Source organism: Periplaneta americana, chromosome 16, assembly GCF_040183065.1.
Source record: "Periplaneta americana isolate PAMFEO1 chromosome 16, P.americana_PAMFEO1_priV1, whole genome shotgun sequence".
Lineage (NCBI taxonomy): Eukaryota > Metazoa > Arthropoda > Insecta > Blattodea > Blattidae > Periplaneta > Periplaneta americana.
This window is the reverse complement of record NC_091132.1, coordinates 156,938,815-157,082,993: the sequence shown is the minus strand read 5'-3', so window position 1 is coordinate 157,082,993 and position 144,179 is coordinate 156,938,815. Positions and strand designations below refer to the sequence as shown.

General features: G+C 35.6%; 5 protein-coding genes and 1 long non-coding RNA gene across 18 annotated transcripts in view; 1 reads left to right on the top strand and 5 right to left on the bottom strand.

The window, feature by feature from the left end:
* Window positions 1-3,523: 3,523 nt before the first annotated feature.
* On the bottom strand, window positions 3,524-46,904 carry LOC138691528 (zinc finger protein ZFP2-like). Of its 2 annotated transcripts, none has more exons than XM_069813558.1 (6): window positions 46,828-46,904; window positions 40,939-41,024; window positions 38,035-38,172; window positions 31,426-31,563; window positions 16,726-16,808; window positions 3,524-7,092 (listed from the first exon to the last, which is right to left on the bottom strand). In XM_069813558.1, the coding sequence occupies exons 2-6, from the start codon at window positions 41,017-41,019 to the stop codon at window positions 6,021-6,023; spliced, it is 1,512 nt and encodes a 503-aa protein (XP_069669659.1). In that variant the 5' UTR covers window positions 41,020-41,024; window positions 46,828-46,904; the 3' UTR covers window positions 3,524-6,020. The 2 variants fall into 2 exon arrangements, with proteins under 2 accessions (XP_069669659.1, XP_069669656.1); XM_069813555.1 differs by having other exon boundaries at window positions 40,939-41,021; window positions 46,828-46,901.
* Window positions 46,905-54,582: 7,678 nt separating this feature from the next.
* Window positions 54,583-66,075, bottom strand: LOC138691527 (zinc finger protein 235-like). 6 transcript variants are annotated; one of them, XM_069813550.1, is made up of 6 exons: window positions 65,627-66,020; window positions 65,351-65,424; window positions 64,552-64,689; window positions 60,751-60,888; window positions 58,286-58,359; window positions 54,583-56,200 (listed from the first exon to the last, which is right to left on the bottom strand). In XM_069813550.1, exons 2-6 carry the CDS (start codon window positions 65,414-65,416, stop codon window positions 55,129-55,131), a joined length of 1,488 nt encoding a protein of 495 aa, XP_069669651.1. In that variant the 5' UTR covers window positions 65,417-65,424; window positions 65,627-66,020; the 3' UTR covers window positions 54,583-55,128. The 6 variants fall into 6 exon arrangements, with proteins under 6 accessions (XP_069669651.1, XP_069669653.1, XP_069669650.1 ...); XM_069813552.1 differs by having other exon boundaries at window positions 64,612-64,689; window positions 65,627-66,016; XM_069813549.1 differs by lacking the exon at window positions 65,351-65,424 and having other exon boundaries at window positions 65,627-66,018.
* Window positions 66,076-81,441: 15,366 nt separating this feature from the next.
* On the bottom strand, window positions 81,442-95,328 carry LOC138691530 (zinc finger protein 239-like). The gene is made up of 5 exons (XM_069813561.1): window positions 95,163-95,328; window positions 94,928-95,025; window positions 90,344-90,481; window positions 89,017-89,090; window positions 81,442-84,294 (listed from the first exon to the last, which is right to left on the bottom strand). Exons 2-5 carry the CDS (start codon window positions 95,018-95,020, stop codon window positions 83,535-83,537), a joined length of 1,065 nt encoding a protein of 354 aa, XP_069669662.1. The 5' UTR covers window positions 95,021-95,025; window positions 95,163-95,328; the 3' UTR covers window positions 81,442-83,534.
* Window positions 95,329-100,232: 4,904 nt separating this feature from the next.
* On the bottom strand, window positions 100,233-119,967 carry LOC138691529 (zinc finger protein 626-like). 3 transcript variants are annotated; one of them, XR_011329900.1, is made up of 6 exons: window positions 119,878-119,967; window positions 109,346-109,438; window positions 107,554-107,694; window positions 103,682-103,764; window positions 100,917-102,055; window positions 100,233-100,671 (listed from the first exon to the last, which is right to left on the bottom strand). XR_011329900.1 is itself a non-coding variant. In XM_069813560.1 (6 exons), the coding sequence occupies exons 4-6, from the start codon at window positions 107,659-107,661 to the stop codon at window positions 101,122-101,124; spliced, it is 1,125 nt and encodes a 374-aa protein (XP_069669661.1). In that variant the 5' UTR covers window positions 107,662-107,694; window positions 108,057-108,188; window positions 109,346-109,438; window positions 119,878-119,967; the 3' UTR covers window positions 100,732-101,121. The 3 variants fall into 3 exon arrangements, 2 of the variants coding, with proteins under 2 accessions (XP_069669661.1, XP_069669660.1); XM_069813560.1 differs by lacking the exon at window positions 100,233-100,671 and adding an exon at window positions 108,057-108,188 and having other exon boundaries at window positions 100,732-102,055; XM_069813559.1 differs by lacking the exon at window positions 100,233-100,671 and having other exon boundaries at window positions 100,732-102,055.
* Window positions 119,968-122,583: 2,616 nt separating this feature from the next.
* LOC138691525 (uncharacterized) lies at window positions 122,584-126,438 on the top strand. Of its 2 annotated transcripts, XR_011329898.1 has the most exons (6): window positions 122,584-123,717; window positions 124,681-124,837; window positions 124,944-125,194; window positions 125,457-125,582; window positions 125,799-126,006; window positions 126,256-126,438. It is a non-coding gene; the product is annotated as an uncharacterized lncRNA (long non-coding RNA). The 2 variants fall into 2 exon arrangements; XR_011329897.1 differs by lacking the exon at window positions 122,584-123,717 and having other exon boundaries at window positions 124,497-124,837; window positions 126,256-126,437.
* Window positions 126,439-137,024: 10,586 nt separating this feature from the next.
* The window catches only part of LOC138691526 (zinc finger protein 239-like), a 17,951-nt gene continuing 10,796 nt past the window's right edge, over window positions 137,025-144,179 (bottom strand). The window contains exons 5-6 of one of the 4 annotated variants that reach the window (XR_011329899.1): window positions 143,461-144,179; window positions 142,355-142,442 (exon numbers count right to left, since the gene is read on the bottom strand). The exon at window positions 143,461-144,179 is cut by the window's right edge and continues 660 nt beyond it. Coding sequence is in view for 3 of the 4 variants with exons in the window: in XM_069813545.1 (XP_069669646.1) it covers window positions 139,335-140,604 (1,270 nt within the window). In the remaining variant the exon portion in view is untranslated. Of the gene's footprint in view, window positions 140,605-140,634; window positions 142,443-143,460 lie in introns of those variants that run through there. The other 3 variants (XM_069813545.1, XM_069813547.1, XM_069813548.1) reach the window with 3 other exon arrangements.

Genomic DNA, 144,179 nt, shown 5'->3' with positions numbered 1-144,179 from the left:
ACTTATGTATGTTTAAATTCGTAATATCTCTTAAAACTGATAATTGTAACCTACCTCATCAACAATATTTACTGCACTTGTACGAAAGTCAGAACACATACCAAAACTTTATTGCCGATGGAGGTTCAGAATGGCTATAATAAATGTCATATTTTATTCTTCCTTGTAATAATTTTTAGCATTATTATTTTTTTCTAATATTACTTATTAATACTATTAATAGTAAGCGCTGATAGTTGTTAATCGGTAAAATCAAAGAATTAGTTACTCATTTTTCATTGCAATAGAAGATCGGTGACTCGATATATCACATCATGTACGAAGGAAATACTTCAAAATATTAATGTAATCAGGGGTTACCGCTGGTTTCCTTTCTCCCACCCTACACCATGTCACTGCTCTTTCTTCCTCACATATATTGCTCTACTTCTCTCTTTTCCCGCAACTTACTTTATTCTACTTACTACTTTATATTAGATTGGAATATCTCACTTACCTTTAAATGCGCTGGGATATCCTAGAACCTTTCGTTTAGTAAACCACTATCACACCCATTACGCTATGAATTCGTTTATGAACAAACCCTTAAAAATTATGTTTACGTTCAATTAACAAGAAATACTTCCAAAGGGATTAAACACATGACTTTATTATTATATAGTAGAACTGAATTCATAAGTTTCCTATTAACTTGATTACAGTTAATATTCAAATAGATCATTAATTGTCGGCCTGGGTGGAGCAGTCGGTACAGCCCTAGCTTTCTGTGCCCGAGGTTGCGGGTTCGATCCCGGCCCAGGTCGATGGCATGTGCTTAAATGCGACATGCTCATGTCAGTAGATTTATTGGCATGTAAAAGAACTCCTGTGGAACAAAATTCCGGTACACCGGCGACGCCTATATAAACTCGGCACTTGCGAGCGGTCGTTAAATGAAACAATTAGAAAAATTGAATCACTGATTCATTAATTTAGTATTGTACAAGGATCCAATATGATGGTACTACTACAGTTATCCACTATCATTTGTGTCATTATAGGTTTATTAAATCTATTCACTGCACTACTCCCTTAAGTATTCTTTTAATCTTATTGAGGTAGTCAAATTGCCAGATTTTCTTTAAAACAGTTTTTCAAACTTGCAATGTAATCTTCGGACATACGTGACTTCATATAGGCCTATTATATCATCCAACATATTCATCGGAAAACAGCGACTCTTCCTTGGATGCTACCAAATAACTATGTACATCAAAGCAAAAGCCAGCTAGATCGGCATTACCTTAGTTTTCTGTCCAGACAGGAACTCGTAAAGATAAAGTAGGGAGATATTGTGTTTTTCAGGATGAGTGGTTAACAGAGCGGGGAAAAGGGCTTCAGATGAGTATCGCCTCTACTACCGAATTTAGGTTATGTACTGGTACACAGAGGATTGCTGTAAGAGATGAAGGAAAACGCGCAGTGCAAGCTGTCTTTCAAAAAAGAATTGGCCTAGTACAGGTGGTGTGACAAATGTTTGGTAGTCTCATATGATGTTCAAATTTTGTGTAAAGGAGAAGAAAGAAAAAAATCTTGTGTAACCTAAGTTGTATCGGCTTACCATGGTGTTGTCCACAGTATAGGTTAAAATACTCATGATTGGGCAAATAAACTGGTTCGAAAATTCACACCTCAATCCGAAATTGCTTGCGAAATATCGAGTGTGCGCACGAAAGCTGCCATTATTGTTGAGAGTGTTCTGGACCACATACTCAGGAATGAGTCATTCAAGGTATAAAAACAGGTATTATATTTCTCATTGGCATATTAGTAAAATTATTCACATTTAGGAAATAACGCTGTGTTTGAATGACTATGAAGTCGTACTTCTTATCTCAAAGGGAAGAAGAGTGCAGGAGTATGTTGTAGTCTGTTTTGAGTGAAGATGGCGATTTTTCACTTCATTTCTGCACTTTCTGGTTCCTTCACAATCCACTTAAAGTCTTTCACAGAATCATTCAACAGCTAGAACAAAAGTCATTTACATCAACTGAGTTGCATGATGTGATGTGAAAACAGAAATCTGAGCTTGATGATAAGCAAGTTGTTAAATTTTATGGCAGTGAAGTCAATAAAATATTTAAACACATGGGTGATTGGGATAAACATAAGTTTCAGTCTAGTGGATCGTTTTTCTTTGACAAAGCTCTGCAATATTTTGTAAATGATACCATCTTGAATTGTCAGTTAAAAAAAAAAGCCACTTTTGTGTTTGAAACCTCCGCTTACTTTGGAGGGATCTTGAAATATTTGTTCATGATCTTCATCTCTGCATTGAAGTTGGTAAGTGTATGAAGGCTTTTGTACCCTTATAATTTCATTAGATGTTATAAATGAAAATGGTTTGGAAAGGAAATGGAACTCTTTTTTTCAAAAAAAGGTTCAGAATAGAATTGTGTGATATTTTGTTCCTTCAAAACTTAAATTAATTGATAATACCAAAATGGTTAATAATAAGCTTATACAAAAAATTATGTACACTATTTTATTAAACGACAATTTCAAGAAGCACTGCAAGTAGACGAAGGGCAATAGATAATAATTCGGTGACATGAATATTCTCCACGTCCCAATAATTTGAAACTGATTTTTAGAAGACTGAAATTTGTACGAGGAATAAATGAATCTAATAAATGCTTTACAAAATAAAAAAACCTTCAACATATAGATAGGAAGTTCAGAGCTTTTTTAAAAAACTGTCCAGAGCATTTAATACCGTATTACAGGGTAACTATTGTACACAGAGTATTGACTTCTGTCTAATGTCGAAGAGAATGCAATTATAAATATTAATCACATTGGCATATTACAGTAAAGTGAGCGGCTTTCGTGTAGATGAGAGAAAAATATTGCAAATGTTATACTTCCCTAACATGATAAGACTTGCCAAAAGAGGATCACTTGAAGAGTTTAAATGTATAATGTGCCAAGTGGAAAAAAAAAAAAAAAAAAAAAACATTGATTTCTTTTTTGCCATGAAGTGTGCTTTGATACAACCGCTATTTAATTACAAAACGGGTCAAGTAAAATGGAATCTGAAATTAGTTCCAAATCGTATCCAAAGACATAGATAGGAACATCACTGTTTCCAGATATAATGAGCTATGTGCTATTACCAAGCAAGGCTTTTCTTGAATGTCTCATAATTTTTGTGAACATTACAGATTCTTTTGTATCATGATATTCTTACATAATGCTTCTAATGCATTAAAGAAAAAGAGGAAGATAGGACAAGATCCTATGTAGTCCGCTCGGAAAAATATTCGTGTGTCAGTGAAAGCATACAAAACAAATTATAAATTTCGTTCAAATTTCAATTAACAATCGCAAGTGAATAAGGCACTATACAATAATACTTTTATTTAATACAGAAAATTGTACATTTAACAAGTTTGCCACATCTATAGTAATGTTGAAGATGTGTAATCAAGATTTATAAAAACTATGTTATTGTTCTTATGGCTTTACTTCATACCTAATAGATGAAGATGGCCAAAAATACCTCTTTATTAAGCCGTGACCGAGATTTTGCACAAAAGGAAAAGGCAGGCTTAAGTATGACATTCAGGTACCAGTAGATCCAATAAAAGTAATTATTGTTTCCTAAAAACATTAATCTTATGTACGTTGCATGTATTTCACTCATCTGAGCTCTGTAACTTTAAAAACTGCATCTAGAGACACTCTTCCAACAACTAAACTTCAAATCTCGAACACTTAATGGACAAGAATAACGAAGGCGTAGTGATGAATTGAACAACTTTTCAAATATTTTGAACAGTGGACTGAGAGTGGCGTCTTCAGCAAGGAAGTGATTTTGAACATTATTCCTACCTCTCTGTAGCCTTTCATTTTATCAGCAAGCTTCCAGCCGGAACGAGAGGGATTTGTGAGATATGATGGATTATCTAAAGGATGAAAATAAATCTTTATATGAAATCCGTAAGATATATTATTTCAAATATAAGATATTTCACAGAACAATGGTTCATTCATGAAAGGTTTGCTTCAACTAATTTATATATATATTTTTATTATAATTTCAAGGAAAATATGTTCTTCATAGAATAAGTATATGTTACTAATTTTTGTATGAAGAACATTTGCCACAAACAAAAATAATTAAAATAAATTAATACCATATAACTATCGTCCAATCAGCATAATGTCAACATTGTACAAGCTATTTTAGACTATAATAACAAGAATAAATCGATGCCAGAACGAGAACCAGCCCGTCGAACAAGGAGGTTTCAGAGCGGGTTTCTCAACAATAGACCATATACAAACAGTAACTCAAGTAATGGAAAAAGCTCAAGAGTTCAACATAGAACTATACCTAGCTTTCATAGAGTTCAAGAAAGCATTAGACTCTGATGAGCATGTCCCAATTTTGACGGCACTACAAAACCAAGGCGTAGAAGAAAAATACATCAGGATAATCGCCAAAATGTACTCAATTATGGAAGCTAAAATCCAACTGGAGAGAGAAGGCAACAACTTTCATTTAACGAGAGGAGTCAGACAAGGAGACCCCATATCGCCCAGCTTGTTTATTAGCCTGCTAGAAGACATCTTTCGGAAAATGAGGATGGACTGGAGAATCCAGATAGATGGGCAGAAACTCCGAGACCTAAGGTTCGCAGACGACATCATACTGTTTGCAACTTCCGCGGATGAATTAAGTTGAGGCATACAAGAATTAGCCCAGCAGAGTAAGGAAGCTGGACTGGAACTAAATCTCCAGAAAACAAAACTAATGACCAACAGCAACAAGGAAATTATTCAAATAAAAAACAGAGAACTAGAATACGTCACCGAACACACCTACCTAGGACAAATAGTGACATACAACAACGCTACCCGCAAAGAAGTCCAGAGACGTATTTCGGCACCATGGTCAAATTCTGGAGTCTGACATTTTTCCTCACAAGCCAAGAATACAATATAAGAATGAAAAAAGACATACCGTACAGCTGCAACCTTCCTCTCCTAATATATGGAGCCCAAACCTGGGCTCTAACAGACAGAGAAAGAAACATGTTAGGAAAATGCCAAAGAAAGTTGGAGAGAAAGATTCTTGGCGTCAGCCTTCATAGCAGAATCCGCAACGAATACCTGAGGACGATGACAGGCATTAAAGACGCAGCAACATCAGCCACCTACATCAAATGGAAGTGGGCGGGCCACGTCATGAGGATGGACCACAACAGATGGGCGTACAAAACAATGGCCTCGGACCCCAAAACCGGACAAAGGAGCGTAGGCCGACAGAAAAAAAGATGGGCGGACGATCTGAAACTTCACTTTGGATCCAACTGGACGACAACAGCCAAGCACTAGCGAGAGTGGAGACTGATAGATGCAGCATCAAAAGAATAAGGATCTTTCCCGAACTGGCTATGCGGGAATGCCAGAATAGCCACCTTGCCAGCCAAGAGGCCCTTGCCCTACAGGGATTCTACGAGCTAATTCTAATTCTAATACCATATAAAAACAAAATAATTCAACATGAACATTTGACATGTTTATCGTCAACGCCAACATTAATGGATTTTTAGGTTACCCGACTGAAAGAAACACAACAAATCTCAAATTTGAGGGGTTTTCCACCTGTGTGCAGCCGTAGATGGGATTTCAAATTATGTAACTGCGAAAAACAATTGCCACAAACATCACATTTGAAAGGTTACTCGCCCGTCTGGAGGCATGGTATCTGAGCCCATTCGTCTAAGAGAAAAACTTGCCACAAACATCATAATTGAAAGATTTCACGCCCGTGCTCTGCCATAAATGGAACTTTAAAGTATGTGACAGCGCAAAACAATTATAACAAAAATGAAATTTAAAAGGTTTCTCGTCCTGTGCCGGGGTTCATGGTATCTGATGCTCCCATATTAGAGAAACATTACACTTGAAAGGTCTCTTCCCTATGTGCTGGCATAAATGAGTACGTAGGATATTTAATACCCAGAAACACCTCATTTGAAAGGTTTCTCTCCAGTGTGCCGAAATTCATGGTGCCTCATGCTACTCCTATTACAGAAAGACTTACCACAAACATTACACTTGAAAGGTCTCTCCCCTGTGTGCTGGCGCAAGTGGTTTTTTAATGTTTTTAACAATGCGAAGCACTTTCCACAAGTATCGCATTTGAAAGGTTTCTCGCCTGTGTGACGGGGCTCATGACATCTTAAGTGAATCGATTGGGAGAAACATTTGCCACAAACATCACACTTAAATGGTTTTTCCCCCGTGTGTAGAAGTTTATGACCTTTTAGACTACTCAGTGTCGAGAAATTTTTACAACAAACATCACATTTGAAAGGTTCCTTTCCTTTATGCACGCGTTTATGTGTTATTAGGCTATTTGGACGCGTGAAATGACGGCCACAAACATCGCACTTGAAAGGTTTTTCGCCTGTGTGCTGGCATTGATGACATTTCAGGTGTATCGATTGGGAGAAACATTTGCCACAAACATCACATTTGAAAGGTTTGTCGCCTGTATGCAACCGTTTATGCAAATTAAGGCTACTAGATTGCGACAAGCTCTTGCCACAAACATCACACTTGAAAGGTTTCTCCCCTGTATGCACGCGTTTATGCTTTATTAGGCTACTAGATTGCGAAAAGCTCTTGTCACAAACATCACACTTGAAAGGCTTCTCGCCTGTATGCAAACGTTTATGCAAATATAGGCTACTAGATTGCAAAAAGCTCTTGCCACAAACATCACACTTGGAAGGTTTCTCGCCTGAGTGCTGGCGTTCATGAGTTTTTAGGTACGATGACTTTGAATAACACTTTTTACAAACATTGCATTTAAAAGGTTTCTTGCCTACGTCCTTCGCTGAATGTCCGTTCAATTTTGCAGAATTCGAGACAGATATTTTAGACAATTCAAATTGGAATTTCTTCTCGTCTTCACGAGTCTGCGAAGGCTTTCCTGAGGAACCTGAAGTCTTGGGAATCTCACACACAGTCTCGTCCTCTTCAAGTGCAATACTGTCGAATTCTGATGATACAGTCCTCTCAGTGGTAGCTGCAATCCTGAAGGAAAGATGCTATGAGTCTTTAAAAAAGTCGCAACAAATATACATACAATTGAATCAGGGATTGCAGAAACAGCACATGTCACTAATTGTGGCGAAATGAGCTTATTCGAGTTCATGAACTGTTGATATAGGGCTATTATTCCATGCAGAAACCACATATGTCAGTATAGCCGTCTCACATTTGGAGACCTGTGAAATCCTGAAAGCGCGCAGAAACAACTCATGTCAAAGACATGTGCCGACACATTGGTTCCGATTTCAGATGGCAGACATCTACGACACAAGGATACAAAAATTGATCCCACTGAATGACAATGTCTCAATTCTGCTGGTGAATACGTTGAAAAATAACTCAATAATTGCTATATCTATTCCAATAAAATTTACAATGAAATTTTGTTCTGTTTCTGCAAAGGTTCCCAGGGAAACTTATTTTTTACAGCTTCATAATTGCGGTCGAGTGGCCAAAATTTTAATATTAAAATGATGGAAGAAACAAGATTCATTATTTTATCTGCCCCCATGAGAATGTCTGCTTGTAAGTACAAAGGAGAATACTACATTTACCTTCATTAGCATATCCAGAAAAAATCGTGTCAATTCAAAGAGAGAAACTTGACGATATACACAAACTAATGCGTTACATACTACATGAATATGAAGAATTTTACAATAATATTTTTCAGTGGCCTATTGTGAAAAAGGAAGTTAATTTATATGCTCAACTTATGTATTATGTATATATTATGCCTATGCATATATTATATCCCTAATTTGGCAAATAAACTTTAGTTGAATTGAAATTATTATACTAGAATATGATGCCTTGCAGAAACAGCACATGTCAAGCTAATATATACTAGGGTGTATCGAAAAAAAAAAAAAAATTTTCAAAAATGAAGGTGGCTAGTGCGGAAAAGTTGCGACTAGTGCTATAAAGACTGCAGGAGAAAGAAAATTAAATTTAATCAATATCTTGTGTCTCCGCATCCATACTGAAGATTCGAATTTATAACACATACTTGTAAAAATTGATATAACGACAGTCTGCATACCTATACAACTACCCCCATCGATCAGATCTTTTAAAGGTTAGCGAAGATAGTACAAGAAGAAGAAAAGCATCTGACATCAGTATCTTCTGTGGGGTGAGAGAAGAGAGGGATGCTGGCAGTCAGGGTAGCGTCTGCCCAGCAGTTGTATTTGGTAAGCTACGCTGGACAGATTTGTAACGCTGTTTTTCCTGTGAAATAGTGTATCATATCTGTGGTTTAGTGGTACATGCAATACTTCTTATGCATCGTGTTGCCATGATGGAAAAAATAATTCAGTACTCGCCGTACTGCTGACAGTCCTTTGTTCGCTACATAAGGACCGATAAGAGAGTCGCAACTTCCAACCTATAAGGATGTGATAATACATTTTCTTTGGATCAGAGAGTTAAAGACAAACGAACTAGGTGGAAAACACCTTATATGGAATATAAGATATCGCTCATGTTACTACCCAAAAACTTATCGAGGTTTGAAAAACAGCAAGCCTTCCTACCATCAGGAAACGTAGAGTAGTGGAAAAGATGAAATGGTATCATAGTAAATATCAGAATATTCTGAAGTCGCATTAACGAAGTGGGTCAATCTCAAGGGCGCATTAGCAGGTTTTATTAATAAAGGTTGAAAATAGTTTGATATATGCACTTGTAAGTGCCCGGACCCGGAAATCCTTTGTGAATGTGAGTTAAGTAGAAAAGTTGCATCGATAGAACTATCCTTTCTAATAGGCCGGAGGAATTAACGAAATATGATTATTGATAACATCGACATTGTGACGACCAAGACACTATTTAAGTGTGAAGAGAGAAAAGCGAAGAGGCCCATTCGCCATCGATCTGAAGAAGTGCGACTTGGATTCCAAGGAAGAGATAACAGACATCAGTTACAAGCTCAGAGTCTTCGCCTTCGCACCACTTGGAACAGCAATGAAGCAGTGCGGATTCTGACTTCGAATCTAAGCCCTCTGCCGCTCAGGCTCGCTTGTCTGTACCAAAATTATCTTCAGCAGTCTTCAGGACAGGCGCCTCGAGGAGAGATGTGGCTCTACGGAATTGCGATAGCTGTTACAAGACGCGAGAATAATATCTACTAGGAATAAGCGTCTCATAATAGATGGTCATGAGAGAAATGAAGATTGGAGATAATATTCAGAAAGAAGAAGCACCTAATAATTTCATTCGAGCGGTATATTTTGTTGGCCGAAAGGACAATGCACAAACACAGGAGGAAAAGGACAGCCGATTATATCGCCGAGAGAAAGAAGAGAAGCATAATTATAACTTTAATAGAACTATATTACCCTTCCCCTTCCTCTGAACCAGATTGGAAATCGAAAAGGAAATCGGCAGACCACTCCAAATATTAATTTGTCTTCTCCATGGAAATGAGCTTCCACTCCACTATTTCATGAAATATTTCGCTGGTATCACTAAAGGTCCAGGCACACGTTCTGGACAGAGTTACTCCATTGTGAGGCAAAATCAGTGGCTAATTTTAAAATCACTGAAGTACCCTGGATTACCAAAATTAACGAGGAACAGATCTCCGATCTTAGTAGGCCTACTGATCAGGAGTATCTTTTGGGGATCTCCCAAGCCGTTCATTCTGGTCACTGTCCGATAGAGCTTGAAAGGAAGAAACCAGGGCCAGTTGTTCAATCTCGATGACTTACAACGGCTTGTAGGATTCTCCGCTTGTATGTGAGCCGTAGGAATCCTTCACATAATTTAGTGTGCATAGCTAAGAAATACCATGCTTCGGAACGAAGTCTGACTATGCAGCGTAAACTAACATTTGACACCGGAGTATATTACTAAGGATGGGTGGAGGGATGGGGCTGGAAGTGCAGCCACCTCCTCGTAGTGAGTCCTGGGTTATTTCTGAGTGTAAATTTAAAGAAATAAGCGAAGAGCTGCACTACAGAAAAAAAAACTGAAAACAGACGTAGAGCATTAGGCTCGCGAAACTTTAGAGCTGATGCGGAGACACAGGATATTGTCGAATTACCGTTTTCTTTTTTCTACGTTCTTTCTGCCACAAGTCGCAACTTTTCCGCACTAGCCACTTTCATTTTTGAAAAAAAAAAAAAAAAAAAAAAAAAAAAAAATTCGATACACCCTAATATATACTGATTTACTTTATTAACCATTCATTAGATTTCAATATATTTGGTATAAAACGACACATCAATTGGGCTTCTCTATGAGGAAGCCAGTACTATAACCAATGATGTGGTGTACTACCAGTAATACCGTTCTTGTGTCTACTGAAAAATTTAGTTTTCATGACATGTGCTGTTTCTGCAATCCCTGATTCAATTATTGAATATTTAAATCAAAACAAACACTAATCTATTTCACCAGGAGGTACAATAGCATTAGTGATGCATCTTTGTAAATAATTTGTGAGTAATTTGGATGCATCAAAATTGTCTCACCAATTAGGTTCTGATCTGTACAACCTCTTTGTCCAAAGTCATCTTCTTCGACATGAGTGTGCTATTTTCTGCCACTGTTTCGAAATTCGGGAATACGAATGTGCTATAACTCTTTCTACCCTTATACTCGTCATATATACGATGTTTATACGAGGTTCACGCCAAAAGTCATGCACAACATTTATTTCAAAAATTTGGTTTTTGTCCAACAGGTTTGTTATTTTCACAGAATGTAGATACATTCTTTAAGCATAAAAATCTCTTTTCCACATAATCCCCGTCCCTTTCAACTGTCTTACGCCACCTTGGAACGAGGGCCTGTATACCTACACGATAAAAGTCTGAACCAACACGTCTCACCCAGTCTTTACCAGGGTGCAAGAGGGAGTCATATTCAAACCTCGTTCTGCGAAGAGATTGTTTGAGTTTACCAAAGAGATGCTAGTGGCATGATGCCAGATCAGGACTGTAAGGCAGTTGTTTGACAGTGTTGTCCATCCAATTCTTTTGATCTGGTCTGTGGTCTTGTGACTGACATGTGGCCGTGTGTAGTCGTGCAACAGGAGAACATCCTGCTTCTCCTGATGTGGTCGAACACGACTCAGTTTAGCTTGAAGTTTCTTGAGAATTAATGGCGGTTCTGTGTGACATGACGTCCACAAGAGTCCTCCTGAATCGAACAAACCCAATAGTCACAGTGGCGTATACTGGTTAAAGTGTTCCGGCTACCGCTGACCCTATTATTACACAAAATATATCTAACAATTACTTTAATTTTAATTACTATGGTAAAACTAATAATACAAAATTATTACATTATGTTATATTATAAACTTTTTCTTTTGTAATTTCCGGTAGCCCCAGTAGCCCGCAAAATACGCCCCTGAATAGTCATAACTTTTCCTGCCAAAGGCACAGATTTGAATTTCTTTTTCTTTGGTGAATTTGCTTGATGCCATTGTTTGCCTCTTTGCCTCCAGTTCAAAATTGTGGAGCCATGTTTCATCTCCTGTCACAATTTTTGCAAGAAGGTAATCTCTACCATTCTCATAATGTTCCTAAAGTTCTCTGCACATTGTTTTTCGGGTTTCTTTGTGGGCTTCTGTCAACATCCTCGGAACCCACCTGGCACAAATCTTTTTTAACTCCAACTGTTTCAATATTCTGCACATACACTTGCTTCTCCTATTCCAACTTAGAGTGACAATTCTTTCACTGTTAAGCGTTTGTCAGCCACAACAGTGTTGTTAAAGCGCTGCAAATTGTCAGGACTTCGTGCAGTGTTGGGGGTTTGCGTTTGCGAGGAATATCCCGAATATTGGCGTGCCCTCTTTCACCAGACAACCTGCTTGCCCACCAACTAACAGTACTGCGATCGACAGCTACATCTCCATACTATTTTTTCAACTTCTTGTGAATGTTTCCCAGTATCTCCTCACAAGACACAGGAACTCGATAACAGCACGTGTTTCTGACGAATGTCAAGTACAGCAGCCATTCTGAAGGAGTGCTATCACGGGAAGTACTTATATTAAATTTGAATACAAGCAGGGAGGATGTATCTATGACCTCCATAAATTGCAAATGTGTAGAATAGAAAATAAATTTAAAACAATTGTTGTGCATTACTTTCGGAGTGACCCTCGTAGTTTGTTAATCTTGTCACTTTAAAATTATGACATTTGGGAGAAGAACATTACTGATTATATTTCATAAAAATCATTATCATAAAAAAAATTTGTATTGGTATTATCTCTAACTTGGTATTTGTTGTTTTGCCAACATTAAACTAGCAACATTTCTTTCAAAGCTCTACAACAATGTAATTTACAATTCTAAAGCAATACAAGACCAGTAAATATTTTTTTTCTCTACTTTAATGACAACTGTATTCGCACTCAGTGACATAAAAACATAAATTGACTCAATTGAGAGAAGTATTGGAGACGTCTGTAGCAATATAGTCTCCTATTGAATGCATTTTAGTTAGTCACTTTTACGTGGGTGATGTTATTTCCAAGTTATTATCAGAACAAGAATCTAGAAATTTGGTATAAATACCTGTCATTGTCATACCAGCAAGTTCACACAGTAGGGATTCCGGATGGGTCTCCAGAGAACAGACAAGAACCAAGGAATGAGAACTTCCCAAGATGTTATATTAGCTTTCTAGAGAATAGGACGAAGAGTAACAACGAACAACTCTTCATAAGCTGTAATTTGATGGAGAACATTTTAGTTCAAAATCTAGCCCTCACTGGTGTGGAAAAAAAAAGAAAGTTCATATTCCCAAACGTACACAGTAGGGAAAGGAAGAGAAGTTCTTTCTGTTTCTTTTTGGGCTATTGGTCATTTGACTGACAGTCTATAATCCAAAACAAAAGAAGAAGAAGAAGAAGAAGAAGAAGAAGATTGTGTTATGCTACTGCCATCACAGCATCATGACATTTCTTGTTTAAAAAAAGACAATAATTTCAAGTCACAAATAATACTCGACTATAACAAAACCAAAGCAGGGGTGGATACTGTGGACAAAATTGCTAGAGAAAACACAACTTCTAAGGTGGCCTCTGCGACTGTTCTGCAACACAAATGACGTCAGTTGTGTGAACGATCTCTAAACTCCTGAGAGGAAAATGAAGCAGAAAGATCATAGGCGTCTATTCCTGCTTGACCCAGGTGACCAGAAGGTACGTCCCTGAATCACCCAAAGATCTACAACTGTAGTACTGAGAAAGCCAGAGCGTGTTTGTATGAAAGTGCCTGACACACACACTCCATAAAATGAGCGCTGCATTTTCCACTATATCACCTGGAAATGGAAGGGAAAGTGGATACTGCCACATATTCTCAAGTTTGCCGGACAGGAAACTGACCAGAACCTTCAGACAACAGACGACAGTGAGACATATGGGTTGAAAGCGGACACTATAAGAAAGGCGGAAATTAGGAAAGATTGGAGAATACTGGGTTTGCAAAGACAGATCTCACCCAGGGTAGAATGCTATGAAAGAATTAACGATATTGAGTGTTTGTTTGATGAATACAGTATATGTTTGGTTCTGTGTCTCTTATGAGCTTCCCCGTGTTACTCCACTCTAGAATTTGATTAGGATTGATCTGATCCTTACTTTATTATTGATGGCACCTAAGGTAAGCGGCATTCCATTTTATACAATTTGAAGTATGAAATATATGCAGATGTTGCTGAGCCTCTTTTTGATAATGGAAAATAAAGATGGACAAATTAATGAAACCATTCAGAATAATAACTACAGCATAGCACAATACAGAATCCTACTATTGGTCACTAATGATTTCACATAATAAGATTTAAGCTTCACAGCAAAAAGAATGGATCGACTCTTGATAGTTAGAAATTCTAAGTTCTACGTGCAGTTCACACGTGTAAACGAACTCCACTTAAAGGTATTGCTGTTCTGTTTGTTCATTGAAACTCGTCTGTCTACAATGTAGTTAACCTTACGAGGTGTGTGTGTGTGTGTGTGTGTGTGTGTGTGTGACTTAGGGATGTCTGCTTTTCCTACCACGGGTTGTGTGTTGAAATCCTAGTAGCGTAAAATTATTCCTTCCTTTAGTTCTAATTAATTTATTTTAAAAGTTACATGGCGTTTGTTAATAAACTTTGTGACGCCTGTTTTATAAAATATTACTGCCCGACCACCTGTAGGCTCTTAATAGGCGAGTCCTGGTCTTTATAAAAAAAATTAATATTTGTTTCACTTCCTAAAGAAACGAGAAACACATCAGATATAAATAAACGAAAACAAATATATAAACAAAAAAGACTATGTAGTTAATAATAATACCATTTAATTTTATATGTGATATAGGACTATTATCAAGAGTGCTACCTACAAACACTTGAACAAAATTGAAATTATTTCTTCACCATTTTATCCAGTGTGCTGTCTTAAGAAAGACATAGATCAGAAATATTTACAGCGATGTCCAGCCCTTTCCTCTAAACTAGCGACCTCATCCCATTCTAGTTCCCTTACATGCTTTTGTTCAATTTCCTTCCAGCACAGCACACACTCAAACATTACCTCCCCTGATATCCCTCTCCTACGTGCAGTTTTATGCCAGATGTCATAGCAAAGTACAAATTTAATACCATGCATCACTCTATTTCATGCTAACAAGTAAAGACCATTGAAGTCATCATCACATTATCTTCAGTTACTTCAATGTTTACTTTTTATTATAAATAATAACATAAAAATATGTTTCAGAAATAATATCAATGTTCGGCAGTACATATAGGTGTAACCCTATTATTTTTCTTTCATGAAACTTAACAAGTTTGGGCTAAGAAGTCGACTGATAGGCAATAATTTATCTTCAGTTTTAAGGACTGCACCTGCTAATGTACTATTACCTGATATAAAGAATGTTATATCCAAAAATAAATTTCAAACGTCATGCGTGTGCTGCAAGTACTTCAAGTGAGAAAAATGAACTCTTGTAATACAAGAAAATGTTTTTGGACATTGTAAGTATGCATTGCAATTCTAACAAATAACTAACGAAATAAAAGCTTAGGAAATAACTACTTTTTTTTTGCTGTTCAATAAGCACATATATATACGTACCAGTTTATGGATCTTTCTTCCAATGTTTCGTTACGCAACATAATTCAAGTAATTTACATACAGTACATACAATTTTCGCCTAGAAGAATATGCTATATTATTTAACGTGAAATACTGTTAATTTATAAAGAAATAATAAAAAAAATCATAATTATATTGTATCATAATTTTTTTTTTAATTTTTATTTTAGTAGGTTATTTTACGACGCTTTTTTTCAACAGCTTAGGTTATTTAGCGTCTGAATGAGATGAAGGTGATAATGCCGGTGAAATGAGTCCGGGGTCCAGCACCAAGAGTTACCCAGCATTCGCTCATATTGGGTTGAGGAAAAACCCCGGAAAAAACCTCAACCAGGTAACTTGCCCCGACCGGGAATCGAACCCGGGCCACCTGGTTTCGCGGTCAGACGCGCTAACCGTTACTCCACAGGTGTGGACTTGTATCATAAATATTTCAAATTAAAATAATAATAATTATTATGCCTTATTCTGTTGTCTTTCGTAGAAGTTGTTATATAAATTCATTACACTTTTATATTGCTGATTATTATTGTGCCTGACGTATCTCAGACATAAATTCTCTGTTATGAATACGATTTCCCGTACAACTACAATCCCTTACTCACTGTAACAAGTTGTACAACCCTGCCTGTACGCAGGGTAGTCATAGAGTTATGTGCAGTCTTTTACAGAGAAGCATGTGGCTATCCCGTAATTTCAAAATCATAAATTGCCGTACTGATTTCGTGACATCACTACTGTAAACTATGTGTGAGAAATATTGGAGGGCAAGGGAGTTAATGGCTTTAATGTTAAGAACTCTGCATTAGTTAGTAACAACACCAACATGTATCTTGTGTGAGTGGGACAGTAAGGCTAGGTTTACACACTGGAAGAGTACACAGTGGCCAAACACAAAGAAATCAGAACCTGGTGAAACAACATTTTTCAAGAACCATCATACGTATTATTGTAATTGAATTTCTAGTGGCGTGAAAGTGAAAGACTGATGGCTTTAACTCCACCAGATTGCATGAACGAAGCAACAGACAAACAAACAAATAAACAAACAAGCAAATAATTAAAATGGGAAAATCAATGTTACACAGTGAGTTTGTAAACGTGATAATTGCTTCACAGAAAAAATCTTGGAATGGACTCAAAATGGTAGTTCATAATTTCCTAGGAAATTAGAAAGACCTCAATTATAAAGAAACTGTAGAAATTAAGTTGGAGCGTTTCAAGACCCCGGGCTGCAATATGAGTGTAAAGGTCCACTTCTTGCATGTCCATCTATATTATGTTACTGAAAACCTAGACAGCTTTAGTGAATTACAAGAAGAAAGGCCTGAACAGCACTTATGGAAACCAGATACTAAGGAAAGTGGAATGTGAATGTGATAACTGATTATTGCTGGATGATTCAGACAGACAGTTCTTCTGAAGCTGATTCTACACAGTCAAGAAAACAGAAACTTCAAACACAATGAACTCTCTACGTGAAGACTCGCACACAAGCTCACCTTTCGGTCAAAACCTCGTTGTCGTCTGCTGTTACTTCCGCCCCTGGCTCCTCATTCACTGTGTGCAAGTCACTCTGCTCTTCCTAAAAATACAGAGCAAATAAAACAGGAAGACAGCACAGTTTACATTAACAAAAGCGCATCGATTTTAGATACCACAGAACAGCATACGAATCGTATTCCGCCTAGTAGAATTTCACCTAATAGAAGATAATTCTTGACACAGATTTTATGTGGCGTACTTAAAGCAATAACAATTATGTATGCAGATGACACTACTTTGCTATGTTCTTGTTCTGCTCTAAATCAATTACCAGCTTTTAACAACGATATTCTATCATGGAAGGCATTATGGTTTGAATTTAATAGTGTTTTGCTTAATCAAGAAAAAACTCTCAACACAACTTTTAGCCTAAATTATCTAATAAATAAGAACACCAGACTCAATTATACAAAGTTTCTAGGACTTTTTATAGACTCCAGTTTAACATGGGACAACCACATCGAATACATATGCACAAAACTTTCAAGAGTTTTACATTTGTTAAAGAAATTAACGACTCGCGTTTCTCAAAATTATTTAAGATGTGCCTACTTTTCTTTCTTTCAGTCGATAATCAGGTATGTCCTAATTTTCTGGGGAAATGGAACCCAAATTGGAAGTGTTTTGATTTTACAAAAGAAAGCCATTAGAATGTTATGTAAAACAAACTATGTGGAATATTGTCGGCCACTTTTCAGACAAACATAGATTTTAATAATCATAAATTTGTATATTTATGATCTAATACTTTAAACTCGGCAAAATATAGACTGTTACTCATTAGTGGCTAGTATAATGATCATGAAATTAGAAATAGTGAACAAATTAATATCCCATATAGTAGATTACACAAGACCGACACAAACTTTTCAATTATGGGGATGAAATTATATAATAAGCTCCCCAGTCAATACTATAAGCTACCAATCAATAGCTTCAAAACTAGATTTTTCAATGGTTATTAAATAATCCTTTTTATTCTGTTGGTGAGATTTGCAACACAAACTTGTATGAAATTGTTTTTAATAAATACATTTAATTGCAATTAGTTACAATTAATATATTGAGGGTGAAATGTTTTCTTTATGCATGAAAAAAATCAAATTATTACATTATTTCCTTGTTTTATTTACATTTACTGTTCCTTTTATTAGTGTTTTTTCAAATGTATTATATGTTTTTGAACGTATTCTGACGAAGCCTAAAACTGTATGTCTAATGGCCAAAATAAATTGAAATGAATTTTCCTTATAGAACAGCATTTTTCAACGTTTTTCAGCACGTGGCTTACTAAAAGTGTAATTTAAATTTCTGCGGCATACTCATATAATCTAAAGCTTTTGTTCCCAAGCAGGAGGGGTATTTCGAGGGTTGTAAGTGTGAATTTGCCTATAAGATACAAATAAATGAGGTAATTGTATATGCATCAATACATCATAACAAAATATTTTCAATTTTATATAAATTATTTTTTATTTATCTGGCTCCCATCCCACTTAAAACCAATGCTTGCATTTCAACTCATGAGTAGAAGTGTTGCTGATGGAATAAGATTTTTTCGACAAACCAAGTCGGTGGATTTTGAGGGCTCTGAACAAAAGATTTAATAAAGTTTCAAACGCATTATAATTCACGCATACCATCAAAAGCATTCTGTAAGTATGATGACTCACACAATATACTACGTAATTTTCTACAGCTTCTAAAAACTAAAGGCAATAGTTTCGCACCGTCTGGAACAATGGAATCCCTGTTAGTATCCATTCAGAGTCCTCTGCAGCTAAGTGAATGGCTAGGAGACAAAGGGTACAAATATATTTTGACGTCTAAATCTAGCCAAGATCGCTTGGAACGCCATTTCGGGATAATGCGGTCTTTCACCTGTGACCACCACCCATCTGTAGTAGACTTTCTTTATTTACATTTACTGCAGTGTATTTACATCCCTATTAAGCAAACTTTGTCATCTGGAGGGAACTGTGAGTTTAGAGTTGATACACCACTCACTTCTTGTGTAAATCAAATGAGACTACTTGCTAAAAAAAGAAGAGCAACGTAATAAGGACTAATCAGATATGTGGAATCATCACTGAAAAATAGGGTTATAATTCAGGAATAGAAACCACACTACCAAGAAACCATGTACCAGAATTAGAAATATCTAATGTTGAGCTTGATACTAGAAAGAGATGTTTAGTTACCATTTGGCTGGATACATCCTAAAACATTCTGCCAATTTATTCATCGTAAAGTATAAGTACAACTTTTTCGTGAACAAAGTCAGGTGCCCACAAGTGATTCCACCTCAGTGAAATAAGAGATTTTGGCTCTAATAGTGGCATTCCCCTTTTAACTAGGCCATCTCAAAGTCTTTATGAAGTTTTTCTTCAGACTGAAATCAAATTAAAACAAAAGCTGCATTCTGAAAGTGAAATGTGAAGTGACTTTTTTTTGAGTGCTTAGACAGTTTCGATAATGTTGTGATTCGGTCCTCTGAAGTGGGTTGCAGTTTGGAACATAAAAAAGATGCAATTTCAAAGCTATTATTACATTACATGGAGTGTAGATTCTTTTTCCGAATGAAAAAACATTCGCAGATAACTGCAAGCTTACAAATCACCGAAGCTAACGAGGAAAGTTTCGAAAATTTAACACAGGTAGTCTGTTGTGAGTAATTATTATTATTATTATTATTATTATTATTATTATTATTATTATTATTATTGTTATTATTATTATTATTGTTATTATTATTATTATTATTATTATTATTATTATTATTATTATTATTATGCTATGGAAACATTTTTGCCCTTTTTCCATTGTTGGCAAATAGCAAAAACTTTCAATAATAGCGCACATTTAGTGTAAGCAGCAAGAATGCCATAATCAGGTATTTTAACAGCCTAAAAGTACACAAGCACAGTGCTGTGGCACTTCCATGCGTTAACGTGAGTCGGGACACTATGTACTTCTATCTGGCTACACTATGTTTGCTGTAGATTGACTTGAGCTGCATTCGGGATTCTGCCACACACCAACAGATCTTTAGAGTTTGGCACGGCAAACTGGTGGAAAATGCCTGTTATAGAATAACTATTTAACTACTATATAATTGCAGAAATTATCTATGAACGAATAATTAAATTTCAAGTCATTGATTTGGTGGATTTTGTAAGTGATTTATTTTACTACACTTTATCAACTGCAATGGTTATCTAATGTCTGAGTAAATTGAAGGTGATAATGCCAGCAGAATGACTTCAGTGTCCAGCAGCGAAAGTTACCTCGTATTTTCTCACAATGGGTTAAGAAATAACCCCAGAAAAAACTTCAACCGGGTTACTTCCTCAACCAGTATTTGGATACCAGTTCGCTAGTTCCACTGTCAGACTTGCTAATTGTAACTTCACATCTTTGTACGAAATTGGTAAAATCCACATTTTTCTAACAATGTCTTATCAGCGTTTCTCAAACTATGGTCCGCGGACCACCTGTGGTCCTCGAGTTCTGCGCTTGTGGTCCTTCAAAAAAGACGAAAAAAAAATAATAAAATTCAAACGAATTGCGTATCTCACTATAGCTTAAAATCTCAGAGTCTGGAAATGACACATGGCAATCGAATTTCACTTTTTCTCACAGTACTGACATTTTATGAAATTATTACCCTACCCGTCTATCGACTTCCCACTCCACTCTCAGCAGCAAAACAGGGATTTAAAGCACTATACACGTGGTGTTTCTCGACATCGTTTCCCTGCACATCTGGCGCCGCGCCTGTAACCCAGCCAGAGACCACCCGAATTCATAACAGAGGACTAAAGTACCGATCCTTAATTCAATTTTAAATATAAGTATACTGATATTAAAATATGCTACGAAAATGATAAATTTGCTTTCGAAGGGAGCAAGAGTAAGTGGTCCGCGGAAGTGTTCTGACTTTAAAAAGTGGTCCCCATTCCAAAAAAGTTTGAGATACGCTGTCTTATACTATGTCATTGTCAAGCCACAATTTTTGCATTAGCAGGTATACAGGGTGCAAGTGAAATAGCCCTGCACAGTTTCAGAGTGAATAGCTCATGTTGTATATAACAAACTATAATATCATATTGCTGGAAAGTTCATAGTTTTTTTTTCCCCCACAAAAAAAAAAATTCTCAAATGTTTAACAACCTCTTATTCGGTATCGTGATTTTGATAGGATATCTAATAAAGAATAATTTATCCCTCTGGAATAATTTAATAGTGTGGACGGTTTTTGGGTAAATTTAACTTTAGAAACCTCTTGCCATTTGCTGCCCTTGCTGTAATTTTCAATGTTCACCATAGTACTATTTCTAGAATATTCCAATCTGTTTTACCTAACTTGCACAAGCAACTAAAAACTTTGTTTTCGGGCCCAGCAAAGATACTATTAATGCAACATTGCCTAATGTTTTTAAAGATAATTAAATCTTAAAGATAAAAAGATAAGATGATACTGCACGAATAAAACTAGGGGCAATGTCGAGGCAGAAAGCAGTTCACGTACCCAAACACACCGAGTTCATTGCCCTCTTACATCTGTATCATGAGTAGAGTGTGTTAGCGACGATGATGCCATACTGCTGAAACTTCAAACTTAACCCTTTCTGGTCGGATTTAAAAGTCTTGGCCACTATGCGCCTGGTCCATTTAAATGACGCTCACCAGTGCAAATTGAACTACTATTTTACACTGCTTGATTTTCTTTTGTAACTTTCGTAAAAGAGAAGAATCTTTGATATATGGGGTTAAAATATTATATGAAAGGCTCACGCATTCGTCTCACTGAATATTAACTGTCTACTATAATTCGTTTTCGACTGTACGGGCTTGCCTTTATGAATGTGAAGCCATGTGCTTGCTCGCGTTCGTCAGATAATAAACTCAAAGCTAATGAAAGTAATATGAACTTAGAGATGTGAAGAGCCTTTTAGGTCGAGATATGCGACATGTAAACACCCAAAGTCGTAATCTTTGGTTTATATTTCGCCGTCATTATAAGACAACACTTCCTTCTGAGCTGGCAGTGGTCAGGTTCGAAGATCTATATTTAGCACTGTAATAGTAAGATAACTGTGAAAGATAAACACATGAGATCTGTAGCCATAGAGAAGACGTGGTAAGAGAATGAATATATACGAATGTCAGTGGCGGATTGTTAGAAGAACATAATTCATAAAATGTAATACATTATTGGAACTTTCGTGCCAATATATATTGGCGTATTTTTTCTACACGTATCTTTGCTAGATATTCTACATGCACATTTCAAATAAATATAAGAACTAATACATACCTATCGATACTTCTTCTCTGTATGGTAAAGGGCGAAACACTTGTTGGGGTGAAGTCCTGGCTTCCTCTCACATGTATCACAATAAAACGACGTTTCTTTCCTGCCACCTTTTACTTTTCTGTTCGAACAAACTGCACAGTCCTTCGTAACTTTCCTTTCGTGTGCCCGGATCAAGTGTAATTTTCCATTGAGACGATCTTCTGTATCTCCGGTACTTGGTCTCCCACGTTTTCGAGACATTTTGTTTCTCACATTCCCCACCAATCCTTCGATGATCTTCTTACGAAACTCCAGGTGAGACAAAGCAGGAAGATTTTTTGAGTTTTGATTCAATACAGGTGGAAACTGTTTACAAGGGAAATCTCCAGAATCCAGAAGTATAATTTTCGCCACCATTTCAAACTTTTCTTCAGGAAACCGTAGCTTGAACAGTAGTGGTCTGCTCTATCGACTCCTCCCATTTTTGAAGTGTAGTCTATAACAACAACAGGTTTCTGAAAAACCTCTACTTTCTTCGCAGTTTTTCTCGAGACTTCTCTTGTGTCTGGATTATGCCATGTACTTAGAATGGTAACAACTCGCTTGTCTTTCCACGATAATGTCAAATATTTGTCTTCCTTCCTGTAGGCTACTACTTCATGTTTCTTTATTTTCAGTGCTTTCTTCTTCATTTGTTTCGGCAAGCCTTTCCTATTCTGCATTATTGTACCAGTCAAATGAACGTTTGCTTGTAACAGTTCCCGAGCAAGATCCAAGTTTGTGTAAAACCTGTCTGTGTATAGATGGTATCCTTTCTTATTCGTTACACTCTGAACTTTGTTTATAAGTTGAAGAACTATTCTGCTGGTGAATGTCAGTTCTGGATGAATCAAACTTTTTGTAGTTACTGATCCATAATAAGGAATCAAACCACAGACATAACCATTTGTCGAATCAGCAATTACATAAATTCGAAGACCCCATTTTGTTGGTTTCTGTGGGTTGTACATCTTGAATACTACACGTCCTTTGAAATTTACAGTAGACTCATCCACACATACATATTACGATGGACTGTAAAATTCCAAAAATTTTTATTCAACGTAATCTACAACGTTTTTTACTTTACTTGCTCGGGACTGCATTTGTCTGTCTGGAGTTCCATCTCGAGGAGGGGGAGAGACATGAAGACCCCAATATATTTGCAGAAATCGCTTTCTTGAAAATATGTCTTTGTAGAACAGCGAACTGTCTAACCATTGTTCCGAGAAAAAGTCTTTGATAGTACTCTTCATACGTCTTCCCATATTCAGTATTACTCCATGAAAAGCCATTAGCTCTTCAGCGGTGACATCTTCCCAACCGTTCCAAATTGAATGTTTTTGCAAAGGTGTGACTTTTTGTATTTTTTGTCTAACGTACCTGTTGGTTTCGGTAGCTATTTCTTGAAACAGTGTCTGGCTAAAAAATAGCAAAAAAAAATAAAAATGGTGAATCAGGCTTTCGTCCAGTCTGGGGAGGTTTATAAGCTGCTGTTCCACGAAACGGTATATGATGAAAGTCATTGTCATTAGCACCCCAATGATCCCAACCATCATTGTCAACACTGTCTATTTTATCATCACCATCATCTTCAACATCACTTGAACTGGACTGATTGTCATCAGAATCGTCACTGTCACTTGAAATGGCTTCACTTACTTGAGAATCAGAGTCATTGTCTTCAATTAGTTCAATGTCTGAATCATCACTAAAAGTTTCCCAATCCCCATGCAAGTCTTCATGTATCTCATCGTCGCCCAAAGCCTTCCGTTTTTTTTTCACTATGTGTTTAGTTTTTTTGACAACATTTCTGCTCGCAGACGCCATTGTGATAACAAGAACGATAAAACATTCGCAGCCACTTCTAAAATGTATTTTAGAGCACAGGAAACAATTCTAATTCACACGGAAATAACACCACCGCACAGATCGTAATCTCAATAACATACTGACGCAACATGCATTCCTTGCTCCGAGTTCGGAGTGTTTATAAACATTGTAGGAAACGTGGCGGACTCAGTCCGGCGCAGGACTGCAGCTGACATATTTTAGTGGCGGACTGACTCCAACATAGGAGCGGTAATGGTTAATGTACTTATTAACCGTGCATTTAATCGCAGAACATAATATAGACTTTCTATTCATTTCTATGTACCGGTACCATATTGTTCCTTTCAACCTCCAAGGAATTTCACTGCAACTCTGTATAATGGTCTCGTTCAGTTTGCTTTTGATACTACTTCTGTACTCATAATACCAGCAGTTAACAAACATACTATACTGATAATTAAATGTTGCGCATATATAGATATACTGGCTAATTTATTCCAGTTTAGCTGCATAATTTCTCCCAGACAAAATCATGTACTATACAATTATACTAAAGTACACAAAGATTCCTTTGACATGACCATAATGATCATTATAACGTAGAGAAACAATTTGTTAGAAAATTCGGTCAACCATTTCGTGAACTTGATGACTTTCCCGAGAATTTTAAGTAAGTTGGAATCTACTCATTAGAAGTGAAAGAAAATTAAAATATATTATGTTTAGTTCTAGTAATTTAAAATTTGGCAATTGAAGTTTGTAATTTTACTCAAATGAGAAAACATGCTAATGTTCAGTCTTTTGACTTATTTTAACGTAAAATACTGAAATAGTTATTTTAAAATTACATTAGTATTAATGTTTTCGCCCAATTGTGGGCATCTTCAGACATAAAATTCGATATCTATAAAATAAATAAGCAATACATATTAAATATTGACAAATATAAAGACATATCCACGGTTAAAATAATGGAAAATGATATGTTTAAAGAGAGTATAAAAGGCATCATTACATGTGGTGGATATAATTATGTATATTTAAATAAAACGGCGTATGAAAAATAATACGTGTTATTTCTATTAATTGGTGAACAGGAATAAAATCAAGTGATTTGTAGGAATGACACTGTTATGAATAAAAACTTATTAAATATGTATATCTTTAATGTGTACTAGGTTAACATGTGTAAAATAAAATAAAAGATGTAGTATGAAACAGATCTTGAGATTGAAGAATATGATAAGTGAAATGAAGAACAAACATACATAAAAAATAAACGTAATATAAATTAAATGGAAAATATGATATTTTTTAAACTGAGATACAAAAATTTTAAAGTAATAAATTTGGTGGAAAAAAATGAATGTCAATTAAATACTATGGATTGAGAAATATTAAATGAATGTGAGTTGGCGTAAATGACAAATATTTATTCAAACTCAATTGTACCTCAAAAAGCATTCGTGGATTAAATTAGAAATTAAATTTAGGCTATATTATATATTATGTAATTGGGTACAAATTAATGTAGGATATTGATGACGCAAGACAATATAAAATAACTATTTCAGTATTTTACATTAAAGTAAGTCAAAAGACTGAACATTTGCATGTTTTCTCATTTGAATATATATGACTGATTGTAACTCGAAAATGGATTCAAAGTTTGTAATTTTACGTTTCTCTACATATATATATATATATATATATAATATTAAAACATAATGGGTGAAAAATAAATGAAGACAGGTGATGTTTGTACCTGCATATAAAACAAAATCATCTTATCTTTTTATCTTTAAGATTTAATTATCTTTAAAAACAGTAGGCAATGTTGCATTAATAGTATCTTTGCTGGGCCGAAAACAAAGTTTTTAGTTGCTTGTGCAAGTGTAGGTAAAACAGATTGGAATATTCTAGAAATAGTACTACGGTGAACATTGAAAATTACAGCAAGGGCAGCAAATGGCAAGGCCAACTTCATTTTCATTAAGAATATTAAAAGTTTATTTTCTTTACTAATTTTACGCTGGGTACTGTCTGACAGTAGGTTCAAAAATAAATTAAAAATTTCTGTTTTAACACCAGCCAGCACATTTCATTGTGATTCATCAGATATTGAACTATAACCACAAAATCCTCTTTTTTCATATGGGGAGTCAGGCCCAGACAGATTACTGGAACACTTAAGTTTGGCATATAACGCGTGGAAGGCTGAATATGCATGCTTGTGTGCTGACATTGTTTCCATCCACCACACAACTGAATTCAAATTTGCTTTCCTTGTCATAATTTCTATCTGTCTGAGTTTGGCATCAGTTTTGATGGTCACTAGAATAGACCCACTATTTTCCAAAAGGTCTGATGTATCCGGCAGTGAAATTATTTCAGTTCTTTTCTTCAGTCTTTTAAATCTGTTGAGAGAGTCTGTTCCTGTTGACTTCCTTTTGTAACATTCAGGAAAGCTGCTTGGAACATATGGACTGGAAGGATTTTTAGATTTACACCCTCCTATGAAATGTTCGCTACAGATTCTAGATGATTTGGAAGGTGTCCATAAAGTGCCGTCTGCCCTATAAAAATAATTCGTGTAAATGTGACATATTAATCTAAGCATATTTTTTAATGTTTGCCAAACTAAAAGGCAGATGGTATTTAGAAAATCACTTCAAATGGATTTCATAAAATGTAGCTTTGGTTTCTATTAAATGTTTTGTAATTTCTGTTGTCATTAGTATAAATTATTTTTTGTTATATGTCTTTGTAATGTTATATCTTTAGGACTATTACAATATTGTAATGTACTTTTATTTATATTATTTTTCTGTATTTGTAATTCCTTCCATATTCATAATATGATTCTGTAATTGTAAAATATGTATGTAATGATACTATGTTTCCGTATTTGTCATATAGGCCTATTTCTGTAATTATATAATACAGGCTATCATGAAGACTTTCCTACATACTAGGTTCAAAAAGTTCCCGGACTTTGCTAGTATCATAGAAACAACGTACCTTAAACACTATTCTAAAGCATTCCCTTCAAAATAGTTGCCTTCCGCAACAACACACTTTTGCCAACGCGTGTAGAGTTCCTGGAAGCAGGCCTGGAAGCCATTTTGTGAAATCCGTCTTAGTGCTCTCGTCGCGTTTGCGATAACCTCTTCAGCATTGAATCTCCGTCCTTTCAGATGACTTTTCAGATGGGGAAACAGAAAGTAATCAGATGGTGAGAGATCAGGAGAGTATGGTGGATGATCCAAAGCAGTTATGTTGTGCCTGGCAAGAAAATTCTTTACAATAATTGCGCGATGAGCAGGTGCATTGTCATGCATAAGGAACCAGTTGTTTTCTACCCACTTTTCTGGACATTTCCTTCTCACTGCGTTCCGGAGGCGACGGAGGATTTCTATGTACAATTCTTTCGTTACAGTATGACCTTCTGGAATGAACTCATGGTGGATGAGACCCTGAGAGTCGAAGAAAACTTCCAACATAACTTTGCCTTTGGAAGTGTCCCTAGGAAATTTTTGCTTCCGAGGAGATGTTTTCGATTTCCACTCAGATGACTGTCGTTTAGGGACTGGGTCGTACAAGTAGCAACAAGTTTCATCACCAGCAATAATTTTGTTTAAGAAATCACCATCTTCATCAGCCATACTGATCATGTCCCCAGCAAGAGTCATTCTTCTTTCTTTCTGTTCTGCTGACAACATTTTCGGAACTAACTTCTGAGACACGTAATGCATGTTGAGATGCTTGTGAAGAACATTGTGTACACTTCCGACTGATATTCCGACCTCTGCTGCTATCTCTTTTATGGTTTTACGTCGGTCGTCCCTCACAACATTACGCACACGCTGAGCGATTGCTTCATTTGTTGCAGTTGTTGGTCGGCCGCTGCGTATGTCATCTTTGATGCTATCGCGACCACCAGAAAAGCGTTTATGCCAGGCATACACTTGAGTTTTCTTCATTGCTGCTTCGCCATATGCTTCTTCCAACAATCTTAATGTCTCTGCAGGAGTTTTGTGTAACAAAACACAGAACTTGATGTTTGTACGTTGCTCTGTGGACATAATTACAAAATGCGACGAACAAACAAAACACTATGATAAACAATTGCCTACAACTCAAAACCAACAATCGCCATTATCAACCAACTTTAAGGAAATGACATCATGAATGTTACCAAAAACACAAATGTATAATATCCCATGTTATATATTAATACGAAACTTTTTGAACCCAGTAGTATAATTACTGAATATAATGCGCCCTACTATTAAGATGTGTTCAAAAATATGGCCTACAGCTGCTTATTTTGTAAGTATAACATTAACGTGATTATTTGCATGCAATAGTTATTGTTAGTATATTGTAAACTTCTCGATTACGATAAGTTCTGTAAAAACTTAATTAGGTATTAATTAAAATATTTAAATCCGAAGTACTTAATTTAAACTCACTCTTTCCGATTTACTGCTATTATCCACCGTCTTTTCAAATAAATCCATTTCGTGGGGTCGTGATGGAAAACTATAAAACTTCATACTTTGCTCTATATTACAATATCTATTATTACAGCTAAAAACACAGCACATAATTTTGCTGGACCGCTTTGACATTTAAAATAGCAATCTAAAGGCAACACTTTATGAAAGATTAAATAAATGCGTATAAAATCACTCCTACTCGAATCTTCCAGCAGTCGGCTGTCAACACAGATCACACACAGCTGTTGAAGACAACCCTACAAGTAGTTCTCGTAGTGTCCGCCTGTAGCAGCACATTGCTATATGCACGGAGCCTATAGGACAATAGCAGTTCATGAATCAGTGCACTGCAGTTCATGTGCAGTAGACTTGATTTTCAATCCTACTTAATTCAGGAAAATGTTCAAACACTGTCGGTGAAAAATGCAAACGAATTAAACAAATTAAAAGAGAAAATAATATGGCATTTTCTAAGAAACATCCCGTTCTGAATAAGAATTCCATAAAGAAGCAATCAAGTGTAAGAGTAAATAAAAGTGACACTCGAATGGTGTGATGGATGCTCATATGTGAGTAGGATTCAGGAAGACCAAGGTGACAAGTAATCAAACTGTTCTGGTAAAATTGGTAACGGAAAGTTTTTGATAGTAAAGTTCGAAACTATTTCAGATATTTCTGGATTTACAGCAAGCATACAAATAAGCTAAACAAATGAAGGTTTGTAAAATTCTAAGAGAGTTTGAAAATGAAGGAAAAATAATTCAGAACGTGTAAGGAACAATGGAAGAAATTATCTTATGTGTGAATATTCAGGGTGATTGTTGCGTCTACTGTTATGTTCAATTACTTCTCTTATGGTCTTTGAATTTTTACTTTTCCAAAGTCCGGTTTGATATTATTGTTCCCAATCCAGTCTCTTGATTTATTTCAGGAATTTAAATGATAAAAAGATCCTCCCCATGTCTAGGGTGACCAGACGTCCTCTTTTGTCTGGACATGTCCTCCTTCTTAGGCCTTTGTCCAGGGTATGGGTGGATTTTTTAAAAATGAAGAAATGGCCTCCTTTTCGTAGCCTGTATGCTACACCTGTGGAGTAACAGTCAGCGCGTCTGGCCGCGAAACCAGGTGGCCCGAGTTCGATTCCCAGTCGGGGGGCAAGTTACCTGGTTGAGGTTTCTTCCGGGGTTTTCCCAATATGAGCAAATGCTTGGTATCTTTCGGTCCTGGACCCCGGATTCATTTCACCGGCATTATCACCTTCATATCATTCAGACGCTAAATAACCTAAGATGTTGATAAAGAGTCGTAAATTAACCTACTACTACTGTATGCCTGATATTTTGAAATTATTTTGATTTGACATCTTTTTCATGTAATTTTCCTGTAGGTGGCAGCAGCATCAACGGAATATACCGTTTGCTAACGATCATAACTCTCTTTGCTCCTCCTTGTTATGGTCGTTGCTCACAGGTAGCTAGTAAATCGAGAGATCGAGGTGCGAATATAAATCTAAATAGATATTTTCTGTTCTCTTTAATAATTATGTTCCCTTGACTTTCGCATGTAGCTAACTGATTTTACATTATTATTATATTATTATTATTATTATTATTATTATTATTATTATTATTATTAAGTTCTTTCGTAATTATTTTGTAATAAAATAGATATTAGCATACTTTTAAGTATGATATAAGCCCAAATCTGTACTGTAAATATTTTTTAATAAAATAAATATTGACGTAATTTAAAGTAGAATATAGGGGCAAGCCTAAATTTGTGTGTATGTGTGTGTGTATATCCAATGCCCACCCACTTCACTTGCGTGATTGGGGTTCCGCATGCTGCTGATAAATGGCAGAACTATGACCCATTTTCTAGTTGTACACCACTTCGGTGGGTCATGCTGTACATGATGTGTATCTGTGAAGAGTTATGTCATGTACTAGAGTGAGTGTATGTGTAAGTGTTCTTGTAAGTGTAGTGTCGGGAATGAGTGATGATGATGATGATGATGAGGAAGGGAAAAGGGGAAACCGGGTGCCAGCACATAGCCTACTCCTGTCGAATAGCACCAATGGAGCCGCCAGGCTTAACGTCCCCATCCGATGGATGAATCACTATAAAAAGTGATATATGCCTTCGCTTCATATGCACTGCAGAGAGATGTGGGATTTAACCCACGCATATGGGTGCACAATCTAGTGATTAGAAGTTGTGCACCGCCATCTCTCCTAGTCCCGAGGTAGAAATTTTATATTAAAATTTCTGACCCCACCGGGAATCGAACCCGGGCCAGCTAGTCTAGAGACACACTACCATAGAGCTAAGTCGGCGGAATAAGTCTAAATCTAGGTACATATTTTCCGTCCTCTTTTTTTTAACAATGGCCTCCTTTTTGAAGCTTTGTGTCCTCTTTTTTATCGATGTAAATCTAGTCACCCTAACCATGTCACAGTCAATGTGAGGTGGCTACTGCAGAGTCGAGGACGATGGTAATACAACTTTGAAGGTGTCTTCGTAAATTGTAATGTTCGAGCGTATTTACCAGCAATTTGTCCCAAGAAATAGGCAATAATCATGTAGATTTTAGCTGCCAAAAGACGAATTAAAAGAAATATACGGTACTTAACGGTTTTTCCTACACGAAGCACAACATAACTGGCACGTACCACCAGAGTAATTGAGATTGATCCCACTCTACACTGGGCTGATTATTAAATCAGAGTGAACACGGGTCAAAATTATCAGCAGTAATTAAAAGTTCAAAATGTGTATGATTTAGTGAACGTTCAGCATCGCAGTCTCTACCAGAAAAATTGGGTGGGAAAAATTCACAAAGAATAGCAGGATGAAGAAATGGACAGCATCAGAGCAACAATCGTACTCCCTGGTCATCTAAGTGTAGCAGCCACATCAGCCAGTATATAACACAGTGAGAACTACCGACCAACCGACCAACACAGTTCGTAAACAGCACTCACCTCAGCATCACTCTTCATGATTGGAAAGTCAATTGGCACAGGAGTATCATCAAATGTTATCTCTGATTTCAGATCATAGCTGCGGTCCATACATTCCGTCTTTATTTCAGTTACGTGTAGATCTAATACATTTTCTTCCTGCAACACACAATTCATAATAATTATTAAATATATCATAATTGAAGGGTTCAGAGCCATAGTGGGTCAAGCGCCATTTATTAAAAATGGAGAAAATAAGAGTTAAAATTAAGTGATTACCACAGTCTAATACATACAGACGCGCAACTCATACGTATAAAATATGGCAACATTTGACAGCTGGTGCGACAGTAGCCCTCTAGCGGCAGGCAAGTTAAAAGTGTGCAGACGACATGTGATACATCAGAAAACGGGTTTTGCGTAATTTATTTTTTATTTTTATGCAGTACAGTAAGTGTATATGGTTCTTATTAATTTTACTTTAGAATCCTAGAAGTATTTCACACGCAGCTAATCTACAAGTTTCAGAAGCTGGGAATAAACGTAATTCTTTCTGCTCATTACAGCTGAATCATGGCCCTGATCACTTATCATGGTTTGATATAACATAATTGTTCGTACGTGGACGGTTAATTCAGTTCATTCCTAAATATATTTATGCATCATTGGATCTCTATATTTCCTGCGAGAAGAGTCAAAATTAGTAGTTTCAAAACTGCAGGGCATATCTCGTAGGGTACATCGCGTGGTGAATTCCTCTCCGTATTTCCTGAGATATTAACTATTTTCCATACCGCAAATTGGGATAAACACGACCGCTGAGGTAAACTTGAAAATAAAAAAGCAGAGCATTTATATCTTAATATGACAGACACCGATTTATAAAGTTCATTATTATTTACATTTCTTAAGAACCGGTATTTCCTTTATTATTTTGAGTCACAAATAGTGCTGATATTATGATGTAACTTTTTTTATGGCAAGTTTACCGTATTTTACATTACATCAGGGGTGTATACTGGTTAAAGGGCTTGGGCTACCGCTGACCCTATTATTACACAAAATATATCTAACAATTACTTTAATTTTAATTACTATGGTAAACTAATAATACAAAATTATTACATTATGTTATATTATAAACTTTTTCTTTTGTAATTTCCTTGGGCTACCACCGGTAGCCCGCAAAATACGCCCCTGCATTACATTCCCAGTTTTCACACATAGGCTTAATTTAAACATATCCTACCTATATAGTATGCAATTTACATGTAATTACTGTTAATATCACGTAGGTGAGAACAAATAAATGAACACACAATTTTGTTAAAAAAAATTAACTTCAAGTAACTCAGAAAATGTACTTCTATTTTCAATAAATAATCACTGGAACTGTAAAATCAACACCAATAACAGTCATGCAAATTATTACAGAAAAGATTGCTATTTTATATTAAATTTAAAATCGCTATTTTATTTCTTGAGAACTTCATACGTCTGCCACATCAATCTACACCAACACATCAGAAATTTATCGACACAGTCTGGATTTATTCAAGAAGTGAATATTTTGCAAAAGGAATACAATACTACATGAATTCTTGAAAAATTAACACCATGATCCCTACTTGAATGCAATATAACATTCAACTTTAAAAAAAATATAAAGAAAAAAACACGAATTAAAATATTATGGAATTAGGCCTAATTGCATTAAAAACTGCAGATACATTATCCAAAATCGGAATGGTTACACATTTACACATATGATCCCTGCAACAAAATAAATACTGTAACAGGTATTTACTTTGTTTTCATTTAAACTGTCCTTCCTGACATATAAATAGGTAACTGATAACTAATAAATGCTTTATAGAATACAATACATAGGCTATCGACATTGTGGATTATTGGTTATTACTGAGTTAGGATTTTCTGATATACACTTACCTCTCTTGGTCTTTAGGGAATCTGAAGAACGACAAATTCGGAGATTTAAACTTGTTACTGCAATTTACAGCACTGCACACATTGTCTTTATTCCGACGCATGATTAAAACGTTATTATAACATCTCGCATCCCTTAAAAGCACGTGCTGACTGTATCAACCTGTGCCTTGCCTGCCGCTTGGGCGCTAGTGTCGCGAATGTTGACAAAAAAAAGAGTGTTGAAGTTGCGCGACTGTATGTATTAGACTGTGTGATTACTATAATTTAACAAAGCATATAGCAAGTAGGATAAAGTATGCACATTAAAATTAAATGATATGTCAATCTTCATTAAATTGAAGGGTTCACAGCCATACTGGGCCAAGTGCCATTTACTAAAACCGTAGAAAACAAGGGTTAAAATGAAGTTATTACCTTAATTTAATGGAAACATAACAAGTAAAATAAAGTGTACACGGGTCATTCCACGAGATGAGGGACATAAAGACAAAATTTTATATTTAATCGAAGAAACTGTTCTTTTGCATTAAAAAGTTCTCAAATTCATTGACTTTATACAGCATGGTATAATTTTAATTTTATCGCCATAATTTGTTTGTTCCCAACAAGCAAAGTCGACATGGCTGCTACAGAGGGATTCTGGTAAGATTACGTCATTTGATTTTAAGACATAGCTATCAGAATATTAAATTCCATGAAGTTAGTGCTATATTACCTTTGAAAGTAAATGTTTCAGTGCCTGTATGTAGTAACAATGAGTGGAAATATAATCTATGAAAGTAGTTATCCACTGTTAAAAGAAATACTTAGGTTATTTAACGTTTGTTACAAAAATATTAATTTTATTTCATAATTAGAAAACTGTTTTTTATTTTAAAATGAAACTTTGTATTATCTTCCTCATGTAAGCTACATAAATACTAGACGTTCTGATTTTTAAAATAATAATTTTATATAAAATCTGTGTAACAAACATTACATTGAATAGCAACAAATGTTACATAACAATGTGGTAACGTTTGTTACACAAAAAATAATAAGATAATCAGATGTAATACATGAAATTATTGATTACTGGCTATGTTTGGTAGGCTTATATTTAAAATAAGACGTGTTTTAGTACGTTTTCATGTTTGATGGGCCATATATGCATTTCAGTATGAAAAAAGCTCCAAAATCTGCTGCTGAGAGAATGTGTGAGTACAGAGCTGGAATGGACACAGAAAAAACTCAAGAGAGACTAGAAAAGTGTCGTAATATTATGAGGAAACTTAGGAAAAAGCCAAAATCAAAATCGGAAAAATCTGCAGAAAGAGAAGCCACTAGGAAGCGAGTATAAGAATATCGTAGAAGACAAAAAGCAAGAGTTTTAAGTTCATGTATTTTGAAAGACGGTTCTTCAGGAAGTCCTCCTTATAAGAGTGCAAATTCTTTTGGAAAGGCTATAAAAAGAGCACAAAAAAACCTTCCAAGGAGCCCTCGAAAACAAACAGCCGTAGTAAGAAAGCTTGCCGAATCATTTAATCTATTAGTACAGCCAGCAAAACATTCCACATCTTCTACATTGCCTATTACTGCAGATACTATGCAAATGGTGAAGGATTTTTATGAATGTGACGATGTTTCCCGCCAACTCCCTGGAAAAAAAGATTTTATTATAATACATGAGGATGGAAAGAAAGAATATATGCAAAAAATGCTGCTTGTGTATCATTTGCGTGAAGTATACACACTTTTTCAAGAGCAGAATCCAAATGTAAAGATTGGTCTATCAAAATTTTGTGAAATGCGACCGAAACATGTCAGGTTGGTCTCTGATAAGAATCAGATAATGTGCTGCTGCCCTTACTGTGAAAATACGCAGTTAATGATTTCAGCAGCGCCCTGGAAAACAAGTGAAAAACCAAAAACCAACAAGGAGCTTCTGAAAGAAACAGTTTGTCAAACTGAAAATAAGAACTGTATGAAAAGAAGTTGCCAAGAATGTGGAGATATTGAATCCACGCTGATTACAAAAATTTATGATGACTGTGATGAGGTTCACACCAAGCATTGGGAAGGTGGACATCTGGTTCAAAAAGATAATGTCTATAAATGAATTCTTCACTTATTTCAAGGATCAGCTAACGCAACTATCCAATCATATATACAATAAAGGAAGACAATGGAAGGAACAGCAGAATCAAAAATCATCACTACAACCAGGACAGCTGCTTCTCCTAACATATTTTGCTGAGAACTATGTAGCAAAATTTCAGAATGACGTTATGGCAGCACACTGGACACACACATCAGCAGAAACATCAACAACAATCTATACTGTAGTTTGCTATTTCCGAAAATCTTCTACTGATGATGTCACAACAATATGTTTAGCAGTCATTACTGATGCACAGAGTCATGGCACTGCTGAAGTTGCTGCTTTCAATGAAATCCTACTAAACTACCTGTCTACATTAAAGCAGTCTCCTATAACTTCAGTTTATCTGTGGACTGATGGTGCTGCACAACATTTTAAAAACCGGAAGGCAATATCATACTTGTGCACACTATCCAAAATTCTAGGATGTAATGTTGAATGGAACTATAACGAGTCTTACCATGGTAAGGGCCCACACGATGGTGTTGGAGCTACCCTTAAACGCAGTGTATGGAAGCGAGTTTTACAAGAAAATGCTACCGTGCAAAATGCTGAGCAATTTTATGACATCACAAAATCTAACATTTACAACATACATTGTTTTTATGTCCCTGCTGGTAAAATTGACTCAATTGCTGCAAAATATGTAGAAGAATGGAAAAGTGCATTGCCAGTGGTAGAAATCCAACAAGCTCGATGTGTGAAAATTGCTGCACCAAGCACAGTTGGGCTCTTCTCAAATATTGGAGATGTTGAACCATTTAAGAAACATAAAATAAAAGAAACGCAGGAAGAAACAAGCAGTCCTACAAAATCTACTCATTCCATTGATCATGCCATGAATTCAAAATTTTCAGAACTATCAGTTTGTGATTACGTATTGGTTCATTACCCACAAACTGGACAATATTATGTCGGACATATATTCCTTCTCAATTATGTGAGTAATATGTGTAGTGTACAATTCATGAGAAGAAGAGAAGGAAAGAACACTTACTTTGTGTACCCAACAAATGACGATATAGATGAAATATCCCCAGACCTAGTTTTAAGCACATTGCCTAAACCTAAGGAAGTTAGGGGAAAATTTATTTTCAACACAAATTTTACTGTGCTAGTTGAGTACGAATGTTATTGTACTCTCAAAAATTACCTTTTTTTTAAAATGATCACTAGGATGTTCTTTACAAACTGTTCAATTCTGACTTTGTAACGTTTGTTACTCCAAGTTTTTAATTATTTTCAAGTAACAGACATCTGTAGAATTAAAAACGTTTATGTCATTTAGTTCTGTAATCTTCCTAGATTCAAGCTGTATTTTTTTTATCTGACATAAAATATTGTAAGAACAGAGAATCACAACAGTCTTTCACAACTTGAGAATCCATGTCCTTTGATGTAACGTTTGTTACATTTTTTCAAATTGTAAACCAAAGAACATGCACCATCACAATGTTATACTATTGGTACTACATAATCTTCACACTATCCTCTATTAGTAGGTATGTTCAAAAGCATTGCTCTTGTCTACAGTTGACTGCAGAAAAATGTCAAATGTTCAAATCCATGTAAGAATGTAACGTTTGTTACAATGGAATGACCTACACATTAAAACTAAATGATATGTCAATCTTCATGAAACTATAGTAATCTATAGTAATGATTTCTCTGCTTTTAATAAATGGCGCTTGGCCCACTATGGCTCAGAACCCTTCAATTATAGTATATACTTAACTTTAACCCTTTCTTTCTCCGATTTTAATAAATGGCGCTTGGCCTGCTATGGCTCTGAAACCTTCAATTATAAAATTGTTCACGAAACACATGTTACTATTTTAATGTCTCTTCAATCTATTATTAAATCCTGATGACAATGAATGCACGTAAACACACTCCAGAGTCAGCATTCATATAATTTGTATGAAAGGCCTCGTCTAGAATGATTTTATTGTTCATAATCTTGTGCATTGGTTTACTGAAGGTGTTGGAGTGGAAGACAGGAATAATACTCTGTCCTCAAGTAACAGTCAGTGTAACGATGCTAGGATGGGAAGGAGTAGGATGGAAAAGGAACTATGAAGTAGTATTTGTAACTTGTGATACTAAGGCGTAGTTACAAACAACTGGTCCCAAGAAATAGACAGCAAATATGTGGAGTTTGGCTAATAAACTAATTAATTTAAAAAATCACAATTAAGTGAACTTCTCAAACCAGATGCAAACCACCAGTTTGGCCACCTTTCACGGGATTAACTGAGATTGACCTCTATTCCACACTGCACTGTCAATTAAATTAAAAGCAACATGCCAACATCAGAGGGGATCAAATCATCAAAATGTATATAATTTAGTGAACGTTCAGGATTGTAATTTCTATAATAAAATTGGGGTGGAAAAGATTAACGAATGATAAAGGATGAAGAAATAGACAGCATGACAGAAAAATCGTATCCACTGGTCACCTGAATCTATCAGACACCATCAGCCAGTATGTAACAGAGGCAGAACTACTGACCAACTCACTTCATAAACTGACTCACCTCAACTTCACTTTTCATGACGGGAAAGTCCATTAGCACAGGTGTTTTATCAACTGTCATCTCTGATATGAGATCGTAGCTGTGGCTCTTACATTCCGTCTTTATTTCAGTGAAGTGCTGATCTAATACATCTCCTTCCTGTAACACACAAAACATAATTATTATTAAATATATTATATGTAACTGTTCACAAAAAATCAGAGACAATTTCAATGTCTCACAACTCTATTATTAGATCCTGATGTCAACGAACGCATGTGAACACACTTCAGAGTCAATAGTGAAACATAAGTTGCACAAAAAGCCTAGTAATGCACCATATAAGGAAATAGCTCTGTAATATCATTTTGTTTTGTTGAAATACATGTTTACTTTTTTTTATATTTCCACATAGAAGTATATTTCACCTCATAATGACAATCTATAACAAGAAAAGTATACCGTCAAATGTGAAATATGTTTTGAAATGAGTTGTGTTAAATGATTTTCCTGAGAGTAGTGAGTGACAGAATTGTAGTAGAGTTGTTCTGTTTAATATTGACTCAAGTAGCAAATTATTGTGATCTCTAACATCTCTTCTTATATTACTAGAGCGAGACAAGTTCGAATGGATGCTACTGAAGCTGTAATTCAAAGCTATGACCAAGGTGAGAAATAAATCAGTACCTTGTTTTAAGCAGCAACATCTCCTTGCTGATGAAACTAAACAAACAACTATTCTTCCAGTTAAAGAATTGAATCTGGCAGGCTCACTAGCCGATGAGTCTTCATTGGGGAAGACACTTTGTCATAAAACTTTAACCACTGTGTGATATCTTAGTCCACCAATTCAGAGATTAAGAAATAATACAGGTAATATACCTTAAGGCACGTGCCCATTATGTGGACATAGAGAAGATGACATTCATATTGTTTTTGAATGTCAATATACAAAAGAAATACGGATGAAATTTACAAATGAAAAGTTCCTACAAATGAATAAAGAAATAGCTATAAAAAATTATGAATAATAATAACATAAAGTTACAAAGGCAAATAGGTCTATATATTTTCTTTTTGGCCAAAAAAAATTAGAATGGAAAGAATAAATGAAATAGCTAGAATTGAATGAGAAAAATTAGATAAGAAAAAAGGTTTAGTTTTTGAATAGTACTATCAAGAAATAAAATAAAACACATATATTCAAAAGTTTTTAATATACTAGAATAATGGAAGATTTATATATGATAGCTGCTCAGTGCAGATTGAAACGTGAAGTACATCTTAGGCAAGTGAACAAAGAATAATTGTATCAACATACTAAAATGAGTTGAGTCTTGCACAAAACTAGTTGCAAGTAAAGGATAAAACATATTATACAAAATATGTTAAGTTTAGAAATTATATTAAAAATTGTATATCTATATGTAAATTATAAAGTATATAATCTAAGGTTTCAATCATTGTATGTATGTATACTCTTTTTTTGTCTGTGAACTATAACAAATATCATATCATATTATCATATCATACCTTTGTTCACGAAGCATTCTGATGAATATGAGCAGCTACTACAGCTGGCGAAATCTGGTTCTGCGGACCAGCTGTAACTGTTATAATAGCCTAATACAAGAATATAACTTGTGACGTGTTGGTGAGCAGTACTAGTTACTGTTGACTTGAATTTTGTTAGTGTAGGCCTACTTCAGTCTGCTAACTATAAATTGAAACATGTAGCTTATAGTTATTGTGTCAAAGTTTACAGTGTTATGTATCTCGAACATAGAAAAGATCACCTATACTTTGACCAAAACTACTTCCGACTTGACAGCTTACAGAGAAGGGGGAGCAGTGTTGTCATGTTGCCCATCTTTCGTGTAAGCGAGTGCGCTGCTGATAGATTGCAGTAATGAAAGGCTGACATGAACACATATATTTCTAACCAATTTTTTAACAATGAGCATTAAAATTGGTGTACAATATTATTTTAGTACCAGTAGCAGTAGCAGTGGCGGTGGTGGTAGTAGTAGTAGTAGTAGTAGTAGAGTGGTAGTAGTAGTCGTAGTAGTAGTGATAGTGATAGTGGTAGTAGTAGTAGTAGTAGTAGTAGTAGTAGTAGTAGTAGTAGTAGTGTTAGTAGTACTGGTAGTAGTCTTCAATGTAATACCGTTAGCAAAATGTTGAAAGGACTGTAAACTGTAAAAACAAGTTTAAAATTAATATGAAGCTTTCACTTTTATGAGTGCCGGTATTCTTCAATGTAATATTGTTAGAAAGGCGTTGAAAAAATTGTAAACTGTAAAAATATTTATGATGAAAAATCTACACGGCATATTTCTTTTCCAATATCAATAACATTGCTCTTATTAATTTTAACACAAGCAGTAGTTCTCATTATGGCTTGCGCCAACGGTAAAAGAGGTCCGCAAATATCTTTTTCCTTCTCAAAATACTCTCTTACATTACACACCTTCTCTCGCGCTGACTCTTTAATGGGGCACCTTGTCCAATATTCTTTGTTCCCCGCCTACCTTTTTTTCCTTCCGACATTGCACAAGTCACCTCTTTAGAAAACCTCGCAGAAACTAGAAAACACACACTAGTCGCACATTCCACCAATAACAACGAAGATAACATGTCTTATATAATTTAAACACAATAATTATCGATACACGAAAACAACAATACAACTAAATAATATTTTTAATTCACACAAAGCACGCGCAAACCAGCCAACTCAAAGTCATTCTGGGTACTATATTCACCACTGGGCCACAGTATTCACGTGCAACTTGAAAACACAGACACGGAAACACCGTCCTGTTACCATGGTTACGCGTCTCTCGTGATTGGTTGATTTGAATGGTTGCCATTTGTGAGGTCGGAAGTAGTTTTGGACAGACCATAATATCACTGTTCATTTACCTCTGATAAGGGCTTCTTTTCTGCATCACTTGTCTGCATAGGCAATGGGTTGATGTCGGGTTCCATCTTTATCACATCCATCTCTACTGAAACAGGAATTTATAGAGATTGACATTCATCTGCAGGATGTAAGATATTACAAGAGTCTTATTTACAGCGGTTGTAACATAGTTTGCTGAATACTCTGAACTTGTTCTGAACAAATTATCTGCTATACGCAGGAATGTAAGACATGTTGATATTAGCGGTAAGTCGCTATGAATTGGATATGCAGACTCCTCGTGTACAAAATGAGATCCCATTTCTCTATAGAATCAATTGGAGGAGTGCGTTTGTGTGGGTAAGTGCGCTCATATGCTTCATTGAATAAACACTACTCTTTCTCACGATGTCACCCAAATTAGTAATCAATGAGGGAGAATTCAAGAATACTTTCAAAACAATGCTTTAACTATTATCCACTTTTAAATACCATCTCATTAACTTCTCGCGTGTCAGAATTTACAACCCTGTTGCTTCAAAAGTTATGATGTGGTTTGGAATACTAGGTAATATGGTTGTGGGACCATATTTGACTGAAATCTAACCGAGACACATATAGGGACTTAGTCGACAGCACTATAATGGAGTTGCTGTAAGACTTGTCACTGAACAAACGAATAAGAATGTGGTTTCAACAGATAGGAGCATGGCACATTATGCTCTAAAAGTTCGCCAGAAACTAAATGAGATGTTCGGTGTACACTAGGTTGGAACTGTCACGGCCTTCACGGTCACCAGACCTCACACCTCTTATTTATTTCTATGGTGATTTGTGAAACAGCGTTTTTTCACACAAAACCTACATCTATATAATATATGACTTGAAGTGAAGGATCACCTATGTTATCCAGCATATCCCACCTGCAACACTTTTAAGCATAACGGAAGAATGTGACCATCGGGAGAGACACTGTCTTCAAGTAAATGAAGCACATTCTGAACATCTGCAGTAATAAACATACTGTACTTACACTACTGTATTTTCAATTAAAGTAATGTTTCCCATTTGTCAACTGACTTATGGTAATTACTAATTAGCAATGGACAGCTGCACAGTGCTCCAAAATCCATATTTACGAGGAAAAATGTAGAAAAATGACATGTCAAAAAATAAAATAAAACCCTTAATTTTTACTTTTCCTATATAACTGAGTAACACTCAATTGATTATCTTAATCAGTGTAGGTGGCTGCAGAGTGAGGTAAGAAGATAGTAACATGCCACATTTCGACCATGCAGCGTTCTTACTCAGCAAGTGTCTCGAGTCTACCCTTTTCTTTGTGCTGTAACTCTGTTGTAAGTGGTCGATTCCTATCATATTTGATATCAACATGTCAAGTGGTTCTTTAGATATGTAATAAAGTTTGTTTTTGTTACATTTAATATTGTTATAACATGTCAGATTAGCATGAATGGACACGAGACAAAATATAAATATAACCATTGAGTGCACACTTGGCTAAAGTAGAGAAAAAAACACCCTTTCTTCCGTCCCAAAATGATTTTCTTTTCACTTCCTCCAATAATTATCGCTATTTTAAATGAAGTCTTAAGGTGCGCAGATTTGCGGAAGTAATAAATTATGCGCACTATTCTTTCCAGGTGCAGTAGTGCAATTCTTCTCGTTGTAGTTATTTAAATATCTGAGAACCGAATCTGCTACAATTCGCAGAATGCAAGGTGAGAGATTGTTAATTATATATCAGATGAGCTTCCCGAGTGCCCAAAAGGTGCAATAGTACTTAAACTATTACATTTTTTCCCCCATAAGATAATTTATCGTTGGAGAGCAAGAGGATAAAGCATATGAGTTTTCTTTAACGAAATGAACATTGGCTTAGGAGCTACTTATTAAATTAGGTTCTCATCGTAATAGTAATGACAATTTAGAGAAAACTTATTCTTTGAAATAGTCGTGGCTGCTCAACAGAGCTTTTCCATTACAGCAAGTATGAGGTCGAAACAAAGACAATCCAGAGAATTAGTGATAGTTTACGAAACAAATGTACTACCTGTAGCTACTGTGTAAAATTTCATAAAAATCTGTTAGATCGGAGAAAAGTTACTAATTTTGTCTAAATGCATCCCCCTATAAGTGACAGTTCCCCTTATACCAACCTAATCAGAGTTTGTATACAAAACAAATGTACTACCTGTAACTAGTGTATAAAGTTTCATCAACATCTTTTAGGTAGGACAAACGTTACTAATTTTGTCTAAATGCATCCTCCTATAAGTGGCAGTTTCCCTTATACCAACGTCATCACAGCTTGTATACAAAACAAATGTACTACTTGTAACTACTGTGTAAAATTTCATAAAAATCTGTTACATCGGAGAAAAGTTACTAATTTTGTCTAAATGCATCCTCCTATAAGGGATACCGTAAACTGGGGTAACTTTGAACATTTTTTCAGAAAATCATATTTAGGTTTCTACATGCAGCACTTGTTATAGATGGAAGTAAATTTGGTATGAGAATGATTTTATGATAATTTACCTCCATCTATAACAAGTGCAGCATGTAGAAACCTAAATATGATTTTCTGAAAAAAATGATCAAAGTTTCCTTTGTGTTCAAAGTAACGCCAGTTTACGGTAGTTCCCAATATACCAACGTCATCAGAGTTTGTAAACAAAACTACGTGTAAATACTGTATACAATTTCACGAAAATATATTAGATAGGAGAAAAGTTACTAATTTGTCTAATTGCGTCCCATATAAGTCATAGTTTCCCTTATACCAACGTAAATATTTAACATACAAATAATTTTCATGTGTAGGCCTGTATGTTTCGCCAATATGTTGACACCTTTCTGCTGCTTCCACTGCTCAGCTTACGTCGGTGGTGAGTTACAGTGCAAAATCATTCTTCCCATTATCTTTCCCGTTTCCAACCAATATAGGCCTAATGAAAACCAATTTAACAACACAGTGAGAAAAGTCATAAATGTTACAAGCTTTTGGTGTTCACAAAGAGATCTGTTAATGAAAATTAGCATAAATTAATTATAATGGCTCGAGGAAACAACAATATGCTACAAAATTTCATTAATCCAGTGATTCAGAATTAAATTATTTGTAAAGAAGTCACAGTTTTCATACTGTTCCAGAATTCTTTATGTCTTAAGATTACGCCATACCACAGCCAAGTATATACAGCCACGAAGTTCAATACGTAAGGAATAAGCATCCATAGATAGTTGCTAACCACTAGGGTCGCTACTATCGCCTCATTACAGTCAATGCGAAATAACACCGGCACAATCTATTGTTCCTAGTACCTTCAAGAACTCATGCTTTGTGACTGTCTATACTAGACTGTGGCCATACTTATTTATTAATGCTTACGTTAATTGAATGTGTGAACTTTAAGAAAATTGGAAAGGCATTTAAGAGTATATTCGTCTTACAGAAAAATAATTTATCGGGCCGCGGTCTCTCAAAGGTTGAGAATCTCTGCTATATACAATTGTATTTCCAATTAGAGTAAAGTTTCCCATTTGCCAACTGACTTCTGTGACACACGGTAGTTGGTAATTACTAATTAGCAAGGGGCCGCCGGTCTTTTACAAGATATGCGACAAGGTTAGTGGATTAGTTCAGGAGAAATCTAAAGGTTAGTGGATTAGTTCGGGAGAAATCTAAAGGTTAGTGGATTAGTTCAGGAGAAATCTAAAGGTTAGTGGATTAGTTCAGGAGAAATCTAAGTGACGTGTGCCCGACAAATATGTGAAAAGATTTCAGTTATTTGAGATCCTGGGCCTCACGTCACTTAGATATCACCTCAACCACTGCCATCGTGATCTAGACCAGGCCGTAATGTAGGTTGTGTGACGTCACTCGATGAGTCGGGCTTTTCTATTTGAGTATATGGAGCTGAGTGAAATATATTACTTTAATGCGTGTCAGCGCTCAATTTTATTTAGTGTAATGTGTGTATAAGACCCCTTCACACTTCTTACTGCATAATATGTTGCAGAAATAATTACAAAACTGTGTTATTTTAATGTGAACGGAGTTTTACATGGTAACATAACCTGGTTGCATCAACATTTTAAGTTTGGAATGGAAGCTATTTTGAGATTTAATAAAGAAGAATTATTTATATTGTGATTTTAATTTAGCACATCTACCTTCCTTACTTGTAGGTACAAAATTTACCACAGTCCCTCCTATGAAATTAGTGTATGTACAGTTGTGTGTTAATCTGGTAGGTTAGATAAATACAATTCATTATAACCCAGTATAGTAGGGAACAAATAAATAATACAATTAAATTTTTATTCAATGTAATATGTGCATAAGTTCCATTAATGTGTTGCATAATGTGGCAGGAATAATAAATAAAACTGTGTTATTTTTATGTGAAGAGAATTTATCATGTTAACATAACCTATCTGCGTCAACATTTTAGGCTTAAGTTGAGAACGAAAACGGTTTTGAGATTTAATAAAGAAGAATATATTTTTTAGGATAAACTTCAGAACACGGTTACCGTCCTTACTTATAGGTAGAAAATTCACCACAGTCCCTCCTATGAAATGTACATACGTCATATTACTTAGTAGCGCTGAGGTATAGTTCCGGTAATTTCTGAACTGAAAACAGCTGAATTTATTTTTTGTGGAGATGCATTTGATCCTATAAGCAAGGCATATTAAAATCCTGAACGAACCGAACTAATTTGTATATGCAAGATGTATGAATACGAAGGGAACTACCTCAGCGCTAGTTTAGCCCTAGTAACATATTAAACTAATCAGACTTCAGACTGGAGTACCGTCTGAAACGAATAAATACAATTGAAGTGTAGACAAATTGCATTTATGAGTTATACGTAGCGTTATGCTTAATTATAATGCATAATTGCGAATATGGAAATAAGGCAAGTACTGATAGAATAAACATAACCTATAACTTCAATACATTAAAATATGCGTGCGATGCAACTAAAAATTGTTGAAACGTGCATAAATGAATGTGCAAGAATTTCGTAATGAAGCATGAGTGCTTTATTTCAACTAATTACAATTCTAGATACTGTAACAGTAATGAAAACTATAGGGTATAATTTTTCGTAATATACTATATGTATCTCGTTTTAAGTTCAAATTGTGTATATTATCAAACGTCGTATTATTTACTCGTATAATGTAGGTTATTCACAAATAAAAAGGGCGCAATAATTTAAATTTAATAAGACAAATACGGTAAACTAACAATAATGGATTAGACAAGAGTAACATCGGTAACGCTGCACTTAGGCCTAATCACAACTTACTTTACATGCCAGTCAATGTTTCACTTTCAGGTATATATTATTACACATATTTAGCCTACTGTTTATAAGACCAAAATTTCACTTAACCACATAAGGGCGCAATATTTAATCGAAATAAAGGCAGGTATTACACATACGAACTTTGCCTGCAACAACGTAATTTTCACACCAAAAATAATATTATACCTTAAATTGCAAGTAAATTGTGTCTCAAGTGTCTCACAATCACTGTTTAAAATTTTACTGACGTAATTACACTGCATTTCAGAGAAATATATGTTATTCTTCATGCACTGCAACTAAGTCATATGGTTGAAAGACCGCCTTTCGCGATCAGCTGTTAAGGGAGTCACGTGGTCTGCCTTACGGCCTGTATTAGATCACGATGGCAGTGCCTCAACTAACCCACTAACCTTGTCACATACCTTATACAAGTTACCAATAATAGTTATGCAACAATAACAGAACTGGAATGACAATCGTATTGAAAAGTAAAAACATATATTAACTTAAGTACGTTTAAATTCGTAATATCTCTTAAAACTGATAATTGTAACTTACCTCATCAACGTTATTTACTGCACTTGTACGAAAGTCGAACACCGGGAACGCAGGCAACACATACCAAAACTTTATTGCAATAGGAACAAATCAAGCACAGAGATCAGTGATGCCGTGAAAGGGAAGTAATGGTTTCAGACAGACGATCGAGGTTCAGAATGGCTGTAAATAAATTTCATACTTTATTCTTCCTTGTAATAATTTTTAGCATAATTTTTCTTCTAATATTACTTATTAAAACTATTAATAGTAAGCGCTGATAGTAGGTAATCGGTAAAATCAAATAATTACTCATTTTTCATTGCAATAGAAGATCGATGATGCGATATATCACGTCATGTACGATGGAAATACTTCCAAATATTAATGTAATCAGGGGTTACCGCTGGTTTCCTTTCTCCCACCCTACACCATATCACTGATCTTTCTTCCTCACATATATTGCTCTACTTCTCTCTTTTCCCGCAACTTACTTTATTCTACTTAGTTGGTAGAGCAGCTGGCTAAGGACTGGAAGGTCCGGGGTTCGATCCCAGGTGGTGACAGGATTTTTTCTCGTTGCCAAACATTCAGAACGGCCCCGAGGTTCACTCAGCCTCCTATAAAATTTGAGTACCGGGTCTTTCCCGGGGGTTAAAGGCGGTCAGAGCGTGGTGCCGACCACACCACCTCATTCTAGTGCCGAGGTCATGGAAAGCATGGGGCTCTACCTCCATGCCCCCCAAATGCCTTCATGGCATGTTACGGGGATACCTTTTACCTTTACCTTTTACTACTTTGTATTAGATTGGGCTATCTCACTTACCTTTAAATGCGCCGGGATATCCTAGAATCTTTCGTTTAGTAAATCACTATCATACCCATTACGCTATGAATTCGTTTATGAACAAACCCTTAAAAATTATGTTTAAGTACAATCAACATGAAATACTTCGAATGGAATTAAACATATGACTTTATTATTATATAGTAGAATTTATAAACTTGTACTTGCTATTTGGGAAAAGGAAATTGTACCAGAACAATGGAAGGAGTCCATAATTGTACCTATTTTTAAAAAGGGGGACAAAACCAACTGTGGTAACTTTCGAGGAATATCACTTTTGTTGACGTCGTACAAAATTTTGTCCAATATTCTTTTGAGAAGATTAACTCCGTACGTAGATGAAATTATTGGGGATCATCAGTGCGGTTTTCGGCGTAATAGATCGACTATTGATCAGATTTTTTGTATTCGACAGATAATGGAGAAAAAATGGGAGTATAAGGGTACAGTACATCAGTTATTCATAGATTTCAAAAAGGCTTATGACTCGGTTAAGAGGGAAGTATTATATGATATTCTTATTGAATTTGGTATTCCCAAGAAACTAGTTCGATTAATTAAAATGTGTCTCAGTGAAACGTACAGCAGAGTCCGTATAGGTCAGTTTCTATCTGATGCTTTTCCAATTCACTGCGGGCTAAAGCAAGGAGATGCACTATCACCTTTACTTTTTAACTTCGCTCTAGAATATGCCATTAGGAAAGTTCAGGATAACAGGCAGGGTTTGGAATTGAACGGGTTACATCAGCTTCTTGTCTATGCGGATGACATGAATATGTTAGGAGAAAATACACAAACGATTAGGGAAAACACGGAAATTTTACTTGAAGCAAGTAGAGCGATCGGTTTGGAAGTAAATCCCGAAAAGACAAAGTATATTATTATGTCTCGTGACCAGAATATTGTACGAAATGGAAATATAAAAATTGGAGATTTATCCTTCGAAGAGGTGGAAAAATTCAAATATCTTGGAGCAACAGTAACAAATATAAATGACACTCGGGAGGAAATTAAACGCAGAATAAATATGGGAAATGCGTGTTATTATTCGGTTGAGAAGCTCTTATCATCCAGTCTGCTGTCGAAAAATCTGAAAGTTAGAATTTATAAAACAGTTATATTACCGGTTCTTCTGTATGGTTGTGAAACTTGGACTCTCACTCTGAGAGAGGAACATAGGTTCAGGGTGTTTGAGAATAAGGTGCTAAGGAAAATATTTGGGGCTAAGCGGGATGAAGTTACAGGAGAATGGAGAAAGTTACACAACACAGAACTGCACGCATTGTATTCTTCACCTGACATAATTAGGAACATTAAATCCAGACGTTTGAGATGGGCAGGGCATGTAGCACGTATGGGCGAATCCAGAAATACATATAGAGTGTTAGTTGGGAGACCGGAGGGAAAAAGACCTTTAGGGAGGCCGAGACGTAGATGGGAGGATAATATTAAAATGGATCTGAGGGAGGTGGGGTATGATGATAGACACTGGATTAATCTTGCACAGGATAGGGACCGCTGGCGGGCTTATGTGAGGGCGGCAATGAACCTTCGGGTTCCTTAAAAGCCATTTGTAAGTAAGTAAGTAGAATTGAATTAATTTGTTTGCTATTAACTTGATTACAGTTAATATGTCAAATACCGGTACGAGAAGATCATTAATTGTCGGCCTGGGTGGCGCAGTCGGTACAGCCCTAGATTTCTGTGCCTGAGGTTGCGGGTTCGATCTTGGCCCAGGTCGATGGCATGTGCTTAAATGCGACACGCTCATGTCAGTAAATTTACTGGCATGTAAAAGAACTGGAGAACAAAATTCCGGTACGCCGGCGACGCCGATATAACATCGGCACTTACGGCGTCGTTAAATAAAGCAATTAAAAAAAATTAAATCCTTAAATCACTAATTCATTAACTTAATATTGTACAAGTATCCAATATGATGGCATTACTACAGTTATCCACTATCAATTGTGTCATTATATGTTTATTAAATCTATTCACTACACTACTCCCTTTAGTATGCTTTTAATATTATTTAGGTAGACAAATTGCCACATTTCCTTTAAAACAGTTTTTCAAACTTGCAATGTAATCTTCGGACATACGTGACGTCATGTAAGACTATTATATCACAGTGGCGGTTATTCAAGTGAAGTACATGAAGGCCACCTTCACCCCTTTTTTCGTGCTTTAATAAAATATATTTTATCAATAAATTAAAATAAAATGAATCCTTCACTAAACCATATTTTGCTCTATTTTTTAATATCTTGTTCGGCTTAATCCGCTCAGTTAACGTTCACTGCAGCATTTCACATGAACCCCTCACCAGCCAGGCCACGTGGCTAGCAGACCAGCTGAAGGTCCGAATGAGACTTTCCTTTTGGCCTTCAGTAAACACACCCGGTTGCCATGACAACGAGTTGCTTACTATGAATTACCGGTCCCTTTTGCGAGGCTATTATGAGGGTCTGTGGAGCAGGCATTCATCTCCTTGCTCTATTCTTGAAAGACAGAATCTCTCTCTCGTCCAAACATTGGATCAGGGTGGTAAACTGTAATATTTTGCAACTAAATAAGAAAACATAAAATATTCTACAAAGAAGTTAAATATTGTTTAAATTTAGCATATAACGTATATATTTTGGTATTTTTTTAACGTTAGCATCTCTTGAATATTATGTTTTGTATGGATTTTGAAATAATTTGAGTACCCTGTAATAAAGAAAGTTGGCATAACATTTGAAACTACGTTGTACATTTGACCCGCGCTGACCAACGATTTCGCTTTACGTATTCTTTGTTGTGATAAGTGCAGCGAAGTGTGAAGGTGTTACTACGTGTATTAATGCGATGAAAACATGAATTCGTTAAACGATTAAGTGTGTAATCTTTTGGAGACACCGTTCTCTCGTTGGTGTGCAGAAGATAAGCAAGATATTTTAAAATACCGCAGAACAAGTCACATTAATATAACTATGAAAAAAGTGAAAAGTGGTGGTCGGTCATACAATATTCAGTTTCAAGATTCGTGGTATGCCGATTGCAACTGGTTATGTGGGAGTCACTAAAACGAGAAGTTGTATTGTTGGCCTTGTCTTCTTCTGGGGAACAAGAAACCCGCTTGGAATTCAACTGGATTTTGCGATTTCAGAAATGTCAATCGCGGTCTTTACAGCCATGCAGATTCAGCTGAACACATTAAATGTATTTTGCAATTAAAGGCCCTGCAGAAGAACATGAACACCATTGCGGATGCACTAAAGGAAAGTTATAGGTTATACGTAAGTCAATTTAATGAAATCGTATGTTTAAATAGACTGGTAATGCACACCGCAATCGATACGGTATTGTTTCTAAGCAAGCAGGAGTTGGCTTTCCGCGGTCATGATGAGAGTATTTCGTCACAGAACAGGGGGAATTTCAAAGAATTATTGGCTCTCATTTCATTGGCCCTATGAAAATTAGAAATCACTATGAAAAAAATTAGACCGGTTCTTTCTGGGAAATCTAAAACGATTCAAAATGAAATAATTGATTGCATTTCTGAATGCATCAATGAACTTGTAAGAGATGAAATTACTAGTGCCCCCTTCTTTTCCGTTCAAGTGTAAGTTTTCTGTTCAACAGAATACTGCTTTGATTTAATTGTAGCTACTGATTTTACTGGATAGGTAAGCTTATATCGGAAGTTGCATGTTCCGAAGTTGATTTAAAATATGAATACAGTTTACGATTATGATTGTGATTTTGAATTTTGTTATGGGTCCTATTTCTTGTGTACTCTTTTAATTTGATGTGTTGTATAAAATGTGTTAGATTTTGTCTTTTTTATGTCATGGGGACTTGTGGTTGTTTTATGTTGTGGTATGTATTGTGCGGAAGTTTTGCTGGGACAGTGAATTCTTCGGGATTAAGGGGAGTAGCTTCCGAAAATGTTGAAAATTTGTTTATTTTATATGCTGTGCTTTTCATAAAACTTAAGAAAATGGTGAATATATTACATTAATTCAATATGACCATCGTATAGGTTACAAAAGCATTCGCGACGTCACGGCTATATAACGATTCCAGGAAATTACCTAGAATTCTATTGACCTTCACCTAATTTATCCGGCACGAGCCGCCACTGCTATATCATCCAACATATTCATCGGGAAACAGCGACTCTTCCTTGGATGCTACCAACTAATTATGTATATCCAAGTAAAAGCCAGCTACATCGACATTACCTTAGTTTTCTGACCAGACAGGAACTCGTAAAAATAAGTTAGGGAAATATTGTGTTTTTCAGGAGGAGTGATTAACAGAGCAGGGAAAAGGGTTTCAGATGAGCATCACGTCTACTACCGAATTTAGGTTATGTACCGGTATACAAAGGATTGGTGTAAGACGTGAAGGAAAACGCGCAGTGCAAGCTGTCTTTCAAAAAAGAATTGGCCTAGTACAGGTGGTGTGACAAATGTTTGGTAGTCTCATATGATGTTCAAATTTTGTGTAAAGAAGGAGAAGAAAGAAAAAAATCTTGTGTAACCTAAGTTGTATCGGCTTACCATGGTGTCGTCCACAGTGTAAGTTACAATTCTCAAGATTGGGCAAATAAACTGGTTCCAAAACTCACACCTCATCCGAAATTGCTTATGAAATATGGAGTGTGCGCATGAAAGCTGCCATTATTGTTGTGAGTGTTCTGGACCACATACCCGGGAATGAGTTATTCAAGATGTAAAAAACAGTTATTATATTTTTCATTAGCATACTAGTTAAGATTATTCACATTTAGGAAATAACCCTGTGGTTGAACGCATATGACGTCGTACTTCTTATCTCAAGAGGAAGAAGAGTGCAGGAGGATGTTGTGGTCTGTTTTGAGTGAAGATGGCGATTTTTCAGTTCATTTGTGCACTTTATAGTTCCTTCACAATGCACTTAAAGTGTTTCACAGAATCATTCAACAGCTAGAACAAAAGTCATTTACATCAACTGAGTTGCATGCTGCAATGTGGAAACTGAAATCTGAGCTTGACAATAAGCAAGTTGTTAACTTTATGGCAGTGAAGTCAATAAAATATTTAAGCACATCGGTGATTGAGATAAACACAAGTTTCAGTCTAGTGCATCGCTTTTCTTTGACAATGCTCTGCAATATCTTGTATTTGGTACGATCTTGAATTGACAGTTTAAAAAAGGCCTTTTTGTGTTTGAAAACTCCACTTACCTTGGAGGGATCTAGAAATATCTGTTAATTATCTTCATCTCAGCATTATAGTTGGTAAGTGTATGAAGGTGTTTGTACCCTTAAAATTTCATTAGATGTTATAAGTTAAATGAAAATGGTTTGGAAAGGAAATGAAACTCTTTAAAAAAAAAAAAAAAAAAAAAAACAAGCTTCAGAATAGAATTGTGTAATATTTTGTTCATTCAAAACTTAAATTAATTGATAATAAGGAAAGGGTTATACAAAGCTTAAGCTAATACAAAAATTATGTACATTATTTTATTAATCGACAATTTCAAGAAGCACTGGTAGTAAACGAAGGGCAATAGATAATATTTCGGATACATGAATATTCTCCACGTCCCAATAATTTGAAACTGATTTTTAGAAGATTGAAATATGTACGAGGAATAAATGAATCTAATAAATGCTTTACAAAATAAAAAAATCACCATATCGATAGGAAGTTTTAGAGATTTCTTAAAAAATTGTCAGGAGCATTTAGTACCGTTTTACAAGGTAACTAATGTACAGTATTGACTTCTGTCTGATGTCGAAAAGAATGCAATTATAAATACAGTATAGTGGGCGGCTTTCGTGAAGATGAGATAAAAATATTGCAAATGTTATACTTGCCTAACATGACAAGACTTGGCAAAAGACATTGATTCCTTTTCTGCCTTAAAGTGTGCTTTGAAACAACCGTTACTTAAATACAAAACGGATCTAGTAAAAACGGAACCTGAAAGTAGTTACAAATCGTATCCAAAGACATAGATAGGAACATCACTGTTTCCAGATATAATGAGCTATGTGCTATTACTAAGCAAGGTTTTCTTGAATGTCTCATAATTTTTGTGAACATTACAACTTATTTGGCATCATGATATTACAACATGAGTGATAATGCTTCTAATGCATTACAAAAAAGAGGAAGAATGAAAAGATCCTATGCATTCCGCTGGGAAAAATATTCGTGTGTCAATCAAAGCATACAGAACAAATTATAAATTTCGTTCAAATTTCAATTAACAATGGCAAGAGATTAAGGCATTATACCATAATAGTTTTATTTAATACAGAAATTTGTACATTTAACAAATTTTTCAAATCGTTAGTAATGCTGAAGTTGTGTAATCATGATTTATATAAAATATGTTATTGTTCTTATGGCTTTACCCCATACATAACGGATTTATTGATGAAGGTGGCCAAAAATACCTCTTTATTAAGCTGTGACCAAGATTTTGAACAAAAGGAAAAATGCAGGCTTAAGTGCGACAAACAGGTACCAGTAGATCTAATAAAAGTAATTTTTGTTTCATACAAACATTAACCTTATGTACGTTGCAAATATTTCACTCATCTGAGCTCTGTAACTTTAAAAGTGCTTCTCAAGACCCTCTTCCAACAAATAAAACTTCAAATTTCGAAAACATAGTGGACAAGAATAACGAAGGTGTAGTGGTGACTTGAACAACTGTTCAGTCAACTTGAACACTAGAATGAGAGTGGCGTTATCAGCAAGAAACTGATTTTGAACAATATTGCCACCTCTCTGTAGCGTTGAATTGTACCAGCAAGGTTCCAGCCGGAAACAGAGGGAGTTGCGAGATATGATGAATTATCTAAAGGATGAAAATAAATGTTTTTATAAAATTATATATATCTCAAGGAAAATATATTGATTGAATAATTACAGGTTATTAACTTTGTATGAGAAAATTTTGCCACAAACAAATATAATTCAATTAAATTATTACCATATAAAAAACAAAATAACTCAACATGAACATTTGATATGTTTATCGTCAACGCCAACATTCATGGATATTTAGGTTACCCGACTGAAAGAAACATGACTAACCTTGAATTTGAAAGGTTACCCACCTGTGTGCATCCGTAGATGGGATTTTAAATTATCTAACTGCGAAAAACTATTGCCACAAACATCACATTTCAAAGGCTTCTCGCCTGTGTGGAGCTTTGCATAGTATCTTAGTCTACTCCTCTGAGAGAAAAACTTCCCAGAAACATCACATTTGAAATGTTTCACGCCCGTGCGTTGCCGTAAATGCAACTTTAAAGTATGTGACGGCGCAAAACAATTATCACAAAAATCAAATTCAAATGGTTTCTCGTCCATGTGCATTAGAGAAATATTAATAAACATTACACTTAAAAGGTTTCTACCCTGTGTGCTGGCATAAATGATTATGTAGGATATTTAACAGCAAGAAACAATACCACCAACACATCATTTGAAAGGTTCCTCGCCCGTGTGCCGAAGTTCATGGAGTCTTACGCTACTCCTAGTACAGAAACACTTAGCACAAACACTACACTTGAAAGGTCTCTCCCCTGTGTGCTGGCGCAAATGCTTTTTTAACGTTCCAAACAGCGGAAAGCACTTACCGCAGAGATCGCATTTGAAGCGTTTTTCTCCTGTGTGCCAGAGTTCATGACATCTTAGGTGATGTGCTCTGGAGAAACATCTGCCACAAACATCACACTTGAAAGGTTTGTCCCCAGTATGTATACGTTGATGACATTTTAGGTTACTCAGTGTCGAGAAATTTGTACAACAAACATTACATTTGAACGCTTTCTCTCCTGTATGCAATAGTTTATGAATCTTCAGGCTACTAGATTGCGAAAAGCTATTGCCACAAATATCACATTTGAAAGGTTTTTCGCCAGTGTGCCGCCGTTGATGACATCTTAGGTTTGTCGATTGGCTGAAATACTTACCACAAACATCACATTTGAAAGGTTTCTCCCCCGTATGTACAAGTTGATGACTTTTTAGATTACTCTGCGTCGAGAAATATTTACAGCAAACATTACATTTGAAAGGTTTCTCGCCAGTGTGAATGCGTTCATGATATTTTAGGTTTATCGATTGGGAGAAGCATTTACCACAAACATGACAATTGAAAGGTTTCTTGCCTGCATGCATGAGTTTATGCACTTTTAGGTTACTAGATTGCGACAAGCTCTTGCCACAAACATCGCACTCGAAAGGTTTCTCGCCCAAATGCCGGCGTCCATGAGTTTTTAGGTACGATAAACTTGAAAAAAATTTATTACAAACATTGCACTTAAAAGGTTTCTTGCCTACGTCTTTGGCTGTATGTATGCTCCATTTTGCAGCATTCGGGATAGGTATTTTTGACAATTCAATTAGGAATTTCTTCTCGAATTCACGAGTCCGCGAAGGTTTTTCTGAAGGACCTGAATTCTTCGGAATGTCACACACTGTCCGGTTCTCTTCAAGTGCAAAACAGTCGAATTCTGATGATACAGCCCTCTCGCTGGTAGCTGCAATCCTGAAGGAAATATACTATGAGTCTATAAAATAGTCGAACAAATATAGATACAGTTGAATCAGGGATTTTAGAAACAGCACATGTGGCGAAATGAGTTTATGCGAGTTTCATGGACTGTCGATAAAGGGCTATCATTCCATGCAGATCCCACATATGTAGGTATGATATTTGGAAGCCTGTGAAATCCTGAAAGCTCGCAGAAACAACTCATATCAAAGACATCTGCAGACACATTGGTTCCAATTCCAGACGGCAGACATCTACGACACAAGGATACAAGAATTGATCGCACTAAATGACAATATCTCAATGTGGTGAATAGAATGAAAAATTACAGAACAATTGCTATATCTGTTCCAATAACACTTTCCTAGAAATTGTAAACAGCCCCACGGAGACTTACTTTTTTACAGCCTTTGTAATTGCGCTTGTGTGGCCAAAATTTTCTCATTATTAAAATAATGGAAGAAAAAAGATTAATTTTTTTATCTGCCTCCATGAGAATGTTTTCTTCTAAGTACAAAGAAGAATACCATATTTACGTTCTTGATTGGCATATTCAGACAAAATCGTGCCAATTCAAAGAGAGAAGCTTGTCGATATACGCAAGCTAATGTGCAACGAATTGCAACGAATAATTAATTAAATAAAAGCTTAGGATATAACTATCTTACTTTGTCGTTCAGTTTGTGCATATATTTACGTCCCAGTGTATGGTTATTTTTTCCAATGTTTCATGAAAATATAATTGCAGTACAATACACACTATTTTCGCCTAGAAGAAAATACCGTATTATTAAACGAGAAGTACTGTTAATTTATAAGGAAACAGCCATAAAATCATTATATTATATACCATAAATATTTCCAATTTTAAATAATGTTTATGTTTTTCTTGTTTGTCTCTTGTAGAATTTTTCTAAATTTCTTATACGCTTTTTTACTGCTGACTATTATTGTGCATGACGCATCTCAGGTACTAATCATATAAATTGTCTCATTTATATGACTGTGATTTCACTACAACTACAATATCATACTTACAGTAACACTTTCTACATCGGTGCCTGAGAGTTGAGTAGGCGTACAGTTATATGCAGTCTTTTACAGAGAAGCACGAGGCTATCCCGTAACATAATAATCACAAGTTTCCATGATGATTTCGTGACAGCACTGCTGTATACTCTATCTGTGAGAAATATTGAAGAATAAGAGAGATAAACGCTAGTAATAACTTCACTATCAAGTTTCGCGCGTGCGTGCGTGCGTGTGTGTGTGTGGGGGGGGACAGTAGATATAGGTCTATGCAGTGAAAGGGGAAACAGTGGCCAAACAGAAACAAATCAGAACCTGGTGGAACATTGTTTAGAACCATTGTATATATTATTGTAGTTGTAATTCCAATGATGTGAAAGATTGATGTCCTTAACTGCATTAGAATGCATGAACTAACGGACGGACGGACAGACGAACGAACAAACAAATAAATTAATAAATAAATAAAATAAGGAATGGTATTTAAGTGTGCTTAAATGCGACAGGCTCATGTCAGTAGATTTACTGGCATGTAAAAGAACTCCTGCGGGACAAAATTCCAGCACATCCGGCGATGCTGATATAACCTCTGCAGTTGCGAGTGTCGTTAAATAAACCATAACATTAAAAGAAGGAAATTAATGTTACGCAATGACTTCCTAAACCAGGTGAGCGGTTCGTAGAAAAACTCTTGGAAGGGACTCAAAATGGAGTTCATTATTTCCTAGGGAATTACAAAAACTTCAATTATAAAGAAACTGTTGAAATTATGTTAAAGATTTCACGAACCTAGGATGCAATGTAAGTGTAAGCATGTCCATCAAGATTATATTCTTGAGAATCTAGGTACTTTTATTGAAGAACATGAAGAAAAATTTGAACAGTACTTATGGAAAACAGTTATCAATAGATGTGGAGTGTGAATATGATAATTGATTAGTGCAGGATGATTCAGGCACACAGTTCTGCTGAAGCTACTTCTGAATAGTCAAGAAAACGGTCACTTCAAACACAATAACTCCCTACGTGAAGATAGTACACAACACTCACCTTTCAGCGTAAAACTCCTTGTCCTCTGTCGTCACTTCCACCCTTGGCTCCTCATTGAAGTCACTCTGCCCTTCCTACAAATACAGAGCAAATAAAACAAAAAGGTAGCTCAATTTACATGAATAAAAGCGCATCGATTTTAGCTGTCATACAACTGCGTTTAAGTCTTATTAGGCCTAGTAGAATCTTAGCTAATAAAAGACAATTCTTGGGGCATATAATTAATGGGACACATCTTTTTCTTGTTGAACAGCTTTTTTTTAACTTTTTTCAACATGTGGCACAATGAAAATGTACCAGTAATTTAAAATGTTGTGGCACACACCGTTGTTACCAAGCAGGAGGGGAATTTCGATATGAGTACACTTTTCTTTAAGTAGGTTATTTTACGACGCTTTATCAACATCTTAGGTTATCTGTCGTCTGAATGAGATGAAGGTGATAATAGCGGTGAAATGAGTCCTGAGTCCATCACCCGAAAGTTATCCAGCATTTGATCATATTGGGTTGAGGGAAAAACCCGGAAAAACCTCAACCAGGTAACTTGCCCCGGCCGGGAATCGAACACAGGCCAACTGGCCTCGCAGCCAGATGCGCTAACTGTTAGTGCACAAGTGTGAACAAACTAATATATTACAAAATACAAATAAATGAAGTATATGTATGTGCATTAATATATTAAATATATTTTTAATTTCCTATGAATTATTTGTGAGTTATGAATTATTTGTGAGTCAACATGCCGGGGAATGATAATATGATGAATGGTGAAAAGGCACATGGTGCGAAAGACGTTGAGAAGAGAAACAAAATATATATTATTCACAAATAGAAATAACACAATTTTTGTACATTTATTTAATGTTTATAATAGAAACGCAAAATTTAATGACAGAAAATTATTACACTGCAACATTAGTGCGATAATTAACTTGTTATTTAGGAAATTTGAAAACATACAATATCATTAAATGTGTTTCTAAGGCATTTATTGCACGAAACATTTTCTTTCATAAAGCCAAGTAAAATACGATATTTTCAAAGATTGGCACGATATTCTAATTGTACTGATCTGGCTACCGCAAATGTGCGTCAGTTATTCTCTTCTCTGCTGCTCGCACACCTACACTGTGTTTACCGAAGGTCGAGTTGAAATGCAGTCAGTATTCTTCCACACACCAGCGGATCTTTTGAGTGTGCCGTGGCAAACTGGAGGAAAATGATTGCTCTAGAATAACTATTTAACTCCTGTATAATAGCAGCAATTATTTATGGCCGAATAATTCAATTTCAATTGACGAATTTGGTGGATTTGGTAAATTGTTTATCTTACGACACTTCACCAACTACAATAGCTATCTAATGTCTTAGTGAAGTGAAGGTGATAACGATAGTACGATGATTTCAGTGTCCAGCGCCAAAAGTTACCCAGCATTTGCTCTGAATGGAGTAAGAAATAACCCCAGAAAAAACTTCAAACAGGTAACTCGTCCCCACCAGTATATGGACAACAGTGCACCAATTTTACGGTCAGACATCGTAATTATAACACCACATCTTTGGACAAAAATTCATAAAATTTCCCTTTTGTAACCTTGGCTAAACTATGTCATTGTATGGCTTCAAATTTTTACATTACTAGAAACATACTGGTCTGGTTCAGAAAATTTGTTCAACCATTCACTGAACTTGATAAATTGTTATATACCGGTACTCATAAGAAGTACAAGAAAATTCAAATTTATTATGTTTGTTTCTAGCCATTTTAAAATTGGTAAACTGATGTTTCTAATTTTACGTTTGTCTTCTACCTGTATAAAAACTAAATGCAATTCACTGACAGAATAAGAGTAAATAGTTCCATGCAAACTACCTGCATGTATGTATCATAACATATTGCAGAATTTAGAACCTATTCTGGAATCTACTCAAAATCAGCTACATATTTTATTGTAAAGTTAAAAAAAATATTTTTCTTCTATGGGTAAGATTATGTTCTAGAAAGGATATATTGCAAGTACGTAAATATTTAAAAACAAGAGGTGATAAATAGATTAAGCAAGGAGGCAATGTTTGTAGATAAATCTAAAGAAAAATCAATTACTTGGAAACGCTGAGAAATATTAAGAATTTTAGACAAAGACACAGAGAAGAAAAAAGAAGTGTTGCGGTTAAGAATATTTTCTCAAACCCACTGTGTGAATATGTTGCTTGGAAACAATTAAGAGTAAGGCTAACAAGCAATTTCCGTTTCGTATTTAAGACAAAAACAGTGATAAAATTCCAACACTAGTTCTCTGCAACATGGCATAACTTGTAATAAACCATACTGGTAAGTTCTTTGTATCTATCATAGAGTAAAAGCACTACAAGTACTGTTGTAAAGAGGTAGTGCCCGTTACAATCAAAATGCAAGATAAACACTGGAAGAGGAACACACATTACATTCCTTGTGCTACACTCACCTCAGGTTCACGTTTCACCACAGGAAACGAAATTGGCACTGGATCTTCCTCAAGTTTTATCTCAGATGTGAGATCATGGCTCTGGTCCTGATATTCCTCCTTTATACCAGTCACATGCTGATCCACAAGATTCCGTTCCTGCAGCACAAAGATATATCTTAAATCAGGGGTTGTTAGCACAGAACACACTGGGGATATCATCTCTTACCCATGAAAACACAGTGCACCGTATACCCGTTGCACATTTCAGCGAGTGCTCATGACCACTGTCTTAAGTGAACAATTTATTACAGGGTGCTGGAAGACGACTTCTATTGTTAACAGCTGGTCTATATTTGTTGATATGCCTCAGCCTGATCACAACCACAGCACGTGCTTTACACTACGAGGAATAGGGTCAGGATTCATATGAAAATGTGTATTATTTTTGCAAAAACACTTTTCAATTGGAGTTTTAATAAATTAAGTGTTTTTACTTGATTATTTGATGACGGTACAACAACTACTAGATTATTTAGCGTCTATGGGATTGGTGATAGAGAGATGGTATTTGGCGACATGAGGCGAGGATTCGACACAGATTACGTAACGTTCACATTATGGTTCAGGAAAACCTTGTAAAAACCCAACCAGGGAATCAACCCAAGCGTGAATCGAACCCGCGCCCGAGCGCAATTGCGGATCGCTAGGCCAACTGAGCCACGCGATTGGCTTCAATGAAATTCTCGGAGAACATGATAAAATAAGTAATAATAACTTATTTATTTAATCTGGACTGAGCTAAGGCCAGCCTTTTCCGCCCACTGAGGCTCTAATTCTAACTGAATACCACTGGCTTACATAGTTACCAGTATACAGTAGTTATTACTTTAATATTTAGACCGTAAAAGAGCATGAAAGTGAATAATGAAAGTAAAAGTAAATAATGAAAGTTAGATAAGTAATGTTAGTGAGAAATAGAAATAATAATAATAATAATAATAATAATAATAATAATAATAATAATAATAATGATAATTTTAATATTTATTCTATGATATACTGTATATAATCATTAAAGATTGAGAAAATAGTAACAGCTATATTTGCTAACGAGAATTGTTTGGAAAATATTTCCTTAGTCTATTCTTAAATTGCTTTGACGTCTGATAGTCTCTGACATTACTCGCTAGGGAATTCCAAAGTCGAGTAACAGCTACAGTGAAAGAAAATGAATATGAGGATGTTCTGTGGGAGGGAAAGGATAATGTTGAGGAATGTTATGATCGTGTGAATGTTTATTTTATTTACTTATTTTTTATTTTATTGGGTTATTTTACGACGCTGTATCAACATCTCGGTTATTTAGCGACTGAATGAGATGAAGATGTTCATGCCGGTGAAATGAGTCCGGGGTCCAGCACCGAAAGTTACCCAGCATTTGCTCGTATTGGGTTGAGGGAAAACCCCGGAAAAAACCTCAACCAGATAACTTGCCCCGACCGGGATTCGAACCCGGGCCACCTGGTTTCGCGGCCAGACGCGCTGACCGTTACTCCACAGGTGTGGACGTGTGAATGTTGTGGTGGGTGAATATTATACCTATTTGTAAGTTTTAACAAGATTTCAAGTTATACTGGTTGTACTCTGATTCCATATAACCAGTACTACAACATGGGGTGAATCCGATCAATATTTTGAGTTATCTAAGTGTTAACAATGTAAGGTTACATCCTAGTGTGACGTCGATTTAATTTTATAATAATCTTTTTGCATAATAATTTCTAACGAATGTAGTATATCTTCCACTGTTTTCCAGTTCGTATTGTTTAATGTATCCTGTTGATTGGTGTCACCTCAATAGGTGGGGTGAATCCGATCACACATTACTTTTTCATTTGAAATTCGATACATACAACTCAATGAGTGAAAATGATCACTAATTGCAGTTTAAAAAGTATTGAAAGAATGTTTTAATATTTATGGAAAATATAATTATAACAACATTATAAATGACTCAATCAATATCGTAGAATTTTCTATTCAAGGCTGTATATTTCCCACGTCACAAGGTATATTGCACCGCCTCTCGAACGCCCTGTCCTACTTTTACTTCAGTGGCAGAATGTATAAAAATGTATCACCATCTCCCATGTTTTTTTTTCAAAGAAAATTCTCGTCATAGAAGTCGTCTTCAATTTTTTTTTCCACTCGTGATAATGAAATAATTAATATTTTCTTAGGCCCCTACACACTTGAAGAGATTTCGATAGCACGAAATGTGTAAGGAGAAAAATCAAATATTGATAACATGGATTCAAACGGACTTCCAAACACTGGAAGAGGTTCTCGTTTGATGCGAAAACCTCGAGCGAGTAACTCACTGGAATTGGTAGCTCAGCGAAATTTCTTGACACATTTATAAGAGATGTTTCACATTTATTCTATTTATGACTGAATGTAAAAAAAGATTAAGTAATAACACAGGTGGTGGTGAATGTATTGTATCGTTTTTATTGAGAATGAGGAAACATGGTTGATAATAATTGGAGTGACAAACTTAACGAACTTGTATGATGCCACCCATAGGCCTATCTGTATGGTACAAGGGATGAAAGCTATAAAAACACGAAACTTAAACCAGAAATCTGAACACAAATATCAGATGATCTGAAAATAATATTTTGATCAGCTTTAATAGTATCAATTACAACATTTGACATTGTATCTATATGTCTTAACAGTTTACTATTTTAATCAGAACATAGCAAAGAATCCCTTATCATATCATGAACTGCAAAAAAGTGAGATCTATTCAACATGAAATAAAACCTAAATGTAGCATCATCCAAATCCGAAATCCGTGATCGAACTCAACTTTATCTTCGTGGGATAAAATGTGATGTCTTATCCAGATTTTTTTAAAGTTCAATTTTAGGCCTACATTTTCCTTTCGTTAACAAAATATGTTCATGTAACTTCATTTCGTCATCATCAGAAGATTCGGATTGAACTAGTTGCGTTCGTACATCACTTATAAAGAACAAAAATATAACACAGTCCAGTATATACAGTCACGAAGCTCAATACGTCGGGAATATGCATCCTTAGATAGCTGCTAACCACTAGGATCGCTTCTATCGCCTCATCACAGACAATGTGATATAATACCGGCACAGTCTATTGTTCCTAGTACTCTCATCACCTCAAGCTTCGGTACTGTATATACTAGACTGTGAATATACTTCAAAACATAACCTGTATTTCCTTGAACGAATGATTATCACAGTCAGAAAAATAATCTCTGAATGAAGGCAGTGCAGAGATGATCATAGCGACAACTAACTAAGGCTCTTTGCCTCCTTCTCGCTACACATTTCTCCCTAGCAACTCTCTTCAAGTGTGTAATGGGCAGTGGCATATACTGGTTTAAGGGTCTGAGCTACCGCTGACCCTATTATTAGGCAAAATATATTTTAAAATCCCTATAATAAAATTCCTTACCTATTTATATGCGAATTACAGACGTCTTGATTGGGACGAAAATACTTTGATGACTTCGTCATTGAAATTACAGTTGGGCCGGTAGCCCCGGTAGCCCGCAAAATACGCCCCTGGTAACGGGCCTTAGTGGGAACTCTTATAATAGCGAAATTATTTTTCAGATAGCTTAATTTACCATTCAGTGTCGTGTAACGGACACAATATTCTTCCAAAGCGTTTGTAACGCTCAATTTTCCTAATGTTAAAGCTTTCAACACATTACAAACAAGATAAACACTGGAAGAAGAAGACACAGTGCATTCTTTGTGCTGCACTCACTTCTGGTTCACGTTTCACCACAAGAAACGAAATTGTCTCAGGATCCTTCTCAAATTTTACCTCAGATGTGGGATCTTGGCTGTGGTCCTCATATTCCTTCTTTATACCAGTCACAGGCTGATACACAGGATTCCGTTCCTGCAGTACAAAGAGACGTTTTGAATGAGCAATTTATTATAGGGTGTTAGAAGACGACTTCTAACTGTACAAATTGTTCTCTAAGTGTCCGTATGCCGCACTCTGATCATATCCCAGAGCATGTGCTTTACATTATGGTGGTTGACAGGATTTATATGCAAATGCATATTTTCATGCAAAAACGTTTGTTATACATGTTATTAACGTCTGTGATGATGAATACGTAAAGTTAACTGTGCATAAGTTCTTGAATATTTCGGCCATTAATGCATATAATTTACTACTGTGCATTATATTGTAACATATATTCTTCATTATGTTAGATTAGCAACAGTATTTGCATTTTATAAAATAAAAACAAGACTGTGGATTGTTCTCTAGTCCGCACATAGTATGTTTTGGTTGACTGCATTCGATGGCTAGAAATTCCTTGTATATGATGGGAAACTGTGAAAATACCACCACGGCCTACTTATCTTTCATTGAACTACCGCACAAAGAAAATAATCTCAAACATCGCTACCTCCCTGTCTCTATCACCCCTATTCTCCTTTTCTATGTTAGACTTATCAATTGAAACCGCAAAATGATTGAGAGTTTTACACAGACAAAAAGAAAAACAAATGAATTCGTGTCCTTAAGCATAATATCAAAGACTTACACTACGGGATTGTGTAGCTTGGCAACCATTAAGAATAAGGTGTAACCTGCAATTTCGTTTTAACATATTGTGACCTATAAAACCAAATAAGTTCAACATTAGACTTAGCTACAAAATGACATAAATAATAAATACATAGTTATCAGATTTCTTCTATCTCCAACATACAGTAAAAAGCACTGCAACAAAAATGTTGATAGGATGTAGTACGTGTGGTAATCAAAATAAAATATAAACTCTGAAAAAACACCGGTACAATCCTTGCGCTCCACTCACCTCTGGTTCATGTTTCACCGTACTGAATGAAATTGGCATCGGATCTTCATCAACTTTCACCGTAGACGTGAGAGCATGTCCCTTGTTCACATATTCTTCGGAGAAATAAGACATCTTTACGCAGGCCTGCGTATAGAAACTCTGTGGTTAAATTTTTGTATGCACATGCAGTACTTCCATTGTTAATGCTCGAAGATCGTTACGATTTCTTTTTATCCTCTCACGTTACGATCTTTACGATAAAAGGAAGGTCAGGGCTCACTAAATCCTTTACGAAATATTTTCAAGGAGACCGTGTTCAGACAGATGATTGAGGTTCAGAACGGTTGTAATACCTTATATCCAACGAGCTAAAAGTCTTCTAGCTCGTTGCTTATACGACAGTCTAGTATATATACTCACGAAGCTTGAGTTGTGGGGGTGCTAGGAACAATAGTCTGTGCCGGTACTATTTCGAATTGTCTGTAATGAGGCGATATTAGCGATCCTCGTGGTTAGCAACTATCTATGGATGCATATTTACTACGTAATAACCTTCGTGACTATATAGCCTACTAGACTGTGGTAATTAGATATGGCCGATGAAAAGTGTATAATATTTTGTTCTTTCAAATCTTAATTTATTTGATAATACAAAAAGTGTTAAAAATAAGGTTCCAAACAATTTTCGTTAGCAAATTAGCTGTTACTATTTTCTCAATATATCACAGAATAAATATTAAAATTATTATTATTATTGAGAACTGGCATTTCTAAAGAAAATTAATATTTGTTTCACTTTCTAAAGGAATGAGAAACACATCATATGTACAAATCAACCTTTTCAGGCATAACTCCCTGTAAAGTTGATTTGAATAATTACGAGGGGAAAATTGTTCAGGGCCCGGGAAAAATTGGATCGGTGTCTGGTACACTTCTCGGGTAGCTCAGTTGGTAGAGCGTTGGTACGTTTAACCAAAGGTCCCGCGTTCGATACCCGGCCCCGGAACAATTTTTCCCTCGAAATTATTCACATCAGATATAAACAAACAAAAACAAATATATAAATAAAAAAGGCTTAGTATTTAATAATAATTCCGTTCATTTTTGTATGTGGTATAGAACTACTATCAGGACTGCTACGTACAAACACTTAACAAAATTGGAATTCTTTTTTCACCATTTTGTCCAGTGTGTAGTCTTTAGGAAGAAGTACATCAAAATCATTTACAGCGATGCCCAGCCCTTTCCTCTAAACCAGCCACGTCATCCCGTTCTCTTACGTTATTCAATTTTGTTTCAGCACAGCACGCGTTCAAACTTTACCTCCCCTGTTATGCCTCTCCTACCTGCAGTCTTACGCTAGACGTCATGTGGAAGTACAAGTTTAATAAAGTGCATCACTCGACCTCATGCTAAAGAGTAAAGAGCATTGAAGGCATTATCACAATATCCTCAATTACTTCAATTTACACTTCTTACTTTAAATAATGAAATAAAAAAATTGTTTCAGAAATAATATCAATGTTCGGCAGTATGTAAGCTGTAACGAGTTTCTTTCTTGCACGAAACTTAACAAATTTTGGATAAGGAATCGAATGACAGACAATAATTAATTTTCAGTTTTAAGGGCTCCACTACTAACGTAATATTACCTGATATAGAGAATGCTGTATCTAAAAATAAACGTTAAATGTGGAGCGTCTACAACAGGTCCTTCAAGTGGAAAAAATTAACTCTTCTAATATAAGAAAATGTTTTTCAACATTGTAAGTACACATTCCAATTGCAACAAATAAGCAATGAAGTGAAAGCTTAGGAAATAATTACCTTTCTCTGTTGTTCAGTTTGCACACTGATGCTCAAAGATATCCGACCTACGATTTTATGATCATACAAGTGAACTTTGTACCCATGGGATAAGTCAGAAGGAAAGAGACAAAAAACTAACAAACTTTGAAAGAGTATCGCTAGTTTTCAATAGGTGGCACCATTATTGGGGCGGTTAAAAAGTGTCGGGGAAAATGATGTAGGTTAAGCATAAAATATTGATATAGTGACTTCTTCAACAAAAAGAGGCTGAAGGGCTCAGGAATGACCCTGGGAGAAGATCTGACTAAGGTAAGGCATGGCCTGTTACACGGAGCAATAAGCAAATTCGATGTGTATAGTATTTGGACTATAGACATTATAATTTTTATTTTAGTAGGTTATTTTACGACGCTTTATCAACAGCTTAGGTTATAGACCGTATAATAATCGTTAAACTGTGTAATATAAAGCACCGGATAACTTTTGCTGCAGATTTTAAATTCTGAACTGTAAGCCGTTGTGCAATGTTTTTATTTTTCCATCCGCGGCCGGGTAGCTCAGTTGGTAGAGCAGCTGGTTACGGACTGGAAGGTCCGGGGTTCGATCCCAGGTGGTAACAAGAATTTTTCTCGTTGCCAAACTTTCAGAACGGCACCGAGGTTCACTCAGCCTCCTATAAAATTGAGTACCGGGTCTTTCCCGGGGGTAAAAGGCGGTCAGAGCGTGGTGGCAACCACACCACCTCATTCTAGTGCCGAGGTCATGGAAAGCATGGGGCTCAACCTGCATGCCCACCAAGTGCCTTCATGGGATGTTACGGGGATACCTTTACCTTTTACTCTTTAATTATCTTTAGTGTTAGTTTCCCAAGACTCTATTGTTGTTACTGTTATTATTATTATTATTATTATTATTATTATTATTATCAATATTATTATCATTATCGTTGTCATTATTATTTAATTATTCTAGTCCACATCTGTGGAGTAACGATCAGCACGTCTGGTCGCGAAACCAGGTGGCCTGGTTTCGATTCCCGGTCAGGGCAAGTTACCTGGTTGAGGTTTTTTCCGCGGTTTTCCCTCAACCCAATATGAGCAAATGCTGGGTAACTTTCGGTGCTGGACCCCGGACTCATTTCACCGGCATTATCATCATCATTATCATTGTCATTATTATTTAATTATTCTAGTCCACACCTGTGGAGTAACGGTCAGCGCGTCTGGCAGCGAAACCAGGTGGCCCGGGTTCGATTCCCGGTCTGGGCAAGTTACCTCGTTGAGGTTTTTCCGGGGTTTTCCCTCAACCCAATATAAGCAAATGCTGGGTAACTTTCGGTGCTGGACCCCGGACTCATTTTACCAGCATTATCACCTTCATCTCATTCACCTAGGATGTTGATTAAGCGTCGTAAAACAATCTACTAAAATAAAAAAAAATAAAAAAATAAATTAATTGTTCTAATACTTATTCTATGAGCATAAATCAGTTTTGATTATTAAGTAATAATACACCAAAACAATGGGAATAATTAACACCTTTATGAAACCTTAACTAGTACAAAGGTATACTAGAATTCTCCTATACAAGACCTTGGCGAGACCTGTACTTCGTTACGGCAGTGAGGGATGGACATTGAGGAAGAAAGACGAAACCAGAATAATGGCTAATGAAATGAAATTTATGAGATATACAGCGGGATATACGAAATGGGATCACAAATGCAATGAAGATGTAATGGAAGAATTACAACTAGAACCTGTAATTAATCACGTAAAACATTATCGGAACTGGATAAATCATCTGCATCGCATGCGTAGAGATAGAATCCCAAAAGTCATGCTCCACTATCGTCCAAACGGGAAGAGATCTCTCGGTCGACCAAAGAAGCGCTGGATTGAAAATTCAACCATGAGATCGTAACAGGCCATTTGGCCTAATGCTTGAACGGAAGAAGAAGAAGAAGTTTATGTACTATTGAACTATTAATTAATAAATAATCTGAAATACTTATTCTAAATTAGATCTTCTACCTTTTATTTAGCAACTTCCTGGGTATATATGTTCTTAAGTTGGCTAATTTGATTAGTCGACTGGAAACACCATCAACCTATGACAATAGCAAAGACCTTCACCTACATCCTACTTCATCAACAGTAGACAGTTCTCCTATCCTTAGGCGTCAAACACCCTTGCAGCAGCATTTGCAAAGCCAAGGGCAGACAGTTGCGGCTCGTGGTCAGCTTTATACGTCAGTTGCGTCCTATATTTTTTGGGTCTTACATCAGTTGTGCTCCTGACACAATCAACACATCCCTTCCCATTTTATAGACTAAGGGCTGACTGTAACATCACCATTTAAACATTACTGGTAAACATAATGTTTGTGGCACCTTCAAAATACGAGGAGCAAGATTCCCTATTTAAAAAAAAAAAAGAACACACACTTTCAGGAAAACATTTATTGGCAACAGGTACAGCAATGTTTTAACTATTTTTCAACATAGCCACCATCACAATTGAGACACTTGTCGTATCGTGGGATCAACTTTTGTATCCCTCTGTCATAAAAACTCTGCCGCCTGAGAATGGAACCAGTGTGTGACAGACGTCTTCAGCTCTTCGTCGTTGCCAAAACGCTCACCGGAGGACAGGAATTTCTTGAGGTGCAAGGAAACGTGAAAATCGCTGGGAGCAAGATTAGGACTGTAGGGTGGATGAACAAACAACTCCCAGCCAAATTCCGTCAAAACAGTTGCTATGCGCTGAGCCGTATGTGGACGAGCATTGTCATGGAGGAGCACAACACCTGCAGTAAGCATTCCACGGCTCTTGGAACCAGCGTGTGACAGACGTCTTCAGCTCTTCGTCGTTGCCAAAACGCTCAACAGAGAACAGGAATTTCTTGAGGTGCAAGAAAACGTGAAAATCGCTGGGAGAAGATCAGGACTGTAGGGTGGTTGATCAAACAACTCCCAGCCAAATTCCGTCAAAACAGTCGCTGTGCGCCGAGCCGTACGTGGAAGAGCATTGTCATGGAGGAGCACAACACCTGCAGTAAGCATTCCACGGCTCTTGGAACCATCGTGTGACAGAAGTCTTAAGCTCTTCGTCGTTGCCAAAACGCTCAACGGAGGACAGGAATTTCTTGAGGTGCAAGAAAACGTGAAAATCGCAGGGAGAAGATCAGGACTGCAGGGTGGATGATCAAACAACTCCCAGCCAAATTCCGTCAAAACAGTTGCTGTGCGCCGAGCCGTATGTGGACGAGCATTGTCATGGAGAAGCACAAAACCTGCAGTAAGCATTCCACGCCAGTTGTTTTGAATGACACGTCGCAATTTTCGCAGTGTTTCACAGTAACGCTCAGCGTTCACTGTTTCACCTCTTGGAAGGAAGTCAATGAGCAGAATGCCCTTCCTGTCCCAGAACACCGTGCACATCACTTTCCGTACCGACACCATCTGTTTCAATTTCGTCCTGACCGGAGATCCATTATGCTGCCAATGCATTGACTGCTGCTTGGTTTACGGGGTGAAGTGCGAAATCCAAGTCTCATCGCCCGTGACGATCCTGTGAGGAACTCATCGCCGTTATCGTGATACTCTTGCAGAAATGTCAGTGCTGCTTCTAAACGTTGCATTTTGTGTTCGGGTGTCAGGTTTTTCGGCACCCACTTGGAACACACTTTGTTGAACAGCACGTGCTTAGTGACAATCTCATGCAACAAGGATCGCGATATCTGCGGAAAATGGCTGCTCAGCTCCGTAATCGTGAAGCGACGGTTCTCCATGATGCACTGCCGCACCAGCTGAACACGATCATCATTGATGAGGGACGGTCGCCCACTGTGCTCTTCATCATGGACACTTTGACGACCTTCGGAAAACTGCCTACACCAGCGACGCACCATCTGCTTACTCATGATGTTCGGCCCATAGACCTGAGAGCTGCTGATGAATTTCAATTGGCGCAATGCTTTGTGCATTAAAGAACTTTATCACCGACCGAAGCTCGCAGGCGGCGGGAAAAGGAATAAGAGCTTCCATTTCGGACCGCTGCTGCCATGCTACTGGTACCAGGCGGGACCTGTCCGGCTGGCATATGATTGATACGTCATAGATCTGTTACGCATGCACTATTGACACAGCTAATTATGTTTACTTTCAAGGGGAAAAATCGGGAAACTTACTTTCTGGATGCGCCTCGTACAATGTTGGTAGTGTCATTTTTCAAATTAAATCATACAATGTTGGTAGTGTCATTTTACACCTTAAATCATACAATGTTGGTAGTGTCATTTTACACCTTAAATCATACAATGTTGATAGTGTCATTTTTCACCTTAAATTTGAATCGATCACAAACAAAGGCTTTCAATTCTCACTGGTCATTGACTCCATTGCTCGTGCACTATTGATAACTCTTACGTGTTTCCAATTTAACCTTTACATTGAACATGACGTCGCAGAAGGCGTTCTATGCAGTGCTTGGTTTTGTTTTGTCCTGTCTTGTCACACAATGCGTCCTTGGACTATGTATATTCAGTTTTAAAAATTTAACCTAACATTGTAAACTGGCAGGTAGCTTTTTCTTTTTAGTTGCTTATTTAAAGGTTATTTAGCGTCGATGAGATTGGTGATAGCGAGATGGTATTTGGCGACATGAGGCCTGGGATTCGCCACATATTACCTGGCATTCGCCTTACGGTTAGAAAAAACCTCAGGAAAAAACCCACCCAAGTAATCAGCTTAAGCGGGGATCGAACCCGAGTCTGAGCGCAACTTGAGACCGAAAGGCAAGCACCTTAACCGTCTGAGCCACGCCGGTGGCTTCATATTAGTATATGGTTCATTCTTTGAATATTTTGTGGCATTATAATGCAAGTACAATACATTATATTTTCGCCTAGAAGAATATGCTATATAATTTAACGTGAGGTACTCTTAATTTATAAGCAAGCAGTCATAAAATCTTAAATATATGTCACAAATATTCCAATTTTTAAATAATTTTTATGACCTATTTCTTTGTTTCTTTTTGCAGAAGTTGTTATATAAATTCATTACACTTAATTTACTGTTGATTATTATTGTGCATGAGGTATCGCAGGCACTAATAACACTAATTATCTCATTTATTATTGTGATTTCCCCTAAAATTACAATCCCTTCCTTACATTAACACTTTCTACATCCGTGCCTGTATGCTGGGTAGTCGTACAGTTATACCGGTATTCAGTAATTTACAGGGAAGCACGCAGCTATCCCGTAACTTGAAAATCATAAATTGCTGTGGTGATTTCGTGACACCACTGCTCTAAACTCACTATGTGTGAGAAATATTGTAGAGCAAGAGAGTCAATGGCTTTACAGCTAATAACTCTACATTAGTTAATAACAACACCATTATGTTGTATGTCTGATTGGAACAGTAGGGTTGGGTCTATGCACTCCAGAAGGAAATAGTGGCCAAACAGAAAGAAATTAGTAATTGGTGAAATAACAGTGTTCAAGAACCACTGAATGTATTATTGTAGTTGTAATTCTGGTACTGTGAAAGTGAAAGACGGATGCCATTAACTACACCAAAATGCATGAACGAAAGAACAGACGAATGAATGAAAGAATGAATTAATAAATAAATAAATTGATTAATTAATTAATCAGTGAGGAAATAAATAAACAAATAAATATAAACAAATAGGCAAATAAATGTTACACTGTGACTTTGCAAACGTGATGAGCGGTTTGCAGAAAAACACCTGGAATGGCCTCAAAACGGTTGTACATGATTTCGTAGGAAATTATAAAGCAAATGTAGAAATTAATTTGGAGAGTCTCGAGACCATGGGCTGAACTATGAGAGTAAAGATCCACTTCTTGCATGTGCATCTCCTACATTATTTTCTTGAAAATCTACGCACTTTCAGTGAAGAATACGAAGAAAGGTTTTAACAGTACATTATGGATAACAGATACCAAGGGAAGTGGAGTGTGAATGTGATGACTGATAACTGCTGGATGATTCAGGCAGACAGTTCTTCTGGAGGTGCTTCTAGATAGTCAAATAACAGGAAACTTCAATCACAATGAACTCTCTACATGAAGGTTGGCACACCACACTCACCTTTCGGTTAAACTCCCGTTGTTCTCTGCCGTTACTTCCACCTTTGGGTCCTCATTCACTGTGTGTAAGTCACTCTGCTCTTCCTAAAAGTACAGAGCAAATAAAACAGAAAGATAGCACAAATTAAATTAAGAAAAGCACGTAGATTTTAGATTCCAGAGAACTGTACTTAAATAGTATTGGGTTTAGTAGAATTTTAGTTAACAGAAGACAATTCTAGGGCCAGATTTTTCGAGGGGTAATTGTTTTCCTTGTAGATATGCGTTTTTGAACATTTCTCGACATGTGACACAAAAAGGTGTAATCTAAAATCCAGCATATAATCTAAAGCTGTTGTTACCAAGCAGCAGGGGAATTTTGACGGTTTTAGAAGGGAATGAGTACTACAAAATACAAATAAATGAGATAAATATATATGCACTAATACATATAATAAAATATTTTCAATTTTATATGACTTATTTTTAGTCAACATATCAAGGAATGATAATATGTTGAATGGTGAAAAGGCGCCTAATGCAAAGGACGTTAAGAATAGAAACAACATATGTTATTCAGAAACTAAACTAACACTACTTCTGTATTTTTGTTTGAAGTTTATGATAGAAATGCAAATTTAATTACACAAAATTATTCCAATGCAAAAGCAGTGTCAAACTTACGGTGTTATTCATGTTTTCTTAATTTTGTAATTAGGAGATACGAAAAGATACAATATTATTAGATGTTTTGATCAGATATCTAATGCAGGATATATTTTATTTCATAAAAACAAGTAAAATACGATATTTTTTTAGGTTGGCTGGCACTTCACTACTGTGGATGCCATCAGTCATTCCCTTCTGTGCTGCTTGCCCACCTACACTGTGTTTACTGAATGCTGACTTGTACCATGTTTTATATTGTGCCACACACCAGTGGGTCATCTCAGTGTGCCACGACACACTGGTGGAAATGGTTGTTATAGAGTAACTATTTAATTACATTTAATAGCAGAAATTATCTATGAACGAATAATTCAATTTTATGTCACGAATTTGGTGGATGTTGTAAGTGGATTATCTTACAACATTTTAACAACTGCAATGGTTCTCCAGTGTTCCAGTGCAGTGATGGTGATAATGCCAGCAAAATATGTCTACGGTTTAGTACCGAAAGTTAACCAGCATTTGCTCTAAATGAGTTAAGGGATGACACCTGAAAAAGCTTCAAACAGGTAACTTATCTGAACCAGTATCTAGACACCGAATTGCTAGTTTCATGGTCAGACATGCTAATTTTAATTCGACACCTTTGAACGAAATTGATACAATATTTCTCACAAGGTCTAATACTAAATCATTGTACGACCTCAAATTTTTACATTACCAGGCAAATAATGATCCGGATGAGTTTGCTTTCGACAGTACTTCTGTGCTCATTATATTTTCTTTTAGTTCAGCTCCATAATATCTGTCAGGCAAAATCATGAAGTATAAAATTATACTAAAGCTCCAGTACACAAAGATTCCTTTGCTATGACAATACTGATCATTATACCGTAGAGAAAAAATTGGTTAGATAATTCGTTGAACAATTTTGTGAACTTCATAAGTTTCCCGAGAATTTTAAGTTAGAGTCTAGTCATAAGAGCTAAAGGAAATTCAAATACAATGTTTATTTCTAGTAATTTTAAAATTGGCAAAATGAAGTGTGTAATTTTATGTCTCTCTACCTGTATTAAAATTAAATGCACTTGACTGACAGACTAAGAGTAAATAAAATAGATAATGGTTTCCTGCAAGCTGTATATGCATGTATATACCACAACATTTTGCAAAATTTAGAACCTATTCCGCAATACATTCACAATCAGCTATATAATTTATTCAAAAGTTACAAAACATCTTATCTCTATGGAGAGAAAATATGTCAATACTTAAAAACAAATAGCGAAAAAATTAAGGCCAGCATTAGTTCTCTGCAACGTGACATATCTTGCAACAGTAAATAGTGCTAAGTGTTACTTGTTTCTATCATAAAGTAAAAGGTACTGCAAATAATGTTGTAAAGAGGTACTGTCAGTGGTAATCAAAATACAAGATAAACATTGGAAGTAGAACATAGTGCATTCCTTGGGCTCCACTCACCTCTGGTTCACGTTTCACAACAGGGAAGGAAATTGGCACCGGATCTTCCTCAAATTTTATCTCTGATATGAGATCAGGGCTCTGGTTCACGTATTCCTCTTTTATACTAGTCACATGCTGATCCAAGAAGTTCCGTTCCTACAGTACAAAGAGAAGTTTCAAATGAGCAATTTATTAGACGGTGTTAGAAGACGACTACTAACATTACAAGCTGCTCTCTATATATTTGCATAAAACAGGTTAACATTATGAAAGATGGGACCGGGATTCATACACAAATGCAAATTTTTCATGCTGAAACATTTTTTAGACATGTTATGAAAAGCAAATCGTGCATATTTCGGCCATTTCTGCATATAATATACTATTGCGTATATATTGTAGCATATTTTCAAGATTGTGTTGGATTAAACCCAAAATTAGAATTGTTTTGCAAAAAAATAAAAATAAAATGAAACAATAAGAAATTTGTTGACTGTACTGGATGGATAGAAAATACTTATGTACGAAGGGAAACTATGATAAAACATCACTGCCAGCTTTTGGTCCATTGAACTGCTACACAAAAAGACACATTCCCAAATATCCCTCCCTACCCTCCTTTTATAAGTTTCATTCATTCTGAGTTAGCACACTATCAGCATTTTGTTTCGTACTGGCAAGTACTCAAACATTATACCACTGAGCTACCACACACTTCGACAACAAGCATTTCGCAATATCTTTTCCACATGTATGAATGGGAAAAATTAAACATCTCTATTTATATTTCTAATAAATTCAAGATTTGCCAAATGAAGTTTTTAACTTTACGTTTCTCTATCTATAATTAAAATTGAATGCACTTCATTGACAGAAAAAAGTAAGTAAAATAAGCAATACATTGATATATGCACGTGTCTGTATGCATCAGAACATTTTGCAAAATTTAGAGCACCTTCTGCGATTCAACTAAATAAGCAATACAATTTGCTTTAAAGTTACAAAATATTTTTTTCTATATAATATACTGGCAGCATAATGTACTAGAAAAAGACATATCCCAGACATCTAAATACTTAAAAACAATTTGTCAAAAGACAAATGAAGACAGGGTGACAATATGTAGGCATATATGTACGGAATAATCAATAATCATTTGAAAACCCTAAAACGCATCCAGAATTTTACATAAAAACATAAAGAAAACAAAAAGAAATCAAGTCAAGTACAACACATTATCAAAATAATACCACAGTCTAGTATATACAGTCACGAAGCTTGAGTTGTGAGGTTGCTAGGAACAATGGACTGAGCAGGTACTATTTCTCATTGTCTGTAATGTGGCGATAGCAGCGATCCTAGTGACTAGCAACTATCTATGGATGCATATTTATTACATATTGACATTCGTAACTGTATATACAAGACTGTGATAATACACTGTGGGAATGTGTAGCTATGGCAACTATTACGAGTAAGTATAACGAGCAATTTCTTTCTGCCACTAACACAGACTAAAAGGCGCTGTAAAAAGGCAGTGTCCATTACGATGAACACACAAGATAAACACTTGAAGAAGAACACACAGTGCATTCGTTGTGCTGCACTCACCTCTAGTTCACGTTTCACCACAGGAAACGAAATTGTCTCTGGATCCTTCTCAAATTTTACCTCAGATGTGAGATCTTGGCTCTGGTCCTCATATTCCTCCTTTATATCAGACACATGCTGATCCGAAAAATTCCGTTCCTGCAGTACAAAGAGACGTCTTAATTGAGCAATTTATTACAGGGTGTTAGGAGACGACTTCTAACTTTACAAGTTGTTCTCTATGTGTCCGTGTACCGGAGTCTGATCATAACCCACAGCATGTGCTTTACATTATGGTGGATAACAGCAGGATTTATATGCAAATGAGCCATTCCATTTGTAACGGATGTTACAATTGTACTCATATAAAGTCCAATATTTATTACAGTTTAATACGTAATATCAAATCTTGCCATCCTAATTCACTTGAGTATTAATTTGTCTGACTATTGACTAAAAGTACAAACTATATAGGAGTCCCATAAAAAAATAGGTGTAACGGATGTTACAATAAATGGAACTGTTACCTCACTTGGTACCTATTTTCTTAAAAACTCTGCTTACTAAGGCCAACGATGATTCTCATTTTTGATGAGCTGATGCAGAAAGTTTGAAAGAAATATTTAAATATGAAGAAAAATTATTTAATATTCTGTGTATCAGATGTTATCTATGAAGTGTAACGGATGTTACAAGTACCAAACAGCAAGTTTATATAAAATATGCATGGAACCGTACAATTGGAGACATACAAAATAAAACAACTTGAAATAATGAGTTCCTGGGATCACTTTTTCACATTACAAGTTATTAATCTCACAATTTTAAACATTTTTTTCATATACATCGACAGGATTAGTGAAATCATAAAAGCCCCTGGCTCCCTTTGTTACTATTTTCGGTGGTGATATGATTTTTACGATCTGTTCATACCTGATGTACTTTTCATCATGTTCATCTATTTTAAATAATCTACCTGTCTTCCCATTTAACTTCAGAAACACAACGCGAACTTCGTCATCATTGTCAACTTGAGTTTGGCATATACCATCATATCTACACTGATCAAATTTATTAGGCCTACTTATTCCAAGTCAGCAAAACATATTTTCCTGGGTTAATATTATATGGGAACAGTTCAGTGGTAGTCAAGGATGAGTCTGTAGATAATCTAGGGACAGTATCTGGAGCATTTCTGGCTTCTTCTTCTTCTTCTTGAGAGTCAGTATACACTTCATTATAAAATAAGGTCCTCCGGGAATTACTGGTAATTTATTTAGTAACTTGGACTTTTCAAAATGAGAACCAGCAGTAAGGACACAGAAGACAAAATTGTTATCTGCTTTCTGAAAATGGTGAAATTTTCTTACTCCATGGATTTCTTGTACATCCGTCTTTCATTCAGGAAGGAAGCTGTGCTATCAACATCACTTTTTGCAACACAAAGTATGTTGAATGTATGACTTAGTTCCCTTGCACAGTTATAAAAATCTTCACCAGTACTCAAAGTAACAGATCTTGATTTGACAGCTGTCCAGACTATTCTCTTCACTTGTCCACCAATAGCATCAACTGCTGCCTTGCCAAGACCTGGTACAAATGTATTCCATTCAACATACACAACATTTAAGTCATCAGCTAAGTAACATAAATTGTGCACAGTAAATTTGCTTCTAAACTGGGATGCACAGTTGTCAGAAAATATGTTCAGGTGTGTCATTAATGAACAGACAGTTTCCTTCTAAAAGTATGAAATAATAGATTTTGAAAACAGCCAACCCGATTCTTTGGAATGTGTTACATCATCACTTACTGTCGTTATATTTTTGCATGCAGTACCAGTACGTCCTTCATCGTTACCATAAAAGGATGGTCAGGGGTCACTGAATCCTTTAGGAAATATTTTCAAGGCGGCCGTGTTCAGACAGATGATTGAGGTTCAGAACGGTTGTAATTCAAAGTTTATTCCTCATTGTAATTTTTTTTAGCGTAATTAATTTTCTTCTAATATTACTTATCAATATAATTAATAGTAACTATTCGGTAACATCCAAGAATCAGTGCGATGGCAATACTTCTAAATATGAATTTAAATTGGGATAGCGCATTTTTCCTTTCTCCCATCCTACACCATTTCACTGCGTTTTCTTCCGCACATTTTCCTATTTCTCTATTTTCCCTCTATTTACTTTATTCCACTGACTACTTTATGTTAAATAGGAATATCTAACTTACCGCTACCTTTAAATACGCCATGATTCGATCCGAGAACTTTCCGTTTAGTGAACCTCTATCATAGCCATTACCCTACGAATTCGTTGACAACAAACCCTTAAAAATTATATTTACGCACAATTAACATCAAATACTTCCAAAGGTATTAAACATATGACTTTATTATTATATAGTACAACTGAATTCATTGGTTTTCTATTATTACATTTAATATGCCAAATTGGTCACTAATTAATTATCTTAATATTGTACAAGGAACCAATATGATAGCATTACTACATTTATCCACTACTAATTGTGTCATTATAGCCTACATATATTAATTCGATTCACTATATTAGCCTACTTTCTTTAGTATTCTTTTAATCTCATTGTGATAAGTTAAATTTTCACGTTTCTTTAAAACAATTTTTTTGTACTGCAATGTAATTTTGCGAATATACGTGAAGTCATATGTCTTAGGCCTATTATGTCATCCAACTTTTTGATCTGGAAAACAGCGACTCTTTCTTAGATAATACGAGCTAATCATCTATATCAATGTCAAAGCCAGCTAGACCAGCATTAGCTTCGCTTTCTGACCAGACAGGAACTTGTAACAAGAAGTTAGGCAGATACTATGTCTTTCAAGATGAATGGTTAACAGAATGGAGAAAAAGGCTTGAGATGAGTGATGACTCTATTGCCGAATTTAGGTTATGTACCGATATACAAAGATTAATGTAACATATGAAGGACTACGCGCAGTGTAAGGTGTCTTCGAAGAAACAATATTAGGCCTACAGGTGGTTTGACAAATGTTAGGCAGTCTCATATGATTTCAAAATTTTGTATAAAGAAAGAGTCGAAATAAAATCTTGTGTAGCATAAGTTGTATCGGCTTACCATGGTCTTGTCCTCAGTGTAAGTTACAATATTCAAGATTGTCCAAATAAACTGCATCCAGAACTCACCTCTCATTCCAAAATTGCTTGCAAATATCGAGTGTGCACACGAAACATGCCAGTGTCGTTGGGACTGTTTTGGGGCCACATACTCAGGAATAACTCATTCAAGAAACAAAAGACAGTTATTGTTTCTTTTAGTAGTTTGTTAGTTTATATGGTCAATTTAGTAAATAAAAGATTTTCCCAGAGCCAGACACTGTAACCTCAAAACTGGGGATAGTCCTGGCGTATTACTCTTCTATCAAGACGAAAATGAGTCCAGTGAAGTATTCTCCGAATACATCTCAACAATGTTAAATAGAAAAGGGTGGAATTATCTCAAGTCGCCGGATTTACAGTTGTTAATCCTGTATTTAATTATGGAAAAAAATGTTTCTGTGTATCATAAGTTGTTGGCAGTGAACCAGAGCATACAAATGGCAAATTCTAAGTGCCGTATTTTAAATAATTGTTTGATATCTGCTGTAACAGTTTTCACATTTCTTTAAATGGAGGCATTTGTCATAAAGGTGTGTAATGAATTTTCATCTTCTGCAAAACCAAACGAATTAAAACATCTTTTCGACTTTGCTGACATCAAGTATAAAACACTTTTGAGGTAGGTACCAATGCGGTGTCTTTCATTGTACCCTAAGGTTGTTGAACTCCTCTTTTTCAACTGGAAGACTGTGAAGTCGTACTTCTTATCTCAAAAGGAAGAAGAGTGCAACAGTTTGTCGTGGTCAGACTTCAGTGAAGATGGCGATGGCGATTTTTCAGTTCTTTTGTGCATTTTTTGGTTCCTTCACAATATAGGCCTACTAAGTGTTTCACAGAATGATTTAACAGCTCGAACACAAGACATATACATCGACTGAGTTGCATGCTTTGATGTAAAAATTGAACTCTGAGCTTCAGAATAAGCAAGTTGATAAAATAAAATATTTAAGCACATGGCTGATTGAGATAAACACAAATTTCAGTCTAGTGCATCACTTTTCTTTGACAAAGCTCTGCAATATCTTGTAAATGATATGATCCTGAATTGTAAATTTAAAAAAGGCCTCTTTTGTGTTTGAAAACTCCGTTCACTTGGAGGGCTCTTTGAGATATTTGTTAATGATCTTCATCTCAACATTGATGTTGATCGATTGTATGAAGATATTTGTACCATTAAAATTTTTTTTATGATATAAACGAAAATGATTTGGAAAGGAAACTGACGTCTATTTTCCAAAAAGGGTTTACAATAAAAATGAATAATATTTTGTTCTTTCAAACCTTAATTTATTTGATAATACGAAAACTGTTAAAATTAAGATTATAAGAAAATTAGGAACCTCATCAATTTAAAGATTCAGTGAAAAAAAAAAAACGAAGGTACGTATATAATAACTCGGCTACATGAACATATGAAACTGATTATTACAGGATTCAAATGTGTACGAGTAATAAATTAATCTATAAATGCTATACAAAATAACAAAAATAGCATCACACCGATAGGTAGACAATAGCTTTCTTAAGAAATGATTTTCCAATACGTTTAACGCTGTCTTATTAGGAAACTAATGTACATAAACTCTTGATTTCTATCTAATGTCGAAGGGACTGCAATTAAGAATGATTTGTCACATTGGCATATTTGAGTACAGTGGCCTATTTTCGTGTATTTGAAAGAAAATATCGTAAATTTGTTGCTTGCCTAACATAACAAGATTTGTCAATAGGATCACTTCAGTAGCTTACATAAGTATGTAATGCAGAAAATGATAAAAAATTGATTCCTTCTTGTGCCTTAAAGTGTGCTATAAAACAAAAATGATTTTAGTACTGAATGGCGAAATAAAACGGGAACTAAAAGTACCGCTAATCGTAAATCGAATCCAAAGACGTAGCTACGAACATCATTGTTTCCAGATATAATGCATTATGTGGCATTACCAAGCAATGCTTTCATTGAATGCCTCATTTTGTAAACATTACAGTTTCTTTGTATCATGATAATGTTACACCATGAGAGATAATGCTTGTAATGCAATGAAAAAAAGAGAAAGACAGGACAAGGTTCTATACTGTCTCCTCGGAAAATAAAGATGTACATTTCACAGATTTGACAAATCGTTAATAAATTTGGTGTAGTCCACACCTCAGGAGTAACGGTCAGCGCGTCTGGCCGCGAATCCAGGTGGCCCGAGTTCGAATCCCGGTCGGGGCAAGTTAGCTGGTTGAGGTTTTTTCAGGGGTTTTCCCTCAACCCAATACGACCAAATGCTGGGTAACTTTCGGTGCTGGACCCCGGACTTATTGAACCGGCATTATCACCTTCATATTATTCAGACGCTAAACAACCTAGATATTGATACAGAGTCGTAAGATATCCTAATAAAATAATAATAAAAAAATTGGTGTATAATCAAGATGTATGGAATAGGCTGCTATTGTTCTTATGGGTTTACCTCATAGCTAAGAAATTTATTGATGAAGATGGCTAAAGTACCTTGTCTCACGTCTTTCTTTCTTAAGTCATGACAGTATTTTGTAGAAAATGAATAAAGTAAAAACGAGTATAGTTATTAATAGTTATTAATTTTTGTATGAGAAACATTTGCAACAAGCATAAATAATTAAATTGAATTAGTACCGTATAAAAAACAAAATCACTTAACACGAACATTTGATATGAATATCGTTTGTGTGTCAAGGTAAATGGATTTTAGGTTACCCGAATAAATGAAACCACAAACATCACATTTGAAAGGTTTCACGCCTGTTAGCTGCCGTAAATGGCACTTTAAAGAATGTAACAACGAAAAACAATTAAAGTTTCTCGCCTGTGTGCCCGCGTTCATGACATCTTAGGCGATATGCTCGGGAGAAACATTTGCCACAAACAAGACACTTGAAAGGTTTCTCCCCCGTGTGTATTCGTTGATGAGATTTTAGGCCACCCAGTGTCGAGAGGTCTCTACAACAAACAACACACTTGAAAGGTTTCTCCCCTGTATGCACGCGTTTATGCATTTTAAGGCTATTTGAATGAGTGAAATGAGAGCCACAGACATCACACTTAAAAGGTTTCTCGCCTGTGTGCAAGCGTTTATGTACTTTTAGGCTCCAAGATTGCTAAAAGCTCTTGCTACAAACATCACACTCGAAAGGTTTCTCATAAGTTTGCCAGTGTTTATGACGTCCTAATTGTATCGAGAGGGAGAAACATTTGCCACAAACATCACACTGGAAAGGTTTCTCACCAGTGTGCCAGCGTTTATGACATTTTAGGTGTATCGATTGGGAGAAAAACCTTCCACAAACATCACACTGGAAAGGTTTCACCCCCTTGTGTATAAGCTGATGTTTTTTTAGGCTACCACGTGTCGAGAAATGTTTATAACAAACATCACATTTGAAAGGTTTCTCGCCATTGTGGATCCGTTTATGACACCTTAGGTTTACCAATTGGGAAAAACATTTGCCACAAACATCACATTTGAAAGGTTTCTCGCCTGTATGCAAGAGTTTATGCATTTTTAGGCTACAAGATTGCGAAAAGCTCTTGCAACAAACATCACACTTGAAAGGTTTCTCGCTTGAGTGCTGGCGTTGATGAGTTTTTAGGTACCATGCCCTTGAAAAAAACTTATTACAAACATCGCATTTTAAAGGTTTCTTGCCTGCATCCTTGGGTGGACGTCCGCTCAATTTTTCAGAATTCGAGACAGTCATTTTAGACAATTCAAATTCGAATTTTTTCTCGTCTTCACGAGTCCGCGAAGGTTTTTCCGAGCAACCTGAATTCTTGGGAATCTCACACACAGTCCCGTTCACTTCAGGTGCAAGACTGCCGAATTCTGATGTTACAGTCCTCTCATTGGTAGCTGCAATACTGAAGGAAACATACTGTGAGTCTTCGAAATAGTCGCAAAAAATATACATACAATTGAATCAGGAATTGCAGAAAGAGCACATGAACTTATTCGATTTTCTTGCACTGTTGATATAGGGCTATCATTCCATGCAGAAACCACAATGTCAATATAGCCGTCTCACATTAGGAGACCTGTGAAGTCCAGAAAGCGAGCAGAAACAACTCATGTCAAAGGCATGTGCCGAGACATTGTTTCCGATTTCAGACGGCAGATATCTTCGACACAAGGATACAAAAATTCACCCCACCGAATGACAATGTCTCTATTCTAGTGGTGAATACGATGAAAAATAACTAAAAAATTAATATATCTCTTCCAATAAAACAACCCATACGGAAACTATTTTTACAGCGTTCGTAATTGCGCTAGAGTGGCCAAATTTTGACATTATTAAAATGATAGAAGGAAAAAGATTAATTTTTTTATCTGCCCCCATTAGAATGTTTCCTTGTAAGTACAAAGGAGAATACATATTTACCTTTTTTCATTGGCATATCCAGGAAAAATCGTGCCAATTCAAAGAGACATACTTGACGATATACGCAAGCTAATGCGTTATATACGACATGAATATCAAGAATTTTACAATAATATTCTTCAATGGCCTCTTGTGGAAAAGTAAGTTCATTTATATGCTGAACTTATCTATTAAGTACACATATATTATATCCCTAATTGGACAAATAAACTTTAGTTCAACTGAAATTGTTACACTACAATTTTGATTCCTTGCAGAAACAGCACATGTCATGCTAATATATATATACACATTAACAATTCATTAGATGCCAATAAATTTGATTTGTATGAAGAAGCCAGTACTATAACCAAAGATGTGGTGTACCAACATACCAGTAATATCGTTTTTTATGTGAACTGAAAAATTTAGTTTTCATGACATGTTCTGTTACTGCAATCCCCGATTCAATTATTGGATATTTAAATCAAAAGAAACACAAACCTATTTCACCAGGAGATGCAATAGCATTAGTGATGCATCCTTGTAAATAATTTGTGACTAATTTTGGATGTATAAAAATTGTCTCACCAATTTGGTCCCCATCTGTACAACCTCTTTGTTCAAAATCACATCTTTCGACATGAGTGTGATATTTTCTGCGACTGTTTCGAAATTCGGGATTGCAAATGTGCTATAACTTTTTCTACACCTATATTTGCCACATATACGACGTTTATATGAGTTTCTCGCCAAAAGTCCTGTACAACATTTATTTAAAAATTAGGTTTTCGTCCTACAGCTTTGTTATTTTCACAGCATGTAGATACATATTTTAGGAACAAAATACCTCTTTTCTACATAATCCCCGTCCGTTTCAACTATCTTACCCCACTTTTGAATGAGGGCCTGTATACCTGCACGGTAAAAGTTTGGACCAACATGTCTCAGCCAGTCTTTAGCAGCGTGCACGAGGGAGTCGTTATCTTCAAACCTCCTCCTGCGAAGAGATTCTTTCAATTTGCCAAAGAGATGGTAGTGGCATGATGCCAGATCAGGACTGTAAGGCGAGTTTCACTGTTGTCCATCCAAGTCTTCTGATCTGGTCTGCGGTCTTGTGACATATGTGGCCGTGCGTTGTCGCGCAATAGGAGCACATCCTGCTTCTCCTGATGTGGTCAAACACGACTCAGCTTGAAGTTTCCTGAGAATTAATGGTGGTTCCGTGTGGCATGATGTCCACAAGAGTCGTCCTGAATCGAACAAACACAGTAGTCATAACTTTTCCTGTCGAAGGCGTAGATTTGAATTTCTTTTTCTTCAGTGAATTTGCACTATGCCATTGTCTGCCTCTTTGCTTCCAGATCAAAATGTTGGAGCCATGTTTCATCTCCTGTCGCAATTTTTCCAAGAAAGTCATCTCTACCATTCTCATAATGGTCCACAAGTTCGCTGCACACTGTTCTCTGGGTTTGTTTGTGGGCTTCTGTCAACATCCTCGGAATCCACCTGACACAAAACATTTTTAACCCCAACTGTTTCAATATTCTGCACACACTTGCTTCTCCTACTCCAACTTGGACATCGTGCAATGCAGAGCCTGCCACTGCGAGGAGTATTCCGAATATTGCCGTGCCCTCTTTCAACAGATAATCTGCTTGCCCACCGACTAACCCTACTGAGATCAAACAGCTGCATCTCCATACAATTTTTTCAACTTCTTGTGAAAGTTTCCTACTGTCTCGATCTCACAGCACAGGAACTCGATAGCAGTACGTTGCTTCTGAGAAATGTTAAGTACAGCAGCCACCCTGAAGGAGTGCTATCATGGGAAGGACTTGTGTTAAATTTGAATACAAGCAGGGAGGATGAATCTATGACCTCCATAAATTGCAAAGGTATAGAATAGAAAATGAATTTTAAAAAATTGTGCATTATCTTTGGAGTGACCCTCGTAGATTGTTAATTTTGTCACTTTAAAATTTTGAAAATTTGGAGAAGAACATTACTGATTCCATTTCATAAAAATCATTATCATAAAAAAAATTGTATTGGTATTATCTCTAACACGGCCATCACAGTATCATGACATGTACTGTTCGAAGAAAGACAACAATTTCAGCCACAAATAATTCTCGACTATAACAAAACCAAAGCAGGGGTGGATACTGTCCACAAGATGGCTAGAGAGTACACAACTTCTTAGATGGCGTGTGCGACTGTGCTGAAATATAAATGACGTCAGTTGTGTGAACGCTCTCAAGATTCCTGAGTAGAAAATGAAGCAAAATCATCATCATAGCCGCCTATTTCTGCTTGAACTAAGTGACCAGCTGGCTCGTCCCTTCATGGCCCAGAGATCTACGACTGCAGCACTGAGAAAGCCAGAGAGTGTTTGTATGGAAGCACTTGGTACACACAATCCATAGAATGAACCCTGCATTAGCCACTGTATCAGCTGGAAATGGAAGGGAATGTGGACACTGCCACATGTGCCGAAGTTTGCCGACAGCAAACTGACCTCAAGCTTCAAATGATAAATGATCAATGGCGTATGCTGAACCTGGAGTATGGGTGTTCTGTTAAAAATATATAATTGGTGTACAGTCGCACGAGTTTAGTACACATTTCAAATTCATTAACTACTCGTGCTACTTGAGTAAATAAACCATCTGCTGTTCTATCAGTACTAACATCTACAAAGCACAAGAATCTTTCATAGACATGGCGGAGAACTGTAGATAGTTGAGATTTGTTCTCGGTATCAGAAGTTTCATCAAGTATTATAGCCACAAATGAAACTGAGTTAATTTCATTTTTTATTTCTTCTTTTTCTACATCAGCAATAGCTTTTATGATATCATTTTGAATCAATGGAGAAGTTCCTGCAAACACTGTGGAAGAATTTAGAAGTGTTTCTGAAAGTAAACCATATTTTTTTAACACATTCAAATATTCTAAACTAATTCCTTTCTTCAAAGAACTATCTGATTCATCATGTCCCAGTAGAGGGAGCTCCTGGTTAGCTAGAAGACAAATAGCGTCAATGATCCGTATTAATACATCTCTATTTTTCTTTAACCCTTCGTTGTATTTATTGGTATTAGTTCTTCGTTGATCATCAAGTAAAGTATCAATTCACTAGAATAATTTCAAGGGAAAAATTGTTCCGTGCGGCTATCCCGTAACTTGAAAATCATAAGTTTCAGTGATGATTTCGTGACACCACTCCTCTAAACTCACTAAGTGTGGGAGATGTGGGAAGTAGGAGAGTTAATGGCTTTATTTTTTTTGTTGGTTATTTAACAACGCTGTATCAACTATTAGGTCGATGCATTTGTGACAGTGAGACGGTATTTGGCCAGAAAAGATCGGGGATACGCCATAGATTACCTGGCATTCAGCTTGTGGTTGGGGAAAACCTCGGAAGAAACCCAAACAGGTAATCAGCCCAAGGGTTCGAAGCCGCATCTGAGCGTACCTTCAGACTGGCAAATCATTAACCGAATGAGACACGCCACTGGCTAATGGCTTTATTGCTAAGGACTCTGCATTAATAACATCACCAATAAGTTCCTTGAGTGCGTGGGACAGTAGGGCTAGGTCTATGAAGTGGAAGGGGACACAGTGGCCAAACAGGAAGAAATAAAAACCTGCTGAAACATTGGTCAAAAACGAGTATATGTATTATTGTTGTTGTAATTCCGGTGACGAGAAAGTGAAAGATTGATGTCCTTAAGTATATCAGAAAGCAAGAACTAACGGACGAACAAAGAAATAAGTGAATAAATAAATACAATAGAGAAATTAATGTTACATAAAGACTTCCTAAACGTGACGAGGGATTTGCAGAAAAACTCTTGGAATGGACTCAAAATGGTAGTTCATTATTTCCTAGGGAATAACAAAAACTTCAATTATAAAGAAACTGTAGAAATTAAGTTAAAGATTTCAGGACCCTAGGATGCTATATAAGTGTATGCAAATCCATCTAGGTTATTTTCTTGAAAATCTAGGAACTTTCAGTGAAGAACGTCAAGAAAAGTTTGAACAGTACTTATTGAAATCAGATATCAAGAGAAGTGGAGTGTGAATGTGATAGCTGATTACTGCTGGATGATTCAGGCAGATATTTCTTCTGAAGCTGCTTCTGAACAATTAAGAAAACGGACATTTTAAACACAATGAACTCTCTACGTGAAGACTAGCACACAACACTCACCTTTCGGCAAAAACCTCGTTGTCCTCTGCCGTCACTTCCGCCCTTGGCTCCTCATGGAAGTCACTCTGCTCTTCCTACAAATACAGAGCAAATAAAACAAAAGATTGCTCAATTTACATCAATAAAAGTGCATCGATTTCAGTTGTCACACAAATGCATATAAGTCTTATTAGGCCTAGTAGAATCTTAGCTAATAAAGGATAATTTGTGCGGTATATAATTCATGGGGCACATCTTTCTTGCAGAACAGCTTTTTCAAACTTTTTCAACATGTGACTCACTCATATAATTTATTGTTAACGAGCAGGAGGGGAATTTCGAGGCTTTTACGAGACAATGAGTATACTATAACATACAAATAAAGGAGGAAGACTTCAAGCAGGTACATTGTTCCCACCAGTATCTGGACACAGGTGCACCAATTTTATGGTGAGGCATGGTAATCATAACACCACATCTTTGGACAAAATTTCGTCTAATCTATATCTTAGTAAGTCTCCAAATGTTTAAATTACCAGGTATATAGTTGTCTGATTCAGAAAATTCGTTCAATTATTTAGTCAACTTGATAACTTTCCGGAGAATTTTAAGTAAGCTGGTGTCTACGCATTAGAAGTATAAGAAAATTCGAAATCGTTGTTTATTTCTAGTCATTTTAAAATTGGTAAATTGATGCCTCTAATTTTACGTTTGTCTACTGTCCACGTATTAAAACTAAACACAATTCACTGACAGAATAAGAGTAAATAGTTCCATGCATGCTGCACCTGCATGTATGTATCATAAAGCATCGCAGAATTTAGAACCTATTCTGGTATCCACTTATAATTAACTATATATTTTATCGTAAAGATATAAAATATCCTTTCCCTAAGGAAAAATACGTAAATGTTTAAAAACGAGAGGTGATAAACAGATGAAGCCAGGAGATAATGTTTGTAGATAAATCTACAGCAAAATCAATTACTTGGAAACTGTAAAACGAATTAAGAATTTAGGCAAAGACACAGAGAAGACAAAAATAAGTCATGCCCTTAAGAACAACATTTTTTCAAAGCCACTGTGGGAATGTGTTGAAACAATTAAGAGTAAGAGTAACAAACAATTTCCTCTTCGTATTTAAAATATAAACTGGGATAAAATTCCAACACTAGTTCTCTGCAACATGACATAACTTGTAATTAAAAATAGTGGTAAGTTTTTTGTCTCTATAATAGAGTAAAAGGCACTAAAAGTACTGTTGTAAAGAGGTAGTGCCCGTTACAATCAAAATGCAAGATACACACTGGAAGAAGAACACACAGTGCATTTCTTGTGCTCCACTTACCTCAGGTTCACGTTTCACCACACAGAACGAAATTGGCACCGGATCTTCCTCAAATTTTATCTCAGATGTGAGATCATGGCTCTGGTCCACATATTCCTCCTTTATACCAGTCACAAGCTGATCCACAAGTTTCCGTTCCTGCAGTACAAAGAGATATCTTAAGTGAACAATTTATTACAGGGTGTTAGAAGACGACTTCTATTCTTAACAGCTGCTCTTAATTTGTTGATATGCATCAGCCTGATCACAACCACAAGACGTGCTTTACACTATGACGAATAGGGTCAGGTAAAAAGGTTACATGCCATGATGGCACTTGGGGGGCATGGAGGTAGAGCCCCATGCTTTCCATGACCTTGGCACTAGAATGAGGTGGTGTGGTCGACACCACGCTCTGACCGCCTTTTACCCCCGGGAAAGACCCGGTACTCAATTTTATAGGAGGCTGAGTGAACCTCGGGGCAGTTCTGAAAGTTTGGCAACGAGAAAAAAAACCCTGTCACCACCTGGGATCGAACCCCGGACCTCCCAGTCCGTATAGGGTCAGGAGTCATATGAAAATGTATATTATCGGTGCAAAAACATTATTCAAGTGCAGTTTTAATAAATGAAGTGTGTTTACTTGATTATTTAATGACGGTGCAACAACTACTACATTATTTAGCGTCGATGGGATTGGTGATAGAGAGAAGGTATTTGGCGACATGAGGCCGAGGATTCGATACAGATTACGTAACATTGTAGTTCGGAAAAACCTCGGAAAAATCAAACCAGGAAATCAGCCCAAGCGTGAATCGAACCCGCGTACGACCGCATTTCCGGATCAGTAGGCAAGCGTCTTAGCCAACTAAGCCACGCGAGTGGCTTCAGTGAAGTTCTCAGAGAACAGAAACACAATAAAATAAGTAATAATAATTTATTTATTTAATCTCGCAGAGCTAAGACCAGTAGGCCTTCTTTTTCGCCCAGCGAGACTCTAATCCTACCTGAATACTACTGCCTTACATAGTTAATACATTACTATTTTGACCGTAAAAGAGCATGAAAGTGAATAATGAAAGTAAAAGTAAATTATTAAAGATAGTTAAGTAATGTCAGTGAGACAATAACAAACATTGGTAAGAAATAATAATAATAATAAATGAGATAATTTAAATATTTATTCTGTGACATATATAATCATTAAAGATTGAGAAACTTGTAACAGCTATATTTCAAAACGAGAATTGTTTGGAAAATATTTCCTTAGTTTATTCTTATATTGGTTTGATATCTGACAGTTTCTGACATTACTCCATAGGGAATTTCAAAGTCGAGGAACAGCCACAGTGAAAGAAGTTGAATACCAGGATGTTCGGTGGGAGGGAAAGGATAATATTGAGAAATGCTCTGATCGTGTGTCTAGATAACGGATAAGTTTTGAGCATCATTTCAAATTTTACTGCTTGCACTCTGATTCCATAAAACCAGTATCATAACATGGGGTGAGTCCGATCAATATTTTGAGTCATGTAAGGTTACATCCTAGTGAAGCGTCGATTTAATTTTATAATAATCTATTTTGCAGAACAATCTCTACCGAATGTAAATATCTTCCATTGTTTTCCAGTTCATATTGTTTAATGTATCTCGTAGATTGGTGTCACCTCAATAGGTGGGGTGAATCCGATCACACATTACTTTTTCATTTGAAATTGGATTCATACAACTGAATGAGTGAAAACTATCACTAAATGTAGTTTTAAAAAAGTATTTAAAGAATGTTTTAATATTTATGGAAAATATAATTATAACATCATAAATGACTAAATCAATATCGTAGATTATAGTATTAAAGAATGTATATTTCCCACGTCACAAGGTTATGTTGCACCGCCTTTCGAACTATCTGCCCTACTTCTACTTCAGTGGCAGGAAGTATAAGAAACGTATCACCATCTCCCACCGCTTTTTTCAGAGACAGTTCTTGTCATTCAAGTCGTCTTCAATTATTGTATACAATTTGACAATGAAATTATTTATTATTTTCTTAGGCTCGTTACACAATTGAAAACATTTCGATAGCAATAAATGTGTAACGAGAAAAATCAAAGATTGATAACACTGATTCAAACGGAAGTCCAAAAACTGGAAGAGATTCTCGTTCGATGCGAAAACCTCAAGCGATTTCCTCGATGGAATTGGTAGCTCAGCGAAATTTCTTGACACATTTATCAAAGAGTCGACCTGGTTGGCGAGCTGGTATAGCGCTGGCCTTCTATGCCCAAAGTTGCGGGTTCGATCCCGGGCCAAGTCGATGGCATTTAAGTGTGCTTAAATGCGACAGGCCCATGTCAGTGGATTTACTGGCATGTAAAAGAACTCCTGTGGGACAAAATTCCGGCACATCCGGCAACACTGATATAACCTCTCCGGTTGCGAGCGTCGTTAAATAAAACATAACATTTTATCAGAGATGTTTCACATTTATTCTATTTATGACTGACTGTAGTAAAAGATTAAGTAACAACACAGGTGGTTGTGAGTGTACTGTATCGTTTTTATTGACAATGGGGAAAGATGGCTGATAATAATTGGAATGAGAAACTTAACGGCCTTCTACTATGCCACCCATAGATCTTTTTGTTTGATACACGGGATGAAAACTATAAAAACACGAAAACTTAAAGCAGAAATCTGTAGACATATATCAGATGATCTGAAAATAATATTTTGATGAGCTTTAATGGTATTAATTACAACATTTGATATTGTATCTATATATCTTAACAGTTTACAGTTAACCTTTATTTCCCTGAATGAATGATTACCACAATCAGAAAAATAATCTCTGAATGAAGAAGTGCACAGACGATCATAGCGACAACTCACTGTAGTGGGTGGAGAAGGGCTCTTTGCCTCTTTCGCGCTACACATTTCTCCATAGTGACATCTCTTCAAGTGTGTAACGGGCCTTTGTGAGGAATCTTATAGTAGCGAAATTATTTTCAGATAACTTAATTTAACAATCAGAGTAGTGTAACGGATACAATACTCTTCCGAAGCTTTTCTAGTGCTCAATTTTCCTAATTTTAAAGCTTTCAACACATTACAAAGGTACAGTGAGCTGTAATTGCATTTTCTTGGTTGTCGTAGCTCCTTTGCATATACTCAATTATTGAATTTAACCTACACCGTAACGTAAATTAAGTAAAGACGCATAACTTAGTAAAAAAAATTAATCCCAATCATGAATTAGCTGCTTTTGCATTATATACGAGCGTGATTGGAGTCATCTTCTAAAACAACACATTACAAAGGACGTAAAATAAATACGAAAATAGTTTTATCCCTGTGGTTTAATGACTCAGTGGAACAACAGTAAAAATTGTTATTCTGTGTGTTGAACTTTTTATATTATAGTTCAGTTTCTCATTTTGAAATTTTAAGCTAAATTTGTAGGAAAGTAAAAACAGACTAGAATATTTTATTAAAACAACTTAAATTATTTTCTAAAACAACTTAAATTATTTTCAGTGGATTACTATAAATATGATAAAACCTGTTTTAGACAGTAGGTTTATATGCAGATATGAGCATTAAGATTGTCTGTTCTGTATATAAATAAAAATGCTTATTAATAATAAGGTTTGTTTTGCAAAAGTCAAAGTTTGGCTCCATAAAGTCAGGAGCACCACTGTTAATTTTATAATGGACAGATTAGAAGATGAACTTGATTTTACATAGATAAGAAGTAGGATAAAATAAAACCAGAGAATGAGAGGAGCTTGTACACAACATCTTAAAAAAAAAAAAGACATGTTTTGATGATATGGTTTTAAACACTGATTATTATTAACACAGAAAACAAATAAACATATCACAAACTTCTGATGGTTTAAAAATTAATAATAATAGCAATCGCTAATAACTGATATACAGCTAAGCTGCTCGACCTTCTATACAATCCTACTGCAGCTACTTGAAATCTAAAGGTGTGGTGAAACATCTAATTAAATTTAATATACGCATCACAAATGATCAACCACAAAATTATAGATCAAGCCTGGTGATCACATTTTAATATTTTAAGTTACATTGCAAGCCAGCGTACTAAGTGTCGATCCTGTACATAGTGTACAAAATTCGTTTTATTTTAGAAAAACCACAAAGTAAAAAATTATACATTTGTTAGGTAACGAATGAGGTCACAAGATGAAGTTGAAGGCACATCTCCTGCACCATATGCATGCTACAGATGTCAATATGGACTTTACTTAGAATATGGCTTAGGGTACTGCATTAGGGAGGTTGTAAAATTTTAAAAACTGAGAACTGTTTATGAAAGAAAGTTTCAATAAAGCTTCCTGTAAACTATATGTTAAATTAAGAACTCTGATCAACTCTCAAATGGCTTACCCGTGAAAGATATGTACAAGACGTGCTATGATGACAAAGAAGACGAGGTACTGGAAGATTTTTTTTTTTTGTTTCATTAAGTCCATTGAATATAATTTGAGAGATGAACACTTTATGTCGTAAGGTAAATTTATATCTATATAAAAATCGCATATACAAAACAGACAGTAATGGCTTATAATGTACCTCTAATATAGGTTTCTTCTCATCCTCATCTGTGTCGTCACTTGTTTCTACTGACAGTGGGTCGACCTCGAGTTCCGCCTTGATCACATCCATCGTAACTGAAAGAATTGAGAAACTGACATCCATTTGCAGACGGTGAGCTGTTGGGAAAACGTCTTTACTCGTTGTTACAAACTGTGATTTTTACGGCGAATATGGACTACTTGTCAAGATCCATATGAATATTGATACTTACGGGGAAAGTATGTGCCGCTGTAATCAGAAACCAGTTATTCAGAAGTAGTACATATACTGTAATCAATCTAGACTGATAATGTATTCAAGATTAGAGCCCATGTTTACTTACAATATACCGGTAATTAAACACTTCCAGAAAATGTAATTCAGCGTCCCAAATTAAGTAAGATGCTGAGACGAGTTCGAGTCTTCAATCAGATCTAAGGGGCAGTGACACTATCAATAAAGGAGAGGATAAACATTAGGGTGTATCGAAAAAAAAGACTTTTTTGAAAAATGAAGGTGGCTAGTGCGGAAAAGTTGGAACTTGTGGTAGAAAGACTGCAGGAGAAAGAAAGTTAAATTTAACCAATATCTTGTGTCTCCGCATCGATACTGAAGATTCGAATTTATAACGCATACTTGTAAAAATTATTATAACGACAGTCCTCATACCTATACAACTACCCCCCGTCAACCAGATCTTTTAAACGTTAGCAAAGATAGTGCAAGAAGAGAAACATCTGGCATCGTGGAGTGAGAGAAGAGAGGGTTCCTGCCAGTCAGGGTAGCGTCTGCCTAGCAGTCATATTAATTGGTAAGCTCTTGTTCCTGTGATATAGTGTACCATATCAGTGATTTAGTGGTACATGCAATAGTTCTTATGCATCGTGTTGTCATGAGTGGAAAAAATAATTCCGTACTCGCCGTACCTGCTGCTGAGAGTCCTTTGTTCGGTACACCAGGACCGATAAGATAGTCGCAACTTCCAACCAATGTGGTAATACACTTTATTTGGATCAGACAGTTAAAGACAAACGAACTAGGTGGAAAACACCTTTCAGTAAAAGACATCGCTCATGCTACTGCCGACAAACTTATCGAGGTTGGAAAACAGCAAGCCTTCCTAACCATCAGCAAGCGTAGAGTAGTGGAAATGATAAAATTGTATCATAGTAAATATCAGAATATTCTGAAATCGCACAAACGAAGTGGGCCAACCTCAAGGGCGCATGAGTAGGCTTTTATTAATAAAGGTCGAAAATTGTTTGATATATGCACTTGTAAGTGCCCGGACCCCCACAGACTCTGAACGTGAGCTAAGTAGGAAAGATCCATCGATAGAACTATCCTTTCTGAAAACCAGAGAAATTAATGAAATATGATATTTGTAATATCGACATTGTGACGACCAAGACACTATTTAAGAGTGAATATTAATTTGTCTTCTCCATGCAAATGAACTTCCACTTCGCCATCTAATTGAACATTTCGCTGGTATCACTACAGGTCCAGGAACACGTTCTGGACCTATCAGAGAAGAGTTACTCCATTATGAGACAAAATCAGTGGCGAATTTCAAAGCTCTTGAAGTACCCTGGATCAAAAAAATTAACGTGGAATGGATCTCTGATCTTAGTACTGACCAGGAGTATCTCCTGGGACTCTGTCAAGCCTTCATTCTGGCCATTGTCCGATAGAGCTTGAAAGGAAGAAACCAGGGCCAGTTGTTCAATCTCGATAGCTTACAACTGCTTGTAGGATTCTCCGCTTGTATGTGAGCCGTAGGAATCCTTCACATAATTTAGTGTGCATAGCTGAGAAATGCCATGCTTCCGAACGAAGTCTGTCAACATTTGACAAGGGTGGGTAGAGGAATGGGGCTCGAAGAACAGCCACCTCCTCGTAGTGAGCCCTGGGTTATTTCCGAGTGGAAATTTAAAGAAATAAGCGAAGAGCTGCACTACAAAAAGAAAATAAAACAGATACAGAGCATTAGGCTCGCGAAACTTTGGTGCTGATGCGGAGACACAGGATATTGTCGATTTACTATTTACTTTTCTTCTACGCTCTTTCTGCCACAAGTCGCAACTTTTCGGCACTAGCCACCTTCATTTTTCACAAAAAAAAATTTTTTTTCGATACACCCTAATAAACATGCATTACGTTTAATTTATAATGCTATTACAATGACACTTAATTGATAGTAATGCTTGTACGTACAAATCTGCTTGGTTTCTACAAAGGGTAGTTTGCACGCAGTGTAATAAGAATTGTCTCAAACACGGCTGCATTTTGTCCGCGCACAGAATTCCTGTAATGCCTTGTTCCCACGGCGCGTCGTGGCGTGTGGCTTGGCAAACCTCGAGCTGCTCGAGGTCGCTTGTGATCTGTCGAATTCCGACCACGCACTGCTCCCACGGTGCGTCAAGGCGCGTGGGTTGGCAAATCTCGAGTGGACCACTTCTCCATTGCCACACGTTCTTCAGTTGCATTTGTTTCGTTTTTCTTTAATTTTAATTCTTTTTTGGTTAATGGAAATAATTTTCAATAAAAATGAATAAAGTTTATGAATCGGACAGTGACGAGGAAGTAGACATTAATTTATGCAAATGTTGTTACAGTATCTACGAATAACTACTTAAAAAAAAAATGTAAATAAATGAAAAGTGAAATAATATATCGATGGGTGATCGGCAGAACATCTTAAGCACCACTTTTTCAAAAACGCGTTTTTTTACTCAATGAAGAGGGAAAACATGATGCACAACCTGACAAAACGGCGTAAGCGAGTCTTTGATATTGAATGAGAAAACAATAAGTACATTTTATCTTAACTGTTTAAGAATTATTTTAGTGACCAACAAATCGTCTTAAGACATGCCCAGTTCCCAAATAATCATTGTATCTTTTGTTACCAAGTGGCTCATACGATAAGAAATTCCGGCTCTTAAGATAAAATTTATGGTTGTTAAGATATTTATTTCGGCTCCTATTCCTAGCAATAGACGATAAGATTATCAACTTTTTTCTGTTTACAGTTCACAGTAATTCATTACCGGTACAGAAATTATCAATCATTGTGAATTTAGTTTAATTTTACATACAAGCACAATGATAATAAAAACAGCGATAGAAACTATATAATAATGATTATTTAAACTCTTTTGCGCTTTTTCTCTTAGGCTTATTCAATGCAGGTGTTCTTGTCGTAATCACTGAACGTCTATTGTTGTAACATACTGCGCACGAATAAAATCAGCACAGTAATTTGCTTACTATGCTATTGGAATCAGTACAGTTTGTGAATAAAATGAGTAAAGAATTAACTTTCCTAAGTAGAGGAAAATCTCTCGTCAATTTGTCTTGACAGAACAAGAAAACAAAACAGCAAACGATCAAAGTCATTTGAATATGTGATAATAACCTAATAAGTTTGTCAGAAATTCTTGCTGGCCACACTAAACATTTCACAGATGACTCTTCGCTACACCAGAGTTCAGTCAAATGATTTGAATTTTTTTGCAGATGAGATGTTTTAACAAATACCTATAATATAATAACCTATGTTTCGTCTTTCCACATCATCAATAAGAACTATTACGAGTATTTAATAAGAAATTATCATAAGCGCTTCTTACCCGTTGGTGTGTAAACAGTGTGCAAAAATAATGCCATTTTGTCGTACGCGAACCATTCTGGCTTATATAATTCAATAGTTCCAGCCCCACTTCCCTATTGTTTTTTACTTTCATCGCCAACTTCCCGTAAGTAGCCATCAGATGGTCCTTCTTCTTTTTTAGCTCTTTCAAAGAACACTCAATGCTTGCTTAAATTACTTTGAATTCGTTTCCAAGCATCATAAACCTGGTTCCATCTTCATGGTGTTGATTTTGTGGATTCCATATTCACTAAACAATCTACAACAGGCCGTCGGAACGGGTGCACGAGCCGCACTCAGGCTTGTCTTCCGTCGATCCACAAGCCTTTGATGTCCGAGCATTTACCGACATTTGACGGGAAAGGTCGAGACACCTCGCGCAATAACGCATCTTTACATTCCCACGGCGCGAGGCTTGACAAACTTCAGACCAGGTTCGACAAGCCACACGCCGTGGGAACAGGGCTTAAGACGGATACAATTGTCGTGATGTTCCACATTTACGTTTTAATTTGAAGAGTCCACTGCAAGAATGATGGATGTCACTTTCTTGTCGAAATTGAACCAAGACTGTCAATGCATAGCTTAAGATATACAGAATGTACATACAGAGTTATATGGCATTATCACTGATAGCCATTGTCCAGTAATGATCGGAAAGTCACAGTTAAGCTTTGAGTGCTAAACATTTCGAACTTTCAATTGCTTCTGTAAAATGTATTCCAAATTACATCCATCATTCTTGCAGTGGACTCTTCATTTCCATTTTGCATGCATCCGCAGATTTTCAGTATTTTGCGTGTGTGGACCACTTGGATCAACAAAATTATATTCATGAATGATAACAATGAATGTAGGCCTACACTCCATTGTAAATTCTGTCCACATTTGCATAGGATAGCCACTCGTCAGAAACGATGCGAGTTCTGGGTAAATTGTACCCCATTATGAGGGCTTCCAATGTGGGATATTTACAGAGTTCGACTACTTTCGCATAATTTTTTCCAAACTTCCATTTCCGCCATATTTTACCGCCGTAATAACGATAGAAATATTTTCATGTGTCAGAAATGAACTACAACAGCTACACAGCTGAAAAAATAGTAATGTGGTTATGCTTCTTTGCAATGGTGATATTCGGCTAGTTCGACAGAACCTGTTGTTAAATTAATTCTAGGTAATATTTGCATTTCCCATGGACATATGTCGTATATGTTTACATAGGTAAACATGAGACAACTGATTGTTAAACTTTTTTAATGTCACCAGTGCATCTTGGCCTATATGATCCAAGGGAAATCCGGATAAGAAAAAAGCGTTGTCACGGTTAAAACGAGGCAAGCAAATGCAGTTTCAACAAGGTGATGCATAAAAACCATAAAAGTGAGAAGTTCTCAGACGCTAAGTACTATTTAAAAAGAAACAACACAACAATAAAACAAATGCCACCAGAGATAAATTGTCTGGCGCATTTATAAAATGCACGGATGTAAAAGGTCCGAACGATAAGTTCGTTGAAATCATATACTAAAAAATGCAACCTACGGATGTAAAGGGTCCGGAGGATAAGTAAAATGGGTCAATAACAAACTAAATCACCTTATCCAGTCCTGTATTCGATAAAAACCTGAGAACTGCATTTGTACAATTAAAATCATTTCGGTACTGTCGGCCGAATTCCATATTGCCAGCGGACACGGTCATGTTTTCTGCAATGCAATAAAAAATGTTCCACCGTAAGTGGAACACGGCAGATATCACACTCCGGCTGAGGCTCGCCATGTAGGAGATGGCCATGTGTCAGACGACAATCCTCAACCGGGTGAGTAAAACCTCCTCATGTCGTGACGCTCTTTGGACCAATCCCAAACTTGAACAGTATTCTTTATATTTCGTAATTTGTTTCCCTCTTATGCAGACCATTCTCCTTCCTGTTGCCACCATATTTTATATTTCAAGTAGTTTCGAATGCCCTGCCACCTCTCGTGCCAATATACCAGAGAGCCATTCAGTGCGCCAGCCCTGGCTGCAGCATCCGCGGCCTCATTTCGAGTCGGAACAGATAAGCAATCTGCCCCGAGGTTGCCTAATTAAAAACAATATAGCTCTGTAAAAAGCATAGAGTTCAGCAGTAAAAACACTAGTATATTGGCTTAGTCTATATTTAAATATCTCTCCATTTGTAACGAAGGATCAACCAACACAATCATTTATCCGGGATCCATCAGTAAAAACTAATGAATGATTTGGATATCGTGATAAAAGTTCACTAAAAAGAAGTCTATAAACAAAAGCAGGTGTAAAACTCTTAAAATATCGGCTCAGACTTACATCAAACATGGGCATCGCATAATCCATGGTGGAGTGGTGGTATACTCCAGTGTGCGAACTGATGTTAGATGTATATCGAGCTCAGAGAGCATTTCACGAAACCGCACAAAAGCTGGACGAAGTCTCCGTGAACTCCCTTAGAAAAACAGTTTAACACAAATAATTTTTTAAAGCTTTTAGCCTGTGTGAATGATTACATGTCTCTTTAGGTCTGCGAATTGAGGGAAAAACTTTCCACAATCATCACATTTAAATGGTCTTTCGATTGTGTGTCTTCATTGTGTTTGCTGAAAGCCACTGATGCTGAGGAACACTTTTCACACTCTTCGCATTTGAATGATTTTTGGCCCGTGTGAATGCGTACATGTCTCTTTAGGGCCTCCGATTCTGAAAAACACTGTCCACACACCTCGCATTTGAATTGTTTTTGGGCTGTGTGAATGCGTACATGTCTGTTTAGAACGCTTTTTTGATTGAAACACTTTCCACACACCTCACATTTGAATGGTCTTTCGCCAGTATGTGTGCGAGTGTGCGACCTTAAGTTTGACGATGTTGAGAAACACTTTCCACACTCCTTGCATTTGTATGGTTTTTGACCTGTGTGAATGCGTGCATGTTTGTTTAGAGTCCCCGATTCTGAGAAACAGTTTCCACACACCTGGCATTTGAATGGTTTTTGCCCTGTGTGAATCCGTGCATGAATGTTTAGACTCCCCGATTCTGAGAAACACTTTCCACACACCTCGCATTTGAATGGTTTTTGGCCTGTGTGAATGCGTACATGTCTGCTTAGATGCCCATATTGTAAGAAACCCTTTCCACATATATCGCATTTGAATGGCCTTTCGCCGTTGTGCATGCGAGCGTGTGTCTTTAAATTTGACGATGATGAGAAACACTTTCCACAAACATCGCATCTTGATGATTTTATTTTTGTGTGTATATGAAAATGACGTTTCAGACATTGCTCTGAAACAAAGACCTCGTTGCACATACTACACTTGATACAATTACGGCTTACATCGCTAATGTTTGAACAGTCTGGTCTGTTGCTACCACACTCTGTCAAGTTGTCTTCTTCACGAACAATGCCGATGTGTTCTCGTATCACTCTCTTCTCGTCATGATCCACAAAGCTGAAAGGAGTATCAAAATTAATCAAGCTGCACTATAATCAATGTGGTGGAATTAAAAATATATTAATCATTATATTAGATACACATATCAGATAATTATACAAGAGAATATATTTTGTTTGTGTCTCGGTTTTTAGATTTGTTTTGGTGTTGTTTGGAGTGCTGATTCAAAAAAGGACATTGGATAGACCATACCAACTATATCGTAGATATTGTTCAGATCACTTATTATACAACACAATCTTTTTAAATTCGGATTTGACAGATTATCCACAATAATCTCATTTTTATCATGGTTTGAGTAGTCTAAATAATTTTGAATATCATATTTATAAAAAGTTGTTTTCGGAGTTTGTTCTTCTGTTTGCTAGTTTGAGTTTTTTCTGTAGAAGTCAATAAATATTCTCATAGTTTAAATGCCTTCAAATACAATTTTACATCCGAAACACTTGTCTGTGAAATGTTACATCTTGATTATATCATAGTTATTAACGTATTATAATAATGATGATGATCATGATAACAATAATAATATCAATAATAAGATAACAATAATAAAAATAATAATAATAACAATAACAATACTAATAATAACAATAAGAACAAGAGTAATAATAATAATAATAATAATAATAATAATAATAGTAATAATAACAACAACTATGGTTTATTTAACCTGGCAGAGTTAAGGCCATCTGGCCTTCTCCAACACTCAGCCAGAAGTGGGGATATAGGGACTCTGTATAATTATATTCTCACTCATATATTTCATTTTTGGATATCGAGCTTCACAAATCATAGCCAATTCACAACGGTCATACTTGAATCATCCCAACTTAATTTGCTCTCTGTGTTGGAACTAAAAACTCAACTTTCATGGGACACCTACTTCTGAGTTTCTGAAAGCAGCACATTTATATTATTTTGGTGTTGAGCTTCGAGATCAAGATCAGCCATGGGCTGCTCATATGGTATGCTAAACTTGTACGCAGCGAAACAAAAGAAAAATGGGAAAAAAAAAGTACCGAGGGTTATTTCCTTATTGTTAATATCACAGGGGACAATCGAAATAATCGTGATAAGAGGTTACAACCTGATCTAGCTTCAGCTATGAGATCTGTGTCGCACTCTGATCTGGTACCTGTTCCAGCCTTCCATGAGCTACCACAGCTCTCACTAGATGATGTGATATAGCACAAGGTAAAGAAAGTGGGGTTAGCGGCAGTGATCTTCAAGGTTTACATAGTGAATGCTTTGACTAGAAGTAGTAGAGTGATCATAAAGTAGCCATTTCATAACACTTTATTAATCTATCAAAATATAACTTCTGAAATTTTGATAGACAATTTAAATTTCTCCACATTCTAAAGATTAATTTACAGAATGTGAAATGAATAATAAATTAAACAAATTAGAGATGACTGCTGCTGTAAAAATAAAAAAGCTACAGCAGAATTTGTAAATGCAATTAAAATATTAGATGATACTGTTAAAAATAAATTTTACACACTTTGTAGTACACAGCAGAGAAAAACAGTATCATGCATTATAAAATTTATTTCCTATATCGTCACAAAATTAAGTTCTGAAACAAAGGAAAAAGCAAAACCAGCACAGTACACTCACCTCTCAGTCAACACTTCATCCTCTTCTGAAGGTAATGTCACTTTCTGTTCCTGCTGAACTTCGGCCACATCCAACAAATCTTCCTGGAAAAGTGAGTGAATAATGAAGAGAGCTTTAACTGAGACACACCTCACTTTTCCAATCTAGTGAATCAAATGTAACTTTTCCGTAAAGTTGTAAAGACTTTTACTCAAAATCCGAAATTCGTTCCTTCGAAATGCATTGATTCACGTCCTTCTTATCCTTCCTTAAATTCAGGTTATTTCGCTGTATTGTGAGGCATTGGAATCAAGTTTCAACGTTCAAAATATGTGCATGTGATATATAAATGGCCTACAAAATACATAAGCAGAATGTGCAAGAATATTTGGAGTAAATAAACAGTTGAAAGTTTACATAGTATATTGATACATCAATGTATTTCAGACTTTCATTAACTCAAAATGCTGGTTCTCAAACACGTTCTTCTTATGACATAAGATGGCAGATAATAAAAGTTTTACCACCACACTTGCAAATTAATTTGTAATACAGATTGTTGCTGTGGACACAGAAGATTCATAACTCGAAATTAACTGAGGTATGGAACCCGAGGAAGCTTGCAGAACAACAGAAGGGACCACTTTTAACATTCCCGAACACACTTCAGATTGTACCCACCGTAAGCTCTTTAATATTACTTGCATTCTATTTACATAGACGAACTAAAAGCAACTTAATGTTATAATCAGAAAAGGTTTGTGTGTAATAATGATCAATTACAACATAAATTACACTTTCATCATAGCAATACATATATATAAATATCTCCAACTGGTAACTAACTGTTTCTCTGTCATATCACTGAAAATTAAATTCATGTTTGATTTTGCAGCTTTAATAAACAAGACTTTAGACAGCACATAGTCACAACATTGAGAAAATTTCATTGGTTGGAAGTTGACTTTATATTCTATTTCTGCTTCAACTACATCTACAACACAAATCCTAGTAAACCAATCGCTAATATAGCAAAAATTATTCCTAGATTTCCGAAAGCTTCCTTTTTGGAAATCCTCTTATTAACAACTCTAATAATTAATGAATAAACCTATACGAATTAGACACCCTTTATATACGATTCCTATTACGATTATCAGTCCGAACATTTCCCATTATTGAAAACATTCGATCTGAAAATGCCTAGAAATCATAATTCAAAACGAAGTGTTATGTGTACACAGGAAATTTCTCACATGAAATTCAAGGTTCAGCTAAGTTTCATACCGAGATGTCAAACACAACCGCAGTCGGGCAGTGGTTCTGAATTACATTAATGACTGTGATTTTACATTTTTTCTTCATAGTATAATAATTCCTTTTTTTAAAGATTAATGCTATAAAACCAGAGCCTTCTTCAGTTGCAAGCTGAAGATATATGTCGGCAATACTGTTATTACGTGTCAAGCGGAGGCCTATGTTACAGAACATGTGTTTGTGCTAATGCCGATTTCCAATGTCAATTAATGTTACAATATAAGTGTGTGTCGATGGAATTATGATCGAGGTCGTACAAAACTTTAATTGTATTATAAACTAAGTGAGTGCTGGCGATAAAAACAAGATAATAGATGAAAATATCACTGCAATCTTTGGCAATTTTTATGGTTATTAACAATGACAAAGTGATTGATAATTCTTCTAAACATTAAATATCGTACAAACTACATTTTTATATAATTTCGAGGGAAAAGTTGTTCCGGAGCCGGGTATCGAACCCGGGACCTTTGGTTTAACGTACCAACGCTCTACCACTGAGCTACTCGGGAACTCTAACCGACACCGATCCAATTTTTCCCTCTATATCCACAGACCTCAAAGTGGGCTGACAACCGTCAAGCAACCAACTTCGAGTGCACACTAACTCTGTGTGACTTAAATTGTGGCTTTCTGTTAACGAACAGTGACGTGTATTATGCAAATCAAGATTTCAGGTATAACTCCCTGTAAAGTTGATTTGAATAATTTCGAGGGAAAAGTTGTTCCGGAGCCGGGTATCGAACCCGGGACCTTTGGTTTAACGTACCAACGCTCTACCACTGAGCTACTCGGGAACTCTAACCGACACCGATCCAATTTTTCCCTCTATATCCACAGACCTCAAAGTGGGCTGACAACCGTCAAGCAACCAACTTCGAGTGCACACTAACTCTGTGTGACTTAAATTGTGGCTTTCTGTTAACGAACAATGACGTGTATTATGCAAATCAAGATTTCAGGTATAACTCCCTGTAAAGTTGATTTGAATAATTTCGAGGGAAAAGTTGTTCCGGAGCCGGGTATCGAATCAGGGACCTTTGGTTTAACGTACCAACACTCTACCACTGAGCTACTCGGGAACTCTAACCGACACCGATCCAATTTTTCCCTCTACATCCACAGACCTCAAAGTGGGCTGACAACCGTCAAGCAACCAACTTCGAGTGCACACTAACTCTGTGTGACATTTTTATAGTCTTACTTGTGGTTTGTGGTGTAGCAGAATTCTAGCCAAATTGTTGGGTCTCGCCTGCTATATTAATAAAGTTACATAGTTGATTTTCAAGTTCATTGTAAACAGCTGTTTTGTGATCCCAAAAATGTTGCAGTTTTGTTGCAGATTCGAAATACCTGCTATACGTCAGAACTATCTATAATTTGTAAATGCATACACTCGCTTTGTTGGTTTTCAAACTTTGTTTATTAATATTATTTCTTAAGTAATAAATTAGTTATAAACATGTTTCTTCTCATTTCGTATTTACAGGATTTAAATTTCACTTCGTTTACTCTAATTGGCACAAACTTTATGGATAATAATGTGATTTGTTACGTATTATGTTGAAGGTATCTTTCTTCATTTTTTCATAGATCTTTATACTTGTCCTAACTGTATTTACATCCTCTTACTTCATTATAATAAGTCAATAGTTTCTTCTGATTACATTTTTACTTTATTTGTATAATTTACATTCTTTGCTTGTTTTCTGTAGTTGTAATTATTTAAAATTATATTTTAAGAAGTTTGTAACAAATAATTTAGGATAACAGTATTGTTATGGTGACTGGCCAGGTTCAAACTAAAACTGGCTTCCAGGGCATCTGATATATTTACAGAAAAGCACGATAGATAATCGCATAAGATAATATTAAAATTTATCCTAGACCTTTCACGTTACAGGTGAAACACAATAAAGCCGCTAAATGTTGACAATTTGCTACCCACAAATTTTTTTAATTGAATGAAACTCAAAAATACTTAGGAACTTACGTCTTTATTGCATTATTGATCTTATTATTTTCGGTGCAAAAAATATCTTTTTTATATTTGTTCACCTTTGTACCATCAATAAAAAACATGTCTTTTGTAATTATTTTAAGTGGCAGTCTTTGTATGTAAGTAGCCTACTTACGCCGTATTCTGAAGTATGGCTTGATTGCAATGAAACACTATCTTCGAATCCGTAATAATTTACATCACTACTCTGAATCTTGATCTTACCTTTGTGCATAAAGAAATATTGAAAAAATACACGTTACGTACAACGAAAGCAATGAGTAAGAACAATTACATCAATATCACTTTAGAATATTCCGTCTCCACACAGAGTTGCCAAACCTACCCATGCTCCAGCTTGTAACTGAAGAAGGATCTGCAGGAAGCAGAATTTTAGGTCGCAGTAATCAGTATATAGTCCTCTTTTCTACAAGGCCTACTAATTTATTACACATGACCAGCTACAGGAAATTACGCTTTCAATTTTTTATACATGGATTTCATATGGCAATGTTAATTCACTATATACTATAGTTTGAAATACACGATATATAGATATTGACAGTGAACTACTTACATCAACTTCAGTTTTCACGACAGGAAAGCTAATAGGCACTGGTGTGGTGTCTTCAACCTTTATTTCTGATTTGATATCGTAACTCTGGTCCATGCATTCTGTCTTCATGCCCGTCACATCCAGATGCGATAAATTCCCTTCCTACAGAACAAAAAGACATGGTGAATTATTTTATTACGTATTTTAAAGATGACGATGTGAAACATCCACAAATCTGGTTCAATGTGGCAGTCACCGACTAACTTTCAACAAAGGCGACAAAGTAGAGAAGAAATTTGAAGACAAAATAGAAACAAGGACACTTGCAATGACTAACAATAGGGCAGGTATTACTCAAAAATAATTTATACGGTGTAATATGTGTAAAACAAATTATTGATATTCTAGAAAATGCCTGCTAATGTCTTTTCGAATATAATATTTTATTACTCAGAAGCAGCATTATACAACACATCACTAGAACGACACATACTAATATCCAATCCCACTGATGCCCATCATACCTGTACATTTCATTTGGTTTTCAGAAAGCTCGTGACAATATTGTGATTCATCTCAAATTTAACACTGCAACCTTCTTCTCCTCAAAATTCACAAAGTCATTTTGGTTAAGAATATCAATGGCATAATATCTCCTGTAATAGAAATATATACAATAGAACAGTATAGTATAAATAAATAGGTATTTCTTGTATAATAAAGGGGATTAGTTAAAAAATTCGGATTCACTTATTTTTAAATATTTGCGTTTACAATGTTATTAAACTATACCTTATTTCATATCCACATTTATCCTGGTTGGCTATTTTCTGATGTTAGCGCATATTTGATAATTTACAAATCGATTTAAGCTTTCAAACTTCCCTCTCGAATACAATTATGAACTAAAGTGTCTCATAATAAGCACGTCAATAACAGAAGCAGATCTCAAATCAATGTTCTTGTAAGCTTTCCACATATTTAATTAATTAAGGTCACAGTTTTCCTTGTCAATAAGTGGTAGCATGTACTCCATAAATACTGATCAAGTGAGTGAAAGAAGGTTGCTGTTGTAGAACATGAGAAAGTCTCTCAGCTGAATATAATTATGCCGTACAAGTTATAATACAGAACAAAATATTATGGGGTACAGAGCAAAATCTCGATCATAATTATAAAATCCAATATTCATTTAAGTTTCATACAGAGGGACCAAACACAAGCACAGTGGAGCTGTGGACCGGATTACATTAATAACTGTGGATCGTGATGCAGGGTGAGTAGTGGTCACACTGAACAGCTGATCTTCCTGTGAAAATTTCTTCTCATGGTTAAAGTAGAACCAATGCATACTTCATAATGCCAGACCAATTCATGACGCCTTATACCAAACAGCAAGAGCAAAGGATTCTAATTTAGTCTACTGGATATCAAGTAACAAATATAAATGACACTCGGGAGGAAATTAAATGCAGAATAAATATGGGAAATGCCTGTTATTATTCGGGTGAGAAGCTTTTGTCATCTAGTCTCGTGTCAAAAAATTTTAAAGTTAGACTATAAAATAGTTATATTACCGGTTGTTTTGTATGGCTGTGAAACATGGACTCTCACTTCGAGAGAGGAACAGAGATTAAAGGTGTTTGAGAATAAGCTTCTTAGGAAAGTATTTGGGGCTAAGAGGGATGAAGTTACGGGAAAATGGAGAAAGTAAGAAGTAAAAATCTAAAGTGTGAAATATTGAAATGAGCGCTTTTGTGTCACTGTTACAGAAACATATAAACAAAACACATAGTAAGAAATTTCACTTTACCTCTGATAAAGGCTCATTTCCTTCCAATTCGTATGTGTTATCATGTACTTGTAAGACCAGCAGAACAAGTGCAGGTTCCATAATCCATCACAACTGAAATAAAAGGTTATGTAACTCACAGTGATCATAGAAACTGTGCTGTTGAGAAACAGTTATAACAAGTTGCTATGAAGTAATTCATATCGCATTCATTACCTCGTACTCAATCTTCTTTCACAATTTCCTGCAAAGATCCCTCAATTCGCTACACGCTAGTATCAGGCACTGTCAAAATAATCTTAAATGCACTTCACACACTAACTTACCTGCCCAGGAACTCAGAACAGTTCAGAAATGGCTTCTCGTAAACAATTATCTTATTGTAGTATAAAATAACTCAATCTCCAGTAATTTCAACTCCACATAATTATTCTAGGCTTAATGTATAATTCAGCAACTAATTCCTTCTCTGTTTTTAATTTCTCGAAAATATTGACAGTTTTTATCAACCATATAGTTTTTGCTACTTACATATATTGTGGTTGTAATTTTAATTGTATTAAATACAGCTTTTCCAAGAACTGTCATCAAGGCTGCCTCTTCCACTTCGACCAGTCGATTTGGAAGAGAGTGGTAAACGAAGGGCTTAAAGAAGCCTACAGTAACGATGATGATTTAACAGTTCGAAATGAAGTTAGGAAGCTCATTGCTATGCCATTCATTCACCCAGACGACGTAGAAGAAATGTTTGCTGTATTATATGAAGATGAAAGTGCTGAAGTTGAACCAATAGCCAGTTACAATGAAAAAATCTATGATAGAGGAACGCCACGGATAGCAAGATGCCAAGCGGTACCATCACGCTATCCAACAAATGTGTGAAATGTAAATGATTAAGTGCAAGAAAGATCACAACGCACAATCAGTAGTATTGAGGGATGGCACTGTAAATTTCACAAAATGCTCATGACGCACCGTGCGTGAATTTGGAAGTTCCTCGATCACATCAGGGAAGATCAAAGAGACAATGAAATTCTTCTCACTCAAATTTTGGCTGGCCACGGAAATGTAAATACCCAATACAGAAGTCATACCAAATAAATCAACAGTAAGTAGAAAGAATAATAGACAATTATCAAGCACATAAAGACAGGGGTGAAGTCAACGTTTATCTGAGGAGTCTAAGCTACGGGTTGGAATTACGTCAACCTATACATGGGAATGAAGATGGGATGTAATTATAAATCTCTTGATAATCCATTTTCAATCTTGGGCGTGTTAATCAATTCTTTATAAATTTCTGTTATTTCTTCTCAATAAAGTGCTATAAATTTGTTCCTTAAAACTTCAGTAATGTAATTAAATAAGTGTTATATAACAATTAATTCATTAGTAGACTTTTTCTAGTAGGCATTTTCATTTGTAAACATTTTTTCAGGTAGACTAAAACAAAGAGTAGACCTACTTTATGTAGATATGTTGCTGTAGAGCTATTGTCATTAGACGCAAAAAGTAGACATAATGTCATTAGACATATTTTCTGTAGACCTTCTGTCCGTGCATCCTCTACACACAACAGAATATTTGCCAGGGATATAGGATATAGTGCATTTTATCTCAGCTACATGGGCCCTATTCCACAAAAGTATCGTGTAATATATTACAAGTATATTTTGTTGTAACTAATAGTTATTCATAGAATTGTGTTCTACAAATGTTTTCGTGTACATTTGTACTTAATTACTCCATACTTAACACAGTACAAGCAACTTTTCATTGTTCTGTATCATCTAAATATTAGTATTAGTCAAGCTGTTGTAATTTGTACAGATTTACCTACAACTGAAGGAATGCTAATAACTTTAAATATCAGGTGAAATTTTGTGTAACTCAAGGAATTAGTTGACTGAAATATGTAGTCTAATAGTAGTAAAAGTGAGAATATTCGTGTATATCAAAAGAAAAATAAATGTTCTTCAATGCAATGAACGTTTTAGGTTTAGTGGACTTGAAGCAGAAAGAACCCTTCACTAACATTACGTATAGATTACAACATACAACCACTCGAAGTAACCTAAGCATCAGTTTGTAAATACACTTCATTGGTTGATTAATGGTAGCCAATATCATAGCATAGCATGAATGCAATTTCAAAGTTTTCAGAGTTAGATAATATTGTACTCTGTGATAACAGCTATACCGTGACAAACTATTTAAAATTATTCAAATCTGCTTTACAGGGAGCTTCACCTGAAAGACTAGATTTGCATAATATATACGTTACTGTGTACGTTAACAGAAAACCACAATCCAAGTCACACAGAGATTGTGTGCACTCGTTGTGGGTCTCTGGCGTTTTGTCAGCCCACGCGAGTTGTGTGGATATAAAGGGTAAAGTTGAGATGGTGTCGGGTGGAGTTCCCGGGTAGCTCAGTGGTAGAGCGCTGGTACGTTCAACCAGAGGTCCCAGGATCGATACCCGGCCCCGGAACAATTTTTCCCTTGAAATTATTCACTTTGAGTACAATTCCTTATTGTGTATTTCTTTTACCTTAGTTAAATGTAATCACCCGAGGCACAACAGCCTATGAAGGACCATGACCGACAGCTTCACGTCCACATCCCGAAGCAGAAGTGGACGATCATCCAACCAGAAATGAAGTATCGTGCGGTTAGCACGATGATTCCTCCAGATTTATAGGTGGCTTTCCTAACCGGTTTTCGTTACCTATCGTAGCTCCCAAAATTAGTTAAATGTACTGAACACAATGGGCCGAGTGAATAAAACTAGAGCATTTGAGTATAAGCACGAGATTGGAGCATGAGGAAATGATAGGGAGCAAAGGGTTGGAGCATGAGGATAAGCCTCTGATAATGTGAATAAAAATTACCTTATGCTCCAACCCTGTGCTTCTAATCTACGAGCACATGCTCCCGTTAGTCACATATATGGACCGCTAAGCTGTAGTGTTCTGCATTGTTGGCCGTGTCGGCATCTCTTTAATCTTAATGCAGGTGTCCGTCTTCATTATTATGAACTGCATAGAACCAAAATTTATTTCATTCGTATCTGTAAGTGGATAAAAGTGAGACGGAAAGATGGATTCAACAGATTCGGATGGAGAAAGTGAAACATCTTTATCTATTGATAGCACAACAGTGTTTCTGTCTTCAACACTAAGCAAATATCCGGATATTCTCCTGAAGTCGCAGGTACCAGATGCAAAAAATAGAAAAAATGCAGCTATTCAGGAAATTCAGAAACTATATGAAATTAATTTCGGAACTTCTATCACATCTAAACAATTGCTAAAAAAAATCAATAACATCAAAACAAGACTTAAAAAGAAGACTGATCTTAACAGAACAGGAAACAAAGCAATAGTCCTGAATTCCTGGGAAAGACAACTGTACAATCTACTACAAGGGGACACAAATCCTACATTGAACAAAATTCCAAATAGGCCTACTGACTTTATTACAACTGCTAAATAATTAATTAAAGTTTTATGTTATTTAATTTATTTGATAAGTCTCACTTTAACTTTACAACAAAACTGATGGAGGTCTATTATGTAACGTAACAAGGTACAGGACTGCACACAAAAATAGGCCTACAATCAATTCTTCGCAGTACTATCACCTCACAAGTTGTTATTGAATTATTTATAGAAGCTGTAAGTGTGGTGCCTCAGCAGTCTGCACATTCTGAATCATCACCATCATGTAGTACAGTGTCTTCACCCAAACCACCGCCCTCAAAGAAAGCTACACACGATTTTTCTGAAACTGAAGAAACTAAAAGCCTTACCAACACAGAATTGCAACGACTAGTATTGTTGGAACAATATAAATTAACAAAGCTTCAGCTTGAGAGAGAACGATTGCTCATTGAAAGACTTAAAAGTAAAGAAGGCCTACCTCGCACTGCACCTCACAACAATGAAAATGAAATCTGTCTTGAAAATGATGAAAGTTTTAATTTTTATGTTTTATAATTGCGGGACTGTACACTGTACTGTTTTTCATACTACTACGTGTTTGTTCATAAGGATAATAATTAGACTTGTATCATGATCTATTTTTACATAGTAAGGTAGGTTAACTCACATGTTATATAAATGGTGTTAGTCTGAAGTAGGCGTACTTAAATAATACACAAGTATCACATCATATTCTGTGATTGTGTTATAAAGTATTTTTCTACAAAATATAAGTAAATTAAATGGGTGTACTCTAAAGCCTAAACTAAATATTACTCTTTGAACACAAGATAAATAGGTAATTTCATTTGTGAGTTTATCATGTGCTTTAGTTTTACATAAACTAGGCCTAAATAAAATATTACAGTCAGAAGCACATTTGAATTCTATTTCAGTAAATTTAGTTATATGTTATGTTAGTGGCCTTACATGTAGGTGTTTAAAGATATGTGTATATCACTTTTTTATATTCTAAGTGGTTGTGAACATATTTAATTTCTTTAGCAAAATGTAAAACTATAAAATGTGAAATTAACTGGTGTTTCATTGCAAGCAATTTCAGTCATAATCGCAAGGATGACTTAAGAGTTAATGATTTTCTATTATAAGAGCAATTTTATTTCTTCCCTTCTTTCACGTCCTACACGTAAAAATTCTCTTTCATTTACTTGTTCCTCTTCACCCTCTTCCACACCCACGTCATCTACAATTTCAACGACTGTGAAACTGTGCCACGATCTGCTCTGAGTCTGCTACTGACCAGACTCACAGTTTTCAGAAGCTTTCGCTCATTGCATGAAGCAAATCCATTACTTTATTCACATTATTTTTCTAATCAGAGAGCAATTGGACCGACGGTAAGCACTTCCTCATGTCTGCTGTTGCATCACCATGAGCAGGAGGCCGAGCTCTTTTTTATTCAACATATTGGAAGCATTTCATTCAAAATAGTGAAGTAAAAGGACTTGCTCAGCTTTCTTCTCTCGGCCCAATGTCTTTCCTTGTCTCTAAATCCTTAAAGATAAATAACTTAGTCCAGTAATAAACAAATATGGGATATGGATACTTGTACCATCTCTCGACTGCTATTGTAACTAATTGCACATTGCAATTACTTACGGAAAATTACGACTGCGATCTTAAAGTGAAAGATCAGGTTTAAATATTGACAAATACACGTTAAAGTATTTCAATTATCATTATTCCTCATACAATAAATCACACAAATATTATAAGAATGATGATAAACCGTTGCTTGCATCCTGAATTATGAATTTATTACCCAGGAGGTGCTGTATATTAAGAACCAAGATAAATTCAGTACTAATCAAGACATTCATCATTTTAATACAAGACATAAATCAGATCTTCATCTACCCTCTGTTAGTCTAAGCTGTTTTAAAAAAGGAGTTCGCTATTCATGTATAACAGTCTTCAATGCACTGCCTAATTATCTTAAAGATTTGAAGAACAACGAGAAAAGGTTCAGAAAAGAATTAACCAAATTTCTACATACTCATACCTTCTACACAATTGATGAATTGTTTATGCTTGTGAACTGAATTATTCTACTTAAATGACATGTACAATTGTATATAGCTCAACTAAAATATGTTTTTATATTGACTTAATCTGTTTACTACGTATTGTATTTTTTGTTTAGCATAACTGATGAATTGTATGTACTGAAAATTGAATAGTATACTGTATAGGTCAACTGATGAATTGTTTAAGCTTATAAATTGAATTAATCTACTTCATATGAATTGTATAGCTTAACGAAAATAAGTTTGTAAATTGAACTAATTTGATTGTATATGTTTGTATAGTTTGGCTGATGAATTGTATATGTTCTTAAAATGATTACTAGTCTGTGTAGCTCTACTGATGAATTGTATATAGACCTACTGTAAATTGAATGGTAATATGTATAGCTCAACTGATGAATTGTTTATGATTATAAATTGAATTAATTTACTTGATATTAATTGCACAAATTTGTATAGCTTAATGAAAGTATGCTACTTTGTATTGTATATATTTGTATAGTTTTGGCCGATGAATTGTATATGCTTTAAATTGAATAGTAATCTATATAGCTCTACTGATAAATTGTTTGTGTTTGTAATTTGAAGTAGTTTGCATGATATGTATTATCAATTTCTGTATATCACAACTGGTTGAATTGTTTATGCCTTAAATTTAATTAAATTGTTTTGTATTATAATATAGCTCAACTTATGAATGATCGTTTGCGTTTGTAAATTTAATAATCTGATTGGCTATGTATTGTATACTTTTAGTAGAGCCATCGATGTAGCTCAGTCGACAGACTCGCTGGGCTGCTGATCCGGAGCTGCGTTCGGGCTTGGGTTGGATCCCCCTTTGGACTTTGGTTTCTTCGGAGGTTTTCCCCAGCCGTGGGACTGAAGCCGGATGGTCTATGGCGAGTCCTTGGCATCAACCCCTTTGATTTGATTACCCCCTTTGATTTGATTACCTGGTTGGGTTTTTCCGAGGTTTCCCCCACCGAAAAGGCAAATGCCGGGTAATATTTTGGCGAATCCTCGGACCTCATCTCATCTCACTACATCTCGCCAAAATGTAAAAAAAATGTAAAAAAATTGTACAAAATTGTAAAAATTGTAGAAAATTACTAAATTGTAAAACTATAAAAATTTGTAAAAATTGTAATTGTAATATTGTAAAATGTTGACATGTTCCACATCTTAAAGCTTCATTGCTCATGTAAGATCTATGGAATAAAATAAATGAATGAATGAATGAATGAATGAACATAACCTAATTCTAAGTACCGGTATGACGTCATATGGCAAACCGCTGTTCTTTGGCCATACACTTTTATGACGTCACTAACACTATACAACTGTTGTACATTATTTTGTGAAACAGAAATTACAATAACTCACTATACAATAATTTTTACTAATAACTAATAAAGTATTAGACCATATGAGTACTTTTGTGGAATAGGGCCCTGGGCTATCGTGGAAATTGGGGGTTTTGAAGTGTAAAAAAATACGTCTTAAATCTTCTTTATTAGTAGAAAATAGAATTTTCTCAATTTTTTTAGATCTATCTTTTTCTCATTATTACTATCTAAGTCACCTCATTTGTTCTAACTTACATTCTATTTTACAATTTACAGTTATTTTTGATCTGGCCAGTATTCGAACCCCTACGAATGTGATGTTCTTCTTATCCCTCCATGACCATGACCACTGAGTTAACAGAACAGGTTGGGATACAACTGCTTACATATCATATAGTTCTCTTATATAATGTAGTAGGTAATACAGCATATAGTTAGCAGTAAATTAGCTAGCATTTTGTAACTTCTTTACATTATCACTTATAGTTACTAATCATAATATCAGTTGAGCTGCAGTACTAGGATAGTGGTAGTGTATCATGGCAAGCAGTGCTGTCGTGGTAAATTTTCTCTTGGCCATATGCCCCACCCTTGTTTTCTCTTTTGAAATTTATTTTACCCTCCTCTCTTTATCTCTCCGACTGACATTTAATGCTTTTTTAATACTGAAGAAGTAAAGAAATTGTTTTGCTTTACATTTTAATTGTACAACAAGCTTGCTTTAAAGAATACGCCATGTAACACTACCATAGATGCACACTTGTCTCCATGAATCTTGGAGTGTGAATTTGCAGCACTTCTTGTTTTCAACCATTATTTTACATAATTCTGGATTCTAGTGCTGCAGAGGTGATCAATTTTTGTTTATGAACATCAAACAAAATACATTAAAAACAGCAAGAGATGATCTAAGATTTGTAGAGATCTCCGCGCACAAAACTTAGATACCCATATGTTATATCGCTCTGTACGGACAAAATTTTCTTTTCCCCTTACAACTAAAAAAACTGTAGGTTCTCATACGACATATGGTAACATATGGCCTCCATGACAGCACTAATGGCAAGTAACTTCGTCCAAATTACGTGAAAAATTAAATAACAATGAAAGCTATTCATTTTTCTGAAACATTTCAAATTATTACACTGCAATGAGTCTGAAGAGACTACCGACTGCAGTGTATAGAAAATACAAATTATAAAAAAATTCTCAGATAATGTAACCCGTAGTGAGTGCGCATCAAGTTGTGTGCCTCTGAACAGCCCCTTCACATGGCTACTTCTGAGTAGGGTTGCAGAAAGTCATTGTATGTATATAGTTTCTATTCACATATGAAAAAAATACATATGAGCTACTGTTTAATTTTTTTAGTTTAAACTCAAAGAACGTAGAATGAACACAGCTCATGTCACATTAACACAATCTTGGAAAATTAAAATACAACTTAATCTTAATTAAATGTTCAGAGAATGCAGACAATAAGATACGCTTATCTCAAAATGAAATTAAAAGGTTAAGAACTATTTCTACACTCTCATTTCATCTGAATACTCTAGAGAACGAAAATAATAACGATTATTTCAAGTTAAAAATATTTAAAACATATAAAACTCCGCAGACAAAAGTACAAACACGATATGATACTTTAGGTAAAAAGAAACTAAGTTCAAAATAATACTTTTAAAATCTTTCGATTTAATTTTAATTAAATATTCGGTGAACATAGGACCTAAGAAAGGTTATTTTACGATATACAAATAAACATAATAAAAAAAACTCCGTTTGTCCTACTAGGAACATTTTCTTCAGGAAATTAGAAATAGTTCTCTCCCACTTTCATTTTTAAAGTGGTAACCGGTAAACTTACACACAAGAAATCAAATTTCCCGAGACGTCTTTAAAATCAATCATGTGTGTTATGCTTATATTTCTCGTTTTCTCACCCGTCCTCTCGAACACGTCAGCTATCCAGACTACCTGGGCTTAAGACCCGGATATTTGTCTCTCTTCATTCAATAACCTTTATAAACCTGTCATACTGCATTACGTTTTAGAATTCCTTTGCAGAACGAAATTTAAATTTGTTGGATCAAATTTGTGCGCATTTTAAGGACAAAACTAAAATGCTTTCACCCAATAATTATCACAATACACTGGTCTCTTAAACTGACTGCGCACGTTGGGAATTAATTCAATAGCTTTCTCAAAATACGCTATGAAGTGTTTCATATAAAACAATTTTTTGTCTCAAAAAGAAGCAAGAACGACAAAAATTGTATTATACTTAGATGCATCGTGTCACAGCACTGAATAGCGGGCATCAATAATGGTGTGTTCCATAACAAATCAATACCAATGTAGCGAATATACACAATCCGTCAGACTGCGCTAGTATCACAAATTACTTACAAATACAACGATTTTCACTTCCAAAATAATCACAAAGACTTCTGGATTACTAATGATGTCAATATCAGAATCGGGCTTGCCAACAGGAAACAACTATAAGAAGAGGACTGTAATTTCTCACTTATCAGGGATGCTAAAATTTGCGCCGATTGTATTGGATTTTTCGTTCATGGATTACAGTATAATTTCCTTTTGTTTGTTTTTTTATTTCTCGCCAATCTAATTCTATCAGTGTTTAATTCTCGTATCATGCTCCTTCTTGCAAAGGGAAAATGTGCAGCATTGTAACACACATACATATTATAGCAATTTCGAAGATGCGAAATAGTCCGTGCGCTAGTAAAGTGTTTTAAAAAATCGGTCAAAACAGAGTATCCACCAGCCAATGAACGAATAATTCACACTTTTATCACTGTCAATGTGGCGCCATAAACCAATTTTCAACACTTTTATCACATTCACAACACATTTCAATTCTTGTGTGTGTGTGTGTGTGTGTGTGTGTGTGTGTGTGTGTGTGTGTGTGTGTGTGTGTGTGTGTGTGTGTGTGTGCGTGTGTAATTTCTTACTACGTCAACAAATTTAATATATCACAAAATATATACTGGACGAACTAAATGTAATTATTATGAAAGTCGTCATAATATATCCTTTCTCGAATTACGATCCACTTACACTAGATGGTTACTGACACGAGAAGCAGAGCCAGCAATACAAGCAAACGATAGATTAGGTCTGTATTGTGTGACAGGTTAGGTTAGCTCAAATGTGTAATATTATGAAAGAGATTAGGTTAGGTTTGATGAGGTGTGTAGTATTATTACTATGTTGACGACACTGAAAGCCACTGTTACATTAAAAAAAATATAGCCGTATTCTTCATTCACTCGCGACAATTTTCGTATATAAAGTACGCTTACAGCTATCCCAGTGATCCCATTAACTTCCTTTGATCAGTATTATAAATTCAATGCATTTTCAAGGTATTCTATCAAGTTCCTATAGTGTCTGGGACATAAGTAATATTCACCAAAAAATCAGTGTAAAAAATCAGTTTAAACATCGTATGATAGTTGTTTAACCAACTGTCCTTTGTCAGGTTGGAATATCCCCCACCCCTTACTTAATATTATAATTTCTCAAACACGAACGTGCCACGAAACAGTGGTAATAATAAAACAGATATACTGAAAACAAAACGACGGTTATATTGTAGTCTGAAGTTTATGTTGTGTTATATACATGGGAGATAAAATTTTGCAACTTACCTCTTCCACAATTGTAATCTTACGAAACAAATATGTGCAAACTGCGTAAGTATGTAACCATGAGAGAATGTCATTGCTTGTGCTTGGACATCTGGATCGAAAGAAATCAAAGCTGCCGTGAAAGTGGCAACTAAACACCAGTGTCGCCAACGGGACGGAAATTCCGTCGAAATTGATGGAATTTCAATGTAGCGAAAGGGAAAAGACTTGGACGGGTGAGAGATATTCTGGCGGAAATTACGATTTACATCGTCTTTTCACTTGTTTTAGCTGCTGTCATTTTTAACATTGTTTAATGTTTGGGGAGAACGTAAACCAACCTAACATATCAACTGTAGAACTAGAGGCATTCATGTGGTTGAATTATTATCATGTTGTATTGTATTGTATTTATTCCTTTCCTGTACAATCTATTACAGATTATAGGTTCGTCATTAGATACAAACGCAAAAAATACACACACAGACACACACAAATAAGATTTTCTAGTATGAATTTAATTTTAACACTCTTAAGTTTTCAAAGAATAGTAAAACTACCAAAAGACAAAATAAATAACAAGATATATAATACATTTTCCGTTTACAAGACATTTAATAAATAAATTAACAGACATTAGGTAAAAACAAGATAGTCCTACATTATTATTAATATTGTTTGGTGAAAAAAATTATGTGCAACAGTAATGAAGGTAGGTATTTTGCTTTATAGCTTTAATGCAAGAAATCAGTGATTTTGAACGGCATGGACTGGAGCAGAATAGTTTTTACCCTGGTTTTGAAACCTTCATAATTTAAATGTTTAATATTCCCAGGTATCTTGTTATATAAAAAGATACAGTACCTGTATGAGAAGTACTGTGGAGACTTTTGGTAATAGTATGACAGTTTATATGCAAATTGTTGGCAGTTCTTGTGTTATGGTTGTGAGTTTCAGAGTACCTTTTAAAATAGTTTAGATTCTTATGTATAAAACAGACAGTTTTTAGGATATAGAGGCAGGGGAGTGGTAAAATATTTAATTATTGAAAAATTTCTTTGCTTGGAGTGCATATAGGAACTTGTTTTATTATTTTTATTATTTTCTTTTGAACTTTAAATATTTTTTATTGCTTCAGAGGGCATGCCCCAAAGCATTACACCATATGAAAGAATGGAATGTACATGGGCATAGTAGACTACTTTCAAAGTTGGAAGAGAGATGCTTTTCGTTAGAATTCTAAAAGCATAACATAATTTGCATAGTTTTCCAGAGAGAAAGCTTACGTGTTGAGTCCACGACAAATTCAAGTCAATCCATACTCCCAAGAATTTTGCACTCAACTTCTTTCATATTCTGATTGTCAATATATATTTGCAAGTTTTTATGCGTTTTATTTCGATTAAAATTAATAAAAACTGTTTTGTCGATGTTTAGATTAAATCTGTTATGTATTAGCCACTCTTTTAATTGATTATTAGCTTCATTTTTGTTATTCTGTTATCAAAACCAAGATTAGTAGGGAATCTGCGTTAATATTTATTTTTATTTGTAATTATTGAATGGGTCTCGTATTTCTTTAATTTTGACGAATTTACAGATGTTTGACTGACAGGGATATAATTTGTGTGTTGGCAACACTGCAAAACATATGACTGCTCCAGACACACTGCCATCGTGATCTAGACCAGGCCGTAGTGATGGGCGAAGTTGTTCTTTTCCCGGAACAGTTCCGACGGTTCCGGTTCCAAAAAAATACTATGTTCCAAATAACAGTTCCGAAATAACAGTCACCAGTGGTGATGAGTCGGAGTCGTTGAGTCGTTCAAACGAACGGTACAGTACCCTCCCTCTTCACCATAGACAAATAACACCATGCAGCTCACACTGGAGCACTCATAGGCATGACATAGTACACATTCTTATCTATAGATGGCACTGCAATGCACATTCGAATCGATTTTGGAAAATTGCTGTGCATGCGGACAGAACTCAAAAGCTTAATATTAGTAATTACACAGCTGTTGACTACAAGGACAGAATACAACACTTTGTTTTCGTACATAAAGTTATAAAGACATGGTAGCCAACTAAAAAAAAATAACATAACATTTAAAACATATGGTATGTAATTGCTGTTCTCTCTATTACATAATAATAAAAACAAATCATTAATTTTTAATTTTACTTTTCTTAATGCACAGTTATAATAATAATAATAATAATAATAATAATAATAGTAATAATAATAATAATAATAAATATTACAATTTCATAAATTAAAAAGATATATATTGGCAGTACTGAAACCTGGAAACCACGCAGTGGGTTAGTAAAATGTTGGAATCGCATCTTTACCAAAGTGTAATTTAAACTTCGCATTAAACCTCGCTCTCCAAATCAGTACTTATATGGGTAGTTTCCAACAAATAATGCTACAACATTTTTGTCGTTCTTTGATAACAGAGAAGATAGCACAAAAACTTGTGCTTGTCAGACTTAACCTCAACAAACGACATACAGACATTGTAACTAAACCACTCATTACCATTTACGACTTTAACCTTTGTATAGAATCAGCTGATCAATGAATTAATAATAGTATGCGTACTTTATGACTTTGTAGAATGTTTATAAAACAGACTTAGTCAACTAATGGTGAAATAAACCATAAAGCGGGAATCAATATTACAGATTATTGAATACTTACTATAACATTACAGATGATTGGCCAGTCTTACAAATGTTGATATTAAAGTTCGCGCCACCGCAAGGATTTCAATGTCCATGCGCCCCCCTCCAACCACGTGAGAGTTTCAAGTACAGTGTAACTGCAGCTGTCGTTGGTTCATCGGAACAAGCTCCGACGTTCCGACTGTAATCTCGGAGTCGGAACATACCTTGTGCAACGCGGTACTGCGAGCCCGCAACAGCTGGACAAGTGAGCAGCTCGGAGTCGGAACACTGTTATTTCGGAACAGGAGGTTCCGACCTACTGTTCATTTTTGCAACAGTTCCGAGGGAGTCGGAACATATAGGGAAGACCAGGTAACTTGATACCCTAAGGGTGAAACCTAACCATTTTTCCCCCATTACTACAAATGCTAGTGGATTATGGTGATTTTCTAGTTTGAAGGTTGAATTTTCTTTTGCCAACTTCGTTTCGAATTTCGATACTGACAAATACTATAGGGAAGACCAGGTAACTTGATACCCTAAGGGTGAAACCTAACCATTTTTCCCCCATTACTACAAATGCTAGTGGATTATGGTGATTTTCTAGTTTGAAGGTTGAATTTTCTTTTGCCAACTTCGTTTCGAATTTCGATACTGACAAATACTATAAATGGTAGTGATTTTGTAACCGGTATGTTGGCAGCTGAGGCAAATATCGACAATATTTGCCGGTACTGGAGTTCCATGAAATTAAAATTGTACTAGATTTCTCAGCCGGTTACTGGAAGATAGTGAAATTCGAACTTATTAATAATTAATTAATATTAGTATTAATATTAATACATAATAGTTATTTTATGTGTTACGTTGTGGTTATAATTCAAGAATAGTCAGATAAGTACGAATGAATATAATATACTTGGGCGTGATAATGCACGTGGGTAATGGATAGAAATATTATTTCAAATTTTAATGAATTTCTTTCGTGTTTAGATTTTTATTACTATGTCAAAAAAATGAAATAGTGTTGCAGTGACTCCTCCAAGGAAGAAAATGTGTGGCATTTAGAGTACGCTTCAGAAATCTGTAGTTCACGTGTATAATGAGTTGAAGAAAGAAGATAATGAAGAAGGAATTATGCTAACGGAGACAGCAATTACGACCAGAATAGGACAATTATTAGGAGTAAGTATTCTTAAGCATACATTTCAAAGTGGTATTCAGTTTTAGGAGTTTGCACTAATAATTTCATGATTGTGGTCAAACAAAACAAATTTTTAGGTTAGGCCTAATGTTTAATCAAGTCAGTGATTTTCATATTGCCAAACTAAATACATTTAAGATACTGTAATACTGCAGTAGGTGATAGCTTAAATACATTTACAAATTAGACGAACAAGTAATCAAACAGCACGAAAGTAAATTTCCAGTTTTCTCTTTTGGTATTAAATTAACCGTTCAGATCACAATTTACATGCCACATCGGCCGAAGAAATTACAAGTCATATTGTAATTATTAACTTGATATTGCAGCAAATATTACATGAATGTTGGCCTGTTACGGTGCTTAAAAATAATTCAGTTTTATATAATAACTATATAACATACTCTATAAAGCATAGGAACGTTGACTCTGGCTGAATAATTTATTCATGACTGGTCTAAGTAATATTAAATATGGTGTTTCTTCAGAAAAGCTACCCCACCCAAAGTACTTGTTAAGATATAACACTCGAGAGGACGAGGACGCACTACTGGGAAACTAACCATTTCTCTTCGTCCTGGACCTCTCGCATGTTATATTGGCAATTAGTAACAAGTTTGAGGGAGGGACTATAACAATGCATTAGAATATACAGGTAAGTGTCAAAGGATTTTTGTGCTGAAAGTATTTGTGGCTGTGCACTAAAACCACGTGTTCATCACTATGTAAATATCACAGAAATCAATTAAACAAAATAAAATTATGCCTTCTTTGCTGTAGCTTTTCTGGAGAATTACCTAAATATTAGCCTACTTAAACCTATCGTAGACCCAACCTAACATGTTGATCATTTTCTATTCATATAGCTGTAAATGTTGGTATTATGCATGAATTTTATGATATAACAATTTTTAGAAGTATTATGTTATTGTTTGTTATTACAGCTTGGCTTAACTACAGCCACGAAAGTGATAAATTCACACAAGGGGACCCCACTCGTGACACCAGGAAAACATAGACTACGTAAATATCCAGTGACTGATGCTGATGATTTTACGAAAGATGCAATTGCGAGATTTATTTATGACAAGTTACATAAAGGTAGGGAAGTTACAGGAATTATTGTGTTGATTTATGCAATGTAATTCTGATATTAGTCATAGGCCTATGTATAAAAATATGGCATAATTTTCATTTACTGTTACAGGGGAAGTACTAACAGCAGCAAAAGTTCTGGAACATATGAATGATGATTATGAAACATATTTATTTAGAGTATCCTTATCATCGGTGAAAAAAATTTTGAAAGAGATGAAATTTCTATGGAGCAAAGGGGATCCTTATACACATGTATGAGAAAGTGATGTTATTCGTTTTTAAGAGAATATATAAGAAATGTGGAGCGTGAGAACCCTAAACCCGTAGTATTCTTGGATGAGACTTGGATTTTTATGAATGGTAAATTTCAATGTATTGTAAGACATTGAGTGATTGAATTTTTTACTAACAAATAGATTAACACTTATGTGGAATATGAAATTGCAATTAATATAGGCTACTAGTAATGAATTCAGGTGGGAACAACATGTTTTGCAATTAATAGTTTCATATTATAACTAGAGGTTAGTTATAAAATTCTTGAACGGTTTTCCTGTCTTTAAAATTTTTGTGTCTCTTAGAGTGTCAATGTGAATTGCTTTTCTCTCTCTGTTTTTTTAAGTATGATCACCCACTTATTCATGAAATAAACCAGGTGAAGTTTCCAGTGACATGAATGGTGTTATTCATAGACCAACAAATGAGGGTGGAAGATTAGATGCCGGAACGAAAGGTGGATTTATACTCGGTAAGTTATATTGATTTATATTTTACATAAATTTGGCAAGAGTAATTTTTTAAATCAGGGTACAAAAATATAAAAATTGGTGACTAAATAAAAACGTGGGAAAGCCTTTCACCAAAGAGGATCTCATGTCATGTTATGTTATGTTTTATTTTCTTTATTTAAATGCTGTGAATTCATGTGACGTAATTATATGCCCAGGTATAATTTTTATTGCAGGTGCTGATTTAATTTTTTCATGCAATTGAAAGAAAAGTCAGGACTACCATAGTGCTATGAATAGCCCTGTAGTTGAGAAGTGGGTGCAAACACAGTTGTTGACCTGAGAACATTAGGGCAATGCGTTATTGTCATGGATAGTGCTGCATATCATAGCAGACTTGTGAAAAATCAGCCAACAACAAAATGGAGGAAAGAACAGCTACTGGTGATTGCAACTGAATATAATAGATTTGTTGTACTAAATGATAAGAGTTGTACTAAATGATAAGAGTTGATGGTGTGAAATCACCTTTTGATATTACATTGCAATATTAATTTCCATACTTTACAGTCATTATTATTATTATTATTATTATTATTATTATTATTATTATTATTGTTATTATTATTATTATTATTATTATCTTTACTACTACTACTACTACTACTTATAGATGCTACTTTTTTCTTTCAGGTGAAATTGAATCTACATAAGAATCCTAAAACAACAGAGCCTTGCCAATTACTGTTCTGAAGCGGCCTTGTCTTGTGTGTTGTGTCTATATACAATTAATTCTTTCAGTTTTTTTTCCCCTTTAATGTAATGAAGTTGTTGGTTGATTGATACCAAGTGTTCAGCAGTTGATGTCATTTGTAATCTTGCACTCCAATATTTAACCAGATGATTGAAGGCCGTGTAAAGTTAAACAGTCAAGACAATGATCCATATCTTCATTGAGATTTCAGAAATGGCATGGGGAGATTCTGAAATATCAGTTCTTTGTAAATATTTGAGACAATCATGGCCTGTGATAATATGAGTACTGCCACTGTAGATTTTCATAGAAGTTCAGTTATTAAATTAGGTGTATTATTTTTACTATGTATTGTACTATATTTTTGTTTCGCTTAATTGATGAATTATATATGCTGTAAATTGAATAGTAGACTGTAGGTCTATAGCTTAACTGATGAATTGTATGTGCTGTAAATTAAATAGTAGGCTGTATACCACAAGTGATGAATTTTTTATGCTTGTAATGTGAAGTAATTTGCATGATATTTATTATCAGTTTCTGTATATTTCAACTGATTGAATTGTTTATACTTTTAAATTGAATTAACTTGCTTGCTATGTATTATATTTTATAGCTTAAATGATGAATAATTGTTTAGGTTTGTCAATTTAATAATCTGAGTGCCATGTACTTCATATTTTTAGTGGAGCCACCAATGTAGCTTAGTCGGTAGACTCGTTGGCCTGCAAATTCAGAGCTGCACTCGAGGGTAGTTTGGATCCCCCATTTGGTCTGATTAGTTGGTTTCTTCTGAGGATTTCCCTCCATCGTGGAGCAAACGCCGGATGGCCTATTGCAATTTTTTCATTTGCTTTAGAATCATTCCGATTTTTGTTACCACATTGTCATGTTCTGATCTTGTTATTCTTTTAACAGTGTGGTAAGATGCAGGTATAGATAACCTTACAGTAATTTTGCTACCTTTCAGCTACCTCATTACCTCTCACTCCATAAAGTTCATGGATCCACGGAAGTACCAGTCGTTGATGTAATTCGACCATTTTGCTTAAAATATTAAAACACTGTAAAATATTGAGATTTCATGCTGTTACGTCCATTACTGCAGCAAGAACATCTGATTTTGAATCTGATAGTATGACAGCCTTCTCAGATTTATGAAGTCGATACTGGAGATTTTGTAAGCTTAAAAGTGTATCTAAATTTTCACTATCAAAATTAGTCAGTGTTTGAAGTTAGTTAGTTAGTTAGTTAGTTAGTTAGTGGCGTTTAAAAAGGGCGCGTCAGCTACTATGGCTATTTGCGCCCTTATCTAAAATCTTTCACTAAACACAAACACAATACAATAACCAGAATGTTTAAAAAGCTAAAAAGCGTTGTCACGGTTAAAATGGGGCAAACAAGTGTTTGAATATAATTCCCTGTAAAAGGGAATATACTGGTATTGTACTACAACACCACTACATCTATGGCTTGGTAAACAGGATCCATCTATAAAAAATACTGTATGTAGTCACTCACTGACCAGATCATTTATCGTTTCTAATGATTTTTAAAATGTCTGGAGAAGTATCACATTTCTTAACATCATCTGTTAAAGTTAACTTATATACTATTCATTTTGAAATAACTTGGGATTGTGTTTTATTAGTAAAGTTTCCCTTAATTGAGCAAGTTTGAGTTCTCCAAGTAGAGTCAAAAAGTCTGTTGGGATTTTGGCTCAGTTTATTAATATTTGTGGACTGTGATTTTTTGTTCTAGACAACCATATTATCTGCAAATGATGAGATTATCATAAGATCTATTTCTTTAGTTAGACCATCGACATTAATATTGGAAAATGTATTCCTGAAAACAACAATGTGGGAAGCCCAGATGAATCTGTCTCTATTTACATATTTGTGACAATGAATCAAATAATCAAGTCACTGACCCAGTGTAACACTTTATCATGGACACCCTAAGTTTGCAATTTCTTAAGTGATTTATATCTACAGAGCCATATGATCCTTGAAAATAAATTAAAATTGTTAAGTTGTTTTGTTTTCTGTTTAAAATATCTTTAATATCTTGACTAAAATTTAAAATCTGTCCATTTGTTGAATGCAATTCTCTAAAGTCAACCCAATAAAATGAAAGTTAGTTACTAGATTCCAGGAACCAATTCAATCTATGAAATCATCTCTTCCATAATTTTGGCTATCATACTAGTAAGTGGTATCTGTCGATAACTCGAAAAGATATTAGTTGAATAATTGCTTTTCAAAATTGATGTTATGATAGATTTTCTCCAGACAGATATTGTATTTTAGATGAGATTACAAGATAAAAGTAGTGAGTTTGCTTGTTTGCCAACATGTTTAAGAAAATCAGCATGTGTATTGTCTGGACTTGGAGATGTTTTGGGTCTTATGTTATTAAATTAATAGTAATATTCAGTTCTTGATTAAATATTGTTATATAAAGTAGATTGTAGATTTAATATTTCTTTCAGTTTTTCCTTAATAGTCTGACGTACACAGATAAAACTAACAACCACACCACCAACTAATCTAATAGAAATTAAAATATAATTAAATGTAGAAAAAGTAATTAAAATTATAAATACACGTAATAAACCATAACCCCCTAATTTCAACAATATACTATTTTATTCCCTTTTACAGCTTGTAGATAATTATTAATTATAGTTATTACTTATTAGCATAATATTTATTGAACTTATTGGCTATTTCACTTCGTTTGAAAGATGTTATTGTGTACAAAAAGCATTTTTTGATGATCGTTTCATGCTGTATGTTGTGTATAAGTCTATGATTTCTGGCCATCTGTTCTGTGTAATCCATCTTTTGTATAGAATTAATAAAATATTCTTTTGGTAGTAATTATTTTATTAATTGAGTATTTAATTTTCACCAGCTCACATTTCTTGAATCATTTGCTTTTTCTTATTTAAATTTAGGACACAAGAGCCAAAAAGAGACTTCACAGTTATGTATCATACATTTTTTCAATGACAGACGTGGAGTTGCAGAAATAATAAGTGTAAGTGTAGCATTATTAAGCAATTTACAAACAAATGAAATCTTTAAAAAGGTATCTAGAAGTGAAATTACTTATGGCTTTTAAGGACCAAAATTATTTTTGTAAGTTGATTTATTATTATTTCAGTTTTAGCCTAGTTGTATTATCCATTTCCTTACTAATTTCAAAAGATAATCAGAAGTTCATTCGAATTCCAACCAAAAGTCAATTGGTTATTAATTTATCTACCTTTAGGAAGTACAGTATATGTACGCTGGAATCTTTGAAGTGAAGTGACAATAATTTAATTGGTCTTGGAACAGATTTGATTCTTGAATATTATATACTATACTTTGTTGTATATTTACGTCTAGTAACCTATTAATGCTAATACTAATAATAATGTAAAGGAATAAAAGAATAGAACATAGCAATACATTTCTCATTATTATTGAAACTATTTAGAATAACCTTCCAACATTAAGGTAAAGTACGGTGAGTAAAGAAGTCATTCAGTACATAGGATCGTGATTTTACTACATGTGGTGATATCTGGTAACAGTTGGCAACACTGACAAGGCGGAAATATTTGCTGTTTGGGAACTGAACTTACGTGATCCTCACTATACCTTGTGCCACGCGGTACTGCGAGCCCGCAACAGCCGGCAAGTGAGCAGCTCGGAGTCGGAACACTGTTATTTCGGAACAGGAGGTTCCGACCTACTGTTCATTTTTGCAACAGTTCCGAGACCGGAACAGTTCCAAAATAACTGTTGTGTTATTTTTTACCCATCTCTAGGCCGTAATGTAGGATGTGTGACGTCACTCGATGAGTCGGGCTTTTCTATTTGAGTATACGGAGCTGAGTGAAATATATTACTTTAATGCGTGTCGGTGCTCAATTTTATTTAGTGTAACGTGTGTATAGGATACGTTCACTTCTTATTGCATAATATGTTGCAGAAATAATTACAAAACTGTGTTCTTTTAATGTGAACGGAGTTTTGCATGTTAACATAACCTGTTTGCATCAACATTTTAAGTTTGGAATGGAAGCTATTTAGAGATTTAATAAAGAAGAATTATTTATATTGTGATTTTAATTTAGCACATATATCTTCCTTACTTGTAGGTATAAATTTTACCACAGTCCCTCCTATGGAATTAGTGTAGGTACGTACGGTTGTGTTACTTCATCTGGTAAGTTAGATAAATAGAATTCAGTACGACCCAGTATAGTAGGGAACAAATAAATAATACAATTAAATTTTTATTCAATGTAATGTGTGCATAAGTTCCATTTATTTGTTGCATAATGTGGCAGGAATAATATATTATAAAACTGTGCTTATTTTTATGTGAAGAGAATTCACCATGTTAACATAACCTATTTGCGTCAACATTTTAAGTTGAGAACGAAAGCTATTTTGAGATTTAATAAAGAAGAATATATATCGAGGATAAACTTCAGAACACGGTTATATTCCTTACTTATAGGTAGAAAATTCACCACAGTCCCTCCTATGAAATGTACATACGATTATATCACTTACTAGCGCTGAGGTATAGTTCCGGTTATTTCTGAACGTGGAGATGCATTTAATCCTCTAAGCAAGGCATAATAAACGCCTGAACTAACCGAACTAATTAGTATATGCAAGGTGTATGAATACGAAGGGAACTACCTCAGCGCTAGTTTAGCCCTGGTAACATATTAAACTAATCAGACTGGAGTACCGTATGAAACGAATAAATACAATTGAAGTGTAGACAAATTGCATTTACAAGTTATACATAGCGTTATGCTTAATTATGATGCATAATTGCGAATATAGAAATAAGGCAAGTACTGATAGAGTAAACATAACCTATAATTTCAACACATCAAAATATGCGTGCGATGCAACTGAAAATTGTTGAAACGTGCTTAAATGAATGTGCAAGAATTTCGTAATGAAGCAAGCGTGCTTTATTTCAATTAATTACAATACTAGATACTGTAACAGTAATGAAAACTATAAGGTACAATTTTTCATAATATACTATATGTATCTCGCTTTTAGATAAAAAAAAAATGGTGAATATTATCAAATTTCGTATTATTCATAATGTAGATTATTCAGACATAAGAAGGGTGCAATAATTTGAATTTAATAAAACAAATACGGTAAACTAACAATAATGGATTAGACAAGAGTAACATCAGTAACGCTGCACTTAGGCCTAATCATAATTTACTTTACATCCCAGCCAATGTTTCACTTTCACGTGTATACTATTACACATATTTACTGTTTATAACACCAAAAATTCACTTAAACACATAAGGGAGCAATATTTAATCGAAATAAAGGCAGATGTTACACATACGAACTTTGCCTGCAACAACGTAATTTTCACACCAAAAATAATATTATACCTTACGTTGCAAGTGAATCGTGTCTCATGTGTCTCAAAATCACTGTTTAAAATTTTACTGACGCAATTACACTGCATTTCAGAGAAATTTATGTTATTTTTCATGTACTGCAACTAATTGATATGGTTGAAAGACCGCCCTTCGCGATCAGCTGTTACGCGAGTCACGTGGTCTGCCTTACGGCCTATATTAGATCACGATGGCAGTGGCAGTGGCACCAGAGATGCGATGTCGTGTTCGCAGTGTTGTCAACAGGACGGAAATGCCGTCAAAAGTGACTGAATTTAAACTTAGCGACCGGAGAAGGAAAAAAAAAAAGGCATTGACGGGTGATGGATTTTGTGGCGCAAATTACAATCTACATGGCCTTTTCGGTTTTTAGCTCTTCTCGTTTTTAATTGTTTAATTGTTGAGCGATTTTACTTTTTCTATGAACAGCCCTGCCTGTTCCCAACCATGTTAAGGAATCCCCCGTTTCAGATATCCTCGTAATCAATTCAGAGGTTAAAGAATTATTATTTTAATCAAGATTGTTAAGTAAGTTGTGTTAAAACTTGCTTTTTGTGTTATATTGAATGGGTCTTATTTACTTTTTTTTTTTTTTTTTTTTTTTTTTTAACGCATTTCCGGGTGTTAAACTGACGGGGATAGAATTTATGTCTTGTCGTTAGCCACAAAGCATTTAAGACAGACCATAGATAATAGAGTTAAATCTAACACAGTTTTATGTTACTGGTAGCCCATACGTAATACTGTTTAGAATTTATAATGTTAAAAACTTGCTTTATCTTAGCTAAAATAATAGAAGTATGAATAATGAAAAAGAAAATCCAGATTTAATCTATAAATACAGTTTCTCCCACTGCAGTAGGCCTAACGGGACGCAACAAATCTTCTCTACTTTTCTCTATATTTTTATCCAGTAAATTTAGGCTGCCCGGCATTTTCTAGTCTCTCGCATCTCTTCTAAACTTCACCTGCAATTCTTACGAGGTCTGCCTCTGACGACATCCTTGTGGGATCTATCTCCATGCGTTCTCTTTCTTTAGGCTATATATCGTTTGCGCTTCCTTTGTGGGAATATTTGCTCCTCCTGTGTTCCGTGTAGGGCAAAATTAAAAGAGTGCATAATTTCCTAATAATTATCATTGTGAGTACATAGGCCCAATTTCTCACGTCTTGTAATCTGTATATGTATTTTATGCATGGATATTTACTTGCATTAAGTATAAATATTAACCCCGTGTGTTGTTCTGGTATACTGTAAAACCTTTCTGTATATATTTCAACTGGATTGTGATTAAGAATTAACAATTTGTAGTACTATTAAGGTTTTTTTTTTTTTTTTTTTTTTTTTTTTTTTTTTTTTTTTTTTTTTTTTACATATTCTAGCTCTGAAATGATGCACGGATACCAAGGACTGCAGTAAATACAATACAATAAAGATCGCTCACCGATTCTGACGTCCAAAAATTTCTGCTTTATTCAACATATATTATTTCCGCATAGACTTCAGATAACATTACTTTTCCTCTGAGTTCATCAGCAACTTGGGAATTGTGATTAATTCACTTTCTCAGCAATATCAAATACTTTACTAAACGTTAGCTATAACCTATACACATTACGAGGATAGACTGCGATGTAACGGAAGATAAATATTTTTTTGTTTTTATAAGCGGAGCAGTGGCGGCTGGTGCTTCAAAATTTTGTTCGTTTACTTTCTTACTACAAAATATTAGGCCTACCATACTACAGTCGTAAAAATTTGCAAAAACTCACCTATTTATATAGAAAACTGGCTCGTCTCTCCTTATTCCTCGCGAACTTCTCGATGACCCGCTGATTGAAGTCAACAATGTTCAAGATGAAGTGACGTTCTATTGACAGCATTGCAAGGGCCGACAATCGATTTTCAGACATTGTGCTCCTCAAAAATGTTTTTACTCTTTTGAGAGTAGAAAAACACCTTTCAGCCTCTGAAGTCGTCATAGGGATTGTTAGTATAATTTCTAGTAATTTTGTACACTCGCCGAAAGTTGAACATAAATTGTTGTCTCTGAAAAATTCCATTAGAGACATACAGCCTGAAATTTTTCTGAACTCGTCAGTGCCATAAATAACTGAAAGTTCAGTGCGAATATTCCTTTCATTTATGAACGGATACGCTCTGATGACACTACGAAGGGAATCTTCTGGGAAAACATTGTGGAAATCTTCAAATTTATCTGACCTAAACAAAGTTGATGCTCCTAGATGCCCTTTGAAACTAAACCTGTCCTTTATTTCCCTCAGGATTACATCACAAATTTCATGTGTTTCTCTCTTTCTCTCAACAAGAGACTCGACTCTTCTTCTTTTTGTCATCTCTTCACCGTAACTTTCTGTACAGATATTCTCTCGAATTTTTCTAACTTCTCTTTCAAATGCCTGAATATGAGTTTCAACCAAATTTGGATTAGTGTCTCGTTTTTGAAGTTGATTGAATAATATGTCCACATAGGGCATGATTTTATGACAAAAGGACAACCAATAAATGAAAGTTTCCTCAGACAATATTCCCTTATAGCCAGAAGCTTGGAGAATTGTCTTATCGTTCGTTATTCTATCTCCTGTTTGAATAACTTCCATACATTCTAGTAATTCGAGTCTGTATTCATATACTGTGTTCACAGATCTGGACTGAAAATTCCATCGGGTAGGAACGGTTCTTGGAAGTCTTTTACCCACCACTTCGTCTAAAATAGCCGTTCTCTGTGGAGAGTTGGAGAAGAAAGTATATATGCCTTGCAAATTAACAAAAAATACCCTAACACTTCTGTTAATTGAAGCCGCATGTAGCATGATTACATTCAATTGATGTGCATGGCAGTGGATGTACTGAGCTATACTTCTTTATGATAGCTTGAACCCCACCTTTGGAACCAGCCATGACAGAGGCACCATCATATCTTCGTGCTATCACTTTTTGAGGACAGCTCTCGAAATGAAGATCAAGCTGTTCAGTAATATATGTTGCTAATGATGCAGCATTTTGACCTTCAGGGTTAACAAATTTCCAGAATCTTTCAACCGGTTATGAATTTACCAAATATCTGAATATAATAACCAGCTGATATTTCGATGACACATCACTAGTTTCGTCAGCAATGACGGCCACGAAATTAGATTCCTGCAACTGCTTAGAAATCTCTTCTTGATAAACTTCTAGCATGCATTGCAGAAGTTCGTTCTGTATTGTTTTGGAAGTGCCTTTAAATACAGTTGCTTTTTCTATATGAGCTTTCATGGCACTATCCAACTCGGCACTGAAATTTACGAGTCCCTGAAAAATTCCGGGATTATCCGACATATCGGACTCATCGTGACCTCTTAAGGCTAGCTCAAAAGCGCCACAAAACCGTATACAGTTAATTATTATATTAAGCACGTACCTGTTTAGGGTCACTTGCTCATTGTGGGATTCTATGGAACGCCTATAGACGCTATCCATTTGCTGTGCTATACTGGCATTGCCGAACATGGCTACCTTGAGGGCATTTTTCTTGTGAGCCTTTGAGTTTTCGTGTTTTTAGAGCGATCCTGGAGATGCTGGATGTCACTAACACTGTCCTTTGTCCACGCCTCTTCTCCTCCGAACAAAACACAAGGAAAACAGAACGATTTTCTTACTTCACAACCACATAACCTCTGAAACTTCTCGTACGCGTCAGAATGGAATTTTCTGTTAAACGACCTGGTTTTGGTTTTAACGCACTGCGAAATTTCAAGGTTCGGAGTCGATCTACCAAGACGCTTAATCTCACACTTCTCTTCTAAGCTGCGCGATGAAAATGGATGTTCTATTAAAGATTGAATTGTATTCATCTTATCTAATCTATTTAATATAGTAGAATAACACAACACAATTTATTAAAACAGCTTCTTACGTGTCACCACGTGCTGTCAACCAACTCGACTCAAATAACTGAGGTGAAACAGAAAGCGAACACACCAATAAAATACAAGCTCACCCTCTACCCAAAAAAAAAAAACTTGTTTTCGCGCCTAACTGCAATCGCAGGGCGGGCATGTTCTGTCCGACTCATTCATCGTCACTGATGAGTTACTGCCATCTGTTTCCATTTTCAAAGTTCGTTTATCAACAACTTAAAATCCACGCTGGACAACACCCCTCTCATCCCCTCGCCACGAAGAGATACCAAAGAACAAGCCAGTCTCCATAAGAAGTACGGTCGTTTACTTTGGCAAGTCAACGATGAGGCTCCTACAGACGATTATAGTTGGATCATACCAATCGTGTACTTAGACCACAATAATTTAACTTGTATTTTAAACCAATATATCCGTAAATTTTTTAGGTGTAGCGCAAAACTTCCTACAAGCTGATGCGGAGCAGAATATAAAATGTATAAATATTATTCAAACCAGTTATCTCATCTGCCGATTATATAATGTCCTTGGAGAGCAATATTGATGGACGTCACTATATTTCGTAAAAGAACACGTGTTAAGCATATTGTACCTATTTCATTCCCTTAATATATAGCTACCTTAGAATGCTACCATAAGTAATTTTGACGTATAAATTGGGTCATCAATTCATCCTCACTACATTTTACACCAAACGAGCCCCTCCTCCTTCTAGCTATGCCTCCATCCGTCAGTTGCTGACTAGCAGTCGTGACAGCAGGTGGCAGCTTAGACGCTTAGCCAAGTTATTAAAAGATATATTTGAAGATGTACACGTCAGAGTTACGTATTAATAGAAAATTTTCTGTCAGTGCAGTTTATTTATTTTCTTGCAAATGTACTTTATCTAACACAGTAACAAAGGATGAAAATTTACGTGATGATCCTGACAATATTATGGAAATTATAGATGAAAGTTCAGATCATACTGCTGAAGACAATGTAGACTTTGACGGTGACGTCTGTGACAGTGACAAGGTTCCAGAATACATACCGGGATGAAGTTGCAGCACAAGGTCAAATATCAAAGGAAGATCCAGTACGAGAGATGGAGATTAAACTGTAGGAAACAAGGGAAATAAAACGAATGGAGAAAGAAAGAAAAAAAGCAAGAAAACAGAAAACGGGCAACTCACCACAAATTCAGAAAAGAAAGTATAGGAAATTCGACCAAAACACCTCCAGTTGAAGGTGGAGAGAATTCCTACTCTGAAAATTCAGTAATGAATCTCCAATCGAATTTTGAAGCCAAATTTCACTGACTTTTCTCATGAGAGAAAGTTTTCCTTCCTGCCTGAGCTGCTCTCGCGTATCTTTATCAACAATTGAAGTGTTGCTGATTAGTTAAACACAGTAGCACGATAATGCTCAGCACAATATGTTGTATCAAACGTGTTTGCAGATTGGTCAGTGCATTATAGGGCACCCACTAATACCAAGATTCATAACTATCTGTTGATTATCATTTAAGTAAAATTAGTCAACAAACAAGGAAACAAAATAAATAAAACTAAGGAAAGTAATAAAATTATATTCAGAAATATTTTCTTTTAGGTAGATTTATTACTTTTTTTTCCTGTAAATTTACTCTATATGAATGGAAATTAGAAACAAAAACAAAGAAAAATTATCTTATAGTTAGGTATATATGATTTTATATTTGATCTTTGCTTGTTTTCATGAAAATAAAGGTTTGAAACAAAACGGCAACCTAAACAAATAAAACTACAAAGAGAGCAGGAAAGAAATATCAGATTCTGAAACGAACATAGAGCTCAAAAACAATTTTTTCACCTGTTACACAATTTGTAATAATAATAGCAAATACAGTACCACTCAATGACGATAGCATTCTAGGGTTAACAGACATTGAGAAACGTAATTACAAAACTCAAGAACACAAACAAGTACACAAATAATTTACTGTACCCTTATTACTCTATTATTATACTATTATACAGTTCTTTCCATACATACTCTTACAAACATATGGCGTATACTGCACATGTTTTGAAGGTAAGAACAGCATTGTGTTATGGTGGCTCGTATTCGTCAGATTAAACAGCACGGTTTTATTTCCATTTTCTAAATAACCTTTCTAACTGGGACAAAATCCTTCCCCCAGGCATAGCTTAATTGATATCCTGTGACCCGTAGAAATGTGTCACTAGTTTCATAACGGTCTGTAGCAGAGATTTCTGTTTCTTCGTGTGTGGAGTACCCAATACTACTGCTTCTGTAGCTATTATCGAACTGGCGGATCAAGGTCATGTACAAAACACGCACGAGTCACTAAACTGAAAACTGTGAATTGTAGCACTGATAATTCCGGCTGTTCCAGCCGACTTTAATTGACGAGAATGTTTCAGAATTGCGATGATCACACGTAGCAAACGCAGTCCGTTGCTTGATCTTGAGCCACCAATTCTAAATGCACAAATAACAGTCCTTTCGCGGTTTGCAACGTATGTCACTATATTTAAAGTTTTTCAATTTGCATTATCGTCCGAGGCAAAGGCTGTAATGTTAAAATTCGAATTTCATAACTTCTATCTTTTTGCATTAGAAACATTCTTCTCTACGTTGTCCAAAACTTCTTCCCCGTTATCTTGTTACCACTCTGTATTCTCCTTCCGTTCAAAATTTTTATATCTCAATATTCTGCTTATATTATGCACTTCCCTATGAGACTATCTTTGTAAACAATATTTTTCTTCTTCAATGGAACTTGTCGCCAATATTTTTTTAATGTTTCGTTGAAATCGATAATAAATTAATTTTTCCCCATTTCAGTAATTTCGATGTCACACTCGACAATACTGCAAGGTTACACATCACTGCCACTACAAATGGGTTGTACTCTTTTCCTGACACTCTCTTGCATAGGAGTATAAACTTCGGTAATCAACAGTTTATTCTGCAAACAGAACTTAATCTTGCGTCTTCTACTTTTTTCTCTCTAAGAAAACCTAACTTACGACAAATACAAACCGTAAAAGGTTTACTTGAAGTAATTTATATTTTTTATTATTTTAAGGAGAGTATTGTTGAATGAATAATAGAGGTTTTTAATTTTTTTGTATGTTTGATTTGAAGAATACAAATTGTTTCCAAATGCATATTGATTCACTTTATCCAATCATTATACTAGTACATACAACCCGTTATATTTCATAGTCTTCTAGCACAAATCCTCATTTCACCATGGTTTATATTTCACAGGTCATGAATGAGTACAAATAAGAAACAAGTTGATAAGTATGTAAAACTATGGTTACTTTAATCAAATTTTTAGATATACCTACATTGTATGACTACAAGTGTTTTTTGATTCACAATAACCCAAGAACTGAAACGACAATGCATATTGATAAGTATGTCAATAACGGTATGTAAAGTCGACAATACGCATTTAGATGTTATTTGTGCGTAATTTACCAATGAAATTCTCTCATGAATACAAGCCAGTTAACATAAACATAAGTTAGAAGTCTTCTAGCCAGTTTATGGCTTTTAAACTTTTTGAATGAATTACTCAACATGATCACGGCATTTTAAAGGTTCTTTGTCCCTATGCCGGCGTTCATGAATATTTAGGGTATGTTACTGAGAGAAATACTTACCATAAACATCACATTTGAAAAGTTTCTCACCTGTATGCAGGCGTTCATGACTTTTTCGGTAACTGGAACTTGTAAATAACTTACCACACACATCACATTTGAAAGGTTTCTCATCTGTATGCAGGCGTTCATGACTTTTTAGCATACTAGAACTTATAAAATCATTTCCACAAACATCACATTTGAAAGTTTTCTCGCCTGTATGAAGGCGTTTATGACATCTTACGGCCCCCATCTGAGAAAAAGAATTGCCACAAACATCGCATTTGTAAGGTTTCTCCCCCGTGTGCACGCGTTTATGTTTTCTCAGTGAACTCATTTCCGAGAACAACTTTCCACAAACATCACATTTGAAAGGTTTCTCGCCAGTGTGCACGCGTAAATGGGATTTTAACATAATCAATTGCGAGAAAGATCTGCCACAAACATCACATTTGAAAGGTTTCTCGCCTGTATGCCGGCGTAGATGGGATTTCAACTGATTCAGTTGCGTGAAACAAATACCACAATCACCACATTTGTACGGTTTCTCTCCAGAGTGCAATAATTTATGCGTCTTCATGTGACCCGACTGCGAGAAACACTTACCACAAACATCACACTCGAAAGGTTTCTCGCCTCTGTGCCAGCGTTCATGGTATCTCAGGTGACTCAAATGCGAGAAAGCCATACCACAAACTTCACACTTGTAAGGTTTCTCCCCAGTATGCAGGCGTTCATGACTTCTTAGGTTGCTAGAATTTGTGAAACCTTTACCACAAACATCACAAATGAAAGGTTTCTCGCCTGTATGCAGGCGTTCATGAATTTTCAGGTTACTAGACTTTGAAAAACACTTGCCACAAAAATTGCATCTGAAAGAATTCTCACCTGTATGCCGACGTTCATGCTCTCTTAGACTACACAACTCCGAAAAACATTTACCATAAACATCGCATTTGAAAAATTTCTCGTCTGTATGGTGGCTTTCATGGGGTTCAAGGCTACTTTTCGTCGGAAAACATTTACCATAAACATCGCATTTGGAAGGTATCTTGACTGTGTTGTTCGGGAAATCCCAATTCGATTTTGCCGAAATTGAGGAACATATTTCAGACAATCCAAATTCTAATTGTTTTTCATCTTCACGAGACCGCGCAAGTTTCCCCGAGGAACCTGAATTCTTGGGAATATCAAACACAGTCTCGTTCTCTTCATGTGCAATACCGTCCAATTCTGACGATACAGTCCTCTCAAATGTATCTGCAATCCTAAAGGAAATAAACTATCAGTCTATAGAATAGATGCAACAAATATATATTGAATTATTGAATATACAAATTCAAGCAAACCTAATTCATGAGCAGGTATATTACCACTAGAGATACATAGAGGTACATCCGTGTATAATTTATTTATGAGTAATGATGGAAGTATCAAAATTGTTTCGGCATATTGGAAAACATTTTCGTCATTGAAGAAGAATGAGTTATTAATTTTTGTATGAGAAACATTTGCCACGAACATAAATAATCAAATTAAATTTATTCCATATAAAAACAAATTCACTCAATACGAAAATTTTATCTGTTCATCGCCTCTGTGCCAAAGGACAAGGATCTTTAGATTACCGGACTGAAAGAGAGGTTTCTCCCTGTGTGTAGACGTTGATGACATTTTAGGTAACTCAGTGACGACAAATGTTTACATCACATTTGAAAGGTTTCTCGCAGGTATGCACGCGCTTATGCCTTTTTAGGCTATTTGAATGCGAAAAAGAATGCCACAACCATGACACATGAAATTTTGTCGCCAGTGTGAAGGCGTTCATGATATTTTAGCTGCATTGATTACGAGAAACATTTACCACAAACATCAAATTTGAAAGGTTTCTCTCCTGTCTGCAGGTGTACAAGGTATTTTAGCCAACTCAAATGAAACACTTGTCACAAACATCACAATTTAAAAGTTTCACGCGCGTGCAGTGCCACAAGTGGGGCTTTAAAATATGTAACAGCGAAAAACCATTTTCACAAAAACCAAATTTGAAACGTTTCTCGTCTGTGTATCGGACTTCATGGTATCTGATACTACCCATATTAGAGAAACATCAACCATATACATTACACTTGAAAGGTCTTTCCCCTGTGTGCTGAAATAAATGGGTTTTCAGAGTATTTAACAGCAAAAATAATACCACAAACATCTCATTTGGAAAGATTCTCGCCTGTATGCACGCGCTCATGCGTTTTTAGGCTACTTGAAAGCGAGGAAAGAATGCCACAACCACCAAACTTGAAAAGTTTCTCACATGTATGCACGCGATTATGTTTTATGCTATTTTCAATGGGAGATAGGAATCCCACAAAGGTCACATTTGAAAGCTTTCACACGAGTGTGAATGCTTTCATGACATCTTAGGTGAATCAGTTGGGAGAAACATTTGCCACAAACATCACACATGAATGGTTTCTCGCCTGTATGCACGCGTTTATGCCTTTTTAGGCTATTTGAAGACGAGAAATGAACACCACAAACATCACATTTGAAAGGTTTCTCGCCTGTATGCACGCGTTTATGCCTCTTTAGGCTATGTGATTGCGAGAAATCAATCCCACAAACATCACACTTAAAAGGTTTCTCGCCTGTATGCACGCGTCTGTGCGTTTCTAGGCTATTCGATTGCGAGAAATGAATCCCACAATCATCACACTTAAAAGGTTTCTCGCCCGTATGCACGCGTTTATGCAATTTTAGTCCACTACTTTGCGACAAGCTCTTGCCACAAACATCGCACTTGTAACGTTTCTCGCCTGAGTGCTGGCGTTCATGAGATTTTAGGTACGATGACCTTGAAAAAAACTTATTACAAACATTGCATTTAAAAGGTTTCTTGCCTACGTCCTTTACTGAATGTCCGCTGAATGTTGCACAATTCGGTATAGATATATTAGACAATTCAAATTCGAATTGCCTCTCGTCTTCACGAGTCCGCGAAGGTTTTCCCGAGGAACCTGAATTCTTGGGAATCCCACACACAGTCTCGTTCTCTTTAAGTACAATACTGTCGAATTCCGATGATACAGTCCTCTCACTGGTAGCTGCAATCCTGAAGGAAAATACTATAAGTCTACAAAATAGCCGCAACAAATATACATACAATTGAATCTGAGATTGCAGAAACAGCACGTCACTACTTGTAGCGAAATGAGCTTATTAGAGTTTCATGGACTGTTGATATAGGGCTATCATTCCATGCACAAACCACAATGTCAGTATAGCCGTGAAATCCTGGAAGCGTGCAGAAACAACTCATGTCAAAGGCATGTGCCGAGACATTGTTTCCGATTTCAGATGGCAGATATCTACGGCACAAGGATACAAAAATTGACCCCACTGAATGACAATGTCTCTATTCTGGTGGTGAATACGATGAAAAATAACTCAACAATTGCTGTATCTGTTCCCATAAAACAACCCCACGGAAACTTAATTTTACAGCCTTCGTAATTACGCTACAGTGGCCAAAATTTTGACATTATTAAAATGATAGAAGAAAAAAATATTAATTTTTTTATCTGCCCCCATGAGAATGTTTGCTTGTAAGTACAAAGGAGAATACCATATTTATATTTTTTCATTGGCATATCCAGAAAAAATCGTGCCAATTCAAAGAGACAAGCTTGATGATACACGCGTACTAATGCGTTACATACCACATGAATATCAAGAATTTTACAATAATATTCTTCAATGGCCTCTAGTGGAAAAGTAAGTTCATTTATATGCTGAACTTATGTATTAAGTACACAGTAGGGCTATCCATATATTATATCCCTAATTTGACAAATATACTTTAGTTAAACTGAAATTGTTACACTACAATTTTGATTCCTTGCAGAAACTGCACATGTCATGGTAATATATATATTTATTTCATTAACAATTCATTAAATTCCAATAAATTTGATTTGTCTGAAGAAGCTAGTACTATAACCAAAGATGTCGTGTACCATACCAGTAATACCGTTTTTTGTGTCTACTGAAAAATTTAGTTTTCATTACATGTGCAGTTACTGCAATCCCCGATTCAATTATTGGATATTTAAATCAAAAGAAACACAAACCTATTTCACCAGGAGGTACAACTGCATTAGTGATCCATCCATGTAAATAATTTGTGAGTAATTTTGGATGTACAAAATTATCTCACCAATTTGGTCCTCATCTGTAAAACCTCTTTGTTCGACGTCACCTTTTTCGACATGAGTGTGCTATTAACTGTGACTGTTTCGAAATTCGGGATTACAAATGTGCTATAACTTTTTCTACCCTTACACTCGTCATATATACGATGTTTATACGAGGGTCACGCCAAAAGTCATGCACAACATTTATTTAAAAATTAGGTTTTTGTCGTACAGCTTTGCTATTTTCACAGATGTAGACACATACTTTAGGTACAAAATACCTCTTTTCCACATAATCCCCGTCTCTTTCTACTATCTTACCCCCCTTTTGAACGAGGGCCTGTATACCTGCACGGTATAAGTTTGGACCAACACGACAGAGCCAGTATTTAGCAGAGTGCACAAGGGAGTCGTTATCTTCAAACCTCGTTTTGCGAAGAGATTCTTTCAACTTACAATAGAGATGGTAGTGATGTCAGATCAGGACTGTAAGGCGGTTGTTTCAGTGTTGTCAATCCAAGTCTTCTGATCTGGTCTGTGTCCTGTGACTGATATGTGGCCGTGCGTTGTTGTGCAATAGGTGACCATCCTGCTTCTCCTGATATGGTCGAACACGAATCAGTTGAGCTTGAAGTTTCTTGAGAATTAATGGCGGT

Excerpts from the sequence above, each read along its gene's own strand:
- LOC138691528 (XM_069813558.1), bottom strand. The coding sequence starts at position 41,019 with ATGGATGTGATAAAGATGGAACCCGACATCAACCCATTGCCTATGCAG. Across the intron at positions 38,173-40,938 it reads AAAAGAAGCCCTTATCAGAG|GAAGGAGATGTATTAGATCA; the intron begins GTAAATGAACAG and ends TGTGTGTTACAG. Across the intron at positions 16,809-31,425 it reads TCATGAAGAGTGATGCTGAG|GAAGAGCAGAGTGACTTGCA; the intron begins GTGAGTGCTGTT and ends CTGTATTTTTAG.
- LOC138691527 (XM_069813549.1), bottom strand. The coding sequence starts at position 65,740 with ATGTCTTATTTCTCCGAAGAATATGTGAACAAGGGACATGCTCTCACG. Across the intron at positions 60,889-64,551 it reads TGGTGAAACGTGAACCAGAA|GAACGGAATCTTGTGGATCA; the intron begins GTGAGTGCAGCA and ends TTTGTGCTGCAG. Across the intron at positions 56,201-58,285 it reads AAGGAGTTTTACGCTGAAAG|GATTGCAGCTACCAGCGAGA; the intron begins GTGAGTGTTGTG and ends TATTTCCTTCAG.
- LOC138691530 (XM_069813561.1), bottom strand. The coding sequence starts at position 95,020 with ATGGATGTGATCAAGGCGGAACTCGAGGTCGACCCACTGTCAGTAGAA. Across the intron at positions 90,482-94,927 it reads AGAAGAAACCTATATTAGAG|GAACGGAAACTTGTGGATCA; the intron begins GTACATTATAAG and ends TTTGTACTGCAG. Across the intron at positions 89,091-90,343 it reads TGGTGAAACGTGAACCTGAG|GAAGAGCAGAGTGACTTCCA; the intron begins GTAAGTGGAGCA and ends CTGTATTTGTAG.
- LOC138691529 (XM_069813559.1), bottom strand. The coding sequence starts at position 109,426 with ATGGAACCTGCACTTGTTCTGCTGGTCTTACAAGTACATGATAACACA. Across the intron at positions 107,695-109,345 it reads GAAATGAGCCTTTATCAGAG|GAAGGGAATTTATCGCATCT; the intron begins GTAAAGTGAAAT and ends TTTGTTCTGTAG. Across the intron at positions 103,765-107,553 it reads TCGTGAAAACTGAAGTTGAT|GAAGATTTGTTGGATGTGGC; the intron begins GTAAGTAGTTCA and ends TCACTTTTCCAG.